This window comes from Rhinoderma darwinii, chromosome 8 (genome assembly GCF_050947455.1).
Source record: "Rhinoderma darwinii isolate aRhiDar2 chromosome 8, aRhiDar2.hap1, whole genome shotgun sequence".
In the NCBI taxonomy this organism is placed as follows: Eukaryota; Metazoa; Chordata; class Amphibia; order Anura; family Rhinodermatidae; genus Rhinoderma; species Rhinoderma darwinii.
The window spans coordinates 16995341-17119296 of record NC_134694.1 but is presented as its reverse complement, the minus strand read 5'-3'; the positions used below and the strand labels follow the sequence as shown (position 1 = coordinate 17119296).

Here is a 123956-nt window from a genome sequence, read left to right as displayed (position 1 = left end):
CCAAAGTAAACAACCCCTTTTACGCCAAAGTTGTGTGCATTCTAAGGGGGTTAATTAAGGTGCCCCTTGCAGAGAATATAATGAATCAGCATTAAATACATCTATATCACAGTCACATGTATAGTTACTGCACACAAAGTTTCCAACCAACTGTTTTCAGTTTTTGGATTAAGAAACATCTAAAAAAAAAACAAAAAAAAAAAACCTTTTCTCATTTTGCAATCATATGACGCTGACAGAGCAAAAACGTATCCTGGACGATTGATAGATGAAACAAATCCAAGAAACCATGAGAGAGATGATGAAGTCAGGTAGAGTCATAGTGATGAATTATAGCTACTTGTATATTGTGCAATGTCTTATTCTGCTACTGAGGAGGATCAGCATTAACTACAATGACCGCAAAGTGGAGAGCAGAAGGCCAGGAGTGTACAGAACAGCCTGACTTAAAGGGGGTTTCCAGTTTTATAAAAATAAATCTTAAAGGAACATTCCAGGTAAAACTAATAACACTTATGAACGGTGCTGGATCTGAGGGGCCAATGCATGACACAGGGATTCAAAACAGATAAAAACAAGGGGACATATAACACAAAAACACCGAAAAAAGGCCATACTTACAAATGGACACAGACAGGTCAGAAATGCTGATGAAGGAGAGTGAACAGGTGCCTTAAATAATAATAGCCAATCCCACTAGTCTTGAGGGGAGTGGCATGTGGTGCATGGGATGTGTAGTAAAAAATAATGAATGGTGTATGTGCAAGTGATAATAATATAAGTGAAATATAGGGGGCAGTAATGGGTAAAGTGCCTAAATGAAAATAAATGAATAAGGGGGTTCAAAGAACACAAAGAGGAATTTAATATCCCCAAACCCTATAGGCTTATTATTGCTGACCCAGTGGAGTAACTACCGCTGTAGCAGCCATAACGGCTGCTACGGGGCCCGCGGCATGAGGTGACCCGTGCCGCCAAGAGCCCCCCATTCCCTGAGGCTCCGCTAGCAGCCGCTATGGCTGTTACAGCGCTAGCGATGCCACATTCAATAGTGGACGCAGATGCTATTGAACACTATGAAAGAGCAGGGAGGTATCATTGGGTACTGTATACAGTGGTGTAACACTAGGGGTCGCAACGGTCTTTTGACCGGGTCCCTAAGCCTGGGGGGCCCACAGGGCCCTCGTAGCCACAAGTTTTGCCAGGAGTATTCCTTTAAAGCACATTTTACATAACAAAATGATGTTTTGCTGCTTGTATTTAGCCTATTATGCAAATGTCTGACCTACTACCAAAATCTTGGAGGGTCCCATGGACAGGTACGATGAAGCAACTAACAATTTATAGTGTCATTTGCATGGCACACACGTCCAGAGATCTGAAATTACAAAGTGCAGAGCATATCCCACTTTGGAGAACCCAGCATGCACATGCAATACACGGACAGCCCTTTGATTTCAATGATAACTGTGTCATTCTTAATTGCTCCTGTGGTGGCACTACAGATAAATTGAACATTTACGGATGGGTTCCTGAACAGATCATAACTGATCACTGGGGATTAAAACAACAGGACACCCTGTGATCAGCTTATTGTCAGGGACCCTTCTAACAAACAGGGATTGACCATGGCGGACAACCCCTTCCGCCATGATATATCCTCTATGTCTTTCATCATTTGTTGCAGATTGTGGCAACACAATGAAGCTTGCACCCCTCACTTTTTCCATTAGAGGTTCTTTACTCTACTTTTTCTCCACGTCCTTTTCCACTTTTATAACAGGATCCCAGCTGTAGTATAAATCCATATGAATGCCGTCCTCGCTCGACTAAGCAGCAGGAAATGACTCAGAGCGCTCGTAGTGACGGTTTGTTCCCTGAGTGTTTGTTTAATTGACAATGTCCACCACCCCCTCCTCTCCAGCACATTCCGTCCGTCCCTTGGGCACCCCAGTTTTGTAAAATTTCCTCTCAAATAGATTTCTGTGTGGACTCACATCTTTAAAGGTTGGTCTTGGGGTCATATCTGGAGAGGTCTTTCTCTAAAAAAGAAGGATCTTCTAGTAGTTGCCATTATCTTTATCGTAGTCATGGCATGTCATAGGACGGATTCTTATAATCAAGGCTGCTTCAGCCACAGGGTCGGATCGGTGGACCTCCATTCTTGGGTTAGGTGCGGGTCCCAGAGTTGGGAATACTCCTTTAAAGGCTACGTATACTTTTATCATCCACTTCAAAGTGTATCTAAAGTAAAACAACCTTGAACATAGTCTTGAATTAAAAATAACCTTCCGTTTTGTGTATACAGTTCCTAGGTAGACCCCATATGAAGTTTAAATAGGTCATGTGTTACTCCATTCCATCTGCCCTCTCTTCTATGATCTGTGCTGGAGTAACAGGACTACAGAAAACAGGCTTCACACAGGGTTGGTCTGTAACCATGGAGACACATAGGTCAGCATAGGAGCTGTATACACAAAACGATAGGATGTTTTTAGACAAGGCTATATGCAAATTTGCTTCATTGTTTATTTTAGATGCATTGGAACTATTTAACCAAATTTTTTTGTTCAGTACCCTTTAATTTCCAGTTCCATTTGGCACAGGAGTTAAAAATGAAAGGGGTGACTCATCAAAGACATTGGTGTCATACTACTAGAATATGCCACCAATATTTACAAGATTGATTCTTCTGACCCCTGCAAATCACCTGGAAAAGCCATGCCACTTCGTCTGCTGCCGGCTCTGTTTAACTTTTTCTGGATGACTGCATTGACGGCTTATATAGTCAATGGTCGTTCATGCTGCTATCTGGAAAAAGCTGAGCGAGGTGGTATGATTCTTTCCCAGCGCCACTGCCACTTCATTCTAGCAATCAGTGGGGCTCACAGCTGTCGGATATTAGCGAAATGCCACCAATGTCTTCGACGAGACAACCCCTTTTTCTAATGACATAGTGGGGTCACTTAAGACACTCGTACACGGGAGGTACAGTATAGGCCAATGGAGTTCTATGGGTGCCATATCAGCACCACACCAATCTAATAAATGAGGTATTTTTGCCCCACACATAGGACTTCATCTTTTCTCAGTCCCTGCTGGGACATATCACATATAATCTCTGTACTAAATCCTTTTCATTTCACAGTTTTCAGAAGTATATTATAAAGACTAAACACATCTACCTCCAGATTGTAAAATAAAAATAAAATCTCCAATGAAAAATCCAAGAGTAAATCTAGAATAATTTTATTTTTTTCCGTTCGCCAGACCCATGCCAGCTTTTTTATTTCCCCTCCTCTTTTCCTGTTTTTGTTAACCTGGGAATGCGAAATAATAAAAACCATCTTACATTTTGTTTGCCTTCAGACTCATATTGCAAAGTCTGCAGTCTGGTTTAAATTAAGGACTCATTTTTCTCTGCAATAGTTTATGTAATTTTGCTCCCCCTTTGAAAGCCTCTCTCTCTCCTGCCTCTATCCTGGTACTAGGGCCAAGGTCTAGATGGCAATGTATTAGCAAGTCGTTGTATGAACTTGATATCATATAAAGCCAAGGCTCAAACCCAAATCTTCCCACATTATCCTATTAGATCAGTCCTCTGAGATGTTGGAGGAATCCAAATCTTGTCCTGTCTAAATACTAAGCTTCTTGACCCGAACGGGAGACCCAGGGGTGTAACAATTGAAGAAGCAGTTCTAACCAGGTCCTGATGCCTAAGAGTGCCCAATAACGCCTCTGCCACATAAGACACCAGTAGGGTGGTCCCTCGTGCCAAGCAAAAGCCTATTTATTATCTTTTTCGGTCTTCGAAACAAACTAGCTCATGAAAAAAAGCCCCCCCTCTGCTTGGCCGACATTAGATCCCGGATGAACTATTACTTGGTCGATGATAAGCTCATTCCAGTGACACGAGGAAGCCTACGTTCCTTCAGAAAACATGGAGACCTTGGACAACTTATGCATTCTCAAAAGGAGACCACATCACCTAAGTAACTAAAGAGCCCAAACTCAAGGAATCCCAGTAAATTTGTGTTTCTCTGCCCCCCCCCTGGTTTTCCCCAAACATGTTTAGGGGCCATTGACCCGGATGGTAATTTCCTGGCACTTGGTTCTTTGATCTGTAAGTTTTTGAATAGTGTCTCTGATAAACTTGTAACTGGCTATCAGAATGAGATATTGACACACTATTGTTCTGCTGTGATACTATTTTATTGTAAAAACTCAAAAACATTTAAAAAAAAAAAAAAGACACCTGCATCAGGGTACTATTACAAGGCCCGACATGGGCCGTGTAAAGAAGCGCCAATCAACGAGACAGCTCGATAATCGGCGCTTGTTTGCACATTTCACACGAAGCAATGATTGGATATGGGATATGTATAGGGACAAGCGATCGTTACTCCGATCGCTCGTCCCCATACATTTTCATCATGTCGGTAGCACGACTTCCTGGTTACAGATGTGCTGCCGACCACGATGATTTTCAATTCTGCATAAAAGAGCAGATCAGCCAATGAATTAGCGTTTGATCGTTCATCAAGTGATTGTTGCCCTGATTACAAAGGGCAATGATCGGGAACGAGCGTTTATATGAACACTCGTTCGCCCGACGATTGGCCCATGTAATAGGGCCTATAAAAACAGCACTGGTGCTGCAACTAAAAAGAATCCATACCGGGAGTATGACGATTTTTTTTTATTCTCAATTTTGAAGTCTGGTTTTGAAAACCCATTTTCATACACCCCTTTAGGGAATCCTGAGTTTAGTATCCTCATCTCTTGACCAGAGTAGAGAGTGGCTACAATGATTTTCTCTCACTCTGGAGGACCTGTCCATCACTGCACCGTCAGTAAAATGAGAAGAATGAGCACTGTGTAATGCTTAATTTTTCCCCTATGTTGGTGCTTTAAAAGAAACTAAAAATAAAAAATAAATAAAACTATACATATTTAGTATCGCCATATTTGTACTAACATGTAGAATAATGTTCACGTTAAAAAAATGCTGGGGAAAAAAAACGCAAAACACAATGGCGGAATTGCAGTTTTTTTTTTTGCATTTTCTTATAAAAAATAATAATTAATAAAATCTAATTAATAAATTACATCTACCCCATAAAGGTGCAAAAATTTAACTATTCCCACTTAAACAAGCCCCCATACAGCTACATCGACAGAAAAATAAAAAAGTTATGGCTCTTGGAAAGGGAGGATGAAACAAATGAAAACAATGGTTTGGTCATTAAGACCCAAACAAGCCTGGTCGTTGGGAATGTATCGCTAGAATTTTTATTATTTTTTTTCATTTAAACAATTAGTATTTGAATGATTACACAATGTTTTAATTTTTTACATTTTTTCACAAGTCAGGAAATATTATAAACTAGATTCTAATTTATAACATTTCCATTTGCTGAGGTCACTAGAGGGAGCAATTCCCAAAATTGCAGCATGGTCACTGTGGTAAAGCAACCTCATTGATTTATTCTGCAAATTTGGGATGGACACACTCTCTCTAGAGTCCTCACACAATCCCCCCTCCCTTCTTCTGGTTAGTGCCAGGAGAAGTAGGGGTTTGAATCTTCAAACCTCCTACACTGTGTGCCGCCATTTTCTGAGCCACTGCACAGTGTAGGAGGATTAGATACAGTGCTCACATGAACATACACGAATATAGTACACACATCACATACACAAACAGAAATTACCTGCTCCTGCCGCCGCCGCCGCCTCCGCTCCTATTCCTTGCGCCTTCGCTTCCTTGAATATATGGCCGGAAGCCACGGCCGGAAGTCGTCATCTTACTGTCCAGCAGCAGCTTCCGGTCCACATGAAAATGGCGCCGTATTTCGCCCTGCGAACGAGCTTCGTTTTGGTCTGTGTGGGAGCGGCGCATGCGCCGTTCCCACACAGATGGCGTACACTTCAGAGAATGGAACGGCTTCTGTTCCCATTCTCTATGGGGTTGTATGTGCCGTATTCCATCTCTGTATGTGTCGTTAATCGACACATACAGAGATGAAGAAAAAATGGCAGCCCCCATAGAGAAGTAAAAGTAAAAACACAGTAAAAAGTAGAACATGAGAACACAAATAAATAAAATGTATGTTAATATCATATTAAAAGCCATATGATAAAAAAAAAAAAATTCATGACACCTTCCCTTTAAGGGGTTAATATAATTACTCAAAGTATTACTAGGACTCCCAGCGACCATGATAAAAAAAAGTTCTCAACTCTTCTTTAATTTTCATACACAATAATAGAGAGTACCACATGAATGGCAAACTCTTTGGTCTTTCCCGCCACCTTTTTCCCCAATTCAGATCTTAGGGAAATGGCACCAGTGCTCAAATCCCCAACCGATCTAACATTTATGGCATATATGGTATTTTATAGATATCCTATATCATAACAGAGATTTAAACTAGGAAAATAAAATAGGGTCCAGGGACCGATAGAGTCCTAAAGATTCTAGGAGTTAAAGAGTCCACACAAAGAAGGAACGCTACTGCGGTCTTCAAAAAGAGCAGTAGATACCAAGTTCTGTATTATAAATGTCCATAGTCAGATCAGATCAGTCTCTCTCATGCATTTAAAGGGGTGGTCTATTAGAGTCAATCCTTTCCCTATGCCCTATTAGGTAATTTTAAGGTAAAAGTGAGATCCACCGATCAAGACCTCCTTTTCTTAGCCAGTGGTTTGCATTCTGTAGGATCACAGTTGTCCAAATAAGCGGAGGTCGTGAACTATGTAATTATTTCATTGCTCATACGAGTTGGAAACCCAAACAGACAGGTAACCCTGAGGCTAGCTATCAATATATTTGTCAAATTAAGTTCATTTTGTAGGTATATACTAGCTATAAATGAATTAATAGTATCGTACATGTCCTTGAAGAAGACATCCCCAGGTAGAACCAAACTCATTGTCAATCTCAAAACGTTCCCCAACTTCATTGGGGATATAAGCATTCTGCGCAGTATAGGGTTAAGGACATTAACAGTCTCTTTAAGAGGGAACATACTCCGCACATTACACCGCAAACACATGATCTCAGCAGGAGGACTCGAAATCAGAAAGTATTTTTAAGAGTAATCGGAGTGTCTTCTGGAAGTTCTAACCAGTCACGCTCTGGATTAAATATTTATATCACCCTGTTGTTTTCCATTAGACGGACGAGCTCTAGATTTTTCCCAAGTGACTTCAATATGAATTCAGAAATTAAATAATCGAAATAAAGTACATTTTTGGCAGTGGAAGATATTATTGGGAGGAATTATTGGGCATCGTAGCTGCCATGTCCACCTGGAGTTATTAGTTCTGTCACAGACCCCACTTGGCAGGGTAGCGATTGTCCTTCACAAGAGTCACTACAACATTTATATGGCAGGCACGAATCTAACCAATAAAGAGGACCTCTAACCTCTCCTGACATGTAAATACTTGCATTCCCCAGGAAATAACAATTCTGGAGCATTATGTCTTTGTGTTGTGCTGTTCCTTTGTCATTCCTTCTAGAAATTCATAATTAAATTGACAAATGGGTGTTACCAGTTGAGGGCGTGTCCCTACACAGTGTCCAATTAGCGCAGACCGAATGCGAATAAGTAGGGACACGCCTCTTTCACAAGGGGAATGGTTACACCCAGTTGTCAATTTATAAATTTTTAGGAGGAATAGGTGAAAAATGGCACAACAGAGTTCTAAGAAAATACACTATATGGACAAAAGTATTGGGACATACCTCTTAATCATTGAATTCAGGTGCTTCATTCAGTCTCATTGCCACAGGTGTAGAAAATCCAGCACCTCGCCATGCAGTCGCCTTTACAAACATTTGTGATAGAATGTGTCGTTCTAAAGAGATCACTGAATACCATCGTGGTCCTGTAATAGGACGCCACCATTGTAACAAGTCAGTTCATTAATTGTTTTTCCTCCTAGATATTCCACCATCAACTGTGAGTGGTATTATTACAAAGTGGAAGCATTTAGGAACCACAGAAACTCAGCCACGAAGTGACAGACCACGTAAAGTTACAGGGCGGGTCGCCGAGTGCAAAAATTTTGCCAAGACTTACTGACTCAATATCTGCAGAGCTCCAAACCTCCTCTGGCATTAACATCTGCACAAAAACTGTGCCCCAGGAGCTTCATGGCATGGGTTTCCACGGCCGAGCAGCTGCATGCCAGTCTTACATCACCAAGCACAATGCCAAGTGTCAGATGGATAGAGATTTGGGAGAGAAAAGCACGGCGCCACATAGTGTGAGTAAGCCCAAGATATAACAAACTTAGTTTGACAGATGGAGGCTTACCACAGGTGAAAATGTCAGGAGCGGGTAAAAGGTAGATAAGTGATGGATGAGTGCTGCTGCCGAGATCCCAGCCGGTCAATCTTTGAAGGACCACCGCAATGTGAATGAGTAATTTGTTTGAAAAAACGGGACCCCATACGGCGCTGCTACTCAGGAACGAATACAGTAGTAGTTTAGAATTGATACTTTATTGTAGGCTACGCGTTTCAATGCCGCACCGGCATCTTCCTCAGGCCACGAACATTGTAGTCTGAACAACAGCCCTTAAATACACCACGCGGGAGAAAAAAACCGCCAATGTAGACAGGGTTAAAGTGCAAGATGACGTAATCACTGTGAACAGTTCAAATAAGACAGGTACACAAAGTAATCCAATAGTATATAATGCTAATTTAAACTAAAATCGGCAGAGTGGAAATAAAAATAAAAATACGGTATGGGATCTTACCGTATTTTTATTTCCACTCTGCCGATTTTAGTTTAAATTAGCATTATATACTATTGGATTACTTTGTGTACCTGTCTTATTTGAACTGTTCACAGTGATTACGTCATCTTGCACTTTAACCCTGTCTACATTGGCGGTTTTTTTCTCCCGCGTGGTGTATTTAAGGGCTGTTGTTCAGACTACAATGTTCGTGGCCTGAGGAAGATGCCGGTGCGGCATTGAAACGCGTAGCCTACAATAAAGTATCAATTCTAAACTACTACTGTATTCGTTCCTGAGTAGCAGCGCCGTATGGGGTCCCGTTTTTTCAAACAAATTACTCATTCAAGTGTCAGATGGAGGGATTTAAAGCAGCCGACACTGGACTCTGGAGCAGTGGAAACGTGTTCTGTGGATTGATAGATCACGCTTCTCTATCTGACAGTCTGATGGATGAGTCTGGGTTTGGCGAATGCCAGGAGAACGTTACCTGCCGGACTGCATTTTTCCAACGAAAAAGTTTGGTGGAGGAGCCATGGGTTTGTTTTTCAGGGGTTGTCTAGGCCCCTTAGTTCCAGTGAAGGAAAATCTTAATGCTTCAGCATAACAAGACATTTTGGACAATTGTAGCTTCCAACTTTCTAGGAACAGTTTGGGGTTTGGCCTTTTTCTGCTCCAGTGCACAAGATCCATAAAGACATAGTTGGTTGGGTGAGTTTGGTGTGGTAGAACTTGTCTGCCCGGACAGAGCCCTGACCTCAACCACATTGAACACCTTTGGGCTGAACTAGAAAGGATGATTGGGAACCAGGCCCTCTCCTCCAACATCAGCGTCTGACCTCACAAATAATCTTCTGGATTAATGGGTAAAAGTTACCTAAGACACTCCAAAATCCTGTAGAAAGTCTTCCCAGGAGAGAGAGTGGAAGCTGTTTTAGCTGTAAAGGGGAGTCCAACTCCATATTAATGCCTTTGGATTTAGAATGGGATGTCATAAAAGATCCTGTAGGTATAATTTGTAGGTATCCTAATAATTTTGAAACTTACACTATATAGACAAAAGTATTTCATAGGGATTTCAATTTACTAAATAGACATGTCAGGAGAGGTGACAGGTCCCCTTTAAGGGGTTTTCCATTTTGGATGCTCCCTTTTTCTTAGAAGGGTTCCCTGACATTTAGCTGATCACAGGGTGTCCACAACTGGGACTGCCAGCAATCAGCTGTTTTATGTGGGGAAACCCCCAGAAATTGTTCAGTTTTCCTGGAGTGCCACAGCAGGGGAAATGAAGCATTACGCAGTTCCTATTAAAACCAATGGGCTGTTTGTGTAATGCGCTGGTCCTCCAGAGTGATAGACACTCTTTAAAGTAGCTCTCTGCTCTTGCTAATGGATGAGGGTCCTAAACGGGGGACCCTTCTCTATTGACTCAAAATTCTCTAATATGGTATATATGATGGGCATAGATCAGCTGCAATGACCAACAAATGGAAAGGAAAATCATATTACTGGTTTTATTCTGTTGGGTACCAGGGATTACTTGAATTTGAGTAGGCTCCATATTAAAAAAACACCGAAAAGGGGCGTGGCTTGGCTGCCGGAGTGAATGGCTGCTTGAGAGCTCGGCTCCTCACTGCATAGCGGCTCACAGCGACATACCACCGCCGTTCCACCGCAAAACACCCTGCAGGCGACCGCCTGTGCCCGGGAACATATCCCACTACCGCCAAGATGCCCAGGAAGCACAAAGCGGCGGCAAAACCGGCCAAAATCCCGGACTTTTACTTACCTCATAGCCGCTCAGCAGAACAAGATGGCGCCGGAGGAAGCCCGCGCGCAGGATCCCTGACGTCCGACCCGGGCTCACCATCCTCCATCACCTCTGCTCCTCCTCGACGCAGCAGCTCGGTCCCTGCTCTGCCACCGACGGGAGCAACAACAAGCCCGCAGAACCCGACGCAGCTCACACAGGCAGACATCTCTGTCCCGGACCTCAGGGGCCGCCATCTTGGCACAGCGACACGAGGCATCTCATCACAGCCCTCCTCTCCTTGCAGCTCCAGACGCCCTGTAACATGGGCTCCATCTCCTCCTCTCTGCGGCAAGGACCAGGTAGGACATAATAACGATGTAACTCCTGACCCCCTAACAAAGGGAGACACGCTTGCAAATGCACCCTCCTCCACCGACCCCATTACTGAGCAAACGCTCAAACACATGTTGCAGGCCCTACAGCAATCCATACATTCTGGGTTTGCCCAGCTGCTTAAACCCTTAGCTGACTCACTTCAGGCAGTAGAGGACAGAGTTCAGCATGTGGAGTCGAAAATGGGGGTGCTCACTACATCCCATAACGAGCTCATCGATGCCCATTATGATCTTGAGACAGACCTCTCTCATTTACAAGCTAAGGTAGCTGATTTGGAGGACAGATCACGCCGGAACAATGTGAAATTCAGAGGGGTTCCGGAGGACATTGCTACCAAAGATTTAACCCTTTATATACAGGATTTCATAAAAGCTATTCTACCCGACTGCTCCCCCAGGGACCTTATCATTGATAGAGCACATAGGCTTCCAAAGCCAAAACACCTGTCCGATAATATACCGCGGGACGTGCTAGCCCGCTTTCACTTCTACCACATTAAGGACTCTTTCATGTCTGCATCTAGGAAGAAGGAAGCGTTCCCCGCGCAATTCCGGATGGTCTCCGTCTATGCAGATCTTTCAGCGGCCACGTTGCAACTTCGGAGGCAATTCGCGCCAATCACTTCTGCACTCCGAGATAATAAAATTCTCTACAGATGGGGATTTCCTGTGCGCTTGCTCGTCCACAAGAACGACTCCTTACACATCATTAGATCCGTACAAGATGGCATTTCTCTCCTGCTGCTGTGGAATATTCGGGTCACATTGATGGAGAATACTCCGAAAAGCTGTTCCGCCTCCTGTTGCACAGGAATGGCAAATGGTCCGGTCACGTAATCGCCCACGACGCTGAGGTGGTTCGCTTATTAGGATGCAGTGCAGTCCACTGTACCGGTTTTCAAGATGACTGATTTCCCCCATTATTGTCCTGAACACAGCCGGTGTTCAGACACATTTCCTTTAATGTATATTTCTCTTTTGTTTTGGTTTGTCCTGTTTTGCCACATATATCTGCAGATCTGCCGAGGTAGCTATATGTTTTTCTATAATGCCTTCTCCTTGATGATATCTGTAATGCATTGGTATGTACTCATGCTCATCCATCTCGATATACGGTTAATTTCATATGTCCGCAAGCAACAGCACACCCTATATAGTCATGGCGCTTAAATTTGCTTCCATTAACGTCAATGGCTTAAACAACCCATATAAACGCTCTACTATCTGGAAAGAAGCCCTTAAAACCTCCTGTGACGTCCTTTGCGTGCAAGAGACGCATTTATTAGAAAAGGATGCCGTTCGCCTGAAACATCCTGCATTTCCCCACGTTTTTCAATCCCATCACTCATCCAAAACTAGGGGTGTGTTGTTGGCTGTGAAAAACACGGTCGCTTTCCAAATGTCTGATCTACTCACTGACCCCAATGGCCGATATATTATCCTAAGGTGTTCTATTAACAATGTCCAATACACCATAGTTACAATATACGCCCCTAATCGTCACCAATTGAAGTTCTTACACAAGATGACACGCCTAATTTCTAAGCACAAACAGGGTAGACTGATCTTGTGTGGGGACTTCAACGCTGTAATGGATGCGGAGTTGGACTCCACCTCGCAATCTCGATATTCACATGTCGTCATAGGTGATTTGTTCTGGAAGGAAGAAATATATGACATTTGGCGCATGCAACACAGCACGGAGAGGGACTTTACTCATCATTCTCAGGTACACAATAGTTATGCCAGAATAGACATGTTTCTAGTAGACAAAGAATCTGTGTTCCTAGCGGAATCCACGACTATTGGTGACGTATGCTGGTCGGACCACGCTCCGCTCACCCTGACTCTCAAGGAAACACACAATGCCCCGCCTACATACCTGTGGAGGGCCAGTCCATTTCTCCTCTCCCATCCCGCACATAGAAAAACCATAGGGACTGATCTGACGGAATATTTTGCTATTAATGACACAACAGATATCGGAATTGCAGCCCTATGGAACGCTCATAAAGCCTACATTAGAGGCACCTTTATCAGACTGGGCCATATGGTTAAGAAACAAAAGGTAGCAGAGGTCTTGGGCCTGACGGAGGAAATCCGATGCTTAGATGCAAAAAACAAAGTTGCTCCCTCAGATGACCAAGCGTCTCAGCTCCTCCTTCTAAGACAACGTCTCAGACTGTGTCTATTGTTAGAATATGAAAAATCCCTTAGAAAAACCAAAGCGAAATACTATTCCCAAAATAATAAGGCAGGGAAACTTTTAGCAACGCGCCTCAAACTCCAGCATCAGAAATCCAGAATTCCGTATCTTCGGAATCCACAGTCTCAAGCTAAAGTTGTGGACCCTAGGGACATAGCTGAGCAGTTCCGTAAATATTACTCCTCCTTGTATAATATTAGAGATGATCCTTTTGTCGAGCGGCCAAACCCTTCTGAGATACAAGATTTCCTCCAATCTGCTTCGCTACCTAGCCTCACTCCAGAACAGCTTCAAACACTAAACGCCCCTATCACCGAATTGGAAATTGTAAAAATCATACAATCCCTTCCACAAGGGAAAGCCCCGGGTCCTGATGGTCTCACTACCTTATATTATAAAAACTTTGCGTCCCAACTGGTACCATATTTGAGTAAATTTTTCCAACAAGCTATGACCGGCGGCTCATTCCCTAGGGAAAACCAAGCGGCACTAATTGTCACACTACCTAAACCAGGGAAAACTACTGACACACCTCAAAATTTCCGGCCTATTTCATTGCTCAATGCCGATCTTAAACTTTATGCAAAGCTGATAGTCAATAGACTCACCCCAATATTAGCCACCCTGATAAGCAGTGACCAAGTTGGTTTCATCAAAGGCAGACAAGCATCCGACAACACCCGTAGAATCTTGAATATAATACACCATTTGGAATCAACGAAAGAGCGGGCAACGCTTTTAGCACTGGACGCAGAAAAGGCGTTTGACCGTATTAATTGGACATATGCCTTTTCGACCCTACAGACAATGGGGCTAGATGGGGACATCCTGACTGCTATTCAGGCTCTGTATTCTGCTCCATCGGCCAGAGTGTACACCAATGGGGTCCTTTCTCGGGATTTTGATATCTCTAATGGTACCCGTCAGGGCTGCCCCCTGTCCCCAATAATATTCATTCTCTCTATGGAGCCCCTGGCCCAGCACATCAAAAAACATAGCCTTATTCAGGGTATAAAAATTGGTAACAAAATCCATACCATCTCGTTGTATGCGGATGATATCATTTTGTCCCTTTCTCAGCCTGTTAGCTCACTTGAATCGGTTATGGATGTTATTAAATCCTTTGGCAAACTTTCCTATTATAAACTAAACACCCTAAAATCCCAGATGCTACCCTTACACTTAGATTCCGACACATTGTATTTTCTGAAATCGAAATATCCATTTGATTGGAGATTAGATGGCATTCAATACTTAGGCATTACCATCTCTCCCTCCTTCCGTGACCTATACAAGGCCAACTACGAACCCCTACTTCAATCCATACATGCAGAATCTGACAGACTCCTCCAACATGACACGTCATGGATAGGACGCATAGCGGCGTACAAAATGCTCCTTTTACCCAGGCTGTTGTACCTCTTCCGTACCCTTCCAATCAGCTTGCCCTCCAAGTTCTTTGCGACGGCACAAACAACACTATCCCGCTTTGTTTGGGCTGGAGGTAAACCCAGAACTTCCCGACATATATTATCCCGTGACAAAAAGTTAGGTGGACTGAGTGTCCCAAATATACACAGCTACTATACTGCCACCCTAGTGGCACAGACTATGGATTGGTGGCATGGTAATCAAGATATCCATTGGCTTCAAATTGAATCATCATACATGTCTCCGATAAGCTTAAAAACCGCCTTGTTCTTGACCTTCTGGGATATCCCACTGATTCGTGCAATATCTCCACTAACTAAGGCGACCCTACAGTGTTGGTCATACTTACATCGCACATCTACTGAACAAATCCCACTATTAAAGTCATACATTCCTATTGATATTTTTTCATTGATTGTTCCCAACTTATCGCTGTCTTCATGGTCCCTAAAAGGCATTACTAATGTATCTCAATTGTTTAAGGATAATTGCTTGGTGAGCTTTGAATATTTTGTGGCTCAATATTCTATTCCTGTCTCAGATTTCTTTAAATATCTCCAGATCAGAGATTGTGCAACGAAGTATAACAATTTTGATGCTGTATGTCTTTTTAAAATGTTTGGGTATCTTTCTAAACGCAGCAAGGGCCTGAGATTTGTGTATAACTTATTACATTCACACTCACTCTTCTCCAAAACACACCATATGCGGTTATGGGAAAGAGAATTGAACTGCTCTTTTTCAGATGAGGCATGGATATCTGCATTTAAATTAATTTACAAAGCATTACCCTGTATCCAACACGTAGAAGCTGCTATAAAGACCTCACTAAGGTGGTACTACACCCCAGATAGACTACACAAGATGTTCCCTGAGTCATCTCCATTATGCTGGAGAAGATGTGGCCACATCGGCACTCTTTACCACACGCTGTGGGCATGCCCCACACTTCTTCCGTTCTGGTCTCAGGTTTTTGACCTTGTGTCCATAGTCTCCAAATGCCGAATTGTACAATCCCCCCAGATGGCCCTGTTGTTTATAGAAATGGATCCAATACCTGTAGCATTAAGATGCCTGATTTGCAAAATCCTAGTCATGGCCAAATTGGTGGTGACCCGCCATTGGAAGGAAATCGCTGCTCCTCTGTTAGGAGAACTGATCACACTTATTAACACGACATATGAATATGAAAAAATCATCTCCTTGGGTAACTCCTCGTTCCACAAATTCACAGCAATATGGAATCCATGGTCAACTAGTGTGTATTACAATGCATAACACGAATGTGCATTTGGCCTTGAGGTCATTGTCTCCCCCAATAGGGGGCATTAAGATTTATCAGGATGATGTATGTGGCTTACATGTTCTTCTTTGCCGGTTTATTCTTTTTCTGTTCTTTTTTATGTTATGACACAATGACATCTCTCCAATCACGACTGCCTCAATTCTTGCTTTTTATGAAGAGATGATTGATTGTACCAATAATATCGCAAAGTTTAATTGCGAAAAATGTTGTTCTGTTTTTCATGCAAAAATCAATAAAAAACTATTGAAACGAAAAAAACACCGAAAAAGGCCATACTTACAAATGGACACAGCCAGGTCAGAAATGCTGATGAAAGGGCGAGCAGGTGCTTTAAATAATAATAGCCACTCCCACTAGTCTTGAGGGGAGTGGTGTGTGGTGCATGGGATGTGTAGTCAGAAATAATAAATGAATAGTGTGTGTGTGCAAGTGTAATACTATAAGTGAAATATAGGGGGCAGTAATGAGTGAAGTGCCTCAATAGAAATAAATGGATAATGGGGTGCAAGTGAGTGAAACATGGAGGGATAGTGTGTACGTCATGAGGCACAACGTGTATAGCCAGGTAGAAGCCTATTTGTGACGCCTTGATAATTCATAGAGCGGGCTACCCTGCTTGCTATGCCAAACAACAACACACCATGCTCTCCCAGCATCAAAGACCCGGCTGTGTCCAAGAGAAGCGAATATACATAATAATGAAAAATACCTGGGGTATTGGTAATCATTTTGGCCAAAAGGCACTTCACTCATTACTGCCCCCTATATTTCACTTATAGTATTACACTTGCACACACACACTATTCATTTATTATTTCTGACTACACATCCCATGCACCACACACCACTCCCCTCAAGACTAGTGGGAGTGGCTATTATTATTTAAAGCACCTGCTCGCCCTTTCATCAGCATTTCTGACCTGGCTGTGTCCATTTGTAAGTATGGCCTTTTTCGGTGTTTTTGTATATGTCCCTGTGTTTTTATCGGTTCTGTTTGTGCATCAGGAACGTTCTGTTCCAGTTTAGGATTTAGGGACTCGCAAGTCTGGGGATCCTTGTCGTGGATTGCGAGCTTGCGCCCTTTTGGCCAAAATGATTACCAATACCCCAGGTATTTTTCATTATTATGTATATTCGCTTCTCTTGGACACAGCCGGGTCTTTGATGCTGGGAGAGCATGGTGTGTTGTTGTTTGGCATAGCAAGCAGGGTAGCCCGCTCTATGAATTATCAAGGCGTCACAAATAGGCTTCTCCCTGGCTATACACGTTGTGCCTCATGACGTACACACTATCCCTCCATGTTTCACTCACTTGCACCCCATTATCCATTTATTTCTATTGAGGCACTTCACTCATTACTGCCCCCTATATTTCACTTATAGTATTACACTTGCACACACACACTATTCATTTATTATTTCTGACTACACATCCCATGCACCACACACCACTCCCCTCAAGACTAGTGGGAGTGGCTATTATTATTTAAAGCACCTGCTCGCCCTTTCATCAGCATTTCTGACCTGGCTGTGTCCATTTGTAAGTATGGCCTTTTTCGGTGTTTTAGGCTCCATATTACTAACATTGTCGTTCCCTGCTGCAAACAACTCATGGGTGGTCTCAACCCACTATCGGCTTCTGACTAAGGGATACTCAATCCAACCTTAAAATGTTTGGACAAGGTTGAACTGGTTCAAGAGACTTCCACAAACCAGTCCATTCTTGACCACTGATAACTTCCTATACTGAGGACTTCAAGTTCTTCGTCATGGTCCAGGTGACACCATTTCTACTTCTACTGCTTAGGTGTTGGGTCACATTTATGCTAAATATCCAAACTATTTCCTGATTCAATGCCAATTTTTAGAGGGGGTAAGCCTTCTCAACAGATTATTTTTTTCTTTGGCATTCAACACCTGGGAAAATAAAATGTGTGGTTCTCATGCATTCAGATTTGGCTCCTATAATCCCTACACTCTATAGAGTTTTCTTGGACAACCATAAAGCTAAAAACCCTTTGAGATTTGACTCTTCATTTGCTTTTATGTGCATCCAAAATTCACAAACTTGGGTAAGAGGTGATAATCCCATCATAAAATATACAGTAAGCTTGGAATATATGAATATCTAGTACAGAGTACCAACGCCAGATGCCTTCCCCGCCTGCATCCAATTGTGTGCTACCTGATCCAGTTACATTAAACAGATTTCCAGAGCCACATGAATATTTTAGCTTCATTTTAAGCCTAGTTCCCGGGAAATAAAAACTGCCCAAAAACTCAACACTAGCATTGCTGTGCCATTACTGGCAGTATAGTCATGTATTCCGGTCCAGTATTGAAAACATGTACTCAAGAAATGTCAGTCATTGCTGCTGTCTACAGTCGCATGAATAAGACCGGTCAAATGTTCCATGGTTGGGTTTGGTTATTTGACTGGTTGTCAAGAGGTGTCAATCTCTCCTCTGTGTAGATCTATGTAGTACCCAGGTTGTTTGGATGAACATCGGCAGAAGAATTTGGTTTATACATATCAAGATCATTCTCCACTTCAAGACCTGACATTTACCAAACTTTTCTAAATAAGAGGGAGGGTGTCGAGTTATGGGGTCTGGACGCAGTGCACAGACACACAGCGTGTCCTCGCGAGATCACGCTGTTACGTCACTCACTTCCTCCCACAGGAACTTCATCGCGTCGGATGAGCGAGGACACGCTGTGTGTCTGGGCACTGCCAGAAGCTGGGTGGTAACGAAGAGAAGTGGATGATGCTGATTCGTCAGCATCATACACTTCTATTCACAACGCCCAGTTAGTAAAACAAGTAAAAACGCCCCGATGTACACACACAATACACACCCACTTGGACATAACTTTAAACACGCCCAGTTGTACTTAAGAAAGGCTCATTTGCATAAATATAAAAATGGTCATAACTTGGCTAAAAATGCTTGTTTTTGAAACAAAAAACACGTTACTGTTATTTACATTGCAGCGCCGATCTGCTGCAATAGAAGATAGGGGTTTGAAAATCTGGTGACAGAGCCTCTTTAAGTGTGCAGTCGCACGCGGCAGATTTTGTTGCAAAAATATTATGCAACTGAAAAGGAGTTCCGTTCATAAGAATGGAAATTGCCGAAATCCATGCACCTGCTGCAGGATCAACCTCATTCAGATGAATAGAACTGATTTTCAGTCGCAGAAAATTTCTGAACCAAAATCTTCCGTGTGTGCCTACATCCCATCTATGATGTCAGAGGGTGCTCAGAACAACCTCTATAAGTTAGAGCGGAGAGATACTAACAAAGAATGGACCTTGGACAGACCTCCTGATGGTTTTTACATGCACGTAGTATGTAACCGCTGCAGCCAATCAGAGGGCTCAGCGAGGCTCACTGGTGACGAATCAGATTTCATAATGCCGGAAATACAACATATGGCTGTTGAACCCTCTGATTGGCTGCAGTGGTCACATGCTACGTGCATGTAAACAACCCCTGGGAGTGCCGCCAGAGCATCAGCGCTGGATCGCCTGGGGCAAGTATTGCTTTTTTGGTTTATTTAATTTCCAGCCCCTAATAAAAAAAAAAATTACATCCCAGATAACCCCTTTAACAAAAAGACAATGATGTCATCATACTATGCTCGCCTGTTTAAGGGCAGAATATTATGGAGACTACCCTATTAGCCCAAACATCACAAAAAAAGATAGGAGTCCTCTGTATTCATAAGGGTAGCGCTCCGCAAGCCTCGCTACGACTCAGATACACGGCAGGCCATCGGTCACTGGTGAACAGGGCAGAGAAAGGCGGGGGGAGCGCTACTCATGAATACATAGGCTCATAACGCAGACAATATTTTTCTGTGCGGTTTGGGCTAATACTACAGCAGACGTGTTCCCGTACTATGCTGCCGTTAAACAGGAGAGCATAGTATGGCGACATCCGTTTCTTAGCTGTTGTGAAGAAGGAATTAAAAGTTTGGCTTCCGGGATCTCATCTCAGCAGGAGCCGGGGCTCCTCCAGCACCATCTAGTTGCCATCTGGCGGGTCATGGTGATTACACTTTGCCTGGTGGCCGCTGTTCTTTTTCCAGCACAAAGTCCAATGCACTGACGGTCTTGTTGTTTCTGCCTCCTTAATGTGCCCTCTTTGTTCAGAAATCAGCAGTTGCAGGATTTGTTTATTTAACTCCTTTTGACTCACGTTCCATAACTTTGCCAAGTAGTCTAGACCTATAGTCATTCCATAGCTATTTAAGCTTAATTTCCCTCTTAGCCTGACGGGACGCCTCCCTTTCCTCAGCTACCAGCTGAGAGATAAAGTCTTGTTTGATGTTAATATTGCAGCTGGGAACGGCCGTCAGAAAAGGTCTCTCGGCATCTGATCATAGTCCTCGATGAACCCAAAGCATCTTGGCTCATTTCCTCTTGTCAGGTGGTCACAGAGAGAACATTGGGCAATGTCAGGGCATCAATGTGCAGAACAGATGGGATATTGAGGTGGCCATTTATACTGAGGTCAGGATGGCATGCTGCGATCAGAGAGATACTGGCAGAAGCGTAACTTGAAGCTTCCAATCCTCAATTAAAAACTTGTAACAGGGCACTTCTCCATTTATATATCGTTTTGTCTATACAGCTTCTATGCAGAGCCATGTGTCTCCATGGTTACAGACTACAAACAAACCCTGAGTGTAGTGTAGTGTGATCCTGAAGTCATATTTTCTACCTGGCCCCTTTTGTAACGCTAATTTCATTCAGGAAGTTAGCAAGAATCAGGGAAAAGTTGGAATGGAATCTGTGAAAGAGAAGGGGTTCATGAAAATCAGACTAATGACACCTAGGCATTTATTTAGCACCCATTCTCTTTCCACCACTTTTAAGTAAGGTGTGGGGCCCATGTGAAATGTGGCTTGGGGCCAACCTGAATTTGTACCCTTCTGCTTAAACCCCCCTCATTACAGCCGCATGGGTATGTTCTTTATTCTCACTCTTCCTTCTGCGATTGGTTATTCATTATGTCAATGGAGCTGTGTAGTGACCTTTATGGGACATTCCTAGTTTTTTCCAATTATCTAAAAAAAATGTCCCTAAATTTCCTTTACAGCCTCCATCGACAAATCCTAAGCTTTCTGTAGTATGTTTGAAATCATTTTTATTTACAACTCATTTACCAAAAACTATTCGCCCACGAAAGTCCAACCATGCAAAGCCTTAAAAGGGTTGTCCAGTTTAGAAGCTCATTTTCATATTCCCTATTAGGGAATTCTAAGTTAAAATAGGGGGGTCCCCTGTTCAGGATCCTCATCTCTAAGGGTATCTCCACACCGCCTATTTTCGGCCGTTTTGTCGGGCCGTAAACGCGTAAAAAAACGGCCACGAAAAAGAAGTGCAGGACACTTCTTGGGACGTTCTTGGAGCCGTTTTCCATAGACTATTGAAAAAAGCTCCAAAAACTACCGGAAAAAAACGCCACGAAAATCGCGAGTGGCTTCAAAAGTGTCTGAAAATCAGGAGCTGTTTTCCCTTGAAAACAGCTCCGTATTTTCAGACGTTTTTGAGTTTGTGTGTGAACATACCCTAAGAGTTAGGGTATGTTCACACAGCTTAGCAAAATACGTCTGAAAATACGAAGCTGTTTTCAGGCGAAAACAGCTCCTGATTTTCAGACGTTTTTGTAGCAACTCACGTTTTTCACGGCGTATTTTACGGACGTTATTGGAGCTGTTTTTCAATGGAGTAAATGAAAAATGGCTCCAAAAACGTTCCAAGAAGTGACATGCACTTCTTTTTCTCTGGCGTCTTTTTACGCGCCGTCTTTTGACAGCGATACGTAAAATAACACCTCGTGGGAACAGAGCATTGTAAAACCCATTGAAAGCAATGGGCAGATGTTTGTAGGCGTAATGGAGACGTTTTTTCAGGCGTAATTCAAGGCGTAAGACGACCGAATTACGTCTGAAAACAGTGCGTGTGAACATACCCTTACACAGAGCGTCTCTCACTCTAGAGGACCTGTCCTGTCCTGCATTACACAGAAAACCCATTGATCTGAATGGCCATTGTGTAATGCTTAATTTCTCCTGTGGTGGTGCTGCAGAGAATTAGAACATTTACTTTCAAGTTTCTCCACAAACAGCCGATCACTGGGGATCACTTTGTGATCAGCTTATTGTCAAAGGACCCTTTTATCAAGTAGGTACTGTCTAAAGCGGAGAACCCTTAAAGGGAACCTGTCAGCTCCTATTTGTCTACCAAACTGGTCCCAGCATTTGGTAGGTCTTCTATGTGCCCACATACCTTTTGATTGCTTTGTAATAACTTGTTTCCCACAAGTGCTCCTGTTCTCACTGTTTTTAGCTGTTCAACTCCGCCCTTTTGCCATAGCGTTCCAATGTCAATCCTGAGCAAGGGGGCGGAGTTCGGCAGGCTAAAATGGCGAGAACAGGAGCACTAGCAGGGAAACGGACCACTCTGGTGGCACTTGTAGAGTAATTTGCATATGGAAATAAAGTCGTTTATCTGGACAAACAAGGTAATACAAAGCAAACTAAAAGGTATGTCGGCACATCATTTTACAAGACCTACCAAACGTTTGGTAGGCAAGTAGGAGCTGATGGGTTCCCTTTAAGTAGTAGTAAAAATTACCAAAATCAAGTGATAGATCCGCACTGTGTACAGATGCAGCATGTGCAACCTCTATAAAGTCCAATCTTATGTCCCTCTACGGACCATGTGGTGCCATCACTGTTTCTTATTCCAAGCCCGGAAGACCACTTTTCTTTGAAAAAGATCAGATGTCCTCTTGTCCTTTGAAGCTATTTTTGTTTTGAGAGGACTAGATGGCGGTACATTCAGGCAGGACGTAGACAACAGCCTCTGTTCTTACGCTGGCATATCCAAAATTAAATTTCTCTTTCAGCCATTTCAAATGTGTCCAATATGTGGGCTTAGAGCTTCAGTGGCATGTCGTGTTGAAGGCTCAGCCACGGGGCATGCATTTGGTTTAAATTGAACACGCCAAATGTCTTACAGTTGCTTTTTGTTACAGCGATTATATCAATAATAATCATATTTCCATAAATATTGTACTTTGCCAATTTGGCATCTAATATGTTATTACCACGAACAGAATGTATAAAGGGCTTGTATGATTAAAAAACATAGGCTACATTCTTCCAGACACAGCGCCTCTCTTGTCTATTGGATGTGTGTGGTATTGCAGCTTAGCCCAATTCACTTAAATGCAACTGAGCTGCAATACCATATACAGCTGATGGACAAGATTGGTGCTATGTCTGGAAAGCATACATGTTTTTCTAATCTCATACAACCTTTTAATAGCTACACATTGCCTAAAAGCAAATGAAGGAAATTAATGGCCATATACACAGAATCATCTTTAGGCTACAAACCAGGAGATAAGAAATATATTGCATTACAATATGTTCACCTAAATCCAACACGGTCTCGTGCAAGGCCTAAAGGGGGGCGGTTTATGACAAAGATATTTAAATATCACCCGGTGCCATGCTCCGTCCCCCTCAGGTCCTGCACAAGACATAACCCAGTCAGGGCCAGCGTCAGCACCTGGCGAACCCAGGCAAGTGCTGGGGCCCACTACCCTTGGGGGTGCCCGCTCGGCTGCCGTTGCTGAAGCACCCGTCATGGCTCCTTCATGAGTGGAATCTCGGGCCAGAGTGTTGCCGACGCTGTGGCCGGTGATTCCGCTCCTGGAGGAGGCCCAGACGTCTCTGTCCATATATAGAAAGAGATGTCAGGGGCTCCTCCTGGAACGGAATCCTCGGCCACAGCCAGGGGCGTAACTAGGAAAGACTGGGCCCCATAGCAAACTTTTGACTGGGGCCCCCCCTCCCCTGGGTGTCACACAACCCCCCCCCCTTGTAGATAGTGCCTTTTTTACAGCCCCCCCCTGTAGATAACGCCATACAGCCCCCCCTCTGTAGATAGCGCCATACATCCCCCTGTAGAGAACGTCATACAGCCCCCCTGTAGATAACGCCATACAGCCCCCTGTAGATAACGCCATACAGCCCCCCCTGCAGAGAACTCCATACAGCCCCGCCTGTAGAGAACGCCATACAGCCCCCCCCTGTAGGGAACGCCATACAGCCCCCCCTGTAGAGAACGCCATAGAGCCCCCCCTGTAGGGAACACCATACAGCTCCCCCCCTGTAGGGAACGCCATACAGCCACCCCCCCTGTAGGGAACGCCATACAGCGTTCCCCCCCCCTGTAGGGAACGCCATACAGCGTCACCCCTCTCAAAAAAATGCGACCTACAGTGTGTCCTACAAAATACATGTATCCCCTCTCCACAGGATCTCCACAGGAGAGGGGATACATGTGTGATCGCTGGCAGCAATAGGGAGAACGGGGGACTGAAAGTCCCCTGAACTTCTCCATGACTAACCTCTGACTTCCGGCGTCTGCGCAGCTCAATAAAAATGAAAGGAGCGCTGGTCACGCATGCGCACAAGCGCGCCCGGCGCTCCATTCATTTCTACGGAGCTGCCGACACAGATCCCGGAAGTCCGAGGTTTGTGATGGAGAACTTCAGGAGGCTTTCAGTCCCCCGTTCTCCCTATCAATGCCAGCGATCACACATGTATCCCCTGTCCTGTGGAGATCCTGTGGAGAGGGGGGGGGGGGGATACATGTCCTGTGGAGATCCTGTGGAGAGGGGATACATGTCCTGTGGAGAGGGGGGGATACGTGTCCTGTGGAGAGGGGGGGGGATACGTGTCTTTTGCTCTATTTTGCGCCTTCAGGACCAGACACCGTTTAGCCATTTTTAGCACGTGTTAGTTAAATTGCTATAACTTTTTTATTTGTTGGGCTAACGACGTGATTTTTGCGAAGTTTTTTCCGTAGACAATGCAGGTTTCATTTTTTATCGTTTTTATACACACCTTTTTTGCTATTTTAGAATTTTTATTCATAAAGTTTGAAAATAATAGTAAAAAAATAAGCTTTTTTACATTTCAGCTATTTATTTTTTGGTAATAACATAGTTTTACCCTAAAATAGACCTTTTATTTGTGATCGTCATTGTCTACCGTAAATTTTTATATATTACATGTCTATATTAGGGTAATTGGGTCAGCGCTAGCGTTACAACAATGATTGGCGGGGGGAACGGTATTTTTTTTGGCGTGGGTATTTTATGTGTATTTATTATTTATATATTTTTTGCACTTTACTTTATTCTTTTTTTATTACTATGGTCTGTCCCCCAAAGGTCAAAGAAGACCTTTGGGGAACTTTATATATATTTTTTCTTTCTTTTACACCATGTTTTTCCACTGTAACTGGAGCTGCACAGCAGCCCCAGTTACAAGGGAAATCAGCCCTCTCATAGTGACGATTGTCACTAATAGGGCTGTGCTGGGTCTAGTAAGACCCAGCAACAGTCTGCCACTAACGGCACCCGGCGATCATGTGACCAGTCACATGATCACCGGGAGGAATAGAGACAGCGCCGCTGCTGCTGTCTCTATTCCTGTACACAGCGCGCATTAAGCGCTGTGTACAAGTGATCGGAGAAGACAGAAGCAGCGAAAGCTGCTTCTATCCTCTCCTCAGGGTCCCCGGCAGTCACTGACAGCCGGAGACCCGACATTCAGCTGCCCGATCGCGTGGGCAGCAAGTTAAAACCCGAACCGTAGAAAGTCTATGGCTCGGGTTTTAAGGACCCTGACCGCTGGCCGTAAAAATACAGTCAGCGGTCGGGAACCAGTTAATGGCAGAGCGGGGAGATACCTCCCTGCTCTGCCGTAGTGTTCAGTGGCGTCCCGCTGTAGCAGCCATAGCGGCTGCTAGCGGAGCCTCCGGCCATGGTGGGGGCCCGTGCCGGCGGGCGACACGGGCCCCCTCATGCTGCGGGCCCCGTAGCAGCCGCTACTGCTGCTACGGCGGTAGTTACGCCACTGGCCACAGCGTTGCAGATGCACTGGCTCAGGATTCCACTCCATATATGGACAGTGATGTCAGGGGCTTCTCCTGGAGCGGAAACCCCAGCCAGAGTTTTGTCGACGTTCTGGACAGGGATTCAGCTTTTTGGGGGTTGGGTGGCACTCCCTGGTAGGGAGGCTGTTTGGCACTACCTACGAGAGGGGCTATATGGCACCATCTACAGAGGTCACTAAATATATGGAGGCACAAAATGGGGGCCTAACTTCTATGTAGGGGCATAAACAGGACCTAACTTCTATATAGGGTCACAGAGTTTTCTGCCATTTTACTGCCGCTGTGAGTTCTTCCGCAAAGGGGCCCACAGATTCTGTGTCGCCCAAGGGCCCACATAAACCTGGAGCCGGCCCTGCCCAGTGCATCAGTTTTGTCCGGAGTGATTCTTTAATATTCTGGGTTATCATTAAAGGGTTTGCACCAGAATTGACAATTATCACCTATCCACAGGACCCCCACTGATCGCGAGAATAGGAGTTCCTCCTCACTGCACCCTTGCTGTGAGGAGGAGCTTGAATGGAGCGGCAGTCGACCATGAGCCTGCTCCATTCAATGTCTATGGGACTGACAGAGACAGCGAAGCACAGTACTCGGATCTTTCCGTCATTTTCAGACTTTGAATGGAGCTGCAGCGTGCATGCACGACCATTGCTCCATGTAATGCCCTCCGGAGAGGTGATAACTGTCCATTATGGTACAAGCCCTTTAAGGTTCATGGCTAAAGCTATGAATCAAAAATGCAAAAATATTTTTTCATATATACGTATAAGGTTAGATTACTGGTGGATTTCAAGTAATAGCAAAATGATCAGTGTTAAACATCTTATATATTCTATAGAATTTTAAAGAGGTTCTTTTCTCAAATATATAGAAACAGAATGTATATTTTAACTGGAACAGAGGGAGCATTTTCCATCCAGAATACACCCTCATTAATAGTTATCAATACAATGAAATTCCTAAAATTCAGCATCCAATAATACAGAAGATTCAATAAACCAGCACGTTTTTAATAATCTTCACAAAATAGTTTTAGAGACCCCCCCCCATCTCTCCTGAAAATAGATAAATGCTTTATTTTTACTTTAGTTAGGCGACATGTATGTTGTATCCAACATTTGTTTTCTCAGCCCTGGGAGGAGCTTGATTGTCACATGACAGAGTGCCCCCAGGCAAATAACGCATGTACGGTGATAACGGGGTGGAGTCTGACACATTTTCTGGTGTCATCGAGAGAACAGCCACAATGTAGAAAGATCTAATTCATTACACAATTCCTCTATCCCGTAGTCCGAACAGCAGCACATACCTCTGGGAATATATTCCACTACCACATGCTTTGGACAGGTGACACAAAGGGTTAAATCAACTTGAACCAACCAAATGGACCTTAGCTCCTCCCCCTCACTGTGTTTTTAAAGACCGCCTGAGAAAAAGAAAAAATTATATTTGGAGGGTAGTTAGGTGTTTCTGTTTGGACTATGGGGAAGAGGAATTGTGTAAGTAAATTCTAGTTTTCCTGGACGTTCTGCACAGCAGCACATACAATGTAGCACGATCAAGGGTGGGAAAACCTAAAAGACAAAACTATGTTGAAAACAAGAGTTCTTTCTTTCATAGAAGTCCAATCTAAAGTGACTGATGCCAATCAGAAATTCTACAGAATGGTGAAAAGGCATACGGTCTGTCGTGGCAATAGATCGAACAAAACATCTTGAGTTTCGTGTTGGTTCTCGCCGCCATCATATCTAGCTCTTGAAAGCCCCACCATTTACAGTGCTGTGTGAAGGACCACTCGCCCGGAATTGGTTGGAATCGATTGAGACCATCTGCCCACATGTTGAGTTCTCTTCAAATGTCCATATGCGCCTAGAGACTTTGATCTGTTTTTCCTGAAACATAGTCATCCCATCCTTGGATCGATGCATCGGTAGTCAGAACTACCCACTGAGGAGCAATCATACTTTTGCCATGTTTCTGAATTATCCATCAGAGAAGGTAGTCACTGGTTCGCTGGGATAACCTAAAAGGTCTAGTTTCGGTTGTCCTTTTGTCTATCCCATGTCTCTAGAACTTCCAACTGAAGGGGCCTGAGATGTCATTTGGCCCACTTGACTGCGTTTGTCACAGCCAACGTTAAGCCAAGGACTCGCATGACCTGTCATATGGAAACTAGTATGGGTTCCAACAGATCTTTTATCTGAAAGTGAAAGAGTTCACCCTTTGAGAAGTTAGACAGAATCCTATTCTCGGAGTCTACTACAAAACCTCAAGATTGGCACCTTCTGTTCGGAACCAGCTTGGATTTCTTGATGTTCCAAAACCCAATCTAGAGAGGATAGAAAGGTTGTTACTCTGTTCTTGCATCTCTGTAGGAGCATGGTTGCTTCTGTGTTAAGCAGCCAATTGTCTAGATATGGCACTATGATATCTTTAGGACAAGTTTGGAGAGGATTCTGGGGACTGTGAAAATATCGAAAGGGAGGACCCGAAACTTGAAATGCCAGATCCTTATCCATTGTCTGATGGCTAATCTAAGGAATTTTCTCTAGGTTTGGGCCACTAGGATATGCAGATAGGTGTCTTTAAAGGGAGTTTGTCACCAAAAATGATCCTATAAAAGCAACAGTACAGTAAGATAGTGTAGCCTCACCTGAATATAACGCAGTTTTCCTTCTTCAGATGCGTGGCTCCATTGCAGAAATATACGTTTATTCTTAATATGCAAATTAGCTGTTTGGAGCAACGAGAGCATCACTGTTGCTCCAAACAACTCTACCTTCTCTCCCCAGTCCATCCCTCCCTCCCTTCTCTGATTGACAGGGCCAGGCAGTGTAGAAGCCGTGATCACGCCTGGCCCTGTATTCTCCTTAGCGTGCCTCAGCTTCTGAATCAGCGCAGTACTGCACTGAAGTTTCATGGGTCAAATTGACTCTACTGCGCACGCACCTATTACGTCATACTATACCCAGATTCGTGTGCTGTAGTAGAGCCGATTCGACCCGGGCAGCTTATTTGCATATTAAGAATAAACGTATATTTCTGCAATGGAGCCACGCATCTGAAAAAGGAAAACACCGTTATATTCAGGTGAGGCTACACTATCTTACCTTGCTGCTGCTTTTATAGGCCAATTTCTGGTGACAGACTCCCTTTAAAGAGGCTATGTCCCTAGTTTAGTAATGCCCAATCTCCTAGCTAATCTAATAGGCACTGTCACACTGATAATGCTAGTGAAAATTGTGTCCCAAAAAGTTTATTATTTTAAAAGTTATGAGCTTTTATCTAAATATGAAAATGAGGCTATACTAGACAAGTGGGTGTCAACACCAGTTATTCTCCTGAGGTGGAGCGACTTCACAGCTACTTTCACACAGTGTGAGAGACTGAGGCTGAAGGGAAGGGGGAGCACTTCAAACAGCCATATCTCGGGCTGTGTTCCACCTAGTGGTTCTGGTGGCATATGAAAGATGAGATTCTAATCTTTCATATGGCACAAAGATCACAGTTCTATCTGTGAAACAACCGGAGATATTACTCGTTGAATACAGAGTCGGGAATGGAAGCTGTATACTATATGATGACACTGTGTTGCTGGGCAGGGAAGGGGGAGAAGCTGTATGCTGATTGGACAGCGTCATAAAGAAAACATTACACCGCCCAGAGTGAAAAGAATGAGCCAACTCCTACTTGGCTATTAGAGCCGAATTAGCATATTTAGAAAAACGCTCATAACTTTGCAAATAATAATTGTTTTTGAAAAAGAATGACACTGTAGTTATCAGCATCATAGCGCCTATTAGATTAGTTAGGAGATAGGGAATTAATAAACTGGTGACAGATCCTCTGTCCAGAGTAACAAATAATCAACCTTCTCTATAAGGGATTTTATTGATCGGGTAGCCTCCATGCTGAACCATTCCTGTTGGATAAAGGTATTAAAGTACCTCAAATCGAAAATGTTTCTTAACCTCCTATCCGGTTTGGGTATTAGCAATATTCAGGAATAGACACAAAGTCCCCAATGGTCTTCTGGTATCTCTTCTATTACATTTTTTTTAGAATAAATTCTCTTAATGCCTGTACAATTGCAAGTTCCCTTGAAGGCAAGGACAGCAGGCTGGTAGAGACGAATCGGTCTCTTGGGGCAACTAAAAATTATATGGTAGCCATGTTCTACAATACTTGTAACCCATAGGTCTGGAACCAAATCTCGCCATGGAGAAAAAATAAGCTGCCTCTCATGGATATGTCTCGACATCAGAAATAAAGACACTTTCCCCTGGTGCATGGGATGTTCTTTCTCTTCCCATTGGTCCTCTGCACAAGTTGCTCTGGGAAGGAACACTAGATTGATCTCTGGCTGACAAGGGAGCTCCAAAGGAAAATAGCCCCGAGTTGTGCAAAACTACGGCGTCTTCACTTGACAGACACCGATAGGGACTTACTCCTCATTGCTGAGAGGTTTGCCATTAGCTTATCAAGAATTGACCGTAAAACGCCAAGGGTATATTCACACGGCCTATTTTCTGAAGTTTTTCGGACCGTAAACGCCCAAAAAACGGTCGAAAAATCGGAAGCAAAACGCCTCCAAACATCTGCCCATTAATTGCAATGGGAAACCCGGCGTTTTGCGCACGTAAAAAAACATTCGCGAAAAAGAAGTGCAGGTCACTTCTTGGGACGTTTTGGAGCGGTTTTCATAGACTCTATTGAAAACAGTTTAAAAAACGGCCGTAAAAAATGCCGCGAAAATCGCAAGTGGCTTAAAAAACTTCTGAAAATCAGGAGCTGTTTTCCCTTGAAAACAGCCCCGTATTTTCAGACATTTTTGAGTTTGTGTGTGAACATACCCTAACTGGTTGGAACTCTAAGGCACGTAGGGTGTTCTTAGACATCCCGTCTGCTACATCTGGCTTTGGCCAATTGCGCTGTCTCCTGCTATAGAAAGAGTCATGAACCTTGTGGCGTCAAAGTCCCTTAAGTCTGAAGCCAGAGATATGGATTTGAACAATGTCAGCAGGTTCTCTCTATGGACCTCTTTTTGAATGTCGTCTTGCAGACGGATGAGTCAAGATCTTAATGTCTTCGCAACCTCGTGGAGGCTATAGAGACTCTAGTCTGGGCTTCACTGTCCTTGTAACTACTTCTCGGGGCGGAGTCTGCCTTACAGTCCATCGGGTCTGATAGACTGGCACTGTTCTTGGACAGCACTGCCGTTGGTTTTAGATATTTTGGCTATAGCTGTATCCACTCTTGGGGGGGGGGGGGGAGATTCCCCTTCCTCCTGTACTTCATCTAGAAGATAGAGGGACATAAACCTGGAGGTTATAATAGGCTGCCTTTCAGGTGTCTTCTATTCCAAGGTGATGGCTTTCTTCAGCAAAGGCAAACATCTGTTACTCTAGAGGCCCCCCAGCTGGCACACGAACCCCTAGTTCACAATTCTCCTGGCAAACTGCTTTAATGAGCTTGCTCGCTCCACACAAACAGTGATTTAAAGGAATCCATTTGTACAAGCAGAAGAAGGGACGCAGGATATATGGCGATGCCTGGAAGTTCTCACCCTGAAACTCTTAAATCCTCACTAGACATAGTGAAGACAGTATAAGCAGGGTGGTAGAAAAAACCGGTGCAAGGATAAGCATACTTACAATCAATCTAAAAAGGCCATTGACCACTAGCTTCAAATAACATACGGGAGCTGCCCAGGACATCAAACACCTCTTAGACATCGGGGGTTAATATATTCCTCCTAATTAAGAGAGGAAGGTCAAGGGGGGGGGGCACTCTAGAATTGGCAGATCCTGAGCTAGACATTCGGTATAACACTATATTTGCTGCCTAAACGCCCTAACTCAAGGGCATAGCTAAGAGGGCGATGCTTAACTGGCCGCAGGTGTAAGAGAGGCAAAATGCCAGCTTATTTTCATAAAAAATGCCATAGGTTTACATAATCCCCCAGTTTAGACCATCGCAAGCATTCAATATGTATGGATGTGACTGACTGACAAGCCTACAATAAACATTCAAGCCTAATATCAAAGTCACCAACTTTATGTGCCCACAAAGATACAGCAATAGGCTAAACAGGGCTTAGAAAATGAACAGATGTAAACAACTCCCTGTTAAGTGGTCACCACTCGGCTGCCGCAAGCTACAGGTGCCGCGCTGAGGACATCACTGGCACAAACCAGGAGATGCTACAGCACCCGACCGCCGAGCACAGCACCGAGAAAGGCAAAGAAGATCCCAACCAGGGGTTAAAAACAGTTTTACCTCTAGAAAACGACACCGCTGAGTAAACCGTCAGTCAAAAAAAAAACCATGCATAAAAACAAGAGCAAAAAAAAACAACTTACCCAAATCCAACTGAAGAAAGTAATAAAATAATCCCCGGGCAGAGGAGCAACCACCTGTCTATGAACACTAGGTAGGACAATAAAAAAAAACAGGGAGGGGACGAGCGAAGGTCCATTTATAGAGTTGGTTCAAATTGATTAACCCTTTCTGTCACTTGTCTTTAGCATGTGGTAGGGGAATATATATCCCTGTATGTGTATGCATTAAACCATACTGTAAGGCCAGGATCACTCGTAGCGTAAATACTGTGGATTCTCTGCAACGGATTTCGTTGCGGAACATCCGCAGCATAATACGGTGGCAGCAGAGTGGATCAGATATGAACAAATGTCATCCACACGCTGCGTAAATGATAAGCTGGGAATCTGCTCTAAACTTGACCTGCGGTGCTGTTTTTTAATTCACATTGTATTTGGGTAATCGCTACTTTTTTTTTGCGGGTTTTCCCTATTGAATTCAATGGGAAGGTAAAACACTCAACAGATAGCAATTTTTGCAGCGGAAAAGCTGCGATTCCGCCGCAAAACTCGCAACTCAGAAAAAAAATAAAAATTATACTTACCCAGAATTCTCTGCTTCTGCGTCCAGCCCAGACTCCAGGGATGATATTTCATCTGATCATAAGCTGCAGCGGTCACATGGGATGAAACGTGATCCCAGGAGGCTGGGCTGAAGTACCGCAGAGGGACGTGTCGCCATGTCCTTGCGGGTAAGTATGAAACTTTTTTCTGGCACCACAATTGGGTGCAGTTTTTCCACCTGAATCCCGTGCAGCTGACAGGGCGGATGCACTGTGTACTTTTACGCAGCGTATCCGCCCTGTGTGGGCATACCCTGACAGGCAGCACAAAGGCACTCATACAGTCACGACGCAGCATTTTTTCTGCCAGTAACCTTTCCTTCAAGGTGCACCTGTGGCCACAAGGAATCTGCTAAAAAAAATACCTTTACATTGCAATATTATCATTTATTGTATGTGAATTTGCAGGTTTTCATCTTATGAATATATATGACGTTACACAATGCAGGCAGCCCGGTAGTCGGCGCAGCAGTCATTGTAGCTGCTGCATGAAGCGTTACAGTTACAAGGGAAACTCTTCCCACTTGCTCCACAGCGCCCCACACAGGAGGATAAATCGAACTCTGCGCAGTCACATACTCCATTAAGAGAGAGGCCTCCGTTTATTCCAGTATTAGAGCTGATGGCAAAACGCTGGCCACTGAATGATGCTGCAATGGAATAGGAAAGAAGCAATAAAAGCTTAAAACATCATTTATCTATAAATAATCCACAAAACTATTATAATAGATTATCCATGGAAAGCCTTATTGAAAAATATGATCTCAATACTAAAGGTGTTTTCCACGACTCAGGATAGGCCATTAATATTTGATTGGTGGTAGTCCGACATTTCTGCAGATCAGCTGAATGAAGGGGACGTGGCGCCACAGTCCTCTTTATTGTATACCTAGGTACAGTGCTGTAGGCAAGGCGTAATAGGCCCTAATACATGGCAGACCTGGGGGTCACCATACCTCCCAACTTTCAAGTATCGCAAAAAGGAACAATCGCGCTGTGGCAATTTTTTCCCTTTTAAGCCTTTAAATGCTCCAATAGCTGCTCTTATACAGTATAATGCCCCATAGCTGCCCCCATACAGTATAATGCCCCCATAGCTGCCCCCATACAGTATAATGCCCCATAGCTTCCCCATACAGTATAATGCTCCATAGCTACCCCATACAGCATAATGCCCCAATAGCTGCTCTTATACAGTATAATGCCCCATAGCTGCCCCCATACAGTATAATGCCCCCATAGCTGCCCCCATACAGTATAATGCTCCATAGCTACCCCATACAGCATAATGCCCCAATAGCTGCTCTTATACAGTATAATGCCCCATAGCTGCCCCCATACAGTATAATGCCCCCATAGCTGCCCCCATACAGTATAATGCCCCATAGCTTCCCCATACAGTATAATGCTCCATAGCTACCCCTATACAGTATAATGCCCCCATAGCTGCCCCCATACAGTATAATGCCCCATAGCTTCCCCATACAGTATAATGCCTCCATACAGGATAATGCCCCAATAGCTGCCCCATACAGTATAATGCCCCATAATCTGCACCATACAGTATAATGCCCCATAGCTACCCCATACAGCATAATGCCCCAATAGCTGCTCTTATACAGTATAATACCCTATAGCTGCCTCCATACAGTATAATGCCCCATAGCTACCCCATACAGCATAATGCCCCAATAGCTGCTCTTATACAGTATAATACCCTATAGCTGCCTCCATACAGTATAATGCCCCATAGCTACCCCATACAGCATAATGCCCCAATAGCTGCTCTTATACAGTATAATACCCTATAGCTGCCTCCATACAGTATAATGCCCCATAGCTTTTCCATACAGTATAATGCTCCGTAGCTACCCCATACAGCATAATGCCCCATAGCTGCCCCTATACAGTATAATGCCCCATAGCTACCCCATACAGCATAATGCCCCAATAGCTGCTCTTATACAGTATAATACCCTATAGCTGCCTCCATACAGTATAATGCCCCATAGCTACCCCATACAGCATAATGCCCCAATAGCTGCTCTTATACAGTATAATACCCTATAGCTGCCTCCATACAGTATAATGCCCCTTAGCTTTTCCATACAGTATAATGCTCCGTAGCTACCCCATACAGCATAATGCCCCAATAGCTGCTCTTATACAGTATAATGCCCCATAGCTGCCCCTATACAGTATAATGCCCCATAGCTTCCCCATACAGTATAATGCCCCCATAGCTGCCCCCATACAGTATAATGCCCCCATAGCTGCCCCCATACAGTATAATGCCCCATAGCTTTTCCATACAGTATAATGCTCCATAGCTACCCCATACAGCATAATGCTCCAATAGCTGCTCTTATACAGTATAATGCCCCATAGCTGCCCCTATACAGTATAATGCCCCATAGCTTCCCCATACAGTATAATGCCCCATAGATGCTCTTATACAGTATAATGCCCCATAGCTGCCCCCATACAGTATAATGCCCCATAGCTTCCCCATACAGTATAATGCCCCATAGCTACCCGTTACAGCATAATGCCCCAATAGCTGCTCTTATACAGTATAATGCCCCATAGCTGCCCCCATACAGTATAATGCCCCATAGCTTCCCCATACAGTATAATGCCCCATAGCTTCCCCATACAGTATAATGCCCCCATAGCTGCCCCCATACAGTATAATGCCCCATAGCTTCCCCATACAGTATAATGCCCCATAGATGCTCTTATACAGTATAATGCCCCATAGCTGCCCCCATACAGTATAATGCCCCATAGCTGCCCCCATACAGTATAATGCCCCATAGCTTCCCCATACAGTATAATGCCCCATAGCTACCCCATACAGCATAATGCCCCAATAGCTGCTCTTATACAGTATAATGCCCCATAGCTACCCCATACAACATAATGTCCCCATAGCTGCTGTTATACAGTATAATGCCCCATAGCTGCCCCCATACAGTATAATGCCATCATACAGTATAATGCCTCAATACCTGCCCACGTACAGTATAATGCCCCATGATCTGCACCATACAGTATAATGGAGGAGCCACTGACATCAAGAGCTTTCCCGGGCCTAGCGCTTAAAGTAGCGCTGTGCCCGGAGAGTCCTTTGTACTAATGCTGAAGCAGGGAGCTGATGATTCCCTGCTTCAGCATTGTCTTTAACTGTATCTGCGTCCTGTGGACGCAGATACAGTTGACACCGGGAGTCCGGGACATACCACCGGCCGCCCGGGACAACGGGACACTGCCCTAAATCCGGGACTGTCCCGCTGAATCCGGGACAGTTGGGAGGTATGGGGTCACTCTTAGGCCATGGCAACTGCTCGGGACCCCGCGATCACACTGCGGCGGTGTGATGGGCTTACAGAAGAAGTCGCAATCAGCAATATAGTGAAATTCAATGTATCCAGCATCCAATAATCCAAAAAGTCTGATAATCCGGCACTCATAGCAATACAAGATAATGTGGAATTTCACAAGACCAGAACTGTGTTCACATGTTGCAGTTGTATCACGTTTTTGACATTTTTCGGCAGTAAAAAAGACTAATTATGACAGTTCTCCTTTAAAAGACAAAGTTAGAATACCGTATTTCTGCTAACATTTTGTATTGGGCTTCCATCCTCAAGTTTTTTTGCTCTCAGTAGTTCATTTTTTATACTTTTCTATGACTGTCTGATAATCCAGAATATTTGATAATCTGGCATTTATAGGAGCATTCTACTATCAGTGCCAGAATATAGGCTGCTTTCCCATTATTGAGCATTTAAGGTGGTGTTACATAATAAAGCATTGCAGTACCATGTAAGAATAGAGATGATAGGAGTCGGCCAAATAGACCGTTATTTCGATAGAGCATGAGGAGATAAGCAGCTGGCAGATACCTATGGTGACGCTTATCTCTGAGGCAAATAAAAGGATCGGAGAGGGAAAAATCAACCCTGCCTCATTCCTGCTACATTTAGAGTATGTGGAGGGGGGTCTGCCTGGCTTCTCATGTCTCTACGAAGTAACATTTTAGAATTTTGTGGTCCCGGCTTATTTCTGTGATTGCTGTAGCTGATTTGATGGTATATTCATTTAACGTGATTATAAAGGATTTATTAAGTAAGCAAGTCCAGAACCAAACTTTTCATCATGTGAAAGGATCTATTATAATCAAACTGCAGTCATCCTTATGACGGGGACAGTACAAACTAGTGGAGACACTATAGGGTTATCAACAGTCAATGATAGAGCAGAGTGGTGGATAAGAGTTTTTCATAGCGACACTCTGAGGCTTTTCCAAGGGGTACTCCAGTTAGGACAGCCCTTTTAATATGGCAGATCCCCCAATAACAAGCTGATCAGAGGGGTCCCAGCAGTGGTTGGCAGGCAAAATGAATGATAGATGCAGGGCTGTATTTAAGAATGGGTTATGGGATCCTCAGTCTTTGCAGGACTCCTTTACAGCATTTCTGCTGAAATGAGCCACTAGGAGGAGCTGTCCACATTTTTATTTATATTGACTTTAATAAGCGCTTTATAAATCCGTATGCAGTGAGCTCCCCCTAGTGGTGGTTATAGGCAGAAAGACTTTTATAATTTAATGCCAGAATAAAAGGGATTTACAGCCAGATCTGCCCCTATATGTTATTAAATGATTTAGCACAGATTTTTGGATCTATTGAAATAAATATAACAAATGCCATAAACATTAATCATTTTACAACCCTAGACCCTAGGGGTACCCCTACTGTCCTCATGCATGGATTTTAATAGGTGCAGCACAATATATGATCATAACCTTTGGGGCACTTTGATTTTAATAATTTGAGTAGGGGGTAATTGACTTAGAACCACTAAGAAACACTGGTCTAGACCACCAGAGATATAGCCTTTAACCCCTTTACTACTGTAGACCACCAAAAGATTATATCACACACTCTACTGTCAGTTTTTTAAGTGGGCCACTATGGTGTTCATGTACATTTGTGTATGTGGTGCATATGCATAACCGTATCCATGGAACACCCCCTCCCATGACAAAATCCTTTGGATGATGTATCTATTTTGGGTAGAGTTACACTTTAACCCTCTAAATTCAATGTCATATATTAAAATAACAGTGAGGCATCAGGCTAAAGAAGAACATCTTCAATTTGCTTATCAGGTATTGTTTATTGGCAGCAAGATCATCTCTGAATTCCCATTCTATAGGCAGCTAAAGATTATACTTTACAAGACGCCTGATAATTCGCACAGCACTTATTACTGCTGCTACATGAAGCATTACAGTTACATGGGAAGCTACTAGCGTTGGCACCACAGCGCCCCACGCAGGATGTGAAATCCACCCCTATACAGTCGCAGACACCATTTAGGGACAGGCCTCCACTTATGCCAACACTGCTGCTGATCCCGAACTTCTGATCGTTGTACAAAGCTGAAAAGGAAGGGAACATAAGCAGAATGTAATATCCCATGCCAGCGGGTGGGGATCTTGTCCTAGAAATAACAGCCTGCCCTTTTCTACATACAGTCCGCAAATATAGTGCATAACGTAGCTCCCCCTGAATAGCCCCTGACCAGGGGTGATAACTTTTCACGCATTGTATGTATAGCAGCATATTCTTCTGATTGGCAGAAAGGCGCTGTAACACATCACCTTACTTGTAAATGAGTTGCGGAGCAGACAGGTGATCCCTCTCAGCCAATTGGGATGTGCGGTTTTATATACAGTGCAGGTTAAATTATGGCCCCACCAATCGGGAGATTAAATGCCAAATTATCATCATTTTTTCCGGATTATCAGACATCATCGAAAATTATATAAAATTGACTTGTAAATCAGAAGACTCTCATAATTGGTTATATCTGCTCAGTCTTTTGCTTCTGGGCTTGAAAGAGCTTAAATATCTAGCAGTTTTGTACCAGAAACAAGACCAGGACTATTAGGATTTCTGGACTATTAGACGCCAGATTGGAGGAATGTTACTGTTTATGGTATGTACTGGTGATCAGAGGTGGACATTGCCCTTTTGATTGAATGGTTAATGAGATTGTTCACAACACTAAACCTTGATGGCCCTCTTGTTAACCTGGACATCAACTCTTTAGGGGTGCCCTAACTGGTATCGGTGGACCTAAACACCACATCATTACATAGCCACCACCAGCTGCAAATGGCACCAAAAAAGATGCAATCCATACTTGTTAGAAGGGTCACTTTACAATAAGCAGATCACAAAGTTTCCCCCTGCTGGGACCCACAGCGATCAGTTGTTATCTGAGGGGGAAACTTGTTAGTAGGTGTTCAATTTCCCTGCAGCGCCACCACAGGGGAAATAAAGTATTACATAAAGTCCTTTAATATATATGGGTTGTGTGTGTTTTACATGAGCCAATTATCGGGCAAACGATCGTTCATAGAACGCTCACCACCGATAATTTTCTTGTATAAACAGGGCAGCGATCAGCAGATGAATGAGCAAACGCTGGTTCATCTGCTGGTCGTATCATTTTAAAAAAGTTAAATATTCTCGTTGTCGGCAGCACATCCCCTTGTGTAAATAGGGAGATGTGCTGCCGACATGATAATAATGTATGGGGACGAGCGATCGGAGTAACGACTGCTCGTCCCCATATTAGCTCCTTGTGAAAGAAGCAAACGAGCGCGTTGATCGGTGCCCTGTAAGATTACCTTAATGCAGGGCATGACAGGACAGGTCCTCCAGAGCAAGAGACGCTCTTTGTAACCACTCTTAATCTGGCCAAGAGATGAGAATCCTGAACAGGGGACCCCCTCTATTAACTTGGACTTCCCTAATAGTGTATATGAAAATGGGTTTTCTAAACTGGACAACCTGGTCCCATCATGCTTGTAACGCATTCTAATTCTTCCAATAACCCTATAATGATGTTAGGGTGCTGGATACATATGTGGCTCAGGTGATGTTGTAAGACCTATGTTGTCAATGGACATAATACCGAATAGTTTGAGGAACAGATGTGTTAATAATTATTGGATCTAGATGAAGGAGTACATATGGATTGTGACACCACTCTGTACAAGCCATGAGATAGTCCTAATCCAAAGGATAATTTATTTTGTTCAACACATTTTGGGACCCCAGGTAAATAAGACAAGTTGTGGGGCTTCCACGTGTAGTTTTGCTCTAAAACTTGAAGTGGACCATGTTGTAGTGCTATGCATGGAACGTCTGATCAGTGGATCCACCTCAATGTACTGGCAGATGCTTCCAGGTCAACTAAGGCAGGGTCAGAAAACATTGGCTTGGTCTGACATGACATACAGTAGAGGCCGGTACAGTGTGTACAGTCTGATAGGGACATAGGTAAAGTGTACACAGAATAATAAAACGGGCCCTCCTTGTGGTGTATTTTTACACAATCACGCCCTACATTCATAGTCGGTGCTTGTCTTTCCTTCTTTCCATTGGGGGCGTGAAGGACAAGGCTATCTTTGGCCTTGTTCCGTTCTCTTTTCTGGGGTCTCTGGGGCTTGGGAGGCCCGTGTAGATCTATACTGCCGCTGGGATAAGCTGAGACTAACCAGAGATAGACCCCTTGCATCTACTAGGCTGCAAAGCAGGGGGATGTAGGAAGGTTGGTATATTATAGCTAATGTCATGGTTATCTTTCTTATAAAGTTCGGAATATAAAGGTAGCACGCTGGTTGCCATCTTCACCTCCTCTGCAATATATTTCCTAATGGAGCCCTAAAGGTTTTATGATTGGTTACTCACAATCATTACGTAACTCCAGTTCCACAGGGTAGTGATCCGAGACGGCCTTAGCCTACAGCATAAACATAAAAAGTAGTGCAACCAATTTAGTAGATATTTCAGATGACATATCTAAGACTCTGTTCACATCTGTATCGCGGTTTCTGTTGAAAAACGGAAACCACAGCAAAGTGCTGGATTCGATGGACCTAATTGACAATGGGGTAGGTTGGGTTCCACTGTGGTGTCTGTTATTTTGATGAGAAGAATAACGCTGCGCTATTCTTCCTGTCAAATATGACGGAATCTGTGAAGGAGGCTCCTGATACAGATGTGAACATAGTCTTAAAAAAGCTAATTCTGATGTCATTCATTCAAAGCCTCACCTCTTCATATGTCAGATCATATGCTACATGGTAATTGAAAGCCTTTGAGGTGCCGGGAATGACCGCATTCTGAAAACGAACTCCGCTAACAACGAACCTGAAAACAAAAGATTCTTTGTAAGGAGAAGGAACGTGGCATCAAGACGTGATCTGTTCAAATTAATTTGAATAATGATTGTATTATGGTGAAACCCAAATGCTCCCATCATTGGTTCCGTACTGTGGATGTGAAAATAGATGCTATAAAACGTTTTGTCAGCTCCTTCTTTGCTATTAAACCAATATTAGCGCCGGGTAGAGGACATAAACTTATGTCGAGAACTAGCTGGGATTGAGATCACCCTCGGGCACTTAAGACCTTATTTGCATATGGGGAAAAAAAGTACTTTTTTGTGAAATGATAAGTCTAAGGCCTCATGCACACGACCGTGCTCGTAATTACGACTCGTAATTACGAGCACGGCCGGGCACGGCCGGCCACGGGCAGCCGGCCGCTCTTGCGAGCCGTGCTCCCATTATAAAGTATAGAAGAGGCTGGACGGCAGCACGGAGGGCTTAAGGGGAAGCCTCCATGACTGCCATAGGAGGGAAGGGAGCCAATAGGAGAAGAGGTAGTTGGGGAAAGGGAGGGGACGTATAGGGGAGGGGACGGGGGGAGTTGTCTGTTCCTCCCGCTGTTTTCGGCATTGAGCCGGAAGCAGCGGGAGGAACAACAGGTAGCAAACTGAGCTCCCACCCTCCCGCCCTAAAGTTAGGGGTTAGCTTGGGGATCGGGGTGGCTATGATTTGTTATTTGATTTATGATGTATAATTCCATAACTTGTGTTTCTCATTTTCTTTGGAGCAGGTTCGGATGTCATGGCAGCTGGCGGGGGGAGTCCTTGAGGTTGGTCAGTACAAAATGGTGGGGGGGTCGCATCGGGGGTATGCGTCCCCCAAAAAGGTATATCATTTGAAGACTTCATCGGGTGTTATCCCTTTGAAGTGGTCTTCTGGTGGTTGGAGCCATCTGCAGAGGTGAGCGGTGCCTCCGAGCTGGTTTACGGCTGGAGGTAAAGAGTTGGTGGTGGTTTGCAGATGGCTAACTTAAAGGAAATCCGGTTTTAAAATGGCTTCAAGGACTTCCCCTGCTCTGTTAAAGTATTAAAATATGTTTATGGTTAATTCTGATTCTGACCCATGTTGGGTCATGTGAATTAGAGGTGGAGTTATCCGAATGTTTCGGATTAAATTGCATTTAAATAATGTAAATAAATAAACGGCTGCTGTGGCCAATTCATATCCAACCTCGGTTGTCACGTGTCGTTATTGGGAGATGGGCAGGAGAAGGGGGTGAACAGGTTCATTAGGTAAAATATTGCATGACTCTACTTAGGCCAGTCAAGCAGCACGGCCCGTAAAATAAAAAAATAGAACATGTTCTATTTTTTTAACGGCACGGGCACCTTCCCGTGAGAAAACGGGAAGGTACCCGTGGCTAACAGAAGTCTATGGGCCCGTTATTGCGGGTCGTAATCACGACCCGCAATAACGGGTGTTTTTACGGTCGTGTGCATGAAGCCTAACAGAAGCACTAGAGGTGTATTTGTACATATGTCTCCTACCTGGTACTGGTATTGGTTTAATTACAAAAAAAGAAGCTGACAGACTCCCTTTAAAACCATTTTTATCGCTCCAATGTAACAAAAATAAAAAAATGAAGACTCTTTGCAAATAGTCCTGATTAAAAATATCCTACTATTTTGTGTATACAGCTCCTATTCCGACCTATGTGTCTCCATGGTTAAAGATTACAAGCAACCCCTGTGTAGTGTGAGGTACTGTCTTACTTACTCTTCTTGCTAACCTACAGATACTAGGACTGTCAGATGGGGGCAGAGAGATGAGACATGGCAACAACCACTACAGTGCACCCAGTGGGTGTCATATAAATGTAAGCCCTGCCTCCTGCGGCTCTGCCATTATGTCAGCCTGTCCTGAAGTTCTGGTAAGGTTTTACAACTGATTGACAAACCTTATATCCCTCACCTATCATATGGGCAGTGAGTGTTGGTGCTCACTGTAGTGTCTTCAGAATCTCCGATAAGCCACTGGAGACTGGCTTCCTGACGGAGTCGAATGCTCGGCCAATGGGAACTCTTCACATAATTACAGCCTGCATTGTAATCTCCCAAAATCAGGATGTCCTGGAGGAAAAACATAATCAAGACTCAGCATAGTGAACATCGTTGCTGAAAATTCCTTAGCTCTTGTCCTATCTCTGTGTGGTTGTCTTCCTATGCCATCCAGTTGTCGTGCTTACTTCTTCTTACAATTCAGTGAAGGAGGAGGCTAAGCTACAGAAGCCATTTTTAGCAGCTGTGAAGCAATACTTCTGTCACAGAGTCACCCGGGCTTTAAAAAAATTCATAGCTCCTGCTCTCCCCTCCCTCCTTTCCCCTCCCTTCTACTTTCTCTGTGACTCCTGAAGAAAGGCCTGTATTTGTAACCAACCTAAAAAAGCCTGGGTATAGGTTTTAAAATAAGGGCGCCAAGGGCCCCAGTAAGACTAAGTAAGCTTCTAATGCCTGATGCACTCAGTGTGGGAGATTTTAAACTAGTGTAAGAGAAAGTGGAGCAGTTGCCCATAGCAACCAAGTAGATTTCAGCTTTCGTTTCTCAGAGGTCCTATAGAAAATGAAGGCTGGAACCTAAGTGGCTGCTATAGGCAACTGCCCCAGTTTTTCCTTGCATCAGTTTTGATAAATCTCTCACAGTGTGTTTTATATTTAATTTTATTTTTTTCAAACTGCAGCAAGCACTATCTGTCATATATTTCTCTTTTAACATCATGTCGTTTTCAGGTCCAACGTGCTATGCCGATTGATTTCTTTATATATCTTTACAGCAACTGGAACCCAGTTTTTCTGATACAGAGCTCCAAATCTACTGGAGATTTAAATAATACAATTCGGTCTGCCTGTAGCCACCACAAGAGGGAGCTAAGAAATTAACTGTATACTGTCTTATTATTGAGTTCAATTAATAACCCCCAGACATATGACATAACAGCCAACACTTCACTATAAGGCTGGGTTCACACGAGCATGTTCGGTCCGTAATGGACGGAACGTATTTCGGCCGCAAGTTCCGGACCGAACACAGTGCAGGGAGCCGGGCTCCTAACATCATAGTTATGTACGATGCTAGGAGTCCCTGCTTCGCTGCAGGACAACTGTCCCGTACTGTAATCATATTTTCAGTACGGGACAGTAGTTCCACGGAGAGGCAGGGACTCCTAGTGTCGTACATAACTATGATGCTAGGAGCCCGGCTCCCTGCAGTGTGTTCGGTCTGGGACTTGCAGCCGAAATACGTTACGTCCATTACGGACCGAACATGCTCGTGTGAACCCAGCCTAAACGTATGTTCACACGGCTTATTTTTGGTCGTTTTTCAGGCCGAAAAAATGGGAGGCAGAACGCCTCCAAACATCTGCCCATTGATGGGAAAAACGGCGTTCTGTTCCGACAGGGCCGTTTTTTTACGTGGCCGTTTCGAAAAACGGCCGCGAAAAAGTGCATGTCACTTCTTGAGACGTTTTTGGAGCCGTTTTTCATTGACTCTATAGAAAAACAGCTCCAAAAACGCCCGTAAGAAACGCAGCGAAAAACGAGACTTTGAATAAAAAAACAGATGAAAATCAGGAGCTGTTTTCCCTTGAAAACAGCTCCGTATTTTCAGAAGTTTTTGATTTTGTGTGTGCACATACCCTGAGGCCTTGTTCACACAGAGTTTTTGAAGGCACATTCCCTTTGCCGCGTTTTTTGCGGCGTTATTTGGCTGGGGCCATTGAGCGCTGCAGGCAAAAAACGCAGCAAAAACCGCTTTCTCTGTCTCCCATGTCAATGGGAGGTCAGAGATGGAAACGCCTGAAGGGCATGACACTTTTTTTACCCGCAAAAGTTTTTTTCCACTCGCTAGAAAATAAGGCAGAAAAAAACCTCCAAAACGCCCAAAAAACTCAGTATGAACTTGGCCTAATAGTCAGGATCAGAGATAACTCCGATCCTGGCTGTTTAACCACTTAGAGGCAGTGGTCAATCATGATCCAAGCTGTTAGATACGGGGCAGCCCCCTCCGCCATCCCTTCGCCTCCCAACCACGCAATTGCATGGTCCTAATGGTTGACGTGGCAACCTCGGGGCAGCGCTGTAGAATGTAATGTAATCCTACAGCGCTGGCGGCTGTTCTGCATACGGGTGCCATGGAGATGAGCAGAACACTCTGCCTCCTAATGCAAAGTTATGATCCACCGGCAGCACGGACTATAGTCAGTCCACGCTCCAGATAGAAGCAGAAACGATAATACAAGTGATTTAGAAAAACGATTACTGTGCCCACTCCTACACTATAATCATATTTCTATATCATTTCAGTAGAACTGGAGGTAGGCTTCAACTATATAGCTATTCCTGGGATTTGGAGCTCTGTATCACAAAAACAGAGCTCCAACCACTATTAAGATATACTAAGAAATGAATCAGCACAGAATGTTGGACCTTTTTAGATTTAAAAAAAAACATAGTGTGAACATTCACTTTAAACCTTGCCCTTTAAGCCTTCTACGCCAATTTATATGCCAAATTTGGGGATAAAGCACAGCTGCTCTGCACAGGTCAGTAGGTCACCCTACCCGAGTACTAGAGGGGATACAAGAAACATTACACATAGTATTTACTGGAGGATCAGAGATAAAGAGCAGTCTCTCGAAATTAATAAAATGATCATGTCAAATGCAAAAACTTCCAGAAAGATTTACCCAGAATCCCACTCCCCCAGCTCGCTCCTTTGTGGCCCTGCACCCCTGAATAGAACAAAGTCATATTCTTCTTTTTATCTTCCCTTCCTCCTCGCAGAGATGGTTTATTGAATGTTTTTGACTGCAGAGCTATTATGTTCAATGTTACGTGTCTGTCACTGTCATTCACCCCCGTGCTGCTATAATGTCGAGAGTGTAGGAGCCTTATAAATAAAAGATAAGGCAATAATAAAGTGAGGAACCTCCAGAAGCAGACGTTGCTTGGCATCTTCCCACACGTCATAGAGACCATCCACCTCCCGCACTGCATAATCTGGGCTAGTGTGAATGGACACCAGGGCAAAGTCCTTCAACTCTAAGGGGGAAACAGGACAAAAAAAATGTTTTGTATAAAAAAAAACGGCATAAAGATACTATATAGCATTTATCTGTAGTGAAGAGTACCATAGAGACAGACCATGCGGCTGCAGGGGGCCCCTGGCGAGAGGGTCCAGTCCTGGTCAGCCCCATTGCTATTAGGTGGAAAGAAACTGTGCAGGACTCCTCTCTCCAGAACTGCATTGTTAGCAAGCAAGGGGTTGGGGAACCGACCGAAGGGTCATGGAAAAGGGGTGGAGGTGGTAACGAACACACCAGGTCCTTCTGTCCTGGCTGGCAAAACCCAGCACCATAATAAGAGGCCCAGTTTTAGATGGCGCTGCTGCTTGATAACAAACCCTTAGCAAAGGTAGATAGACTTGGATTTATTTGGTAGCAGATAACAAAGATCAATGCGTTTTGGGACCATGCCAGTCCCTTCCTCGGGCGTAATAAAACATCTATCGGTATAAATATTTGATATTTGAGACCAGTCTTTCTGCTGAATAGTGAGTGACACCAGAAGCAGATCTTGTGGAGTCACCTACATACTTCAGTGTGGGTTTGGAGGACCAAACTAGGATCTATTCATACCCCCCGCAAAATCATTCTTACCTGAGGTCCTGCATAGATCTTGCTGATTCTCCTGCCCTGCTTCCTCCTGATCATGATACCCTCAGTGCATGGAGTGGTATCATTACCCATTACTCTGTCCTCTGTATAAATAAATATTACTGAATCCAGCAGGTCAGGGGCAGACATATTGTATCTGCGGCCTGTGCAGCTGACCAGTTCACCAGAGGGTAAGGTGCCCTACTAACATCTTCATGTGTAAAGTAGGTCAGGTGATGGACTTGCCCATGGGAGGATTTTCCAATGGGCTGCCATTCTGACACGATCATTAGCATAAACGTGTTTTCTGCCTGACCTCCCTTGTTAAGGTGGCACTGCTGCCAATGAGAAAGAAGGACATGGCTGTCTCTGATCATAAAGAAGATAGTTCATGTGATACCAGGAATGGACTGAGGTAATAAATACTGGACGCCAGGAATTAGGCATTAGGACGCCAGGAATTAGGCACTAGGACACCATAGATTAGGCACTAGGACACCAGGAATTAGGCACTAGGACACAAGGAATTAGGCACTAGGACACCAGGAATTAGGCACTAGGACACCAGGAATTAGGCACTAGGACACCAGGAATTAGGCACTAGGATACCAGGAATTAGGCACTAGGACACCAGGAATTAGGCACTAGGACACCAGGAATTAGGCACTAAGATACCAGGAATTAGGCACTAGCACACCAGGAATTAGGCACTAGAATACCAGGAATTAGGTACTAGAATACCAGGAATTAGGCACTAGGACACCAGGAATTAGGCACTAGAATAACAGGAATTAGGCACTAGAATACCAGGAAATAGGCACTAGGACACCAGGAATTAGGCACTAGGACACCAGGAATTAGGCACTAGGACACCATGAATTAGGCACTAGGACACAAGGAATTAGGCACTAGGACACCAGAAATTAGGCACTAGGACAGCAGGAATTAGGCACTAGGACACCAGGAATTAGGCACTAGGACACCAGGAATTAGGCACTAGGACACCAGGAATTAGGCACTAAAATACCAGGAATTAGGCACTAGGACACCAGGAATTAGGCACTAAGATACCAGGAATTAGGCACTAGCACACCAGGAATTAGGCACTAGAATACCAGGAATTAGGCACTAGGACACCAGGAATTAGGCACTAGGATACCAGGAATTAGGCACTAGGATACCAGGAATTAGGCACTAGGACACCAGGAATTAGGCACTAAAATACCAGGAATTAGGCACTAGCACACCAGGAATTAGGCACTAGAATACCAGGAATTAGGCACTAGGATGCCAGGAATTAGGCACTAGGACACCAGGAATTAGGCACTAGGATACCAGGAATTAGGCACTAGGACACCAGGAATTAGGCACTAAGATACCAGGAATTAGGCACTAGGACACCAGGAATTAGGCACTAGGACACCAGGAATTAGGCACTAGGACATCAGGAATTAGGCACTAGGACATCAGGAATTAGGCACTTGGACACCAAGGATTTGGCACCAGGACATAAGGAATTAGGCACTAGGACGCCAGGAATTATGCACTAGGACGCCAGGAATTATGCACTAGGACACCAGGAGTTAGGCACTAGGACATCAGGAATTAGGCACTAGGACATCAGGAATTAGGCACTAGGACAGCAGGAGTTAGGCACTAGGACACCAGTGATTGGGCACTAGGACCCCAATGATTAGGCACTTGGACACCAGGAATTAGGCGCTAGAACACCAGGGCCTTGGGATCAAAACCACTTGACATCATGGACAAAGTCACAAAAATAATGGACAAACAGATAAATTGGCCCACCAGTAAGGGATGACATGAGGGCCTACCCACAGCAAGTCAACTCCTGGAGAGCAAGGGGGCTGCATACGGCTCTGCTATGCAAATGATGAGGTTTCTATGGTCCAGACGAAGCAGACCAGGAGAACCTTCAAGGGCCCCAGGTAAGAACCACAGATTTTTGAGAGTGGAAGATTAACACTAATTTAGGCAGAACTATTAATGCTCCCATAGTCCTAATCCCAATTTTCGTAGCAGTCATATGCAGTTGATGAAGAACAAAGCAACATTTACATAAGACGTTTTATAAGCCTGGAGAGATCTTGTCCATATTGTCCCATCTAGTCGGATAGTTTTATAGATGTATTACATTGGGCTTTTCATTATGTAAACCGTTATTAAGGAAGGAAATAATTGCTGATGGCTGCGCAACAATGTGTGAGGGTTTTCATAGATACAAAGTAATAAAACTAAGTAATAAAAATAGATGAGCATACATTATGTTCAACTTTTAACCTTTGTCACATTTCGTGAAGCCCCCACTTCCTTCCCACCCCTTGCGCTTGTTTGCTATAGTTCTTCATCACCATAAAATCCCATTATGCTGTCACAATCTTGCATTCACTATGTGGTGTGATTAAGCAGCGCTATTGTACAATTCCGGCTAATGTAATACAGATGTGGGCCCGTCTCTTATATTAAAGCCCCACCTTGTGGCCACTTCTAATGCTGCAGTGACAAGACGTATATATATATGACACAAAAATACTTGGCGCAGGACAAATATTTATGTATATAGTAATGTAATAGGAATGAGCAACTAGTATTATGCATTCATAAAGTCATACGGATGTGGGTCAGATGAATTCACTGCATGTCTATATAGTTCTCTAATATTTAAAGGAGTTCTCTTGGGGTTGGTACAGTAAATGAGGCTTGAATGGTGGCCCTCATAAAGATAACCATTTGAATGGTGGACATATAATACTAAATTTGCTCTGCAGGGTCCATACAGGGTAAGGCTATATTAAGATGAATGTCTGTGAAATTGCCGTGAAAAACAGTTTTTCTCGTCGGATTCGCACCCGTGCGGAACCCATTATCACAAATCCCTTATATACTAGTGTCTATTGAGGTATCCGTGAAAACAGACAAAAATAGGACATGTCCCTTTGGCGGGCCCTTCACACGATCTGTTAAAACAACGGCCATGTGAACAGCCCTATAGAAATACATGCGTCCGTGTGACGGCTGTTAAAAAAAAATGGTCGTCACACAGACTATTTATACATTCGTCTGAATAAACATTTAGTGTACGGCTAGCCTGAGCTTGCAGCGGTAATAACATCTGATCGAAAGGCCGGCTTCAATATAAAGTGTGTTGTTGTTTTTTTTTGTGGTAAATAATAATAACCCCCTTAAGTGGTAGATGCGCCTTTGGGATCAGGTGAGACTGGAACCTCAGCACCCCCCTTTCTAAGGGTTTTCCAAGCTTATAAAAGGAAATACAGAAAAGCACTTATATTTGAATGGTCACTAGATGATGCCTTCATAGCTCAGAAGTTGTTATTTTTCATTTTTATATCTGTACGGCACCTCTGTTTTAATGCTGCCAGGGCTTTCTTTGTAAAAGACTACAGTTCCCATGATTCCTCTCCCCTTTCACAGACATTGCCACTATTTACAGCTGTCCGCATGTCCCTCTATTACAAGGTTGTAAGGTAGTGCTTAAATTATTCACTGTCTATGGTGGTGCTATCGAGACACAGCTCTACTGTTCTGCTGCATTACTCTGCACTATCTGCTGCCCAGTATGTGAAACACGATCCCTCCAGAGACAGGGAAGGAGGGGTGAGAGCAGGGAGCTGTGGAGATAAGAGGCATGTGTGTGATGTCCTATACTACGGGGAGGTGGAGAGGGGAGAACACCAGGAGCATGGTCATGTGACTGCATGTTAAACTGGCTTAGGTTATGTGCACACGGTAGCAGGCTTTTACGTCTGAAAAGACAGACTGTTTTCAGGAGAAAACAGCTGCCTCGTTTCAGCCGTAATTCCTCCTCCTCGCATTTTGCGAGGCTTCTCTGACAGCCGTAAATTTTGAGCTGTGCTTCATTGACTTCAATGAAGAACGGCTCAAATTACGTCTGAAAGAAGTGTCCTGCATATAATGTATATAAGTGTCCTGCATATAATGTATATAAGTGTCCTGCATATAATGTATATAAGTGTCCTGCACTTCTTTTGACGAGGCTGTATTTTTACGCGTCTGACAGGTTGTCTGCACAGTACGTCGGCAAACCCATTCAAATGAATGGGCAGATGTTTGCCGACGTATTGTAGCCCTATTTTCAGACGTAAAACGAGGCATAATACGCCTCGTTTACGTCTGAAAATAGGTTGTGTGAACCCAGCCTTACAGAGACATTTCAGCTACAGACAGCACATTCATAAGTGACTTATCTTACTGCAGTTACACCATCTGCACACAAATTGTAAAGACCGAATTGCCCCTTTTAACTACAGCAGTGTTATCAGTGCTGGGAACATGCGTGAAAGGAAATGTGATTCCCGCAACTGCTCCTAAGTACTGACCAAGTTGCTCCCACTCATAAAGTTAAATTCATGGTGTAGCTATATATTGTTATGTATGGTACAGCTCTGGTAGGCTCTAGTGGTACGAACTAGATATAAGTCTATGTCTCGATGAATTATTTATCTATAAGAGGGCAGGATAGTAGAAGATATTGCAGACAATGAATACAGGCACAGGACCTGTACAGCGGCACAAGGAGTCCCACGGTTTTATATCACGTAGTTGTAAGCATCCTGTAAGGCCCTCTATGGTGCCTCCGTGTGGTACCGTATTCTCCCCTAGACGCAAAGTTTCTAGTAAAGAATACCTCATATGCAATGAAACATGCCACGCAGATGGGCCCATAGCAGTCTGTGTTTACATGGGTTTCCTCTGGGTTCACTAGTTTCCTCCCACACTACAAAAACATACTGAGTTTAATTGTCTTTCTATGATATTGGCCCTAGTGTGCACGTTGGAGAAAGGAAAATTATATTCTAATCCTATGGGGAACAGGGACCAATGTGATTGATCACAATCTATGTAATGTGGTAATGCTATATGAGCAATGAGACATCAATAAATCTATAGCATAATACAGTTATGCATAGCTATTTATGATGTGTGTATTCTCTCCATTACCGTTACAGTATACCTGTCGTTACTGACGAAAATCGGGCAACAAATGGTTCGCGGATGAAGACATCCGTGCCGCAGTTTTCACAGCCATCGTCGTAGTGATACCACTCTGTTGGCTTCAGGATGTCCTCTCTGTAGAGTTAAAAATAAGACAAGGGTGAACCATAGCTCATTAACCCGCTCCATCTGGCTTGTGGTTTATAATGGGCTGACGCAGTCTGCTTTTCACTTTCGGGCATTTTTCATATCTATCATGGTCCGAGACGCTGCCGAGACAGGTGTTCAGATCTCCCAACCCTGAAGAAATCGGTCCTGACTGATGCTGTCAAGTGTAAATGCACTCAGCAAAATCCAGGCTGACTAATTAAGGTGCTCATTTTCTTAATTTAGGTTACACATCTTACGTGCAGTCTGTCTCAGGTCTATAGACAGGTGGTGCACAAGGAGAAACTCCCCCTCCCACCACCGGGGGTCTACTAAATAACTACAGTGCAAAACTGATGAAATGCAGTTACTGAGACAAAGTATATGAATATATAACCACATCCATAGTTACTTACCTGTATACATATACATATTTCTCCCGATATGTGCTCCGACCAAGGTGGTCAGATATCAGCACATTGTAGTTTAGACCTGTGGCCCTGTGATAAGAGAGATAGAGAACGTGATTTAAGGTACATTCAATGCAAAAACTGATACACTGTGTTATGACTAGTGCAGGGCCTGAGGAGGCGGGGCATGATAAGGCGGGGCATGACACAGGGTTTGAAATCTCTGTGCCGTGCACCGCCCCTTCACGGTGTATCAGCTTTGCTTGGAGTGTTCCTTTAAATAACTGGGTGTTACAATAGAGGAAAGAGCTTGTGTTCTAACAGGAAACCGCGGTAAAGGCTTGTTCACACGTAACGGAATTGCTACAGAAAACTTCTGCAGCAATTCCGTTGAAAGTAGCAGACTTTCCGCTGCGGCAAAAACACACTTTTTAATGTGTTTTTTTAAATGCAGAAAATGGTGCGGATTTTGCTATGTTTTTCACAATGCTGAAAAACGCAGCAATTCAGTCCACTTTCCGCAGCAGGAATTGACATGCTGCGGTCCGAAAAATACGTACCGCAGGTCAAATTCTGCTCAGAATTTTTATGCAGCGTGTGGATGAGATTTGTTAACTCTCACCCACTTTGCTGCTACTGTATTCTGCTGCGTATTTTCTGTCCGCAATTCCAGACGGAAAATACGCACCAATTCCGCTACGTGTGGACAAGCCCTAAGAAGGTCTGTAACCGCCAGTAACAAGGCTGGTCAACAATTTATAAATGTAACATTTACAGGAAATTACACGTATGTGAATGTCTCTGGATATTCTCAAAATTGGAGATATGTGACATAAAGTAGCGATAACATAGCCAGATACTTTTTCAGTAATCCCATTGAAGAAAATTAAAATCAGTCTCTCACCAGTCTGAAACAGCTAATGATAGCGAAAAATAAAAGGCGTTCAGATGTAGGACATGCTGGGAGTTGTAGTTGTGCAATAATTATCCATATGGTAGCAGAGGACTAATCTAATATAGATCACATAGTTTTACTCACGCGTTTAGCTCCTGGACGAGTCTTATAATAGCTGTGTCGTCTTTACTCATGACCTCCTGAACACCGATAAGTTCATATCTACTAAGGATCTGTAATAATGAGAGAAGAAAAACAAAACTTTTTTTTTTTATTAGGTTTAAATACGGTAGGTTTTCTACTGTAGCATAACATTGTAATGAACTGTCCTCTATATAATTCAAAGAAACATCTTGTCTTCATGTGTTCATCGTGTGGCCTTCATAGTCCGTTGGCTGAACGCCCAGGCATAAAGTGCAACTATTTCTCCCCCATGAGAACAAATCACTAACAACTGCCCATTATATGCCAGTCTCCAGGTGTTACCTGATGTCAGCATTTTAATGAAGAATTATAATTATGGATTTCAAATATTCTTATGGTCTGCTATTGGCTGAATAAGAATTATTGTCACATTGCCTCTGATTGGTTAACCTCAAGTCTACACCCCTTTTGAATGATAGTATTGTAATTGAGTTTGGAAATAAACCCCCAGAGGAGTATATTGAGCATACCAGCAGCGTCTGTGTGTTTTTTTTTCTCCTCTCTCGATATATATCGGTATGAAATAGCCTGATTAAGATGCTGGATAAAGTGCCTGGCGTGAGTGTCTGTTGGAACACTCGTCTAAATTTAATTCTAATATATTTTGAGCCATTGACTTCCACGACAGGGTTGTCAAGTCCTAAGAAATGTATGGCCTATCCTTAGGATAGGCCATCGATATCTGATCGGTGGAGGTCCGACTTCCGGCACCTCCGCCGATCAGCTGTTTTGTAGGGGCCGCAGTGCTCGTACGAGGATAGGCCATCAATTTTGTAACACTGGAAACCCCCTTTCAGGACTGAATCCATTTTGGCCTCCTGGACCACAGTTTTATGGCTTTTTTTAAAAAAAAATTGCGTCGCTGCCTTTCAAGAGCCAAAACTCTTTTATTTTTCCATAAATATAGCCATATGTGAGTTTCTTTTTTGTGGGGCAAGTCGTATTTTTTAATAGAACCATTTTGTGGTACATATAGTTTATTGATTAAATATAATTTTTTGGGGGGCATGAACTTTATCATACAGGTTGTTACAGCGATATCATATACAGAATGTGTTTTGTTTTTTCACACTTTTGCAAGATTAAACCACCTTTTTATGTTTATGAACACTTTTTTTTTTTTTAATAAACTTTATTTCATTTATTTTTTAGTCCCTCTAGAGGCTTCCGAATGCCATCATATGATTGTTTCTATAATACTTTGGTATACTCAATATATCAAAATATTATTGCCTGCCAGTGTAACTAAAAGGCAATCTATTAGGCTGTGCCTTCATTGTGAGGCTCTGATGAGTTGCCATGGCATCTGGGGGCCTTGACAAAGGCACTCTGATCTACCATGGAAACTCATTGGTGCACCGCATTCGTTTTACAGGGCACCAATGGGTGACAGAGGGAGTCCCCCATCCTTCTGTCTAACCACCTAATTGCCGCGGTCAGCATGCTGGCCGCACCATATAATGGGTTAAACGGCTGGGATTGGAGGTAACTCCGATCCCAGCTGTTGCAACAGGATGTCTGCTGTATATGGGAGCTGTGTCAGCGCCATCCAATAGACGTAACTGTGTGCACATTTGGGGGAAGGCACCGCAAAAATGGAAGCACAGTTACGTCCAGATGCGAGAAAAAAATAAAAAGGTTTTTGTTTCTAGGGGGGAAAAAACAGACCTATTTTTCTAATCTAATTCTAACTCTTTCAAGTGCTGTACATAACATAGAGAAAGAGACCATGCGGCTGCTCTGGGGCCCTTTGAGTGAGGGGACACAGCCCTAATTGGTTTAATCCCCGATGCTTTGGATGGCAAGAACCTGTGTGCAGGTCTCCCCTCTCCATAGGTCCCGCACAGTTAGCAAATAACGGGGTAGGGAATTACCCCAAGGATCATGGAAGGGGCTTAAAGAGTGACAATACCCATCGACCTGTCAGATATGACATTTTTGTAAATGAGCTATAGAAAGTGTATATCTGATGGAAAATACAAATCTTTACCTGGATCAAGCGGCTTAGCACAACGGGGTTGTCAACCTTAGAAATTCCAAACCTCTCGATGTTAAAGGAAGCGATTTTAAGAGTAAAACTGGCCTGTAGAAAGCACGCTGCCAGCGCCACCAGGAACACGGACTTCATTTTTCCTGCGTACAAGGAAAGAAAATTTTATTTTTAATGCAATGAGCCATAGTCAAATGTAAGTGTAGGTATTACCAGTTATCTAGGAGTTCTCGGAGTGTAAGAATGCAGCGGCGGATGCCAGGTATATAGGGTTACAGGAGAGACAAGCTAAGCAACACGGACCGGACTCAAATAGGAAACTACAATTTGCATCATGGTCGTCTCACTGCTGGGACCCCCTGAAATCAGCTGTAATTGTTGTCAGGTGAACTGCAATGTAAATGCCCACTGCAGGGCACAGTAATTACAGTACTACAGGGCACCCATCCTTGTAGTGGATGTCTGTGGTCTTTCAGAGATGGGCGATCAGATCAGCGGAACTTCCTCCTTAAAGAGTTTTTTTTTTAAAGGTGTTGTGTGGTCCGTGCTTAAATATTCTGTTGGGGCATTCTGCGGAGAGTCTCGGGACCTCCATAAAATAACCATAGTGGACAAAGCTACAAAAAACATCACTGTCTGGAGGACCCGGGACTTCCAAACATTACGTGAACAGTCCATTCATTACAATTGACAAATGTAATGCTTCAATTCTCCTGTGGTGGCACTGCAGGAAAATTGAACACTTGCTGTCAGGTTCCAGATGATCAGTGGAAGTCACAGCATCAAGACACCCAGTTTATTTTCAGGGCACAGCTCTAACGATCGTTCAAAGTGGACAACCCCTTTAAGTATTGTATAATGGCAAGCAATGCAACTTTCATTCTCAGCTTGTTGTCAGTGAAGAGAACCATTCTTTCTTACATCCAGAGAATGAATATCCATCTTTGTTTGTTCTGTAACAAGCCGTGAACCTTTTGGACATGATCAGGACAGGTTTTCAAATTATGGGTGTAAATAGGAATGTTTCCATTCACTGACCGCAATCAGAGATATTGAAAATAGGGAGAAATTAAAGTACAAAATATATTAGAAAGTTGCATAACTTCAATGAAATAGCATTACACAAAACTGGAAAACCCCAAGGGGCTGTCAATAGCAAATAACTCTTTGTCTGCTGAACATATCACATCACAAGTAACACATTGTAGAAGTATTTTCTATATGTTTTTATATAAAGCGACTGTCCAACTAAGAAACTCCTCATAGCGCCAATCTGTGACACTCAGAGGTTGTCACCTCCATTCATGCATACAGAAGTTCGTAAATAGGTTCCTGAGGCAAAGCATCATGGTCCTATATTCGAGACCCTGAAAAGAAATTTAGGAGGTGATATTTTTAATAACTGCCCTCAATGCTACATGGGTTTGGTATATGTACAGTATATGCAGCAAGGGCCGGATTATAAGGAGGGCACAAAGGGCATGTGCCCCAGTGCCTCCACTACTTTGGGGACCTAGGGGGCCTCCACCAATCACCCTATCTATCTCATTATACTCTGCACACCTTTGGGACCTCCACCTCTTCCAAAACGGGACCTTTGAAGGCTGTTCCTCAATTTTATCCAGCTAAAAAGAGGTGGAAAGGTGGCACTCTTTTTGAAATCCAGTCCATGTGTGCGGGTGTTGGACACCGTGGCTACAGAGAGTGTTTAAGAGGGTCACTGGCTCCATAACTCCCATTGACTTCAGTGGAGAGGGCCACGTGCAACCACCTCTCCAATATGGGACTGCTATAAAGTGTTAGGTCAAGGGCATAGCTACAGTGGATGCAGAGGTACCAGTCGAACCCAGGCCCTGGTGCCACATGCGAAGACACCAATATTATTTTAAGTTATTCTTTTGGGGTTGGTGGTCCAGGTTCCAGAGGTAGGATGGGGACCACCATTATATCTTTTGCCCAGGGACCTCCACAAACCCTAATCCATCCCTGTATGCAGCATATATTGTGTGTAAAATAAATAAAGGTTCATTAACTCATTATATGTCCTATTTTCATGGGGTGTAGCAAATTTATTGAATACAATATGGCAGACGGAGCGATCTGTAAAAAAGTCTTTGAAAAACACTTTACCTGCTCCACTGAGATCCTACCTGGATACGTGTTGCTGGACAATGAAATCCAGAGAAATGGCAGCGACTACGCATTGCATATTTTTATCGGTGCCTTATATATACTATACCGACTGTGAGAAAAAAAAGGCAGAGTCCCACCTGACGCGCTTTCCTTCTTCTATTTGATCTCTGTAAACAAACATATCAATCAATATGTTGGAGGTCATACGTGTTTTTAGACATTAAACCTGTAGACCTATAATTAAAATAGATGTGAATGATCAGAGTTAGAACTGAAACCGCACTAGAAAGCAGATTTCTAGGGTCACGTGACTGCGTGATATCTCGCGATATATATGGTGATTCATCTTCTAGAACAAAAACATCCGCAATCCAAATTTCCTCTAATTTCGGGTTGTCCTTATTGCAGCACCCAGGTTGATCACGGGGGTTCCCATCAGTAAATGTTCGCTGTGAATGAAGGGGCAAACAGACCATTTGGGCATAAGGGCAGTGCCTGAAAGCACATGGCCAAAGAGGGCCTAAAGTCACTTGGTCATTTGGAGTATTCTCTAAAATTTTACTATAGGGCATTTTATTAATCCATATAAAGTTTGTCTTGGCTATAGTAGTTGGTAAGATCTTTAATGCCTGGGGAACCAGATCACTCACGAGCGCTGCGGCCCCTTTAAAACAGCTGATCGGCGGGGGTTTTTGGGAGTCTTACCCCAATCAATGAGATATTGATGGTAATATCTTAGAACAGGAAAACCCCTTTACAGACCTTTCATTGGACAGTGGCAATTCTGCATCGCTCTTGTTCTGGCTAAGTATTGGGGCCAATAAAGGTTGATACCAATCTGAGAACCCCACCACTCTATTACCCTTAAAATGCCCATTAGCTAAAATAGACAACCCCTTTAAATGTTTAACCCTATGTAATAATGAAGTACATTATCCAGGAAATTTATATTCCCATATCAGCCGGAAACTTTTGGGCGTCGGGCGTACAAAAATTGACTTCTTAAGTCAGACCTTCATGGTTTTGGTCATTTAAGGCTATGTTCACACGACCTCTTTTCAGATGTAATGGAGGCGTTTTACGCCTCGAATTACGCCTGAAAAGACGGCCCCAATACGTCGGCAAAAATCTGCCCATTGCTTGCAATGGGTCTTACGATGTTCTGTGCAGACGAGCTGTCATTTTACGCGTCGCTGTTAATATACGGCGCGTAAAAAATGACGGCTCGTCAAAAGAAGCGTGGGACGTTTTTGGAGAAACGCGAGTTGCTCAAAAAACGTCTGAAAATCAGGAGCTGTATTTTCAGAATTTTTTTTGTTAAGCGTGTGAACATACCCTAACTGAGCAGTGGAGCCATGGACTGACACTGTGCCGGGTGGATGTAAGGAATTGTATATCTGGAGCCCCCATAATGAAAGGCCTAAAAATGTTCAGATGGTTGCCTAGCAACAGCGTCCACTAGTGATACTCAGGAGTCGGGAGTTCCAGTGGTGTCACTCAGTATAGAGAAGTACTGGTATTGCGTATACATATACCCCACCAGCACCTGTGCCCCGGTACTGTATGGTAAAGTTTTAATTTATTTAAAGTGTAGCTAAACGTTTGACAAACTTCTGACATGTAAGGCTATGTTCACACTGAGTTTTTTGACGCAGAAACCGCGCCGCAAAACTCGTCAAAAACGGCCCGAAAATGCCTCCCATTTCAATGGGAGGCGGAGGCGTCTTTTTCCCACGAGCGGTAAAACCGTCTTGCGGGAGAAAGAAGCGACATGCCCTATCTTCGGACGTTTACACCTCTGACCTCCCATTGACTTCAATGGGAGGCAGAGAAAGCATATTTCGCTGCGTTTTATGCCTGCGGTGCTCAATGGCCGTGGACGAAAAACGCAGCGAAAATCGGCGTGCAGGGAGAGGAAAATCTGCCTCAAACTTCCAAACGGAACTTTGAGGCAGAAATTCCGCCTGCAAAAAACTCTGTGAGCCTTATAGTGACATGTCAGAAGTTTATATTGGTGGGGGTCCGAGCACTGAGACCCCCACCAATAGCTAGAACGAAGCATCTGATGCGCTCGCGTGAGCGCTCAGCCGCTTTGTGTCTGTTCGGCTTTTTCCGTAAATCCAATGTATCGGAGTACGGGCTCATAGACTTTCTATTGAGTTCGTACACCAATACATGTATTTCCGGAAAAAGATGAACAGACATGAAGCGGCTGAGCGCTCACGCGAGCGCATCAGATGCTTCGTTCTAGCGATTGGTGGGGGTCTCAGTGCTCGGACCCCCACCAATCCAAACTTCTGACATGTCACTACGACACAGCAGAAGTTTGTCAAACGTTTAGCTACATTTTAAGCTTAAAAAAGAAAATTACAAAATATTCTAATATATATATCCGTTAAGATGTATATTCACATGGCCATATTGCCTGGTCACTGCCGCGGCCTACAGCGACTGGACACCATTTGTGAACCACATTTTACACTGGTTATACCGGATTACCCAGGAGACCCCTGAAGAAAGGGGAGATATCCCAGGACACTACCCTGGAACTGATTAGTAAGGAGGACGTATTATTATTTTTTGTTTATTTTTCACATTGGATGGCGCTGTTTATGGGGGGCACTCTGACAATGTTTATGGGGTACTCTGACCCTCATATCGAGGAGTAGCCAGATTTAGAGGGGGAAACTTTATGTGCTCCCTGACACTTATTCTTGAAAGTTTGAACTTTGCTTTAAACCTATGTAAAAATGTGTTAAAATCACATGAATCCTTTGATACTGTAATCTGCTCCACATATCAGACCACCGTGACTGCCTGAAAACAGACAGCACGCAAGAAGTCACAGAAATCTAAAGCAGGCGGGAAAAACAAAACCATCCAATCAGCTGCTCGGAGATGCGGAGCGCATGTAAATATTTCCGCAGCCAATAAGGCCACTGTACGCTATAATTCTACTGCACCAATCAGGTAGCCGCGATGAAGTGCGACAGCCAATCAGAGCTCGAGGCGGGGAGCGACGAAGATGGCGGGAGGTGTGGAGCTGCAGAAGGCTGCTGAGCTGTATGAGCGGTTACAGGTGAACGCGGTGTCTGAGGGATTCTCTCCAGTTGTGGAGTTTCCCAGCATGCCGCGGGGCTGTCAGGGCATGCTGGGAGTTATAGTTCCACACCAGTCATAGACATGACAATAATAGAGTCTGTTTCATATTTATCTTCTACGTTGTCCAGCACGTCCTAATTCTGAGTATTCCTGCTGTGACTTGTAGTACCACCAGACCACCATGTAACACCAGCATGACGTCATAATGCTCTTCAATGGGATGAACCATAATGAACCATAATGCTCTTCAATGGGATGAACCATAATGAACCATAATGCTCTTCAATGGGATGAAGAGGAAGAAGTCGCTGTAACAAATGTTGCCATTCACTGCGTGCTCCAGCGGCTGCCGGGTGACTATAATCTCTATTGGAAGTTTAACCCCTTCCCGTCGCTGCCAGTTTTGTCCTTTCTCGCGTGGCGTTTTTTGTTATCTCCGTCTTCCAAGACAACGGCTGCAGTCGGGTGGGACAGTGTGGCCCCTGCGGTGACGGGAAGCTTCACCCATAACTGCCCATATTTGGTCGAATGCGTCACTGGAGTTTCCCAACACCTACGTTTAATGGAGGCCTGTGAGGGATGCCGTCCAGCTGCTCCTGTCACCCATAACACCCAATGTAAAAAATAACAAAAAACGTATACCGCACAATATACTTTTTTTGCTGGGTCTGACGGGACAGAAAAGCGTAGTCTGCAACGTTATTCCAGCCTAAAACAAAAAAAAAAAGTATATTGACGTATACCAGTCCGATGGAGGCCAAAGGGACCCTGTCCTCTGTCAGGCTGAGCCCTGTGGACACATTTAGCGGGACGCCAGGAGCTTTCCGGGAGGTTACGTTAAACATAGGGCTTAAATGTAGTGTGAAAGAAGACCAAAGCGATATTTCTGGTCAGTGAAAACTGGCACGTAATCTATTGGCACGGGTATGGCAGGCCTGGTTGCCATGGCAATCCATCAGAGGGGTCTCCTACCGTCTAACAACCTTGATGCTGCGTTCACTATTGACCACAGCATCTTAGGGGGTCAAACAGCTGGGAGCAGAGGTTACTCGGATGTCGGCTGTATGTGACAGCTGGCGCCCGCCCGCTTCTGTGCCCGCACCATACCATGGACGGAAATTTGTGGGAATTCTACATACGGTTACGTCCATTTGTGGGAAGGGGTTAAGGGTACGTTCACACACAGCGGCAGAAAACCTGCACAAAAACGCATAATCAAATGCATTGAAAAATCTCTTTCTGTAGAAGTGTTTGGGGTTTTTACTCCGTTTCCATGTGTTTTTAAGTAAATTGTGTGGGGGTTTTAGTGCATTTTTGTTATGAGATTGTTTTTTTTTATTATTATTTAAAAATTAATTAATGACATCACTTCCTGTGCAGAATCACAAAGAAAAAAAGTAAAAAAATGCATAATTAAATGGAATGCGGTTGCAGGTCTCTCCATGTCCATGCAATAAAAGCGCAAATCGCATAATAAATGCATCGAAAAGAACATGTAGCTATTTATTCATTTTTTAGATCTCCGTGGCAACTAATCCATGCATTTAAATAGAATTTTGGTCTTTGCTTTTTCAAGGCATTCAATTTCGATGGAAAATCATGTTAAAACCGCTACGTGTGAACACTCCCATATTTTCCATACAAACTAGTGTGGCCGAGAGCTGCACTGACAGGTCTATTTTATTAAATACTTGCATTCCCCATAAAATAACAATATATTACAATTCTGTATTGTTTCCTTCCTCTGTTATTCTTCCTGGAAATGTATGAATAAATTGACAACTGGTTGTTACCATTCCTCTTGTCAGTAGGGTGTGCCCCTGCACTGACAAGGGGAATGGCAACACCTAGTTGTAAATTTGTTTATACATTTCCAAGAAGAAGAATAGAGGAACTGAACAATGCAGAATCCTAAGAAAAGATGCTCCACCATTGTTCTTTTATGGTGAATACAAGTATTTACTAAAACAGACCTGTCAGGAGAGGTGATGGATCATCTCCAGGGATTTCTGTGGAGAACCACGTCAGGGCCTCGGTTCTCTTTATTGAAGGCAAATCTGCAATGAAGCCTCTCCAGAAGTGAACCAGAGTATTGATCGGTTTTAAAGAAGGGGGCACAAATAAAGGCGGACAAGTATGATGGGCTGGGGGGCATTGTACAGGCATTTCTCCTGTCCTATGATATAGTCAAAAATATGTTGCCGAATTATTGTTGTACAACTTCACTGACCGGAAGCAGAGGTCTTGAAATGGTGAGGAATTGAACACAAATAGTTAAGGCCAATGTCATATTGCTACTAACTTAACTTAGATCGCCATAGAAGACCAGAGCTGCATTCACAATGTGGACTTCAGAGCTGAAATCTCCCAGCATTGCTTTCTGGCTCACTGTCTGCATTCTGAGAAGTGTAGTCTTTTCAACAGGCAGGAAAAGCTAGCTGTCCTATGGCATTAAAAGAGGTCAGCCAAGCTGTTAGGGGTGTGTCTGTCCGCAGGCTTGTTGACTGTTTCCAATAGCAACCACAGAATTGTGAATGTGTGTATATATACATGTATTCCCTTTTCTGCTGGTGACCTGACGTTCCTCATCACCAGGCTCCTTACATGTAATTGTTGACTTTTGCTATTCCTACAGAAGTTGTCTTGCCCGTCTCTTGAGGGAGTTTATGTGACTGAACCCCAGAATATTTATGAGCTCTTGTGCACCCCATCTGTTCATCGCCTGGACATCCTGGAATGGATATGTACAAGGTAAAACCCACAACTCAATAGACCTGATACTGGTTCTGTTATCTTTGTCTGGCGCCTTTAACCCCTTGATGAGTTTGTTCGCATTGAATTTCTAGCATGTTTAAATCATAGCTGAGCAGCACAGAAGCTGCGGTCTCCGAGGTTACTAGCTAATCCCTATAACTCCCCTGAATCACACTCATGGGATCTAGGAAGCTGAGATATGAGGAGTTGTTTGGCATGATAGTTTTGCAGTAGACCTGCTTTTACAGGGGTTACCCACCTTTAAAAAAACAAAACAAAAAAAACACTACTGTTTTTACCCTGAAACAGCGCCACACCTGTCCATAGGTTGTGTCTGGTATTGCAGCTCAGTCCATTGAAGTGAATAGGGTGGAGCTGCAATACCACATACAACCTGTGGACAGCTGTGGCGCTGTTTCTGGAAGAACTGAGCAATGTATTTCTACTCCTGGACGACCCCTTTTTAACAGTCCTCATTCCTGGCTGTGACACGAAGGGAACAAGTTGGTCACCGGTAGCTTTGCAGAGTTAAAAAGGTTCTCCGGGGTTAGATCACTCGGGGTCACTTGAATAGGGCCGAGCTACAATACCAGACAGCCCATTGACAAGAGTAGCGCTATTTCCAGAAAAGCCCACATTTTTTTTATTATTTCTAACCCCCCCATAGATAGGCTATTGGTCACGGTCAGTTCACTTCTTGTTTTTTACCACGTCTCAAGAATACGCCAGGAGTCATTTCTGACTTAGGCCACACGACCGTAACAACTCTCGGTCCACAATTATGGACTCATTCAGTTCTATTGGCCATGGATACCTTTCAATATCGCTACGGATAGGTGTCCATGCCGTAAAAATGTTCAGAAAATTATGGAACATGTCCGTTCTTTTGCATTTTACGGGCCGTGCTCCCATACTTTGTATGGGAGCACAGCCCCAAAATGCGGGCGGCCGGCTGTGACCACAATCGTAGGCCGTGGCTACAGGCACAGCCGTGTGCATGGGGCTTTAAACTCCGACGTGCCAATTCCCCCGATGCACCCAGTGTTTGGCTTTTCTGGCACAGTAAAAAAAAAAACGTACGCCGCACGGTATACGTTTTGTACAATGGGAGTCAATGGCGATGTATGCCATGTAGTGGCATACATCGGGCAATGCTACCGACATATACGTCTGACATGCCTGAAAATCCAGATGTGAACTGGGTCTTAAGGTCCTCCAATTTTGGCCGGCACAACGAGCGCCGATCAACGAGACCGCTTCTTGGTCGGCGCTCGTTTGCTCCTGTCACACGGCGCTATGTATGGAGACGAGCGGACGTTACTCCGAACGCTCGTCCCCATCCATAATTATCATGTCGGCAGCGCGACTCCCTGTTTATACAGGAAGATGTGCTGCCGACAACGATAATATTTTAGGCATCTAAAACGATACGATTATCAGATGATTGAGCATTTGCTTGTTCATCTGCTGAGCGCAGCTCTGTTTACACAGGGAAATTATCGGTAACGAGCGTTCTATGGACGATCGTTTGCCCAATAATTGGCCTGTATAATAGGGCCTTTACCTGTTGGTGAAGAAAATAAAATCACCAGGGACCCTCCATGTCTCAGGCAGACACAGAGACGGGCAAAGCAGCTGTACAGTGTGAAGACCCCGCACAAGTGGCGTTGGGCTATAAGAATGGCCTCCATAGATAATATTATAGATGTCCTGCTCCAGCAGCAACCCCTCCGCTATGTCACCAGCCAATACTACAGAGAGACAAGCGATCATCCTGAGTCTATGCGGGTTTTTATCCATTGTTGTTTATCTGTTATCCGGAGAGGCAGCGACATTTGCATTCAGGCTGCAGTTTTGGCCATGAATAATAAATGAATGCGGTGCCCGGTGGGTGGCTCTATGCTGGATTCCAGCAATGATCCAGTCATTCCAATAGGAAGATAATTATATTTGTCATGAAAAATCTTTCACATTGGTATACTGCCGGCTTGTGAAGGTTGTCATTCTGCGGATATTAATAACTTAATATTCCTGCATCAACCTGTAGAGAAATATGTGCTGTATGACGTGTTTATTGTGTCTTCTCCCTGTGCAGTGCTTACCCCCCTCTTCAGGAACAGTTCTCTTCTTTGAAAGAATCTCAGGCAGAATTAAAAGTCAAAGGTAATTTTCTCCCATTTAATTTTGGCTATTTCAATATCGTGTCAATTAATCTTTGTATACGGGAGCCCATTACAAAATTAGTATTTCCTGACTTGTAATGATGGGAACAGTATGTTCAACGTAATGTTACATGTGAATGTAATGGACAGCCCCTTTAATTAATGGGGTTGTCTGATCATGGGGCGGTTTTACATACTGATAACATCTACAGGATAGGTCATCAGATGTATGAGCGGCGGGGGTCCGACACCTGGACCCAATACCGATCAGCTATACAGGTGACCATGTAAGACAGCTCTTTAATGCAGGCACCAAGTTGATTTGGAGCGTGTAACTGGTCTAGAGGAGGCTGAACTCTTAATGGTTGGTAGGGGATCAAATATTTATTTCTCTGTGCACAATGCAAATAAATATATATCATTTTGACTATGTGATTTTCTTTTTTTTTTTTTTATATAATCTATCTCTCACTGGTAAAATTAACCTAGCCTAAAAATTCTAGACTGTTCATGACTTTGACAGTGGGCAAACTGACAAAATCAGCAAGGGATCAAATACTTATTTCCTTCACTGTATAAAGATGTATTTTTTTCATATCAAAGTTGTCCATAGGCTTTAAATTGAAGTCGGGCCGGCGATCAGCTGATTGTCACAGGTCCAGCTGCAGAAACCTGAAACGGGCCATCTATTTCCCTGCAGCATCTACATTCCGGCCATTAAAGTGAACGGCTAACCATCGACAACTCGAGTCCACCTCAGCAAAAGCTGCTCTTTGTTAGTGTGGTCTTGAAAGAAGATTTGTCACCGGGACGGTGGATGCTACGGCACCTGTTTTTTGGTGTCCGTAAATTTCGTTCACACCGGACACACCTTGCAAAATAAACGGATTGGTCGAGAGCAGAGCAAATGGCCAAATCCACAGAATTGGAGAACAGATTTGTCATGGTCTGCTCTCGGCCAATCAGGTTATGAAAAAAACCAAAACTGAGGAAAAACAATTTTTTTTAAATAAAAAATTAATTTATTTAATAAAAATCATGTATTGTAAACCCCACATAACATTGGTGTCCTCATGACCATAATAACAACATATACTAAAAACTTTGTTGTACCCCCAGAAGAAAATGTAACAAATCAACCAGTTCCTTGAAGAACCTTGAAAGATCTCGTACAGCAGCATCAATGCAGAAGTTAAAAAAAGTTGTACAATCTCAAGTACTGAAATCGAGAAACTAAAAAAAGTGTTTCTCCCTTAACCCCTTAATGACCGGGCCATTTTGCACGTTAATGACCAAGGATTATTTTTTGCTTTTTCATGGTTGCATTCCAAAAGTCGTAACTTTTTTTTATTCCGTCGACATAGCCGTATAAGGGCTTGTTTTTTGCGGGACGAGTTGTATTTTGTAATTGTACCATTTTTAGATGCTTATATTTATTAACTTTTATTAACTTTATTTTAGGAGAGTATTGAAAATAAGCAGCTATTCCAGCATTAATTTTCACGTTATAAATTTACGCCGTTTACCGTGCAGCGTAAATAACATGTTAACTTTATTCTGTGGGTCGGCACGATTACAGGGATACCAAATATGTAAAGGTTTTATATGTTTTTCCTACGTTTGCACAATAAAAAGCCTTTTAGAAAAAAATTACTTGTTTTTGCATCGCCGCATTCCAAGAGACGTAACGTTTTTATTTTTCCGTCTATGTGGCCGTATGTGGGCTTGATTTTTGCGGGCCAATGTGTAGTTTTCATTAGTACTATTTTGGGGTACATAGGACTTATAGATTAACTTTTATTTTATTTTTTATGGGGGGAATGGGAGAAAAGAGAGAATTTTGCCGTTGTTTTTTGCGTTTTTTTGGACGCCGTTCATCCGGCGGTTTAATTAATGTGTTCATTTTGTTGGTCAAGTTGTTACGATCGCGGGGATACCATATATGTGTATGTGTGATTTGTTTTGACACTTTTACTAAATAAAACCACTTTTTGGGCAAAAAAAGTAGTTTTATTTGATTTTCACTGTAATAATTTTTTATTTTTTTTCACCAACTTTATTTAACTGATTGACATTTTTTTTTTTTTTAGACTTCACTATGCGATGTGACGATCGCATATATAATGCTTTGGTATACTTAGTATACCAAAGCATTATTGCCTGTCAGTGTAAAACTGACAGGCAACCTGTTAGGTCATGCCTCCGACATCGCCTAACAGGCAGATGCTGAAGGCAGACCTGGGGGTCTTTGTTAGACCCCCGGCTGCCATGGAAACCCGACGGCGACCTGCGATTTCTTTGCGGGGGTGCCGATCGGGTGACAGAGGGAGCTCCCTCCCTCTGTCAAACACATTAGATGCCGCTGTCACTATTGACAGCGGCATTTAATGGGTTAAACTGCCGGAATCGGAGCGCACTTCGATTCCGGCAGGAGCCAGGCTGTGTAGAACAGCCGTGCTCCTGCCGCTGATCGCGTGGGTACAGTCTCAGTACCCGCGCCATCACAGGACGGATATATCCGTCCTCCTGCGCGAACTAGCAGCTGCTGAGGACGGATATATCCGTCCTTCGGCGTTAAGAGGTTAAGAAGTTAAATTCCAGTCAGAGCATCATGTTGACTCGGATTAAGACCCACTTTAGAGTCGTTTCGAGCCCCCATTTTTTTATTTATTTTTTCTGCTGTTTTAGTGACTGAAACTTGATGAACTATGATAAGGATGTGAGAGAACCTCACGTCTGGCGTATTAAACATTACCTGCTCCTCACAAAACACTTATGGTGAACTCGTAACACCAGACATTACCAGGTATGAAGACATTTCTTTACATAAAGCTCTGGAGAAAAAGATTTTATTTTTCCATTTCCAAAAATAAGGTTACCAAGGTCTTGCCATTGTGCATAAAAACAAGTGAACTCTCATAACACACATCCATCCCCTCCTGCTCCCGCCGTCTTCATCTCTGGGCAGTTCACGGCTTTGTTGTGGCTCCGCTGCTCCGGTCATTTTGACACGTAGCAATAGAGTGACACCGGCTCCACCACGTCCTCCACATTTTTTGTGTCACAACTTCTCCATCTTTCAGATAACTACTCCTTATCCAGATTTTTTTTTGTTTTTAGATTTCCTATTCCCCTATAAACAATGTATATGAACTCTCTTCTTTTAGAGGACTATATCCACAGGAAATACCATACGTTTCTGACAGGTAGGAGTCCACCCCCGGGGCCTCTACCTATTAGATGATCAGGGATTTCCTGACCTTAGTTTGGCAAGCCAAGGGGGGCGGTGGCTGAATACAGGAGGGAATCTCGACCCCCATGAGAGACTTTTAGCGTATCCTGGGGAAAATGCCTTTGAGTCCCATCCCTTCGTGCTACACAATACATCACCAAGCCTTCATCTTAATACGCAGACCTCAAATATCTTAACTTCTTTCTACACTCCCCTCCCCCACATGTCCTGTCTCCTTCGTCCTGAAGTTGCATGATTCCTGTTGACAGTGGGATTTGATCCTATAATAATCTTGTGTAGGGAAAGTCTCTTCTGTAGCCGATAGAACTTGTGTGACCACTTTTGTGCAAGTAGCACGTACTCCAAGGGCTGTCACCCTCACGGGAAGTCAAGTGGTTACTAGGCAACCCAAATGCTCTGACTTTTCAGACTATACTAAGAGGAGCTACAAAAATAAAACCAAACATTCCGCATAGTCATGTAATCGGTTTAGGTCATTGAACGTAGGTTCTATTCCACACACCGTCTATAGCTGTTGTCTGATCACGGGTTTATGGTTTCTACTATTGGGATAGAACAACAAGCTGGATGAGGGACCTCCTCCTGCTTCAGGTAAAGTATAGGAGCTGTTGTGTTGCATGGAAATATTATATTGCGGGTCTACGTTTGTGTGCGTGTATATACATATATACTGCTCAAAATAACTATGGGAACACTTGAATCTTTAGTTCATCGAGATCCGATGTGTGATTTAAGTTGAAAATCTTTACTGGTGTAAATGGCGTAATTTGTTGTGAACAAAATGATGTCTCAACAGTCAGCGGCAGTGTTTATATTCATTTGGTCACTGCCTTCCGTAACTTTATTAATGCCTGAATTTATGAATTCTACAGAAATGGCAAAGCTTGGCTTTGATCTAATGTTGTGTAATCCAGAAGACCTGGACCTCATAAAGGTAAGTGATTTACTATTCTGTATTCAAAGGGTTCTCTAGAAAGAAGCAAATCTTTTTTCACAGCAATGTATATGTTCTAAAATGGTAGAGTGTTTAAAAATGTGGTATCCTTACTGGTTTCCATTAATAAAAATTCCATATATCCCATAGGGGAATGTCAGTCCAAGCAGACAGCTGTCCTTCATGGGGCACTTACTGGATGTTATTCAGACTTGTGATCAAGTGTCCAGCAACTCTGAGCCGCAGTCCGTGACTAAGGGGTAAGTGAATGTTTTCATCATCTACATTAATGGTACTTGTGACGGTCATATCATTGATACAGACCCCATTGTGTCCCCTTATTCACACCTGAGAACCTCTAACCATCCAACCACCGAGCTATAGGAGGATTTAGGGTTAAAGTAAATACGGATGAGCTGTAATACCAGACGCAGCCCATGGACAAGTGTGGCGCTATTTCCAATCTCATACGTCCCTTAACTCGTGTTATTACGTCCAGGTGCGGGGGGTGATGTTTGGGGCACGCACTGAGCGTGCTCCATATGCTGCGGGTGTCTGCTGGTTTTTACAGCGGACACCCGGGACTAACAGCCGGGAGCAGCGATTGTTCTGTTCCTGGCTGTTTAACCTCTCAAATGCTGCGATCAATCGGAACCGCAGCATCTGAGGTGTTGGAAAGAGAAGGGCGGCACCCACTGACCGCTCATCCCCACCCCGCAGTGAGATCGGTCAGTGACGGCGGTTGTTATGGCAGCCCAAGGGCCTAATGAAGGCCCCCAGGACTGCCTTCACTCTGCCTCTGCTAAGCCCTTAAATATTGAAAGTTAAAAAAAAAAAAAAAAAACATTTCCCGTTTTCCCCCTCATGTAAAAAGTAAACAAAATTGGTATCGCTGCGTCCGTAAAAGTCTGAACTATTACAATATAGCGTTGTTTAATGTGCACGGTGAACGCCGTAAAAAAAATTAAACTGCCGAAATCGCTGTTTTTTGGTCAACTTGGCTCTCAAAAATTTTCTTATAAAAAAAAGTGATCAAAAAGTTCTACGTACCAAAAAATTGTACCGATAAAAACTACAGCTCGTCCCGCAAAAAATAAGCCCTCAATCGGTGAAAAAAGTTATGTCTCAGAATATGGCGACACCCAAAATTTTTTTTTTTCAACAAAAATTTTATTATCAATAAAAGTAGTCAAATATTAAAAAAATATATACATTTGGTATCACCGTAACCTTATTGAGCCACAGAATAAAGATAAGTTGTTGTTTTTACCGCACGTTGAAAGCCGTAAAAACTAAACCCAAAAACCAATTGAGGAATCTCAGTTTTTTCCAACTTCAGCCCGCAAAGAAATTTTTTCCAGTTTCCCAGTATATTATATGGAACTATAAATAGTACCATAAGAAACTACAGCTCCTCCCGCAAAAAAATACGCCCTCACACCGCTCTATTGACGGAAAAATAAAAAAGTTATGGCTCTTGGAAGGCGGGGAGTGAAAAATGAAAATTCAAAAAATGGCTTTAAAAAGCCGTTAAAGGGGTTGTCCCAGAATTAAAAAAATAAATCAGACATAATATAGTGCAAGACAATCTCTTTCTATACAGAACGGCTGCATCGTTGGCTTTTCACTGAATCCGTCAGTCCCGCGGACCTCACTGGTTCAGTGTCGGAGGGTCGACACGCAGGATCCACCTGTAATATATCACATCTATGTTATGAGCTGCATCTCCAAAAGTAAAACATATTTTTAATTAAAAACTGATTAAGTTACATTAATCACACTGACTAAAAAAAAAAAGCCCTCAAAGGTGTACATAGACTTTAATCCACTCAGTAGCAGGACATGCACTTTACTATACAGATTGAACACCAGGGGGCGCCATTATAATGAAGTAAATGGAATATCTCACGACTGGAGCATTTTTGTAATTTAAGGTAAATTATAATACTAATTTTTAATGCTGAATTGTATTCCATTAACATTTACTAATGGGACAACACCTTTTAATATGGCTAGCAGTTCTGTCATCATTTTAACTGTGTAACCTTTTGATTGCAAAATTCTCTTTGTAATGCAGCATCTTCTTTTCCCTCATCGCAGCAGTGATAACAACTTTGGTATTTATGCTCGTGAGAATGATGAGCTTCTAAAAGAACTATTCTCAAGTCCTCACTTCCAAGCAACCCTGGCACCAGAGTGCAATCCCTGGCCTGCGGACCTGAAGCCTCTTTTAGTCCCGGAGGGACTGCAGAAACGGTAGTATTTGTGGGAATCCTAGCTGTACATAAGTAGTAGCATATTCTGTATCAAGTGGCTCCATACATTGTCTGGGATTGATTTCAGAAACCGCGCCACTCTTAGCTGTGTTCTGATCTTGCAGCTAATCCCCATTCTAGTGAATGGAACTGAGCTACAATACCAGATACAACCCATTGACAAGAGAGGCGCTGTTTTTGCAAAAGAATCAGACTAAGGACATGAAGCTGTAACTATAGTCAGCCGTTTTGAAGCTTAAAAGTGAGTCTACTGGCCACCCACCTGTAAACCTACTATAAGCTTCTCTCCTGTCCCTCCTGATTTATAGTATCGTGACTGGTTATCTGAGATTCAGGAATATTTTGCAGTCCTGTGCCAGAACCCGGTGCCAGACTATCAGAATTGAACAAATCTCATCCACTGGCTGCAGTTAAAAATCAACTGCGAAAATGTTTCTAAATTGACCTGTGGTGCGGTTCTTTAATCCGCAGCATGTCAATGGGGAGGTAGAAGCCTCAACAAATAGCAAATGTTGCAATTTTTTGCTGTGGACAAACAGCGATTCCGCTGCAATCTGTAAAATAAACTTTTTGTTTAAATTTAACATTCTATACCCCGCCCTGGTGTTGTCATAGCAACGGCTCCTTCTTCCCCTGCTGTTCTCCGTGCAGCCCGACCACCTGCGATGCCGTTTCATCCTATGTGACTGTTGCAGCCGATCACAGGCTATAGCGGTAGCATGGGCTGTAACGTAATCCCAGGAAGCCGGGCTGCACGGAGAACGTGGGACGCCTCACTATGGCAACGGCAGTGAAGTTAAGTATTTGCTTTCTTTTCTGCTCTGTTTTCCGCAGTGGCAATTCCAGGCGACAATCTGCGCCACAATTTGGTGTGGTTTTTTGGAAAGCATTTCCTATGCGTTCTAGATCAGATACGCTGTGTACTTTTATTCAGCGTATCCGACCTGTGTTAACACACCCTTATAGTTTTCAATACATTTCTTTTTGCTGCTTGAAAGTAAATGTCCACCCTCGAACACCATTTTTTTTTCTTAATGGCATGTCAGATTTCTGTTACAGAGCCCCATAACCCCTATGGCCATAGAATTAAATGATAATATTCTACCACCACTAGGGGGAGCTTACAACATACTGTTCATACATTGACCTCCGTAATAACACAGTATGCAGTAAGCTCCCCTTGTTACTGTTCCGTTATCCAGACTTGCACTTCTCCCTTTTCGTGTGTATTACTGTTGGTTTTAGTAACAGCAGCCACTATGATATCCCTTCTGGTTGTGTACACACAGAGGCATTAGCTTTTTGGTTTGTTTATCTATAATATCTGCATTGTTCACCCAGGACACTTCCATGCAGCAAGGATAACGCCATCAGTGACCACATCCAAGAGTTACAGATAATCTCACTGAGTCTTGAAGATCTTAAACAAGAGGTACTGTATGTGTGTGACGCAGATGGGCCAGTGATCTGGCAAACAAGTTTTCATATTAACGCTCGTTCCCAATCATTGCCTTGTGTAAACAGGGCAATGGTCAGCCGATGAACGAGCAAACGCTCATTCATCTGCTGATCGTATCGTTTTTTGCAGCGCTAAATATTATTGTCGTCAGCACATCTCCCTGTATAAACAGACGTGCTGCTGACATGAAAATGTATGAGGACGAGCGATCGTAGTAACCATCTCAATTACTGCTCGTTGTGAAAGGAGCAAACGAGCGGCGATCCACGAGCTGTCTCATGGTCCATATTGCCCGTGTAAAAGGACCCTTACTCCATAGCGCTTAATTTACTTCTTGGTTATAATTTTTTTTGTGGGTGTAAAAGCTTTCGGTATCGCTATACTTTAGAAATACATATTGATACTTTTCAGTTGTCATCGTGTTTCCTGTTTTTGACAAATTTAAAGAGAACCTGTCACTATATAGACCTATCCAAATAATCACATTGGTAGGATACCCTAATAGAGTCAGTCATACTTGTGAGTGCAATTGCACCCACTCAAAACCCTCGAAAATGTAGAACCGGGGGCTGAATAGAAAGTTTCCTTTTCATACATTTTTTCTTTCGAGTTGCATGGTCTATCACGTGATTAATCTCAGCCAGTCAGCAGCTCTGAAAGGGATCATGTGATGTTAACAAGTAGCTCTTTTGTGGTGCAATGTGTCCCTTGAAAAGCAGAACACAATCGCATCTTCTTTCCCAATCCTTTATTTTTTTTTTACTCCCCATTACTAAAGAAAACCAATGTTGCTCGTATGAGTTCATATGGTTTGATCTTGACATTTTTTGCCGTGCAATGTTATGTCTTATTTCTCCGCAGTGCCCCTTCCTCTGCAGATCTGTGCCTGGTGAGGAAACGATTATTCAGAAGCTAAGCGTGGTACTGACAGACTTCCACCAACTCATTACATCGTTCACTCAGGTGTATGAGAATGAACTACAAGAACACTGCGGACACGCAGCACCTCAGATCAGCCACTCAGGTCCTCTCTTCCAGTCCGTTCACCAGTTACTGACTACATGCAGCAAGGTATGTCCACTCGTACGTTCTTTACTTTGTCTGGATGTAAAGCCTTTAGGCTGGGTTCACACGAGCACATTACGTCCGTAATGGACGGACGTATTTCGGCCGGAAGTCCCGGACCGAAATCGGTGCAGGGAGCCGGGCTCCTAGCATCATAGTTATGTACGATGCTAGGAGTCCCTGCCTCTCTGCAGGACAACTGTCCCGTACTGTAATGTTTTCAGTACGGGACAGTAGTTCCACGGAGAGGCAGGGACTCCTAGCGCCGTACATAACTATGATGCTAGGAGCCCGGCTCCCTGCAGTGTGTTCGGTCCGGGACTTCCGGCCGAAATACGTCCGTCCATTACGGACGTAATGTGCTCGTCTGAACCCAGCCTTAAAGTGGTTTTCCAACTGCAAATCTGAAATGACAATCAAATACATGGCTGTGGGCTTAGAATGTGTTGCCGATTCAGTAGCAGAAACTTCTGATCAATGATATCTCAATTTCTAATATCATCCATCCATTTGTCATTGCCTTCTCAGGAGCTGGAGGCAATTGCTCAGTTTACAGAAACCTCCAGTGCGATAGAAGGAGTAGTGAAGAAAAGACAGCAAGCTAAAGAGTGCTGGGGAGGAGGCAGCATGGCCACATTGTGTAAGTAACTTTATTAAGGTTGATAAAAATGAAAAGCCTGTGCGTGTTCTGTATGTAATCTACCTGGGATCTCACTGAAAAAGAAAAAAATGTGGATAACTCTTTTATTTTATTATTCAATATTTACCCCCCCCAATCAGCAGAAGGAAAGGGCAGCTGCCAAAATAAATTCAAAAAATATCCACAGTACAAGACGGAAAACTGTCCATTTAATCTGAAAAAAGCTTTATAGTATAACACATATATAAACAAGAGAAAAAGAAGTCCATAGATCTCAAAAGAAGTCCATAGATCTCAAAAGAAGTTTGAAAAAGTAGAAAATCTTTATTATAAGTCTGCTGAAGTGGACTAGTGTTCTTTACTTACATTGCTGCCCCTTAGTCTTAGGGATCGGTGGGGGTCCCAAAGGCCAAACCCCCAACCATCAGTGAGCTAAGGCATCGCCTAACCATTTGCCATAACTGACCAGTGTGAGAAAACCCCTTTTAAAAAGTGTTACCGGATGGGGGATGTTTAGGATTAAAAAACATGGCTGCTTTCCTTCAAATGCAGCACCACACCTGCCCGTGGGTTGTGTCTGGTAATGGAGCTCAGCTTTATTGAAGTGAATAGGGCTGGGCTGCAGTATGACACACAACCTGTGGGCAGGTGTGGCAGCATTTTCTTCCAATCCTGGACGTTTCTTTTAGGCCTCATGCACATGACCGTGCATTTTGCGTCCGTAACTTACCGCATTATTATATTTTTTTTAATGCTTTATTTATATTTTTACAATACATCATAAGTGTAGATTGTGACAAATAAACATCTGCCTTGGTTGGCTAGCAAAAAAAAAAACCTCTTTTGGTGGAAGATCAGTCTGTTGTTATATGATAATTACCTCCCATGGGAGGAGAGCGGGAACAGAAGAGGCATGCTAATACGAACAACCAATCCGGTCAAACGCAGACACACAACACAGCCGTACTACAAACATCCATCCATCCCCCCTGACTCATCCCAATCCCGGATATCTACTCCTAACAAGGTAAGGATGTGATCGCTGTTTCAGGCGTATTCTTCCATCTGGCCCAGATCTTCACAACCTTATAAGGACAGTTCCTATGAATATACAATTTTTGGTAGAGGGGTACATACTTATTAATAAGCTAAAGCCAATGGACAATATTTGGAACCTCTGTTGCCACTCATTTATCATCCCTAGCAGACAAACTTGAGGGACTAAAATCCTAGAAAACAAGATCATGTAGAAATTCAACAACCGCTGACCAAAAGGGCAAGATCTTAGGGCATAGCCATGTACAGTGAAAATATGTGCCAACATCCGATTGGTATGTAAAGCATGTATCCGAATCGGAAATAGCAATTCTTTTCAGACGTATTGGGGTATAATAGATTCTATGTAGAAATCTGAACTGGATGAGGAAATCCCTAGCACTCACAGCAGTATCAAAGAAGGATCGTTCCACCTCTCGCCACTCCTCATCCGACAACTCTGGGACATCACCACTCCACCCGGAGAAAGCTTTATCAAAGGGACGAGGTCCCACCATTTGCAATAGAGCGTATATTTGTGTCAGAGTTTTAGGGAGGTCCAGGGAGCCCAAGAGGTCGTCCAACTTAGAGTAAGAGAAGTTAGGTGCTCGGGAGGCAAACTAGTGAAAGAAAGCATGTTTGGATATACCAGATCGATCCCTAAGATCCGAGAATGACACCAATCCAGTATCCACAGAGTAAAGTTGGCTCACAAATTTAATCCCGGCCCCCGCCCACAGTGCCGCCCCAGGCAAAGACTCCATATGGGATAAATGAGGTTTGCCTCATAATGGAGTTCTAGGGGAGTATGAGGAGGCAGCGGGATCTGCAGGCACCTTATGCTTAATCTGTCACACTCGGGCAACCTTTTTGAAGTGGGAGGCCCATTGAGCATGGCATCCTATATCTACATAATGAGCTGGTGAGGCTCTCCTAAGAGCTCATGAGCGCCCCCGCAAACGCTGTAGCAGCGTTACCCATAAAAAATGTCAATCCATCAAGGTGCATATACCAATTGCGAGGCAAAATAATAAAAGTAGAGGTGGGGCACTGCCATCCCACCAATGGGCTTAAACATTTGAAGAAGGGTGAGGGCAAATCTGGGGGGAATATGGATATATGGATACCATCCATACGAGTAAAGAACTGTTTTGGCAATAGTATTGGACACACATGGAAAAAATACAGGAACCTGGGGAGATGGATAATTTTAAATAAATTGATTCTACCATAAAGGGAGAGTACGCCACAAATTTATTTGGTGTTCAGTGACCTCCACCAGGGGATCTATATTGAGTACAGGAAAATCCATCAGGTTAAAAACTCAGGACATGTCATTTTTCGGTCCGGATTTGCGTGTTCACAATACTGGTGAAATAGTTGTGAATCCTGATGACACACTGATGCACAACAAAGGTTTTCTCTTGTGCAATGGACCCGTAGTTTTGCGGACTGGAAAACCAATGTGGTTGTGTGTAGGAGGCCTTAATGTTTCTTTGTTTTTTTTTATTCATGCTCTGTGTCTAAATAGTAATAGCAATTTCTCCACAGCATGATTCTGGACAGACAGTCACCACCCACTGCATGGAAAAAGCCTCTATGTTACAACAATGCAGCCAATTACATACCTTTTATCTATCACACGAATACCATGCATACAAAAAGACATCTGTCAAAGACTCTCAACATAAAATATAAAAATAATTGAGATGGGTCCAGGAACCCATTATAGTTGCCACTGAAGCTAAAGAAAGATTAAACGCATCTAATAGTATGTGCAACCATCACATCAACAATTAGGGTCAATGCACACAATGCGTATTACGTGCGGTTTTGCGTAATGCAGTGCCAACATAGTACATGAGATTCCAGGAAATCACATGAACGCGCTGCAGTATTTTTCAGGACGGAAATTGACCTGTGGTGCTCTTTTTAGAATCCGCAGCATATCGATTTATCTTGAGTTTCTGCTTGCCAATTCTATCTGCCTAGTCAGGAAAATTGCACCAAAATACGCAGCATGAAAACGCATCGAAAAACGCACCTTCAAGTGCGTTTTGCCTTTTTTCCTGCGAATTTCTTGCGGTTTTGCTGCATATTTTCCGCAGCAAAATACACAACGTGTAAATGTAGCCTTAAAATACTGTATGTTAATGATCTTTGCACAACCATGTACCGTTGTGCTGGATGGCAACTCCACAGCTGCTAATAGGATCTATATGACGCTAAATACATTAGTGTGCACCTCCAATTTAAAGCGCCCAGGACAAAAACAACGTTACATTGTCAAATAACATAACAAAACCTAAAATAGCAAAGCATATGGTCCAAAAAAGACGTATGAAAGATTAACGTTTATTAGCCATGCAGCTAGACGTATTAGGCAAGACTAGAAAAACCAAGGTTGGATCCAGCACGAGAATTGCAATAAAATGGAAAGGATTTTCCAAGTTTAATGGGCCAGTAAAGTGGCTATTTAAAATCAGGACTTGGATACACTGCGTGACATCCTGGTAGTGTAAGGAAAGTTGTAGTGTTGAAAGAAAGCCTACGCGTTTCAGACGCTACGAGCGTCCTTAATCATGGCTGAAGCGTGTGCGTGTGCCGACACGAGGATCCATGCATGACCACTGAATACCACACATGCAACAAAGGTGAGCTGGAGGTTCCTCTCTCTATTCTTGTTTACCCCAGACGTATTAGGCAGTCGCTTAGCAGAGACCAGGTGGATTTCTGACACTTGTTTCTATTCGCAATGCTTGGTTCAGAGGCAGCCCACTGTGTAGATCTACAGGGTAGCAGCCGCCCAGGATCCAGCATACCTGTAATAAGTGCTTCACTTTATCCCGAGACGGAGGACTTCTACTTCTGGGTTGAGCACATTACATTTATGTAAACTGCTGGGCAGCCCCAGAAAGTGGCGCTTTACCTGGGTGTCTGCAATTTGCACTAAAGGATTTGCTTCCACCATCAGGAGAATAATGCTCTGTGTATACAGGTGAAGGTATACAAAGGTGCACTAATCAAAAGGTGGAACATGTTTGTATGGCACAATATTTATCCTTTTTATTGTTTTCAACAATATCCCAAATGCTGAGAGTTTTGCTTGTCTTCTAGTCCCGAGAGAGTGTTTTGCTTGTCTCCTAGTTCCGAGAGAGTGCTTTGCTTGTCTTCTAGTCCCGAGAGAGTGCTTTGCTTGTCTTCTAGTTCCGAGAGAGTGCTTTGCTTATCTTCTAGTCCCGAGAGAGTGTTTTGCTTGTCTCCTAGTTCCGAGAGAGTGTTTTGCTTGTCTTCTAGTCCTGAGAGAGTGTTTCGCTTGTCTCCTAGTTCCGAGAGAGTGTTTTGCTTGTCTCCTAGTCCTGAGAGAGTGTTTCGCTTGTCTCCTAGTCCCGAGAGAGTGTTTTGCTTGTCTCCTAGTTCCGAGAGAGTGTTTTGCTTGTCTTCTAGTCCCGAGAGAGTGTTTCGCTTGTCTTCTAGTAAGTTGTTTATTTATTTCCAATTCACTATGTAGATGAGAAAATCAAGGAACTAAAGCAAAACTATGAGCTATTCCACAGTTCACTCCAAGAAAACAAGTGACGGGCGACTTGTGGTTGTGACAAGTATTGGCTTCGAGTGGCAGCTTCACCACCTGAAATTTTATATCGGAAATAAAGAGAAACTTGATGATCTTTGACCAACTTAAAATGAAGTGGTGCCTGAATCCATAGAGGACACATTATAAATTGCTGCAGATTTTGTAGCGTGAAGAATGGATCTGCATTTAGAGCCTGAACATCTTCTCACAGTTGGATAATCTACATATAATGTTTAATAATTGCAAGTACTTCACACTGTTTCTTTTGGGCAAGGAAGACCAGTATCTGCTTCCCCTGACTTTCCCGATGTATAAGCCACATAAACTAATCCAAGCTTTCCTTTCGCTTGGCCATCAGGCTTTAAGCTACTGGTATCCGTGATCTATACATAGCAAAACACAGAGAAGACACAGACCAGGTCATGCGTGCGGATTGCCTGCTATAGCTGTAATAAAGGTAATATTTATACTACGACGTGTATGTTTTATTTTTATCCCATTTATGTGTTTTATGAACTTGCTATCCAAATGACCATATACTAACGCTGCTGTATCTAATGGCAAAAATAAGATCCGATCATCGCTCTACATCTCTTGGACCCATGCCTTGGTGAGCCGCCAGGAATGGGTGTCTAGACATCGGTGGCATCTCCATGAAACACTTACAAGTAGTGTTGTACCTGCCTATTGGCATCACTCCATCACCTGAGCACCCACAGCATAGTGTGAAACCAGGATGTTTTTACCCTATGAAGAGCTTTTACCATTTAGTTGGTTTAGCTTAGGAAAGACCATCAGTGTGTAGTAAGACTCAGGCCCCCCTCGATCAACTATAGAAGAAATAGGGACATCCAGATTCATTTATCGCGTCACTTTTAGTTTCCTAAGTATGGCCCTGTGTGTGTTGAATGATCATCAGTTCCATGATGTTGCTGTGGAGTTGTTGTGCTCCGGCACAAGTGAACGGGATCCACAGCAGTGACTTGTTTCCCTTTCGCTGCCATCAAGGGGAGGCTACATCATGTGATTATATGACTTCCATATTTATTGGCCAACTACAGATTGTATACATTTCTATGTATCTTCATGTCTATGGTGCATTTCCAATATATGTTTGTGTCCTATAAATAGCCGTTCTGTAATCTTCACAGATCAGATAAATGACAGAATGAATCACAGCCAGTATCACTCATTATTATTCCTGCCACATCACTCCACCTGTGCTCCACCTGATGATTCACGTTTATAGGTAGGGCGTGTTTTCTGATCTGTAATATTCCCTCATGACAACATAATTATAGTCATCTCCTATGACCGTATGGACATAGTGTAGCAATACCTTGCCACTACCTATAACTATATGCCTTGCCTGATAAAGCAAATTCAATAAGAACGGGTTCACACACAGCGTAAATACTGCAGATTTTCCGCAATGGCTTTCACTGCTGACAATCCGCAGCGTGTTACTGTAGCGATAAAGTGGATGAGATTTGAACAAATCTCATCCACAAACAGCATAAAAAAAAAAGTTAATAAATTTACCTTCAGTGCGGGTTTTTTTTTAATCCACGGCATGTCAACTTATGTTGCAGAATCGCTGCTTTTCTGTTGCGGGTTTTCCCCATTGAATTCAATAGGAAGGTAAAACCCGCAACAAAAAGCAGATATTGCGATTTATTTATTTATTTATTTTTGCGGCGGAAAAGCTGCGATTCCACCACAAAGATTTTAAATCAGAAAAAAAATCTCATACTTACCCAGAACTCTCTGTTTCTGCTTCCTGCCCGTCACCCACTGATGATGTTTCATCCCATGTGACTGCTGCCGCGGTCACATGGGATGAAACGTAATCCCAGAAGGCAGGGTTTTTTTATCTGCTATTTTCTGCAGCGGACATTCTGACTGAAAAACTGTGCGACAATTTGGTGCGGTTTTTCAGCCGGAACTCCCTTCGGCGTCCAGAATAGATACGCTGTGTACTTTTATGCAGCGTATCTGCCCTGTGTGAACATACCATATAGGGCAGGGGTCTCAAGCACGCGGCCCCTGGGGCTGTCATCTGCGGCCCGTGGGACACCGAGCCGCTAGTATTGGCTCTGCTCCGAGACTCTGGAATTCCCTGACATCACTGTCCACGTATGAACAGCGATGTCTGGGGCTTCCTCGAGTCGGAGTCCTGGGCAGAGCGCTAGTATCGGCTCTGCTCCGGGACTCTGTCGAATTCCCTGACATCGGTGTCCATACATCGACAATGATGTCAGGGGCTTCCCCAGAGCGGGAGTCCCAGTGATGTCAGGGGCACTGCTGGAGTCCCAGGAAGAGCCTACTAGCTGCTAACTGAGCCGCCGGACTGCGTTTAGCGACGCTTAAACTGGAACGCTGGATTGTTGAAATAACCACGTGGAGAAATATCTCAAATTTTAAACCTAGCGCTATTATTATAGTAATGTAGTATTAGTATTATAGTAATGTAGTGTTATAGTAGTTCAAATAACTAATTGGTTAACAATAATTTTGTATTGTATCAAATTTGAAAGTAATGCGGCCCATCAACTTCCCATTTTTTTCTATATGCGGCCCACTTACCCGGCCGAGTTTGAGACCCCTGATATATGGTAAGGCTAAAATATAAATGTTATTGTATAGAGTCAAAACGATAAACATAAAGATAGGTTATTGTCATAAACATTTTTAGATGATATTTTTGTATTTTGCTGATGGCCGTAGAGCAGGCGTTTGCCGGTTTCTTAGTATTTGGGTTGTAACTCTGTTACCAAGTATCGTGCTGTACGTGACAATTAGAACGCTTCTGGATTGTGAGCGACCGTCCCTAAAACTGGTCATAGAGTAACCACCGTGAAAAGAGCGACCCCTGGCCAGACTGGCACCTATGCCCTACTTTGACTGATTAACCCTACAGGAGCACTGAGTTCTGAATTATGGCCAGTGCTAGGGTGAGAACACTATGTCAGTTTCAGGGACTGTGTTGCTCACAAGCCAGAAGCGTTCTAATTGTCCTATACGACCCGATATCACTTGCACCCGTAATTACCCGAACTAAAAAACTCAAGTTATTTAACCCGCACGGAGAACGCTGTAAAATTAATCAAAAACAATGCAATGCCAGAATTGCTGTTTTCTCTTCAACCCGTCTCCAAAAAAAGTTATATAAAATGATCAAAAAGTGGTATGCACCCCAAAATAATACCAATAAAAACTACAAGTCATCCCGCTGCATACAAGACCTTCATACACCTACGTTGGCGGAAAAATAAATGTAACGACTCTTAGAATTTGGCGACACAAAAACAAATACTTTAAAAAAGAAAAAACGTTTTTTTTATTGTGCATAAATAAACTATATAAATTGGATATCGCCATCATCGGAATGACGTGCAAAAAAAGTTATTGTTGTTTATACTACCCGGTAAACTAAATTTAAGATCCAAAAAAAGAATGTCAGAATTTCTGTTTTTTACATCCCCCCCCCCTCCTCCCAAAACTAATAAACGTCAATCAATAAGTTATAAGTACCCCATTAACAATAAAATAAAAAAAATTCCAGCAAAAAACAAACCCTCATACGGCTATTTCTGCGAAAAATCAAAAAAGTTCTGGTTCTTGGAATGTCACAATGAAAATACAGAATCACTTGGTCACGAACGCCCAATATAGGTTGGTCACTAAAGGGTTAAGGGTCTCAGCTGTCAGGCCCCCCCACCCATGCCAATAATGTTTTGTCATTTGGAAACCGCTTTCTATAAATGTTTGTGTTGTACAGTCGTCTCTTGTCATTGTGAAATTGTCTTCTCTGAGCTGAAATGAAACTTCGCTGATGATCTCCGGCCAGCAGGAAGTGTCTGTCTGATTGGCTCCTCGTCACCGGAGAAACATGCAGAAGGGTGTTTACACAGAGCTCTATGGATGACGCTCCTGTACGTCCAGTCCTACTCTCTCTGGGAGTGGACCACACACTATATAAACATGTCCACGCATGTCCCTACAAAGACATCAATGATAGCAGCGAAACCAGGATCTCCAACAGGTCAAATCCTAAATATATGGCACAGCAAAATGTAAGTAATGAGAGTAGATGTAATGGTGTGAGGTCAGGTCATCTATCCAGGTCTGAAGACACTTTAAAAATTATAGCGGGCAATCGCTTAAATAGCAACTACCTAATGTTATGAGGATCTCTATAGAGAGTAATGACCCGGAGAACTGCGGAGAAACTTTACAGTCGCTCTGCAGCAGCCGCATGCTGCTTACTACCAGTGGTGGTCTCTTGGTTAAAGCACATTTATATTATATTTTAGGAAATTGCTCAACTAGTAATTCCTAATTGGGGTTTTTTGTTTTTTTTAATTAGTCCTACAAAGTGAATCAGTCCCCAGCTAGTCAAGGCTCTAGTAATATAGAGTGCTGTAAAGGCCAGCTTCTAACATTATCTAGAAAAACCGTAGTGTGACAGGGTGGTGGGTCGGCAGAAACTGAACAGTTGTGACATTGTTCTAGTCTTTGTTCTGAGAATAGTACATAGAGATGTGCGGGGCATGGATTTGGTACACTGTGTTATCATGTATTCTTTGCCTTGTGTTCCAGTTTACCAGGATAGGACAATGCGTTCTGTGGGTTTACATGGGACTGCATCATTTCAGAGTCATCACAGTGAATTAACAATAAAGTCCTAAAAAAAAGTGAATGACCAATTCAACTCTGCTACACCTGTATGTGTTCCTATCTTCTCTTGATATACACTGATCGGCTGATACGATGCCCACATACTGTAGCCTGCAGCGTCCTTAAAGGAGTTGTGCCGTTCCAGCAAATTAATGTTCTGTTCTGTAAAATTAACTTATTCAATTTTCCAATATACTTTCTGTATTACGTCCTCAAAGTTTTCAAGATCTCTGCTTGTTGTTGTTCAGTACTAACACTCATTGTTACCTCCAGTGGATACAATTCTGTCCTTGGTCATGTGATTGACACACTGGAAGTAAACAGTGACTGTACCTGCTGAATAACAACCAGCAGAGATCTCGAAAGCCGTGAGGATTTACATAAATGTCTGATAGATGCAGGTCCCAGCTCTGGAACCTGCACTTATATCGAGAACCGCGGTACCCGTTTCGCCTTGTGCGGTGACCGCTGGCCGTAGAATCCAGGCTGGGACTACTGGAGAGACTCATGCGTCTCTCTTACCATTTTGTTCAATAGTTTAGAGAAATAGCCGAGCAGCTCTTTCTTGTCTGTTTCCCGAACTCCCATTTACCAGAATCCACTAGTCCCTATCTAAATTCTGCAGCAAGCGGCCGCCGCACAAGGCAAAACGGGGTTATTGCCACCTTAATCATTTATGGCATTGTCACAGGATATGCCACAAATGCCTGATCTTGATCTGCCGACCCATCCACTCCAGTTCCTATGCGCTGCTTGAGGATTTTTTATTACATCACTTACGTATTTCTATGTGATTTCCTTAATAAGAGATTATAAAGTACCGTCAGCTTTGGAAGGGAAAGTTGATCGCATGGGAGTCCAATGTGTTGGGTGTTTCCTACAGTTTTTGATAATATTGCTTGAAAAGGTATTTGGGTTGTATGTGATACTAATTAAAACCTATTGATCAGGTTAAAAAAATAAAAGAGGGATTAGGGTCAAAAGTAGGGACTGTCCCTCCAAATGAGACATGGGTAATACTAATGGGGCATATCGGTAGGGGTTTTATTCATGATACGACCCCTTTAAAACTATTTCTAGCTACGGTCCTCAGGAACCCAAGAGTCTTCATGGACTCCGTTATATATTGTTTAGTAAAACGAATCCAATTTAGTTATGATGACAAATCTGCCAAACCCAACATTAACACCGTTTACTGTTTTTTTTTTTAATGAGACCGTCCCCTTCATGTACAAATATTGCACAAATCTTTTTTTTTATTGCTGTTTGTGGTGTTCTAGGTAAGAGAATCAAAAGTAGGTTATTAGGAGGTCATTTCATAACTCCTTCTGACAGAAGATACGACTGATTTACATAAGAAATGCAGATCTTTGGCCATCAAAGGATGTCCACTGTCTGACAAATGTTTCATTGGCTCTTTCCTCACCAAGGTGTGAGATGTGCTGATTACGAATTTGTCACCAAGGCTTGTATTTGGCCTTATATAGGATTCTCACCCACAGTGAGAAATAATTGCCCAAACAACATCCTGACTAAACATCTAAAGCTATGCAAATGGGTGCCTGTGGTGTGACCAAGAGAAACATGGGAGAATGGCATGGTGTTCAAAGAAAATATGATACATCAAGGCAAACCCCATCATAATTGATATTTGTGATGACCCACATAGCTAGTTATGATCAGGGGAAATAGCCCTCATATATATGTCAATTTCAGATCCCTACACTCAGAGGAACTACCTGGGATTGGCTATTGGCTAAAAACATGGGCCTATTATAGTGGTGTTTGATATGCCCTGGTTGGTAAATGTCTGCACAGGTGAATGCAGGTAATATTATATTTCTAGGGGATTCCTGCAAGGACACATGATCACTTTTATGTTTCTCTATAGAAATACAACTGTGTAATGGGAGGAGTACACTTCATTATCATATGAACCGCCTCCTCTCAGTGACATCACCAGCCTCTCAGTGACATCACCAGCCAGTGAACTGGGGGGGAAAAACTGGGTTTAAAATGCCAGTAGAAGTGAGGGTCAGTGTCAGTCGTTGGGGATCCATATCTCGGTTGGAGTGACTGCCCATATTTTCAGCTGTCCCCACAGCCAGGATATCGCCGCTGTACATCAGTAAGGTTTTGTTCTGTTTCTTTTATCCCTTTTATTTTCATAAACTGTTGATTGCATTGTAACTGTATGTATATTTTTTTTAATCTTTTAATCTGACATCTATTTTTTTTATTGCACTGCACTATTGTGTATTAAATTTGAAATATTTATAAGTCTCTTCCTTGTAGTCTTACAGAACTCAATCTTCCGAAGGTGAGGAACGTTACCTGTATTTTATGTTCCATTTAGATAACCTGTGTTATAGGAACTGGTGTTAAGGGAGACTTAGGCCCCTATTGCCTAGATAAGTATAGGTGGTGGTAGCATACTGTGGTATAAATTATTGGGGTGTTTGAAACTACGGGAGTAATTTAGCATAATCCTGTCATCTAGAGTAGGTGGGCGTGGATTTATGAGGTCAATTAATAAACTCAGTAGTGTAGTTCACCCCTGTGACGTGACCTGAGATCGGCGATCGTCACACTGTTTATTTTACACATACTTATGGGATAATGTATTGTAGCTTATAGTGAATCATAAATTAATGGGAATTCTGGTTGCCTAGTAACTGCATCTCTTCCTTCAGTGTAAACATAGCTCCATGCACTGAAGTGGTCACAGGAAGTTCTATCTGCTATACTAAAGACTGCCTCTCCATGCTGCACTGGCTTGTTTTGGGTCTCGCAATCAGGAAGCACCAGAAATGAAGCCGCTTCAGGATTAACCCCTTAGTGTCTAAGCCTGTTTTGGCCTTCAGGACCAGCCCCATTTTTGCAAATCTGACGTGTCACTTTATGTGGTAATAACTCCAGAATGCTTTTACCTATCCAAGCGATTCTGGGATTGTTTTCTCGTGACATGTTGTACTTTATGATACTGAAAAAATTTTGTCATTAAATTCAATATTTATTTGTAAGAAACGCCAAAATTTAGAGAAAATTAGCAAAAATTAGCATTTTTCTAAATTTTAATGTATTTACTTGTAAAACAGATAGTAATACCACACAAAATACATACTAGTTTATATTTCCCATATGTCTACTTTATGTTTGCGTCGTTTTTTGAACATTCTTTTATTTTTCTAGGACGTTACAACGCTTAGAACTTTAGCAGCAATTTCTCATATTTTCAAGAAAATTTCAAAAGTCTATTTTTTCAGGGACCAGTTCAGTTCTGAAATGGCTTTGAGGGCCTTATATATTAGAAAGTCCCCATAAATCACCCCATTTTGAAAACTGCACCCATCAAAGTATTCAAAACAGCATTCACAAAGTATTTTAGCCCTTTAGGCGTTTCACAGGAATTAAAGCAAAGTAGAGGTGAAATTTACAAATTTCATTTTTTTTCTTCAAAAATTCATTTGTAATAAATTTTTTCTGTACCACAGAAGGTTTTACCCAAGAAATGCAACTCAATATTTATTGCCCAGATTCTGCAGTTTTTAGAAATACCCCACATGTGGCCCTAGCGCGGTCATGGACTGAAACACAGGCCTCAGAAGCAAAGGAGCACCTAGTGGATTTTGGGCCTCTATTTTATTAGAATATATTTTAGGTACCATGTCAGGTGTGAGGAGGCCTTGTGCTGCCAAAACAGTGGAAACACCCCAAAAGTGACCCCATTTTGGAAACTATACCCCTCAAGGAATTTATCTATGGGTATAGTTAGCATTTTGAACCCACAGTTTTTTTGCTAAATTTGTTTGAATTAGTATGTGAAGATGAAAATCTACTTTTTTTCTGAAAAAAGGTAGCCATTTTTAATTTTTACAAGGAATAAAGGAGAAAAAGCACCCCAACATATGTAAAACAATTTCTCCTGATTACGTAAGTACCCCATATGTGGTAATAAACTACTGTTTGGACCCACACCGGGGCTTAGAAGGGAAGGAGCGCTATTTGGCTTTTGGAGCTCAAATTTAGCTGGAATGTTTTTGGGTGTCATGTCGAATTTGCAAAGCCCCTGAGAGACAGAAACAGTGGAAGCCCCCCAAAAGTAACCCCATTTGGGAAACTACACCACTTAAGGAATCTATCTAGGGGTTTAGTGAGCATTTAGGCCCCACACGTCTTTTGCAGAATTTATTAGAATTAGGCCGTGAAAATTAATATCAACATTATTTCCACTAAAATGTTGAATTTTTTCAATTTCACAAAGGATAAACGAGAAAATGCACCCCAACGTTTGTAAAGCAATTTCTCCCGAGTACGGCAATACCCCACATGTGGTCATAAATGTTTTTTCATTAGAAAGTAATTAACCCTTTACGAACTGATTCATGTTTTGCTTTTTCGTTTTTCCTCCCCGCTTTCCAAGAGCCACTACTTTTTTATTTTTCTGTCAATAGAGCGGTGTGGGGGCTTATTTTTTGCGGGACGAGCTGTCGTTTTTATTGGTACCATTTTTTGGTACGATGCCATATCGGTGGACATAAACGGCTGTTTGGGCACGCTGTAGGGCTCAGAAGGGAGGGACGCCATTTGGCTTTTGGAGCGCATATTTTGCTTGGTAGTAGCTCTGGCGTTTTGCTGGTATTTCAGTTTATAATGTTGGGGCACATGTAGGCTGGGCAGAGTACATCAGGGGCATAATAAGAGGGTATAATAATGGGGTAAATAAATAATAATCCACAGATATGTGGCCGGTGTCGCGCGGATAAATGGTGCCCGATCTTATCCACTTTTGGAACACTCTGCACATTTTGCATCGCCATAATCTGGGAGCCGGAACTTTTTTTATTTTTTCACCACCGGAGCCGTGTGAGGGCTTATTTGTTGCAGGACAATCTGTATTTTTCATTGGTACCATTTTGGGGTACATGCAATTTTGTTGATCACTTTTTATTCAATTTTTCGGCAAGCCAGGTGACCAAAAACCATCAATTCTGACAATGATTTTTATTTATTTTTGACGGTGTTTACCCTGGGCTATAAATGACTATTATACTTTATTCTGCGGGTCGGTACGATTACGGCGATACCATTTGTATATACGTTATTTTATGTTTTGCAGCGTTTGAGCAATAAAATAACTTATTTAGAAAATAATGTATTTTCTGTGTCACCATATTCTGAGAGCCGTAACTTTTTTATTTTTCAGTCAAAAAAGCTGTGTAAGGGCTTGTTTTTTGCGGGACGGGTTGTAGTTTGTATCGGTACTATTTTGGCGTACATGCGACTTTTTGATCACTTTTTATTACATATTTTGTGAGGGGTGGTGACCAAAAAATAGTGATTCTGGCATTGTTTTTCGTTTATTTATTTTTTGCGGCGTTCACTGTGCGGGAAAAATAATTTTATAGTTGGGGTCGTTACGAACGCGGTGATACCAAATATGTGTACTTTTTTTTTACGTGTTCATTTTTTTTCCTATAATGAAAGACTTATTATAGGAAAAAAAGCAGTTCTTGTTTATGTCACTTATAACTTTTATTTTTACACTTTTTTTAAAACATTTTTATTCTTTTTTTTTTACTTTTTTCACTTGTCCCACTAGAGGACACTTAGACTTGCAGCTCTGATCGCTGCTGGAATACATTACACTACACACGTAGTGTAATGCATTTCAACTGTCATTGTGACGAGACAGTCACACTGACAGGAAGCCTACGACGACCACCCTCGGGGTGGTCCTCATAGGCTTCTGTACATGGCAACCCGGAAGCCATTGTCTGGCGTCCGGTTGCCATGGGTACCATCGCCAGCCCCCGTGATTTCACATGGGGGCTGCCGATCGGCGCTAAAGACCTTAATTGTGGCGTTCAAAATCGAGCGCCGCAATTAAGGGGTTAACTGCCGATATCAGCGGCGACAGGCCGCTGATCGGCAACGGGGAGAGCAGGGCTGACACCCTGCACAGTTAACCGCCGCTGCGGTGTAGCGCCGCGCGGCGGTTAACTGTCAAAGCACTGACGTAACTGTACGTCAAGGTGCGCGAACTTACTGCTCACCATGACGTACAGTTACGTCATGGTGCGTTAAGGGGTTAAATAGGAAATGCTCAATAACAAGAATGATTGTACCATTAGTGGTATCTGAGGCTTGAGATAACCATAGAAAATGTAGATATTCATGAGCAAGTCACGTGTAGTTATTCCGGCCTATTATTTTGTATTTTCCAGAATATTCTATCACAGGCCTCAGTTATGGATGGACTGGCGAAAACCTTTGTCTTCTTGGACCTGGAAGCCACAGGTCTAACTGCAGATCTACCAAAAATAACCGAGCTCTGTCTGGTTGCCATCCACGTGTCCTCTCTGGAGAACCCAGTAACCAATGAGTCAGGAGAAGTGCAGCTTCCACGGGTTATGGACAAGCTATGTCTTTGTGTGGATCCAGGGAAACCCCTCACTGAAGGAGCTTCCAATATCACCGGCCTCAGTAATGAAGATCTCAACAGCAGCGAGAAGCAAAAATTTGATGCAAATGTCATCAACGCGATCAATGTGTTTGTCAATCGTCAGGCGAAACCTGTCTGTCTGGTCGCCCATAATGGCTTTTTTTATGACTTTCCCCTCTTGAAGACTGAGCTACTGCAACAAAATGGAGATTTTCCGGGCACCATGTTGTGCCTGGATTCTCTCCAAGCTTTCCGAAACCTTGATCAACCAAGCTCCAAGTATATCAAAGGAAGACATACCCTGGCGGAAATATATAGACGAAGCTTTGGAAAGGAACCTAATTATTCTCACTTTGCAGAGGGTGATGTGTTGACCCTAATCTTGGTTTTCATTTGCCAATCAAGACAACTTCTTGATGTGGCCAGTTACAAGACATGGGAGCAGATAAGACCAATGTACATATAACTGACAAATACTGCATGAGCTCATAGGAACCCAGGGCCAAATAAGGACGGCCTCCTGGGCAAAACATTGGGTGGGCGCCCCCTCCCATTCTAGGTGAAGATTCCCTCTTCTTTTAGGATGAAAGGACTCTCCGTGCTGTCTGCGGGCCGCAGAGCAAAGTGAATACATTAATTAACAAGCATTATATGTTCCAAATAAAGGCTTTAGATTGAAGATGTTCAGCTGTTTGAATTATTTTAAATGGGGATTGGTGGAGGCTCCAGCGCAATTGCCCCATTTGCCATCTCTAATTTGGCCTTCTGGTAACCAAGATTCCAGTTTTTAAAGGGATTGTCCATCTTGAGCATGCTCACTCTGGTAGACCCGGTTGCCCCCATTGATGTCACTCTCCGCAGTGTGACCCTCAGCAATCAGCACACCGCCATGTGACATTTTCCAAAGTGGACATCCCCTTTAAGACAAGCTTATAATTGGTTGTCGTAGTCCTATTTGTTTTTTAAGAAATGATTATGGAATGTTTTTATGTATCATATTCATCTGTTGTTCCGTACGTTTAATACCATGTCTCCAAACGTCCGGGGAGGTTTCCTTCACTTCCTATCATGACCAAATGTTATGAAATGTGGTTTTATCACACATCTGCAGTGAGCAAACACCACATTGGGTGCAGAATATTTGTGATACACAGGTAAACAGGCAAAGAAATGACTCCTCTACTATGTTATACATGGTCTATATATTCTAATATATTAATGATTACATATTCAGCCGGAGAGAGGACTGAACAGTGAAGACCACACAGGATATACCACAGAACACCAGGCACGGGTTGTTTTACACGAAAAACCAAGACCTCATAAATACTTTGTATTAGGGTATGTTCACACGAGCTTTTTTCAGCCGTTTTTGGGGCCGTAAACGTTTTTAAGAACGGCCGCGTAAAAAACCGCCTCGTAGAAAGAAGTGCATGTCACTTCTTGAGCCGTTTCTCATTGACTCAATAGAAAAACAGCTCCAAAATTGTCCATAAAAGACGCAAGTTGCTTAAATATATTTTATATATATATATATATATATATATATCTCTCTCTGACTATGAGACACCGGTCAGTGCGTATACCTCAGGACATTATATACTACTCACTATCTGGGATTGGTGGCTGTACATGCCACCGCATTATATACCACTCACTGTCAGGTGTAAACCGATAATGATTAGGGACTGGACACTATATACCACTGGCCATTAGAGACTGGATACTTATATACACACCACTCACTATTAGGGTCTGGACACTATGGGCAGCTGCACAGAGGCCTGGTATTTAAGGGGGTCCACTGTCTATTAGAATAGTGAATACATTTCATATATTATAAGGGTATGTGCACACACAAACTAAAAAATTTCTGAAAATACGGAGCTGTTTTTTTGTTTTTTTTAGCAACTCGCGTTTTTTCGGGCAGTTTATGTAGCTGTTTTTCTATAGACTCAATCAAAAACGGCTCAAGAAGTGACATGCACTTCTTTTTCGCGGACGTTTTTTTTATGCGGACGTTTTTCAAAACGCCCATTTTCCCATTGCAATGAATGGGCAGATGTTTGGAGGATTTCTGCTTCCGATTTTTCGGCCATTTACGGCCCGAAAAACTTCAGAAAATAAGCCGTGTGCACATACCCTTAGAGAGACATAAGCTCTGATTCAAAGGGCCCATGTACGGTTAGTGCACAGGTGCCCTCCGCTGTTTGGACACTGTAAATACCGCTCGCTTTTTATGGACTAGACAATTTTTATACCACTGACCATAGGACTGGACACTGTATATACTGACCATCAAGTACGGGACATTATATACCACTCACTATCAGGGACTGGACACTAACGTCTCATGAAGTTATAGGTTGGTATTAATATCCTATGTGCTAGCGGGCAAGCAATGGTATTCTAAATTTTGCAAATAAACTGCATCTTGCTTTGCTGAAGAGGTGATGGGTTCCCCTGGGAGTTCCTACCATGAAGGAAGGATGTGCCCAGATGGAAGTTACAACTGCACCGTTGGATAGAGACAAAATACCCACAGCTGGCATAAAGAACTGCCCTGGTAACAGGTTGGGCAGCTGCATGATGCAGATGGTGCTGGTGATTCTCCTGGGACTACAACCCGTACACCTCTGCTAGAAATGTCTACACAGTGGTCATCACAGCTCTCCCGTGTCTCAGGAGCCCACCAGTAAGGGTGGTAACTCGTCTACCGGAGTATTAATACCCACGAGGAGGACGTTTTCCCACTTCAGTATTGAAACCTGCAGAAGAACAGCCTGGTGTCCTAACATGATGATCTACCAGTCAGTGCCAAGTTCATGTAATGCCATAACATCACACAATAGTATCACTAGCTGCTAAATGATGGGAAGGCAGATGTGGCCCCAGAGCCACTGGTGGGGGTATACTGCTTTTGGCCATTAATGAGGTTAAAGGGGTTTTGCAACCCTAAAAATAGGACTAAATGCCAAAAGAAAAATTGTAATATACTTACCGTATGCAGAAGTGACGTCACTATGGACAAACCATCACCTCTCTGGTCAGGGACTGTCTGCTATAACCCGGTGATGGTGGGAAAAAAATCTTATTGGCAGGGCACGTGGTAAAGAATTTGGTAAGTCCATTACAATTATTTTCCGTCTTTAGAAAGTGTTTAGATTTACACATGAAACCTCTTTTCCTTTGTAGCCAGATGTGCGTCACAGATGTGTTCACTAGTACAGTATAGCGCTCGCCTTATAATGGCTGCCAAGGCCGGACTTTCGTGTGTGCGGTGGCACAGGGCAGATCCCTTGTCTATATTGAAGGGTTGCCACTGTCCTAGCTTGTACCCCCAATCTACTGCCAAAACCAATGGAAAGGCAGCTCCACAGGATGCAGCAACATTCCCTGGTGTATTGTGTTATATGAGCACCACATGGTGGTGGTAAGCAGGCACTATATGGTATGTTTTGTACACTGTATAATTTGGGCACCATATCATATACCATAAGTGAACAGAATAGAAGGTACTGCACAGGGCCCCATCCAACCTAAGCTCGGCCCCAGTGCCTAACTAATTCTGCCCATAATGCTGTGCCAATATAGTAGTGCTACCAGCATGGTGCCTTACTGACCACATTTTACCTGACCCCATATAAAATATATCCGCATAGAATAATATGCCAAATTATCCCCCACAATCCTCTATGTCCTGCAATAGTTGTTGAGCTATGATCTTCACTTGTACAGAAACGCTGAAGCTGTGAATCAGGATAATAATGGACACACGCCGAGGATCAGAACATTTCAGACAGTTGGCCACAACAATTTTCTCCTTGTCTACTGCTCCTCCAACATGTCCCGTCACCATCACTCACATACATTATAGCAGTGCTGTAAGCTGATGTATTGCTATGGGCTCCAATCATTTCTTCTATATTCTTGGTTTTAGGGACGTTATATTATGTACATATCACTCTCCTCCTTGCTATACCCACTTTTTCTCACTATTGCCCATTATTCTTAGGAGCTTTTATATACACTGTAAGTAATAAAATACAATTTAAAGAGGAGCCATTTTTAGTAAATCCCCTTCCTGCGTCAAGTGTAGGGGACAAGCTCTAGGGACATATAAAATAAATATATATATATATATATATATATATATATTTATATATACATATATATATATATATACAGTGGAGGAAATAAGTATTTGATCCCTTGCTGATTTTGTAAGTTTGCCCACTGTCAAAGACATGAACAGTCTAGAATTTTTAGGCTAGGTTACTTTTACCAGTGAGAGATAGATTATATTTAAAAAAAAAAAAGAAAATCACATTGTCAAAATTATATATATTTATTTGCATTGTGCACAGAGAAATAAGTATTTGATCCCCTACCAACCATTAAGAGTTCAGCCTCCTCCAGACCAGTTACACGCTCCAAATCAACTTGGTGCCTGCATTAAAGACAGCTGTCTTACATGGTCACCTGTATAAAAGGCTCCTGTCCACAGACTCAATTAATCAGTCTGACTCTAACCTCTACAACATGGGCAAGACCAAAGAGCTTTCTAAGGATGTCAGGGACAAGATCATAGACCTGCACAAGGCTGGAATGGGCTACAAAACCATAAGTAAGACGCTGGGTGAGAAGGAGACAACTGTTGGTGCAATAGTAAGAAAATGGAAAACATACAAAATGACTGTCAATCGACATCGATCTGGGGCTCCATGCAAAATCTCACCTCGTGGGGTATCCTTGATCCTGAGGAAGGTGAGAGCTCAGCCGAAAACTACACGGGGGAACTTGTTAATGAATGATCTCAAGGCAGCTGGGACCACAGTCACCAAGAAAACCATTGGTAACACATCACGCCGTAATGGATTAAAATCCTGCAGTGCCCGCAAGGTCCCCCTGCTCAAGAAGGCACATGTACAGGCCCGTCTGAAGTTTGCAAATGAACATCTGGATGATTCTGAGAGTGATTGGGAGAAGGTGCTGTGGTCAATTGAGCTCTTTGGCATTAACTCTACTCGCCGTGTTTGGAGGAAGAGAAATGCTGCCTATGACCCAAAGAACACCGTCCCCACTGTCAAGCATGGAGGTGGAAACATTATGTTTTGGGGGTGTTTCTCTGCTAAGGGCACAGCACTACTTCACCGCATCAATGGGAGAATGGATGGAGCCATGTACCGTCAAATCCTGAGTGACAACCTCCTTCCCTCCACCAGGACATTAAGAATGGCTCGTGGCTGGGTCTTCCAGCACGACAATGACCCGAAACATACAGCCAAGGCAACAAAGGAGTGGCTCAAAAAGAAGCACATTAAGGTCATGGAGTGGCCTAGCCAGTCTCTAGACCTTAATCCCATCGAAAATTTATGGAGGGAGCTGAAGATCCGAGTTGCCAAGCGACAGCCTCGAAATCTTAATGATTTACAGATGATCTGCAAAGAGGAGTGGGCCAAAATTCCATCGAACATGTGTGCAAACCTCATCATCAACTACTAAAAACGTCTGACTGCTGTGTTTGCCAACAAGGGTTTTGCCACCAAGTATTAAGTCTTGTTTGCCAAAGGGATCAAATACTTATTTCTCTGTGCACAATGCAAATAAATATATATAATTTTGACAATGTGATTTTCTTTTTTTTTTTTAACATAATCTATCTCTCACTGGTAAAATTAACCTAGCCTAAAAATTCTAGACTGTTCATGTCTTTGACAGTGGGCAAACTTACAAAATCAGCAAGGGATCAAATACTTATTTCCTTCACTGTATGTATATATATATATAATGTAATATAATAATACGAGTGCCATTATGCTACCATCCAAACATCCCCTCTTATCTGCAATTCCCTATATGTTCTCTTACACAGTGGAGTCACATTATTATGACCACCAGCTAATATCCAGAGTAACCACTGTGTGCAGCACGCACAGCAGCTAGACGGTCTGGGAGTGACTCAATAAGGTGCTGGTCGGTGGTCTTAGGTATCTGGAGCCATGCTGCTGACTACAGTACATCACACATTTGCTGGAGGGTGTGTGGGGGAGGATCCATAGAGTGTACAAGATGATCGAGGTGGTCCCACAGATGCTCAATTGGGTTCAAATCTGGCAAATTAGGGGGCCGGGGAACTACTTGGAAGTCTCGGTCGTGCTCTTCCAACCACTGTCGGACATTTCTAGCTGTGTGACATGTCGCATTGTCTTGCTGAAAGATTCCATCTGCCCCAGGGAAGACAAACAGCATGTATGGGTGGACGTGATCTGAAACGATGGATTCATATGATGGATTCATACCTAAATCGGTTCAGAGCGCCTACCACATGGATGAGTGAGCCCAGAGAATGCCACGAAAAAATTCCCGAGATCATAACGCTGCCGCCACCAGCTTGTGTTCTTCCAGCAATGGTTGTAGGGTGTTTGTTATCTGATGTTTCTCGCTTGACACGCCAAAATCCATCCCTTAGATGAAGAAGAAAACGTTACTCATTAGTGTAGACAACTCTTTGTCAATCATCGGTGGTCCAAATCCGATACTGCCGTGCAAATTTAAGTCTTTTTTTCTGATGCACCTTTGTTACATAGGAGCAGTAACCATCCGTCTGCTTCGGAGCCCCATACGCAGTAGGGTTCGCTGAACTGTTGTTTTAGACACACGTCTGGTAGCCCCGTGGTTGATTTTCACGGCGAGCTGCGCCACTGTAGCGTGTCGTTCGGGCCTCGTGCATCTTCGTAGCTGACGTACACCTCTCACATCAATGGTGTCACGTTGGGTGCGTAGACCCACTGGGCCGTACCGCCTTGACGGTATGGCAGCTGGCCAACAGGATGCGGGTCACAGTCTATAGTTCGTATAGTGTACCTGTGGCAGTTCGGACAGTAGCAATGACAGGCTCGGCTGGGACTTAGGCAGACGTCAGGCGTGGAGTAGCAGGTGTCACGGCGCGGGTTGTGGACCCACTGGGCCGTACCGCTTAGCGGAGTAACAACTGGCCAACAAGGTACAAAACAATGTCTATAGTTCAGAACGGGTACCTGAGGAAATGTAGACAGTAGCGGAAGCAGGACTTGACTTTCACAGCAGGTGGCACTGTGGGTGCAGCATAAGGCACGACTTGACTTTCTCAGCAGGTAGCACCGTGGATGCAGCGGAAGAGTCGACTTGACTTTCACTGTAGATAAGATAGCACATGGTACAGGCAGCAGGAACGGGTAACACTGGGAACTGGAAAACACTGGGAGACCATTTGCAAGACAAACTTAGGTATACAACAACGCCTTTTTATAGTCCTGCAGCCATTTGGGCTAATAATTGATGGATGACAGCTTTAAGGCCGTGGGCGCGCGCGCCCTGCGGGAATCAGTCCGAGGACCCGGAAGTGAGTGCCGGCGTCTCCTTGGAGTGAGCTCACGCCATGAAGAGAGATGTCCATGGCCGGGGCCGTCAAGGGGTAAGTCTGAACGACGACCCCCAGCCATAGATGTTATTGTATCCCCCCTCTTACACCCCCTCCTCTTGGGGCCAGAGCGGGAAAGAAATTTCTTCACGAGGACAGGGGCATCGATGTTCTCCTCTGGCTCCCAAGACCTCTCCTCTGAACCAAATCCCCTCCAATCCATCAAATAAAACGTCCTTCCTCCTACTTTCTTGGTGGCCAGGATCTCCCTCACTTCGAAAGTTCCGGATAAACCGCCAAGAGCCACTGCGGAACTAGGAGTCTTGGAGTAGCGGTTCAGGACCACGGATCTATAGGGGGCCACTATCTACAGGGGGATCTATGTAGGGCACTATCTACAGCGGGCTCGATATGGGGCTCTATGGAGGGGCAGTATCTAGAGGAGGCTCTATGGGGGGCACTATATACATATGTGAGCCACTGTCTACATTGGGCTTTATGTGGGTCACTGTCTACAGGGGACTTTATGTAGGGCACTGACTACAGGGGGCTATATGTGGGGCACTGTCTACAGGGGGCTCTATGTGGGGCACTAACTACAGGGGGTTCTATGAGGGGCACTATCTACAGGGGGCACTGTGTGGGGGGGACACATTGTATAATCAGGGGCACAGTGTTTGGTGCTATTACAATTAGAGGTGCAGTGAATGGCGTTATTATATTTAGGGGTGTAGTGTGTTTCACCATGAGAATTTTATGTTCGTTTATAGGTGCAGAAATGTTTGAAAAGTGAGAAGCTGAAGACATCTGAGCGGCAAGGTGCAGAAATGGGCTGTGGCCGGGAGAAGTCATCATAGAGGTCTGGAGCGAATGTTAAAGAAAAAAGAACAACTAGAATCTGAGAAGACGTTAACTGTGAGTCACTTAATGTAAATGTTTATTCTGCCTCTAATCAGTACTGTACTCACTGTATGATCTGCAGAGAGATGATGGGTGGTATGATTTCTTTTTTTGTGAAACAGCAACTCCCAGCTAATTCTTACCATTCTTCTGACCATGCTGGGAGCTGTAGTTTAACCCTGTCAGGATCAGACTAATTTTCATTTTTATGCTTTTGTTTTTCCCTCCCCGCGTTCAAAAAGTCATAACTTTTTCGTTGACACAGCCATATGAGGGCTTAATTTGTACGGGACAAGTTGTACTCTCTAATGGTACTATTTAATATTATGTGCGATGTACTGGGAAGCTGGAAAAAAATTCAGAATGGTGTGGGATTGGAAAAAGACAGCAGTTCCGCCAATTTATATGGGTTTCTTTTTTACGGTATTCAATGTACAGAGAAAATGAAATGTTAACTTTATTCTGCAGGTCAGTACGATCACAGTGATACCAAATTTATGTAGTTTTTGTTCTGTTTTAGTAGTTTTTAAAAAATGTAAAAGTTTAAAAGAAACTTACATTTTTTTGCATCACCATATTGTGACCCCCCATAACTATTTTATATTTCTGTGTACAGAGCTGTGTAAGGCGTCTTTTTGTTGTTTGTATTAATACCATTTTGGGGAATGTCGGGCATTTCGATCACTGTTTATTCGATTTTTTTGGTGGGTTTGAAGTGTGATTCTGCCATTTTGACTCTTTTTTTTTCTGCTACGACTTTCACCGTATTGGATAAATATTTAATATTCTTATAGTTTAGCCATTATGTGTTACGCGGGGATACCTAATGCGGGTGTACCTATATGTAATCGAGGGAAACCCTTTCCCTCGATTACATATAGGTACACCCGCATTAGGTATCCCCTGGTGATTTTAATTTATTTTTTATATATATTTTTTTAAAAAACTTTTTTTAAATTTTTTTAACTTTTATTTAGCCCCCCGAGGAGGCTTGAACCTGCGATCATTAGATCACTTCTGCCATAGACTGCAATATCACAATATTGCAGTCTATGGCAAAATCAGTGTATTGCTATTGAGACCTGCCATGGGCAGGTCTCAATAGCAATCTTCCTATAGCAGAGCTGGGTGCATTCAGAAGGCTCCCAGCTGCTAGAGGAGTACCCTGGCTCCTGTGATCTCGCCGATGACCAGCCCAGAAGCAAAAGGGGCAGTAAAACCCCCTCAGATACCGGTGGTTACATTTGGCACCGGCATCTGAGGGGTTAAATGAGTGTGATCATATTTTTGTCTGATTGCATGCAATGCCGCTGAGTCCCTGCTGTGCAACACAGCAGAGACCTGGCGGCTATGGCGCCCACTCTGCTTCTGAGCGGGCATCATATTTAGAGACCCTTTCCCGACATAGATCTACAGATATGTGGCGTGAAAGGGTTAACGCAGTACAAACCTATACGGCAGGGGTTGCGCTAAATTGAGCTGTATTTGTGCTGTTGCTGTATTTATGTAGAGGACTTTGTTCTGGTGTTGTATATATGTACTGAGTTTGGTTCTGGTGCTGTATATATATGTACTGAGCTTTGTTCTGGTGCTGTATATATGTACTGAGCTTGGTTCTAGGGTTGTATTTATGTACTGAGCGTTGTTCTAGTGCTGTATATATATGTATTGAGCTTGGTTTTGGTGCTGTATATTTGTACTGAGCTTGGTTCTGGTGTCGTATACATGTACTGGGCTTTGTTCTGGTACTGTATATATGTACTGGGCTTGGTTCTGGTGTTGTATATATGTACTGAGCTTTATTCTGGTGCTGTATATATGTACTGAGCTTTGTTGTGATGCGGTATATATGTATTGAGCTTGGTTCTGGTACTGTATATATGTACTAAGCTTTGTTCTTGTGCTGTATATATGTATTGAGCTTGGTTCTGGTGTTGTATTTATGTACTGAGCTGGGTTCTGGTGTTGTATATATGTACTGAGCTTGGTTCTGGTACTGTACATATGTACTAATCTTGGTTCTGGTGCTGTATTTATGTACTAAGCTTGGTTTTGGTGCTATATTTATGTACTGAGCTTGGTTCTGGGGATGTATATATGTACTGAGCTTTGTTTTGGTGCTGTATATATGTACTGTGCTTGGTTCTGGTTCTGTATTTATGTACTGAGCTTTGTTCTGGTACTGTATTTATGTACTGAGCTTAGTTCTGGTGTTGTATATATGTAATGAGCTTTGTTCTGGTGCTGTATATATGTACTGAGCTTTGTTCTGGTACTGTATATATGTATTGAACTTGGTTCTGATGTTGTATTTATGTATTGAGCTTGGTTCTGGTATTGTATTTATGTACCGAGCTTTGTTCTGGTACTGAGCTTGTTTCTAGTGTATTTATATACTGAGCTTCGTTCTGGTGTTGTATATATGTACTGGGCTTTGTTCTGGTGCTGTATATATGTACTTAGCTTTGTTCTGGTACTGTATATATGTATTGAACTTTGCTCTGATGTTGTATATATGTATTGAGCTTTGTTCTGGTATTGTATTTATGTACTGAGCTTTGTTCTGGTGCTGTATATATGTACTGAGCTTGTTTCTGGTGTATTTATGTACTGAGCTTGTTTCTGGTATATTTATGTACTGAGCTTGGTTCTGGTAATGTATACATGTATATTGCAATTCATTGTCTATTTAATGGGAACCTGTCAGGTAGTTTTAACCCCTTGAATCACCATCATGCGTTAATACATGACCTGACAATATTTCCAAACATGTTTTTTTCAGATGCAGCAAAATCGATCAACTTTTAAAACGGCACACACTATATGCTAATTACTCATTAAAGGGTCATGGGGTGGTGCCGCTATCCTAAAAAGTCACATAGTCCTGCCTCCAAAACCACTTTTTTATGCATAATTGACATCCCCTTGGCTGTTATACATCACTAGCAGCCTCCTCCAACTTTCTCAGATGTGCCATTGCCTTGTACTAATTTGGCACGCACCGTGCAGCGAGGTGTACTCTGCCCGGCTTCATCGCTGCACCGCGCATATCATGTGAGTACAAGGCAACGGCGCATCCACAAGAGTTGGAGAAGGCTGGTAGTGATGTAGAACAGCCAGGGAGATGTCAATCAAAATCTGGGGGGCGCCATTTCAATTTTCGCCTCAGGCAGCAGAAAAGCTAGAATCAGCCCTGAGGTGGACCAGAACCAGAACTTAGAAAACACCGTAAAGGTAGAATCATACAAGTTGCTGTCTACACAGGGCTAAGCTGGGCAAAACAATCAAATTGGGACAGGCTTATCAACGAATCATAACCATAGGAAATAATTAAATGTAATTGTATGTTGATGTGAATTGTCACATGCATCTTAAAGGGGCTCCAGCTCTTGGAAATGGCCCTGTCAGATATGTGCCTGAATGTGGCCATTTAATACCCTATTGAATCCGGGGATTATAGATCAGCTGATTTCTTGTTCAAATGAATGCCCTTCTGTTTAAAAGTTTTTATCTTCCTTTTTTTATCTTTTTTTTTTTTTTTTTTTTTTTTTTAACTCCTGGAAAGTTGTGAAACTTCCTGGACCAATGAGAAGTATGAGAAGTGAATGGGGTGTGTTCATGTGTAGCCTTCACTATCTGCACCAGTGATGATCAGCACTTCATGTTCGTCCTCAGTGCAGGGCAACAGGTAAGAACTATTCTTACATAGATCATTATGGAGACTAAAAAATGAAGCCTTACAAAATGTAGCAACTAAAGTAATACTATGTATATAGATATATGAACTGACTACATGATGTAAATACAGAATGTGATGAGCTTTAGAAAATATACAAAAAAATATTTTTTTATCTATTGCTATTCATTTTATTACTGTTTTTGTTTTTGTTTTATTACCTTTTTTTGTATCTTATATTATCTATTACTTTTATTATTATTATTATTTGTTTTCATCTATCTATATAACCACTCTTACCAATTTTATTACAAATTTTTATCATAGACTTTTTAGATTTTTGATCACGTGAGTCTATTTACTCAGATGCGCTTTGGAATCTTATTTATTACTAATTTTAAAATGCTAGCGGTAACGTACTATCATTTATTATAATAATATATGAAAAATATGACAAATAATTTAAAAAAATTCTGATATTTCATTCCAATCATTAAAATGATGGATCCTATGAAAGGGAAATAGGAGAAACATCTTATTTAAAGATTTTCCTCTGGGATACAATCTTGTTCTTGGCAAGAAAATATACAATGATGCAAATGACGGCCATGTTGGCAAACCTTTGGGTGGTGTTTGGCTTTAAATACGATCATTATTGGACAAATTTCCAATAGAGGGAACCTATTAGGCTGATTTCAGGGGGGTGTAAAACGGCCGCATTTTAGACCCAGAGCCTCCCCAGCTATATAAGGCTTAGTTCACACAGAGCTCTTTGCATGCAGAAAAATTCCTGAAGGAAAAAACGCTGCCAAAAAGCACTCGGAAAAGAGCGCCGCAGGTTTTTTCTGCCTCCCATTGATTTCCATGGAAGGTCAGAGACGGAACCAAGGCAAGAAAGGACAAAAAGACACCTGGGAAAAAAAAAAAAACACCTGTGCCTCCCATTGAAATCAATGGGGGGAGATTTCGGCCGTTTATTGGCGCTGATTTCGATGTGGTTTCTGCCTCAAAATCAGCGCCAAAAAACTTATTGTGAACTCGGCCTAAAAGAAAAACTGGCCATGTTGCCCATAGCAACCAATCACAGTGCAGCTTTCAATAAATACTAGACCCTGATCGGTTGCTATTGGCAACAAGGCCAATTTTTCTCTTCATTTTGATAAATGAGGTCCTTAGTCTCAATACATAAGTCATATCCTAAAACACTCACTGGTGTCAATACATTTGTTATTTAGATTAGATATTTGGCCGTGTTATTGGCATATTATCAAAATTATACCTAGCTATGAGACAATGGACCAGCAGCCCCTGTTAATGGGGTCCTTTATTTTATCCATTTATTAGTATGTATATGGGTGGAGAAGACCAGTCGGGTATTGCCCACGTTTATCTACAGCTCTGTACGTAGGGCGGTGTATTGATGTCAGCGTCATGTAGCACTGATCTGGATGCTGTTGACATCAGCAAAATGTGTGACTCTTCTGTATCTCCTCCTGAGCAGAACGTCTGTTATCACACTTACCTCCCTCCTGATAAAGACGCTGTTCTAAGTAAAAACGTCAAATCAGACCTGAACAGATACAAAAACTTCAGGCCGTCCCCATAATAACACTGGCAGTAACCGGGCATGGAGAAGTGTCAAACGAAATAAAGAAATGTAATATTGGAGTAGTGTAGTAATATTAGAGTAATATATGCAGTAGTTCAGAGGTAGCACTCACGTTTGGGCTCTGGTGCCCGAGGGGGCCCAAAGGACCCTTTACCACATAAGAAGACACCAATATTATAAATAGCACATGGTAGGTGGGGGTCCTGGTATAAATTTTGCATTGCAACCCAGGAGCTTCAAGTCACGCCTCTGGCTAGATGTATTATATATGGCACGGTTGTATATTTAATACGTGGTATGTTGCGCTACAATCGAAGCAAATGATGACTTATGAAAGTTGCATGACGCATTTTGGATCTTGTACCCTGCACCTGTGCCGAGGATTGCACAGCCTAAGTCTTCTTCTAGCAGGGTTGTTAGAGTTGGGTATCCCCACCATACAAAAGTACATTAAACTTTACTAACCGAGTTGAACATAGAGAAAAGTAATTGTAGATTGTGTTTACAGTATATATCTAGCGTATACGGCGAAAAAGCTCTTACCGTATATGTTAAACGTATCACCTGATGGAGGCCAGAAGACTTTTAGCCTCCATTAGGCTGTTATAGGTCGATATTCCATTTATTTGGGTGGGCAGAATAGTACAATCGATTACTCTTTTCTATCCAGAAGCATCTAGTAACATGACGTATACCACGCAGTATGGCATATATCACAGGCATCTATTTAACATATACGTCATGACCTTTTTAATAGCTTTTCATGGCTTATATGTTAAACGGATGCCATAATAGCCTATGGGTGACAGATGCCACGGTTAAGCATCCGTCACATCCTCCATTTAACATATAACCGGATCTTTTCCCAACGTATATGTCAAACGTAGACCATAAACACAGTGTGAACACAGTCAAAGCAGTGGTGTTACCTAGTGTTACCCATTATGTCCAATGGGGTTACAGCTTACATTATACTAAGGAAAGTTGGTGAACGAAAACAGTGATGTGATTGGTTAGTTTGAGCAGGTTGGGGGGGTCATGTATAAAAACTAGTGCAAGTAAAAGTTGCTATGTGCATGACAACCAATCAGATTTCAACTGTCAGTGCAGTTCTAACACGTACACAGGCATCTGATTGGCTGCTATGGGCTTGTTTTTTATATCAGAGTTAGTTTATTTGCATAACCCCTCCCACATCCAGCTCTTCATATAATATAGATCCATAGAAACCAACAGTATTTGTGTGCAACTTACTAATTCCGTTTTAATATACTTAATTATTTTTACTTAATTATTTTCTTATACTCAATTTTCCTGTCTTCAAGATCTCGGTGGCCCCTTCAATGTTGGACCAGACAAAGCAGCGCTTCCGTACACGTAGCTGCGCCTCTTAATGCAGCTCAGCCTGGGCCCCGCACCATTCACTGCATCGGGGCTGAGCCGCATGTCGGAAGCTCTGCTGTGTCTGGAACAACAATTCAGGAACAGGGAATATATTTCTGCATGACGATGCACATTTGCCATTCAGAGCCCCAAAAAGAAGGGTGATGACAAACCCTGCAAGAACTGCAGCGGTGATCATATTAGTTGTCACCAAGGCATCCCAGAAATATATATAAGTAAGCACCAGCTAAGTGGACGACTCATGGACCTATATGAACTGTTTGATTTTAGGTAGAAATGCTTAATAATGTGGGTATGGGTTCTTGTACCGTCAAGCTGTATGATCACATTACAACTGGAGAAAAGCCTCTTGCGTCATTGTAACTGGTGACTGGAAGTAAGTTGTGGCCGAATTCCTCTTGAGCAAGGTACCGGATAAAACTGAACACTCAAGATCATTGCTTGGTTCAGTCACTCACTGACATTATATGTGGACTGGGCAAAGAAGTGTTTGTGGCATTAAAATTACAAAAATTAAAAAAAAAAAAACATTTTCAAATTTACTATTAGGTAGTTCTTAATAGAGTGAGTCCCCAGTTTACTGGGTCCCCTGCTTCCCCCATCTATTGGCAAGAGCGGAGAGCAGCTAAAAAAAATATTGATTTCTCTGGAGGACCCAGACACCTACATTTCTTAGACAGCTCATTGATTTCAATGGGAATTGAGTAATACTTAATTTTTCCTGTGGTGGCGCTGCAGGGGAATCGGACACTTGCTGTGAAGTTCCACCACAGATTACAGTTGATTGTTGGGGGTCCCAGCAGCGGGACAACCTGTGATCAGCTTATTATCAAGAGACTCTCCTAACAAAAAGGGTTTGTTCAAAGTAGAGAAACACTTTGAACTACTTGGCTACAAACAACACACTATTACGTGGGATGTATGCCGTAACAATATGGCGCAGGCTCAGGAACTGAGCACCATAAGGGGCGGATTCCGGCTGTTTTTAACAGCTGACACCCGCCTGCAAGAGATCAGAGATAATGCTGATCCCAACCATTTAACCCCTCAGATTCTGCAGTCAGCTCACTGCCCAAAAAAATTATATGAATAAGTGATCAAAAAGTCACATAATGGTACCAATAAAAAAACAAAATTGCACAAATCAAAACCATATCTCAACCCGCAAAAAAACAAGCCCTCACACCGCTCAATTGGTAGACAAATAAAAAAGTTACGGGTCTCAGAATAAGGCAACACATAAACAAATTTATTTTCAACAAATATTCTTTTCTTTGTAAAATAAAAACATGTAAAAAAGGATATAAATTTGGTATCGTCGTACTCGCATTGCTTCGCAGAATGAAGTACTGGTCTGCAAAATGTCGTTTTTACCGCACAGTGAACGCCGTAAAAACAAAACTCAATAAATGGTGCCATTAAAAAACGACACAAAAAACAAGCCCTCATATGGCTATGTTGATGGGAAAAAAAAGAAAAAACTTTATGGCACTTGAAATGCGACAATGGAAAAAATGGAAAAAACTAAAGTTTCTGTGTCTCCAAGGGCTTAAACACATAAACACACCTGTCTCCTACTCATGTGAATAGCCAATTAAATATGCCCTCTCCCCAAACTCACTAGATTGCTGGATCAGTTGTTGATCTAATGTTTATAGGGGGATTCTGCTCTTGCAAGAAATCAAATCCTATAGGTTTGATTGTTCAGGCTTATTCTTTTGTTTTACCCCTCGGGTGCTTCATAAGTGACTGGCAATTGTAAAAAATCAATATATGATGTAGAACTCCAGGGAAGAATCAAGTCCCTGTCAGATCCCCCTCCTCCCCTCTAAAAGTGAGATATTAAACAAAAATTAAAAAAAAGTTGCCAAGATACCCTCACTCCAATTCTGAGCGACCAGGGCTGGAACCAGGTAAATGTTGGGTCCTAAGTGAGCCAGGGATAATCCACTGTCTACCCCACCCTTGGCTTGACAAGTATAGCCTCCAATCCCAGTGGACCCTAATATCCGCGCAGGTTTGTCTGGTGTTGATAAACTAACCAATGGAGTCTGTTCTCTTAGGTAGAGGCTCCAGTGTTTGGTTTCCAGTATTACATCTTGTTCATTATCTTTTTATTAAATAAAAATAATTTGACCCATTTTTTTTCCCATATGGTCATGGAACCTCTTGTACAGGACAGTCTGTGATCTGGCCCATGATCTGCTGGGTGTGACTTGGTAGTGCCACAGATAACACACTCCATTGGTGTTATCTCATATGGACACTCTCAATATTCGCGTGAAAACTGCTGCCTCTGTCGCTAAGATAGTCCCACCCTACAGAGCTAATGACTTGTTTAATTCCAGTCGCAACCGTATACAATCAGGAAAGAAAGTTTTTTCCAAAAGACAAAACAACAAGGAGCAGACATTTTTTCTTTCAGATTGTTTATATAATGAATGGAGATTGAAATTGATGAGTCGGGATCTCGTGGGCCAGGGTGGAGGCAATGTTTTTGGAGATACATGTCTATATGTATGAGTATGTGTTTGTGTGTCACACATGATTCTATATGGAAACCGAGTATACATTGGTCTCTATATAGCCACTGCCTCTATAGACTGCTATATGCACTTATCAGACAGGGATACAAAAAGAGACAGATACGGCGCTTCTCTAAGGTGATATTGTTTGGAAATGGGTGCAAGTGAAGGTGGGTGAAACAAATGAAGGCTCACCTTATGGAGTTGTGCTGGATGATCAGGTCGTGGTGGACCCCAGTGTCATCGTGGTATGCCGGCCCCTGGAGCTGACTCTGGGTGTCTGGTTCCTAGAATGTAGATCCTCTCAGTGTCCAAAAAGGGCAGGATACGGTAAAAAGTAAACAAAACTCCTTGATGAGGTCCCGTTGCTGATATACGTGCAAAACCGGTATTCAGAAATAAATGTTTTATTCTTCAGGGTCTAAATCAAACATAATACAAACACTGTGCAACGCGTTTCGACCTTGCACTGGGGTCTTCGTCAGGCGGAACCATCAATTAAAAAAACAAACAGATAACCCCTTAATTAAAAGGGAATTCCAACGTGGACAACCCCTTTCATTTTATGAGCCACAATACTTTTTAACTCTTCCATGTCAGAAGTGTATTATTATTTATATACTATTATGATTATGAAGAGTGTTGACTGTTATTGAAAACCCCATGAAATCTCAAAGGAACACTCGAGAGCAAAATGTATACACTGTGTCATGCCTAAGGGGGCGGTGCATGACACAAGGGTGCAAAGAACACCACCGAGAGCATCCCTGTGTCATGCTCCACCTACTCAGACCTTGCATTTGGCAAAACACAGTGTGTAAGCTTTGCTCGGAGTAGTAAATTGCCAATCTTCCATCCCAAGTTTCTCTTCCTGTTCCTTAACTTCTTCATAATTTCATTATCATTGATCTAATTGTCACAATGTATAGCCCCTATGGTGCAATAGTGACATTTCCTCTACCACTGTTTGTGTTTTCTCAATGGCTGTCATTTCAAAAATCCCAAAACTATTACTAAAGATTCCACACAACACATGCAAGTGACTCAACGATTTCTTTAAATATCTAGACACATCAGAAAACATGATCATGGCTTAGTGTTGTCCTGGTATGGGGCCCTCACTCAGTTTTTTTATGAGTTTTTTGACGCAGAAACCGCACCGCAAAACGCGTCAAAAAACATCCGAAAATGCCTCATTGATTTCAATGGCATTTTTTTCCCGCGAGCGGAAAAACCGGCTCGCGGGAAAAAGAAGGGACATGCCCTATCTTGGGGCATTTACGCCTCTGACCTCCCATTAACATCAACGGGTGGCAGAGAAAGAGTATTTCGCGGCGTTTCATGCCTGCGGCGCTCAATGTCCGCAGGCGAAAAACGCTGCGAAAATTGGCGTGCAGGCAGAGGAAAATCTACCTCAAAATTCCAAATTGAATTTTGAGGCAGATTTTCCTCCTGCAAAAAACTCAGCCGAATAGTGAATTTGAAAATGGGTTTTCTAAACTTCTCTGCCCAGTGTACATATAATATCAGGGGCAATGAGTGACTGAACCCAGCAATGATCTTGAACGTGCGGTTTCAGCAGGTGCCTTGCTTAAGAGGTATTCCGCTACAACGTACCTCCAGTTGCTGGTTACAATGATTTTATTTGATATAATACAATGTCCTCACTGCTATCTCATTGCAGACACCATAACGTGTGAACATGGCTTCTCTTATCAAACTCTGTCCCTTCTACACCCGGGACCCCTCGGTGTTCCTGAGGTGCGCTAGACCAATGATTCTGCGCAGTGCAGAGCGTTGTCCAGTCCTGGTGACCCGCGCCTTGGCTACTTCTGCCAACAACGAGCAGATGGTCAAGGACACCCCTGGAGGTAAGTCATATCATGTTGAAGAAACATATTCTGACTTGTTCTTTTTGCTTTAGGGTATGTTCACACGGCAGCGTCCGTTACGGCTGAAATTACGGGGCTGTTTTCAGGAGAAAACAGCTCAGTAATTTCAGCCGTAATGGCATTTTGGCATTTTTGAGGCGCTTTTGCGCTGCGTCAATTACGGACGTAAATGGAGCTGTTTTTCCATGAAGTCAATGGAAAACGGCTCCATTTACGTCTGAAGAAGTGAAAAAAAAGACCGTCGGAACAGAACATCGTAAGACCCATTCAAATGAATGGGCAGATGTTTGCCGACGCTATCGAGCCGCATTTTGGGACGTAAATCGAGGCGGAAAACGCCAGAATTACGTCCGTAAATAAGCCGTGTGAACATACCCTTAATCTGGTGTCTGTCAGCCCCTCAACTCCCCAAAAGAAGTCCCATCGTAATTTATTAGCTAAAATGTGCCCCTCCAAATTCATATATTCCATGATAGATGACATAATGCGACTTTTCCCGTTTCAGTCTCTACTGGAGCCTCTAACAGGCGCACCTTGGCCCAAGCAGCTCCTCAAGCTGCCACTGCCAATGCCAAGTGCCCTTTTATCGAGACAGAGATGGAGAAAGGCGATAGTTTTATTGTCCAGAAGGCTGGTCCTGAAGTTCAAGAGGATCTGAAGGCTTTCAAGACAGGTACAAACATTGCAAATGGAGACTGAATGAATTTCATAGGACAAACCATTTGTAAAGGGAACTATGGCTGTTTCAAAACATCAAGAAATCTTTTTTAATATGGTCACTGGTTCATACTTGACAGATGAGCCTGCAATTGTGGAAGGAAAAATGCTTGTGATGTGATCTAGTATATTGAGTGACAATGCTGGGTCTCCACAGGGGCATGGAGATCACAGGGGGTGTCACCATGAGGAAGAGACACATCAGTTGCTAAGCAATGGCCAAAATATTTTAGGAACAACAAAAAGTTATTCATTAGGAAGTCTGAAGGACCTACTACAGTATGTCTGAATCACTAAAAACAAAATGTACAGGAATATTAAGAAGAGGCAAATTCAAGGCAAAATGGCGTGTCCAACATATGACTACAATCCATTACCACCATAATTATGCCCAGTCCTTCTTCCTATATGGAAAAATAACTTTTATACAAACTGTATATAGTGTCAGGTTAGATCAGGGACCAAGCTTGGTGGCGCTCATGTTGGCATGAAGGTCTTATCATTGGATTGACATGTCTTTTAGGTTTTTCGGGCTTGTATACCTTGGATAATAGGTGTAATTTCTCCATGGCACCCAAATGTATCATTTAGCTCACCCCGGCTTATAAACACTATGTCAAAGTGAGATTATACAGTGTATTGCTATTGTATCAGAGCAAGATGGGCTGAGGGATGAGGATACCCTGGTGGGCCCTGTCTCAGACACAATAATGGAGTCCAAAGGTCCAGCAGAGGACAACCCCATTTGAACCTGACTTTGGAGCCAGTCATTTACCTCTAAGATCTAATTCTTATGAGTTGATTCACAAATAACCTATTAGACCTTATTGATGATATGTCCTGCGTGTGCAATGATAACAACAAAGATTACACATGTTCTGTATAGATGGAGGCTGGGCCCATAGAATTGTTTTTTCTCGTAGGCCCCAAAGAACTCCAGCAATACTCATAGTATTTTTATAACTTCACAAACCTGATAATCCGGTGATCCAAAGTTATGCCAAAACGGACTAAGCGACATCGAGCTCATGGACTGGAAAATTGAATTGATCTATACTTGGAAGATCAGGTCAAAACTGAATAATATCATATTTACCTCTTCATCAGATGTTCTTAGTTCTCTGCTGTATGAAGTCCAGGCAAACCTGAAGAAAAAGTTCTATGGTGAATCCCCTAAAAAAGTGAACCTTGGAACTGGGGCTCCACTCATTCCAACTCATCTTATTAAAGAAAACATGTCAGGTATTTTACATGAGTTTTTAAAGTTGTCTAGTTGTTGTTAACTTAAAGTAGGCCAAGTCTTCAGGACCTTTTCATATACTCACCAGGTGGAGCTGCCTTTGGCTACGATGAGTTCTTCTACCGGAGGATTGAGGAGAAGAAACAGGACTACACATACCGGGTGTTCAAGACTGTGAACCGTAAGGCTCATGCCTACCCGTTTGCTGAGGATTTCTCTGACCTCCATGGAAAAAAGAAGGAAGTGTCCGTTTGGTGCAGCAATGATTACCTGGGCATGAGCCAGCACCCTCGGGTGCTTAAAGCCATTTCGTGAGTACAAAAACTGAAACTTACATTGTGCATAAAAAGTGGTCATGAGTTACTGTCTGTATTATCGTCTGGAGCTGCATTTACAGTTTTGCTGGTTGCCACCAGAAACAGTCGACAAGCTTGTTGACAGACACACCCCTAAAAGCTTAGCTCCTATAATGTAGTGGTGTAATTAGGTTCTTCCATATTAGATAACGATACAGACCTTGATCTAAAACCTATACTTCCAATAAAACACATCACCACAGTAAGCCTTGTGTAGACATTGAGCAAGATAGAATGCTGTAAGATTTCAGCTCCGAATCCAGCAGCATTGTGAACGCAGCTATGCTCCCAGAGTGCATTTAGGACAATGGAAGTAGCATACCAAAGGTTGACAGACATGCAAAGAGGAACAAGCAGAGAGAAGGGAAGTATTTTGGTATGCTTGTATACATTGACTAGGTGACCAAAGATCTTCAAAATGGATATGGTTGATTTTCCTGTCCCCACTTACAGTAGGAAGATCAGCTCTGAAGCATAAACTACTGCTCTAACAAGTGAAATACTGTGCATACTATGGAAAGAGGAACATTGAGGAGCACATGTATGTTTTAGTATGGGTGGAGAGGTACATTATCAACTACTGTACGCTCTTTACTGCCAGAAAATAAGAAATATGTTACTAATATTAATTGTAATAGGTTTTTCTCATCAGGGAGACTCTTAAAGAGCATGGAGCTGGGGCAGGTGGGACTAGGAACATTTCTGGCACCAGCAAATACCACGTGGACCTGGAATGTGAATTAGCGGATCTTCACCACAAGGATGCGGCCCTGCTCTTCTCTTCCTGCTTTGTCGCCAACGACTCCACTCTGTTCACTTTGGCAAAGATGTTACCAGGTAGGTAAAGTAAATCACTACTGAGAAGAAGAATCCTCATCATATTATTAGCAAGAAAACTGCACAAGATAAGATACTCGGACTCCCACTGTGTGGTACTAGGAAAGCTTTAGGGGCTGTAATCTCCCCTCTACCGCTATTTATAAAGTGACCCCCAGCAAGGTTTATCGATATCCCCCATGTTTATTTGCAGGGAACAATAAACTTCACAACAAGTGGCTTTAGGTTTAGTGTCCCTTCAAGAAGGGCCAATTGTTCAGAACTAATCATTTGTCTTTGTTTTCAGGCTGTGAGATTTACTCGGATGCAGGAAACCACGCATCTATGATCCAGGGCATCCGAAACAGTGGGGTGGCAAAGTACGTCTTCCGTCATAATGACCCTGCCCATCTTGAAGAACTGCTGCGTAAAGCAGATCCTAAGAAACCTAAAATTGTTGCCTTTGAGACAGTCCACTCTATGGATGGTAGGTCCTCAAACAATGTCAGTACATCATATGTGCCAACTATCCAGAAGAGCAGGCAAATCTCCCGGGCACCGCGTCCCAAAAACTCACCTCTACTCATTCCTGCAGTCTTCTTTACTCCTGAATGCCACCGCAGACAACATCCTGACGATAGGACCAACGTCAGGATAATGTCTGTGGCAGCGCCCGGGAGTGAAGAGATTACAAGTATTTGCATCTGGCTTATTGAGACTTGTCTGGTGTTTGTATTTGTTTAGGGGGTCTGGAGTCTGTATTTATTTAGGGGGTCTGTATTTATTTAGGGGGTCTGTATTTATTTAGGGGGTCTGTATTTATTTAGGGGGTCTGGAGTCTGTATTTATTTAGGGGGTCTGGTGCTGTATTTATTTAGGGGGTCTGGAGTCTGTATTTATTTAGGGTGTCTGGCGCTGTATTTATTTAGGGGATCTGGAGTCTGTATTTATTTAGGGGGTCTGGTGCTGTATTTATTTAGGGTGTCTGGCGCTGTATTTATTTAGGGGGTCTGGAGTCTATTTATTTAGGGGGTCTGGTGCTGTATTTATTTAGGGGGTCTGGAGTCTGTATTTATTTAGGGTGTCTGGCGCTGTATTTATTTAGGGGATCTGGAGTCTGTATTGTTTAGGGGGTCTGGCACTGTATTTATTTAGGGGGTCTGTATTTTTTTAGGGGGTCTGGAGTCTGTATTTATTTAGGGGGTCTGGTGCTGTATTTATTTAGGGGGTCTGGAGTCTGTATTTATTTAGGGGGTCTGGTGCTGTATTTATTTAGGGGGTCTGGCGCTGTATTTATTTAGGGGGTCTGCTGCTGTATTTATTTAGGGGGTCTGGCGCTGTATTTATTTAGGAGGTCTGGCGCTGTATTTATTTAGGGGGTCTGGCGCTGTATTTATTTAGGGGGTCTGGCGCTGTATTTATTTAGGGGGTCTGGCGCTGTATTTATTTAGGGGGTCTGGCGCTGTATTTATTTAGGGGGTCTTGTGCTGTATTTATTTAGGGGGTCTGGCGCTGTATTTATTTAGGGGTCTAGTCTGGGATCTGTATTATTTTATATTTAAATGTTTTTATTAATTTTCATACAAAAACATAACAAAAATGAAAGATACACAAAATAAAATAAAGTACAAGGTACAAAGTACACAATACAAAATATAAAACTCTGAGAAGCCATAAATACATCATGCGAGTGTTATTTACATAACACTGTATACATTGTCTGCAATCACATCTTACATAGAGACAAAGCTGCTATGCGGGTCTGTATTAGTTTAGAGGGTCTATTTTTACTTGGAAAGTCTGTTTTGTTTTGTTTTTGTTTAGGGTCCGTTTTTGATTAGGGGGTCTGGTCTGGGGTCAGTATTAATTTTAGGGTGTAATGACAGGGGTCAATACTGATTCAAATTATGTAGGCTAGGGCGTGTCCTATATAAAAGGGGCGGGCACAAGGTACAACATTTTGTACTGCGCGCTACACATACCACTTTGATGCTTTTCTGAATCTCCCTGATGTCCCTTCGCAAAATTTGGCAAGTTTTCTGTAAATTATTCTCCTTTTAAACACAATAAACAATGTAACACAATGTATATATTAGAAAGCTGCATGACTTTCCATCATACAATTAATACGCCTAATTTATATAAAACCAGAAAACTCGAGTATTCTGGTCGGTCTCTGTCCTATGCCTGAGCCTCAATTCCATTGAAATTATTGTATGTTTATATTCATTATTTGCTAAATCACCATTTCTCACATTATTTACAGGTGCGATCTGCCCCCTGGAGGAGATGTGTGATGTAGCACACAAATATGGAGCCCTGACATTTGTTGATGAAGTCCATGCCGTGGGACTGTATGGGGTGCGGGGTGCAGGAGTAGGAGAAAGAGATGGCGTCATGCACAAGATAGACATTATCTCAGGAACATTGGGTAAGCTAAGGAGATATAACTAAGTATCAATACAGAATCTATAAAGCTACTGACCATGCTTTAACAAGCTTAACCTAACAATCTAACCTTGCAGGGCTGTGGTCATCTGATCAATGGGGGTTCGACATCGGGGACCTCCACTGATCCCGTAAACAAGCCAGTCTCATCCTACAATGAGCAGTCATTCATGGATGGGTGGAAGTTCTTATTCATGCCTTCCACGTACCTGGCCACATATGCTCCATCTCCACTGCTGGCTGGATATGACATGTTCTTGAGATTGGTTGGAGGATGCCACTGATGCAATAACCTAACCAATCAGAGGATTGTCATAAATAACGATTGTGATAAACCTGGTGAATCACTCTGTATACTTTTCCACACACTTATAGACTTGCCACTACCACTAACTCTCTATTGTGTTCTCCTTCAGGGAAGGCATTTGGTTGCGTTGGTGGTTATGTGGCGAGCACAGCTGCCCTCATAGACACAGTGCGCTCTTATGCTGCCGGATTCATTTTTACCACCTCTCTGCCCCCAATGGTGCTTGCTGGAGCTTTGGAATCTGTTCGCGTCTTGAAAAGTGAGGAAGGACTAGGACTCCGGCGTGCGCACCAGCGCAATGTCAAGCATATGCGCCAACTCCTGATGGATTCGGGGCTGCCTGTTATCAATTGTCCCAGCCACATCATCCCCATCCGTGTAAGTCCCTATATAAATAAGAGTACAAACACTGCTCTGTACATATCGGTCATAGATGGATCAGGGAACTGGTCTATGATTAACTCTTGTTCTTCTCATCTTGTCCCACACCAGGTTGGCAATGCCGCAGTGAACACCAAGATCTGTGACATCCTTCTGTCTGAGCACAACATTTACGTCCAGGCCATCAATTACCCAACCGTTCCCCGTGGAGAGGAGTTGTTGAGGCTGGCTCCCTCCCCACACCACACTCCTGAGATGATGACTTATTTTGTGGGTAAGAAATGGTCACCTTTTGCTGGTTACTAAGAAGTAGGTGACAGATGGGAGTGAGTATGATTGCAGGAACAGACTACACAGGGTTTGTTTGTAGTCTGTAACCATAGAAACTAATAGATCTGCATTGGAGCTGTATATACAAAATGGTAGGCCATTTTTAATCCAAACTATTTGCAAAGTTGCCTACATTTTTTATTTTAGATACATCAGAGCAAAAAAAGAATCTTTGTAAAAATATACACTCTATCTGTATAGTTTCCAAAAATAAGACTTCATTCACACTTGCGTTCGGGGGTTTCTGTTGTTCTGCTCTGTCAGAGGAGCAGAACAACGAAAAAACGGAGGCTCCTGATCTGTCGCATGATGGACACCAACGGCACCCGACAGAACTCATTGACTTTAATGTGTTCCATTGGGTTTCTGTCATAATATCCATCATTTTGCCGTAAAAAATAGCGCATGTTGCGCTATTTCTATTACAGTATTATCAACTTACAGAGCCTCCGACGCTGATGTAAACATAGCCTAACCCTTGCATTCCTTTTACACAGAGTGTCTGGTTGAGACATGGAAGGAAGCTGGGATGCCACTGCAGTCACCATCCGCTGCCGAGTGCAACTTCTGCCACCGACCTCTGCACTTTGACCTGATGAGCGAGTGGGAGCGTACATATTTTGGAAACATGGAACCAAAATACATCACTATGTACGCATAAGCCTGCATGGAGAGCCTCAACACACCGGTGCAAGCAGTCCTATTAGGAAACTTACCCCCCATGTCTACAGTTCACATTGGCTAATAACAAAACATTCAACTCTGTGCTACTCAGCGCCCTCTTGTGGTGACGCTTTCACTGCAACATAGCATAAGCAGAAGTAAAGTGTCACAAGATTTAGAAATTGGGGTGACAATCTGATACTTTTTCGGGAATAATGAATGCAGAATATAGGCCTTGACTAAATGGTGACTGGCCATGTGAAGCTTCTCGGCAGCAGAAACTGTAGCACATTAGCTTGCGTTGGGTTGTACGATGTATGTGATCAATGTGGTCACGATGCATAGGGTGCTAAAACTTACAGCCAACTGCAACTAGTATACGTCACAACACAGTCACGATATAGTAGAAGTCAATGTAAATATAACCTGACATAAACATTGCCTTCTAGAATGCAACTAATAAAAAAATAACATTGTGCAAAAGTTGTCACACCCTCACCTGCGAGGTCTCATACAGCAACATTTGCCATCTAGCCTGGGTTAAAGCCCAAAATATCACTGCAACATATTCTGCTGGGTAGTTTAACCCTTAGTGGACCACCACTACTTGGTACAATCTATCACTACAACTCACCAGCCGGCCTATAATAAAGCTTATATAGTAACTTATTTCAAGCAAAAATATAAACTTTGCTCAAATTGTAATATTTCTGCATAAAATAGTTAGATCGCCATGTCCGGGCTGCGAGTGTGTTTGAGATGTTCGCACGTCAACTGACAATAAAGTGTTCTGCAGTAGAGCTCGTGTGTGATGGTGTCTATTTAAAGGGAAATTCTTCTTTTATACACTATTACAATATCGGCAATTAAAGGGAACCTGTCAGCAAGATCATGCTGCCCTAAACTAATACAGTATGATCTAGTGACAGGTGCCCCAATCCTATTGGCTTATGATTGTCACGTTGCTCCTACAGAGACCCGTCAATCATTCTGAGCTGGGCGGGAAAAAGTTGGAAGGGAGTGCCCAGCAGACAAGTCTCCTCAAGCCCGGCATGTAACACCGGGCGAGACTATGTATTCTCTATAATGTTGCAGGGCTTTAGAGTAAAATAAAGTCCAATAGAATTGGGGAACCTGTCACCTAGTGCCCGTGGATAGGGCAGTATGATCTTGCTGACAGGTTCCCTATAAATTCTATTCCCTACTTGGTAAACACGTTGCTTTGCTTGTTGTGTACCGATTCTGAGTCACATGATGTTTTCTTCTCTAGTCATGTCTAAAGTCAGAATTTTATTAATTTCCTATGACCAGAGAGCAGTGCATTGTGGGAGATCAGATGATTAACGATAAGTTGTAAGGTCACACGTCAGATTTCTAAGCAGATGGACCCACAGTAAAGTTTGTAATGGGTCCCCTCTCATATTGACGGTCCTAACCAGGGTTTAGACGGTGGTTTACTGGGGGCAACCAATCATGGGAGACACCAGGGCAAACTAAGACCACCCAGTACTATTTAGCAGTGTATAGTGGTATTATTTAAGAATTTAATTGTATTATTATGTGAGAAATTTATGGCAGTATTATGTGGGCTCTTAACGGAGTATTATTTGGGCACTATATGGTGGCATTATGTGGACTGTATATGGCAGCATTATTTTGACAGTACATAGGAGTATGGTATGTGGGATGAAAATACGAGAAAAACTGTCTAAAAATGGCAATCTTGTTGCCCAGTCCCCCAGTTTTCTCTGGTCCCAACATAGTAACACCACAAATTGCCATACATTTAGTTATGTCGCGTGTCGGCATCATCAGTAATGTTACCGCAGCCACGAAACTCCTTCACATGGCACTTACGCAGTGGCAAGAGTGATCAGTGGGGACATTTAGTGCCTGCTCGCTCGATGGCACTCACCCAGTCCTTGGTGGTCAGTAAAGCTAACCATGCACATCAGATCTAAGACAGATGAATTTACCAATGGGGCAGAATGATATTCCCCCGACATCTTGATTCCCAACATGCCCAAACCTTTGTTCTGCAAGAAGATAAGTCGCTGTCTGGCATCTTGTCTGCATCTCCTGTACGGCTGCTGCAGGGGAAATGTAGAATTACATGGTGGCCATACAAATAAATGGCCGTCCATGTAATACATAGACGGCATGAATCTGACAGAGGAACAGCTGCTGTTTGTTAGCGGCTCTCCACTGTATGACGTGCCTAATAAGGCATATGGACCAGGTTATCTTTGTCAGACAACACCTTTAAGCATCACCCAGCTTTCCTCGAAAGAGATGTAACTAAGAAGGTAACTATGATGTCACTGTAGTGTAATGTTCTACACCTTATAAATAATCCTCAACAAAACACCAGATGGCGCTCTAAGCTTAGATAAAAATACTTTCTTATGTGTCATTTTATGGGAAAGCTGGGTGACAACCAATATGGCTGCCACAGGTAGAGATGTTTCTTGGATGCCTGAGCAGCAGGATTTTCACTCCAGGTGTCTGATGTGTTTTCCCATCTGCCAGTGAGAGGTGCCATGAGGGATCACAGATACTACAAGTGATTCAAACATGTCTGAATTGGGAAAGTATCTATTTCTGAGTCTCCGTCAGCTGTGGTTGTAGTTATATCCATAGTCAGAGGGGCCCAAAGCCTGGGGGGGGGGGGGGGTACTGGAATATCGTTCATTTCTTTAAGGAAAACACTGGATGCTGGTTTTCCGATATCTGACTCTACTATAAGGATTCTCTATAAGGATACCCTCCCTCCAGAAATACTATCTTTAGTGGTCATTTATTACTATTTTACTGCCAAAATTCTTTAGTACACTATTTATGATTTTTAATACAGTCAGTCTCAGAACATTGGGATGTTAGATCGTACAATGCAACACATCAAAGTGCAGTTGCCTTCCCAGCCAGTGCCACAGGTAAGAATGCCGTTCAAGCACTTTGGGGGGCATCTGTGGCAGGTCATGTATGTGGATCTGTGGCAGGTAATGTCTGAGGATCTGTGTCAGGTCATGTATGGGGATCTGTGGCAGGAAATGTATGAGGATCTGTGGCAGGTCATGTATGGGGATCTGAGACAGGTCATGTATGAGGATCTGTGGCAGGTCATGTATGAGGATCTGTGGCAGGTCATGTATGGGGATCTGAGGCAGGTCATGTTTGAGGATCTGTGGCAGGTCATGTATGGGGATCTGAGGCAGGTCATGTATGGGGATCTGTGGAAGGTCATGTTTGAGGATCTGTGGCAGGTTATGTATGAGGATATGTGGCAGGTCATGTATGGGGATCTGAGGCAGGTCATGTATGAGGAACTGTGGCAGGTCATGTATGGGGATCTGAGGCAGGTCATGTTTGAGGATCTGTGGCAGGTCATGTATGGGGATCTGAGGCAGGTCATGTATGGGGATCTGTGGCAGGTCATGTATGAGGATCTGTGGCAGGTCATGTATGTGGATTTGTGGCAGGTAATGTATGGGGATCTGAGGCAGGTCATGTATGGGGATCTGTGGCAGGTCATGTATGAGGATCTGTGGCAGGTCATGTATGAGGATCTGTGGCAGGTCATGTATGGGGATCTGTGGCAGGTCATGTATGGGGATCTGAGGCAGGTCATGTATGGGGATCTGTGGCAGGTAATGTTTGAGGATCTGTGGCAGGTCATGTATGTGGATCTGTGGCAGGTAATGTATGAGGATCTGTGGCAGGTAATGTTTGAGGGTCTGTGGCAGGTCATGTATGTGGATCTGTGGCAGGTAATGTATGAGGATCTGTGGCAGGTAATGTTTGAGGGTCTGTGGCAGGTCATGTATGTGGATCTGTGGCAGGTCATGTATGAGGATCTGTGGCAGGACATGTATGTGGATCTGTGGCAGGTCATGTTTGAGGATCTGTGACAGGTCATGTATGGGGATCTGTGGCAGGTAATGTATGGGGATTTGTGGCAGGTAATGTTTGATGATCTGTGGCAGGTCATGTATGTGGATCTGTGGCAGGTAATGTTTGATGATCTGTGGCAGGTCATGTATGAGGATCTGTGGCAGGTCATGTATGGGGATCTGAGGCAGGTCATGTTTGAGGATCTGTGGCAGGTCATGTATGGGGATCTGAGGCAGGTCATGTATGTGGATCTGTGGCAGGTAATGTATGGGGATCTGTGGCAGGTCATGTATGGGGATCTGTGGCAGGTCATGTATGGGGATCTGTGGCAGGTAATGTTTGAGGATCTGTGGCAGGTCATGTATGAGGATCTGTGGCAGGTCATGTATGTGGATCTGTGGCAGGTAATGTATGGGGATCTGTGGCAGGTCATGTATGAGGATCTGTGGCAGGTCATGTATGAGGATCTGTGGCAGGTCATGTATGGGGATCTGAGGCAGGTCATGTATGGGGATCTGAGGCAGGTCATGTATGGGGATCTGTGGCAGGTAATATTTGAGGATCTGTGGCAGGTCATGTATGAGGATCTGTGGCAGGTCATGTATATGGATCTGTGGCAGGTAATGTATGAGGATCTGTGGCAGGTCATGATTGAGGATCTGTGGCAGGTCATGTATGGGGATCTGTGGCAGGTCATGTTTGAGGATCTGTGGCAGGTCATGTATGAGGATCTGTGGCAGGTCATGTATGAGGATCTGTGGCAGGTCATGTATGTGGATCTGTGGCAGGTCATGTTTGAGGATCTGTGGCATGTCATGTATGGGGATCTGTGGCAGGTAATGTTTGAGGATCTGTGGCAGGTCATGTATGAGGATCTGTGGCAGGTCATGTATGTGGATCTGTGGCAGGTAATGTATGGGGATCTGTGGCAGGTCATGTATGAGGATCTGTGGCAGGTCATGTATGAGGATCTGTGGCAGGTCATGTATGGGGATCTGAGGCAGGTCATGTATGGGGATCTGAGGCAGGTCATGTATGTGGATCTGTGGCAGGTAATGTATGGGGATCTGTGGCAGGTCATGTATGGGGATCTGTGGCAGGTCATGTATGGGGATCTGTGGCAGGTAATGTTTGAGGATCTGTGGCAGGTCATGTATGAGGATCTGTGGCAGGTCATGTATGTGGATCTGTGGCAGGTAATGTATGGGGATCTGTGGCAGGTCATGTATGAGGATCTGTGGCAGGTCATGTATGAGGATCTGTGGCAGGTCATGTATGGGGATCTGAGGCAGGTCATGTATGGGGATCTGAGGCAGGTCATGTATGGGGATCTGTGGCAGGTAATATTTGAGGATCTGTGGCAGGTCATGTATGAGGATCTGTGGCAGGTCATGTATGTGGATCTGTGGCAGGTCATGTATGGGGATCTGTGGCAGGTAATGTATGAGGATCTGTGGCAGGTAATGTATGAGGATCTGTGGCAGGTCATGTTTGAGGATCTGTGGCAGGTCATGTATGGGGATCTGTGGCAGGTCATGTATGAGGATCTGTGGCAGGTCATGTATGAGGATCTGTGGCAGGTCATGTATGTGGATCTGTGGCAGGTCATGTTTGAGGATCTGTGACAGGTCATGTATGGGGATCTGTGGCATGTCATGTATGGGGATCTGTGGCAGGTAATGTTTGAGGATCTGTGGCAGGTCATGTATGAGGATCTGTGGCAGGTCATGTATGTGGATCTGTGGCAGGTAATGTATGGGGATCTGTGGCAGGTCATGTATGAGGATCTGTGGCAGGTCATGTATGAGGATCTGTGGCAGGTCATGTATGGGGATCTGAGGCAGGTCATGTATGGGGATCTGAGGCAGGTCATGTATGGGGATCTGTGGCAGGTAATATTTGAGGATCTGTGGCAGGTCATGTATGTGGATCTGTGGCAGGTAATGTATGAGGATCTGTGGCAGGTAATGTTTGAGGGTCTGTGGCAGGTCATGTATGTGGATCTGTGGCAGGTAATGTATGAGGATCTGTGGCAGGTAATGTTTGAGGGTCTGTGGCAGGTCATGTATGTGGATCTGTGGCAGGTCATGTATGAGGATCTGTGGCAGGACATGTATGTGGATCTGTGGCAGGTCATGTTTGAGGATCTGTGACAGGTCATGTATGGGGATCTGTGGCAGGTAATGTATGGGGATTTGTGGCAGGTAATGTTTGATGATCTGTGGCAGGTCATGTATGTGGATCTGTGGCAGGTAATGTTTGATGATCTGTGGCAGGTCATGTATGAGGATCTGTGGCAGGTCATGTATGGGGATCTGAGGCAGGTCATGTTTGAGGATCTGTGGCAGGTCATGTATGGGGATCTGAGGCAGGTCATGTATGTGGATCTGTGGCAGGTAATGTATGGGGATCTGTGGCAGGTCATGTATGGGGATCTGTGGCAGGTCATGTATGGGGATCTGTGGCAGGTAATGTTTGAGGATCTGTGGCAGGTCATGTATGAGGATCTGTGGCAGGTCATGTATGTGGATCTGTGGCAGGTAATGTATGGGGATCTGTG

At 43.2% G+C, this 123956-nt stretch overlaps 3 protein-coding genes across 13 annotated transcripts; 2 read left to right on the top strand and 1 right to left on the bottom strand.

Moving 5' to 3' along the window:
• Positions 1-33176: 33176 nt before the first annotated feature.
• On the bottom strand, positions 33177-60292 carry LOC142658610 (deoxyribonuclease-1-like). Of its 4 annotated transcripts, none has more exons than XM_075834189.1 (11): positions 60223-60292; positions 57475-57624; positions 55325-55467; positions 53275-53363; positions 52242-52325; positions 51698-51813; positions 45957-46069; positions 42942-43099; positions 40914-41010; positions 40549-40600; positions 37961-38225 (listed from the first exon to the last, which is right to left on the bottom strand). In XM_075834189.1, exons 3-11 carry the CDS (start codon positions 55460-55462, stop codon positions 38011-38013), a joined length of 1062 nt encoding a protein of 353 aa, XP_075690304.1. In that variant the 5' UTR covers positions 55463-55467; positions 57475-57624; positions 60223-60292; the 3' UTR covers positions 37961-38010. The 4 variants fall into 4 exon arrangements, with proteins under 4 accessions (XP_075690307.1, XP_075690304.1, XP_075690306.1 ...); XM_075834191.1 differs by having other exon boundaries at positions 57595-57624; positions 60223-60287; XM_075834192.1 differs by lacking the exons at positions 37961-38225; positions 60223-60292 and adding an exon at positions 33177-33426 and having other exon boundaries at positions 57475-58198.
• Positions 60293-60463: 171 nt separating this feature from the next.
• Positions 60464-91518, top strand: TREX2 (three prime repair exonuclease 2). 8 transcript variants are annotated; one of them, XM_075835345.1, is made up of 10 exons: positions 60464-60536; positions 63195-63310; positions 65409-65476; positions 69601-69662; positions 69813-69922; positions 71763-71918; positions 73280-73370; positions 74259-74468; positions 74991-75102; positions 90622-90712. In XM_075835345.1, coding segments are annotated over exons 1-10 (981 nt in total). In that variant the 5' UTR covers positions 60464-60482; the 3' UTR covers positions 90624-90712. The 8 variants fall into 8 exon arrangements, with proteins under 8 accessions (XP_075691460.1, XP_075691458.1, XP_075691459.1 ...); XM_075835343.1 differs by lacking the exon at positions 90622-90712 and adding an exon at positions 79649-80167; XM_075835344.1 differs by lacking the exons at positions 60464-60536; positions 90622-90712 and adding exons at positions 60547-60912; positions 79649-80167.
• LOC142659323 (5-aminolevulinate synthase, erythroid-specific, mitochondrial-like) lies at positions 83724-118305 on the top strand. The gene is made up of 12 exons (XM_075835342.1): positions 83724-83790; positions 102707-102829; positions 110040-110226; positions 110753-110920; positions 112072-112206; positions 112293-112515; positions 113213-113397; positions 113684-113863; positions 115643-115807; positions 116241-116509; positions 116624-116786; positions 117340-118305. Exons 3-12 carry the CDS (start codon positions 110058-110060, stop codon positions 117501-117503), a joined length of 1821 nt encoding a protein of 606 aa, XP_075691457.1. The 5' UTR covers positions 83724-83790; positions 102707-102829; positions 110040-110057; the 3' UTR covers positions 117504-118305.
• The last annotated feature ends 5651 nt before the right edge of the window (positions 118306-123956 follow it).

Excerpts from the sequence above, each read along its gene's own strand:
- LOC142659323 (XM_075835342.1), top strand. The coding sequence starts at position 110,058 with ATGGCTTCTCTTATCAAACTCTGTCCCTTCTACACCCGGGACCCCTCG. Across the intron at positions 112,516-113,212 it reads CGGGTGCTTAAAGCCATTTC|GGAGACTCTTAAAGAGCATG; the intron begins GTGAGTACAAAA and ends TTTTCTCATCAG. Across the intron at positions 113,864-115,642 it reads GACAGTCCACTCTATGGATG|GTGCGATCTGCCCCCTGGAG; the intron begins GTAGGTCCTCAA and ends CATTATTTACAG.
- LOC142658610 (XM_075834189.1), bottom strand. The coding sequence starts at position 55,462 with ATGAAGTCCGTGTTCCTGGTGGCGCTGGCAGCGTGCTTTCTACAGGCC. Across the intron at positions 46,070-51,697 it reads ATTTTCGTCAGTAACGACAG|AGTTGAAGGACTTTGCCCTG; the intron begins GTATACTGTAAC and ends TTTCCCCCTTAG. Across the intron at positions 40,601-40,913 it reads ATGATCTGACATATGAAGAG|GCTAAGGCCGTCTCGGATCA; the intron begins GTGAGGCTTTGA and ends TTTATGCTGTAG.
- TREX2 (XM_075835343.1), top strand. The coding sequence starts at position 60,483 with ATGGCGGGAGGTGTGGAGCTGCAGAAGGCTGCTGAGCTGTATGAGCGG. Across the intron at positions 69,663-69,812 it reads AAGACCTGGACCTCATAAAG|GGGAATGTCAGTCCAAGCAG; the intron begins GTAAGTGATTTA and ends TATATCCCATAG. Across the intron at positions 71,919-73,279 it reads CCGGAGGGACTGCAGAAACG|GACACTTCCATGCAGCAAGG; the intron begins GTAGTATTTGTG and ends TTGTTCACCCAG.